The sequence below is a fragment of the Schistocerca piceifrons genome, chromosome X (genome assembly GCF_021461385.2).
Source record: "Schistocerca piceifrons isolate TAMUIC-IGC-003096 chromosome X, iqSchPice1.1, whole genome shotgun sequence".
Lineage (NCBI taxonomy): Eukaryota > Metazoa > Arthropoda > Insecta > Orthoptera > Acrididae > Schistocerca > Schistocerca piceifrons.
This window is the reverse complement of record NC_060149.1, coordinates 903,477,413-903,621,591: the sequence shown is the minus strand read 5'-3', so window position 1 is coordinate 903,621,591 and position 144,179 is coordinate 903,477,413. Positions and strand designations below refer to the sequence as shown.

At 40.2% G+C, this 144,179-nt stretch overlaps 2 protein-coding genes and 1 pseudogene across 3 annotated transcripts; 2 read left to right on the top strand and 1 right to left on the bottom strand.

Moving 5' to 3' along the window:
* Positions 1-17,906: 17,906 nt before the first annotated feature.
* LOC124723685 lies at positions 17,907-18,025 on the bottom strand (annotated as a pseudogene).
* A 49,210-nt stretch (positions 18,026-67,235) lies between these two features.
* Positions 67,236-70,019, top strand: LOC124721378 (DNA-directed RNA polymerase III subunit RPC10). Of its 2 annotated transcripts, none has more exons than XR_007006325.1 (2): positions 67,236-67,714; positions 69,785-69,922. XR_007006325.1 is itself a non-coding variant. In XM_047246310.1 (2 exons), exons 1-2 carry the CDS (start codon positions 67,841-67,843, stop codon positions 69,968-69,970), a joined length of 327 nt encoding a protein of 108 aa, XP_047102266.1. In that variant the 5' UTR covers positions 67,725-67,840; the 3' UTR covers positions 69,971-70,019. The 2 variants fall into 2 exon arrangements, 1 of the variants encoding a protein (XP_047102266.1); XM_047246310.1 differs by lacking the exon at positions 67,236-67,714 and adding an exon at positions 67,725-67,981 and having other exon boundaries at positions 69,785-70,019.
* Positions 70,020-75,531: 5,512 nt separating this feature from the next.
* Positions 75,532-123,218, top strand: LOC124721377. Its single transcript, XM_047246309.1, has 3 exons — positions 75,532-75,668; positions 75,750-75,792; positions 122,841-123,218. Exons 1-3 carry the CDS (start codon positions 75,625-75,627, stop codon positions 123,162-123,164), a joined length of 411 nt encoding a protein of 136 aa, XP_047102265.1. The 5' UTR covers positions 75,532-75,624; the 3' UTR covers positions 123,165-123,218.
* The last annotated feature ends 20,961 nt before the right edge of the window (positions 123,219-144,179 follow it).

Here is a 144,179-nt window from a genome sequence, read left to right as displayed (position 1 = left end):
GACCAAGGCAAACCATGTGTGTGGTTGGTCCTTGCAAAGGGGTGGTAGCTTTGGCCAATGGATGGGGAAGTCTTGACATAATTGTTTATTAGGAACTGTCACTCCCTGTCCATAGTTCTGCAGCTGAATTTGCTCGGGTGCAGTAGTGGTGTACCGGCTTCCAACACTGTCAGTGGCATGTGGCACGGTAGCCGCGGCTGGCTCAACCTTGGTTGAGAAATCAGCGGATCATGCATTCGACGAAGTAACAGCAACAGGCATAGAATGGACTGGTGCAGTAGAGTCGACCGTAGTTGATCGATGTGTGGAGAACGATGGAGTACAGTTTCCGGGCCCCTCCCCTACAGGTGTAATAAAAATGTTAAAGTCACCTAATGTTTGTTGAACACATGTGGTAGATGTGGCAGGAATGGCAGTTAAATACATTCTTGGTCACTCTTCACGTGTGTATACTTTCGCATGCAGCCACAGACTGCTGCAAAGAGCTTCACAAAACAAAGATGAGTGATTTCCCTAGATGACTCCAGGCGAATGCCGGGATGGTTCCTTTCAAAGGGCATGGCTGCCTTTCTTCCCCATCCTTCCCTAATCCGAGCTTGTGCTCCGTCTCTAATGACCTCGTTGTCGACGGGACGTTAAACACCAATATCCTCCTCCTCTACATCTACATAGGTGGTGAGGTAGATTGCACATCTCTCCTCTTCTTGCTTCATGTGGTGATGATTTTGAGGGTCTTCAATAAGATGGAAATTGCTTTCAAAAACATCTGCTGGAGCACTCGCTTTCCTTCTTGCATGTAAGCATGCCCTGCAGTAGTTTCAACCAGTGGAAGCTGAAAATGTGGGCAGGAGAAAATGTGTGTCATGCCCCATGTTGGTGCATCTGGCAGCAGGGCTGAGAGCTTGTCCTGCCAGTATCAGTTGCAATAGTCAGTAAGTGCAATCATAATCTGCCTTCTCAGAAGATCTCACATCATTTGATGACTGGATTGCAGGTGATTCCACAATCCTTATTAGGATGACTCCTTTCATGCATCATGTCCAGGATCTCCAAATCAGTGCGACTGCAAATAGCCCAGAAAGTCTCGGCAGTGGTGTCAATGAGATGAATGCATTATGGACAGTGTTGCAAACGGTGTTAACAATTTCATTCACATCAGTATCTCTGCCAAACTGAATATTGGTTAGGTGGTTTTATAATGGTCACTTCCAGTAGTCCTGTTACAGCTAATCAGACTTCAAATATGATTGACTTTACTGTTATTTAGCCATGATAGCATCACTCTTTCCCTTTAGATCGTGTAGGTAATTACAGTTTTTCAGGAGATCTAAATGACAGATGGTATGAACACTATTGATTCTGTAATTGATTTGGATTAAAAGGTTTATTGATATGAGCATTTCCACATGACCCCTTTCAGGCTGTTTAAATTGGCAATTTCAGCCACTGCAAGGTTGCCTGAAGATTATCTGTGTTGTTTCCAGATGGGTGGAATTTAATGGCCCAGACTTGGTCCCCAATCCAACTACTACATCAGTGACAGCAACTATTGCATACTTCGTCCCAACAAACTCCTTGCCTTTCGACATCCATTTCATTTACATACTGGAAAGGTGCTTTAAGATGAGTTTGAAGGTGGATAATCAATTGAGATTGCCATGACTGGATTGGTAGTACAGTATGAAATCATTGAAAAATGCTTTCGATGTCTAGTCAACAGCTCACCACAACTGACACAACTGAATGAGATGTTGAAGTAGTTCTCACTGAGTTGCTCAATGATTACAAGCTTCATGCTGTTGCCATGAGTTAGTTCTTAATGTTGCCTAGCAACTGTGTAAATATTATTCTTGCTACACTCATTCAATAGAATATATTAAATTGGAATTTATTTTTGAAAGTGACCACAATCACACCTTTGAACTCATGCTTGAATCACTGCTTGTACACCATCCTTCACTGCTAAAAACATTATTATACTACAATGCCATTCACTCATCATTACAACCCATCCACCATCCAGCACAGCTTCCTCACATCTGGTGTTGTATTGTGTGCCATTCTGTCTGCCTCACACCAATGAGAGGCAGCTGACAGAAATTCCATTTACCTTTCTGGAGTGGTTCCACACATCTTTTTTCAACTGCTATTGTTGTAGTAACTTGTTTCTTTCTTACATAAATAGGATTGACACAACTTGACTGTATCTGTCTCCTTTACTTTTTATTTTCCTAACTTTTGTTCCCTTTTAATTTCTATGACAATTTACTTTAAACACTCAAATCTTCCACCCTGCTGTCTGCACCAGTCATCAGGACTCTGAGACATTTCTTTATTTGGTCATCCTACACACAACACTGTATTGCTTGGCTTAAGCACCACAACACTAGATAACACATTCACCATCGAAAATAAATCAGATTTTTTTTCACTGAATGATGCATAATTATTGCAGTCTGGTACATAGCAGCAGAACACCTACTTGTCTATAGTTTTGGCTTTCAATTTTGTGGTGATGAGTGATCTCTGTATCCTACTTGAAGATGATTGAAAGGTGGTCAGATGGTAGTGCATAAATCACTTGTGCTGTGACAGCATCTTGAATTCATTTGAGGACTCTGATATCTAAGATATCTGGCCTGCCTGTGCCCTTTGGGTAGATAGTAGGCTCTTCTGGACACCAAATGTGGACATGATTTTGTTCAGCAGCTAGCATCTACTGATGGTGGTGATTCATGAATTCCAGTCTATGTGTTTTGTAATTAAGTCACCAGCTGCAAAGAGTTTGCCTCATTGCCTGAGTAAAAACTGAGTATTTTCTAATTCAATTATTAATGGTTGATATACAGTTACAAATTTAATAACACCTTGTGTGGTTTGTATTGTGACAGTTGTGCCATTGATGTTGTGCAAAGGTGGTACAGGTGCTGCATAGTAATGAAGCATTTTTCTCATGTAAACTGCTGTATGCCACTTGCTTTGCCTGTGTCCATTCTGCTGCAATTGTAGTTGGCCTCATTGTCATAAAGAGCTATTTTCAGTCCATCATGATGACCAAACATATATCAAGTTCTCGTCCTGTAAGAGTTGCCTGAATTCTAACATGCAGTGATAGATGTCATTGGCATTTCACATCACAATGGTAAGCTCAGCTGGTAATCTAATTCCAGCCATGTTTCAACTGTATATTGGTGCTGGTTGGTACTGTGAAGCTATAGAATGTTGCTTTGACTTTGTTGTTGTTAGTAGTTCTGCAAGTGCTTTGTTGAATGTTACAAAGGCATTAGTGAACATCTGGAGGAGTTCAACAAAGTCAGTCTATACTGTAGTAGTCACTTGCACTTTGACTAGGCTTTGCGTACTTGAAGGCAGTTGCTTTGGTGTAGTAACAGCTGGTGGGTTCCCTGGTGCTGTTGTCATTGAAGGGTATATGGTGTTGATGTCAGAGGCTAAAACACTGGCGTGGGGAGGAGCAATGTGTCTTTTGATGACTGATGGCCATGTTGCTTGAACTGCACCTTATTATCCAACTTGTGGTGCTGTGTTGGCATGAGATGTCCTTGCATCTTATAACATCTGCCATAAACAAAAGCCACCACATGTGCCTTCTTGCATTTTTGTGAGCTGTACATCCTCTGTAGGTGGTTGGATGGTTTTTCCCATGATTGCTACATTTCACATCTTTTAGAAGTGTGCATTGTTGACTGTAATGTTGACCTTGCATTTAACCCACTTCATTGGCACCTAATATGAAACAATTCTTTGAATGTGTAGCATTGCACTGGGCCACTGTTGAGTTGGAATTGCTTTAATAAATGACACTAATATCACCAATGTGCTATGTCAGCTGATGGCTGTGGTTATTTGCTTAAACCTCTGGCAATTGACAGCTGCATCCATCAATTACTTACAGGTGTGGCGTCTTTGTTCCAGAACATGACTGTGCCTGGAATAACTCTAAAACAGAAAATAAGGGAGCACCAGGATAATGGTTTCAGAAAACTGATATAATAGAAACCAGACATGTAGAAAACAACATGGTTGTATTGTTTAATAAAGGATGGGACTCATACAGAAAGGTAATCACTGACAAATGACTATGCAGTTCAGTGTACAAAACAGGTACTGCAAGCAAAGTAGTGAGCACAAACAGTCATTGTTTCTGGGTCTAGCCTACTACTACTGACCTGAAGAACACACTGCATGACTAATATTCAAGGCCACAATATTAATAAATGGTTGTGAAGAGCAAGAAGGCTTAGGAAGAATGAGAACTCTTGTGGAGAACTGAACTCTTCACATAGGTGCTTTACCTGGCTTCGCTATGGGGTCTGCAGAGGAAGTAGCAGCATCTGGCATTGTGGGACCTGTGGTAGTGGTGAATTACTAGTAAATTCATGATGCAGTTGGTGAAATCAATAGTCTGTAAAACATGGTATAATGTGCAAAGGAATGATTGAATTCTGCAGCTCACCAACAATTGCTAAACATGCACATCAGTCTGCACTGGAAAACAGACAAAGATGGATGGACTATGCTATTGGCTATTGTCCTAACAGTCTATCTTCGTTGTCCTATACAGGATGATTTGTCTCCATCAAAATCTGATCCAGATGAAGCACAGGTACAGAATTAGAGTGTCCTAATGTCCCCTCATGGTTTTATTAGCTCAGTTTCCAAAAACGAAGACTGCCTAAGTTTGTGAGTTACCAACTGTCAAGTGATGATGGCACCAGTGCCTATAGCCACCCCCTTGAAGTGGGAAGAGCTGTTGGAATGGTATTTAGTTGGCACCCACACTTCATGGTGCGTTCAAATTGAGCAACAGCAGCTGTGTATTAACTACCATTTTGTGGATTTTAGTTAAACAATTAATGACTAATGTCATCAAACAGAAACTTTGTCTGCAGTGCCTCCTGTACCTAGCGATGTTATTGATAGCTCTCCTTGCTCAATGCAACGCAGTTAAACATATCAAATTCGACCATAAAGTTTTAATGAATCTAAACTAATTAATATATCAAAACTTAAGTTACTTGACTACTTTCCTTTTCTTGTTACTGAATAAATGTTACTACTGCTTAAGGGAAGTTCTTAATGCTTGAGGTGCTACACCATGACCGATACATGGTTGTTAACCTTAATTATTAGTGCACTCAGGATACTAAGATGGAATATCTCTTGATGCTGTAGTGTTGCCAAAAGTATGACAATTTGTAGTGGTGCAATCTTTTGCATTCCTAGCAATGTCAGGCATGTAGCAGAGGTGGCAGCATATCATAGGTCTTCAAGTGCCTTTTTGACATCTTCACTGGATAAAGGCATCAGATTGTGCTGAATGATAGCTTTTAATCCTGTGGTTTGATGAATGGGAAAGTGAAACTATGGATCCCCTAAGCTCCAACTGTATGCATCACACTGGCACAGTCTTCAGACGAGATGAGGACATAATTTTTCTTGTCACTGCCTGCATGCTTGGGTGTAAAACATTGCTTTCAGTTGTTCTTCGACCATTTGTGAAATTTATTGTAAGTATAATTGACAGTAACTTCTGTATACATTGTGGTTGTAGCTATTGTTATTGCTTTGGTTGCTGATGCTGTTGGTGTTGGTGGTGTACAATGTCAAGACAAAGACATTGGGATACAATATGGATAAGTTTCACCTATGCTGGGAAGAAACCACATTACTAGGTCAGTGCCTCTTGGGTCCAACTCACTGCATAAAAAACAGCACTGATGAAGCTCTACCTCGGCTTTGAACCTACAAAGAAATTAAGGTGATTTTTGGGAAAAATCAACTTTTATAGGCAATATCTACCACAGGCTCTGCCAATTCTAACTCCTCTCGTGGACAGACTGGCAGGCAAAAACAAACATGGTAGGCAAACAGTGGTATAGATTATGGAAATGCTCAGGGCCTTTGATAACAACTAACTGTTTCTCCAGCAGACTAATACATCCTGTAAGGGCTCCTTTGTCATCTATCACTATAAACTGAGTGATATTGCTAGCAGTGCAGTACTATAAGGCTAGTGGCACAGTACTCCAAAAGTAGTCATTGGGGGTTCAACACCCATTACAATTCTTTCCTCAGAAACTTACTGAGTCACAGTGCACATGGTCTGCATTTGATCAAGAACTGTTGGCAATGTGCGAGGCAGTATGTCATTTCAAAACAGAAATGAAGGGTAGGCCCTTCAGTATTTTCACTAACCACAAACCACACACCACTAGCAGAGGCTATATAGAATCCCAGGCAGGACTGCCTCCCCCTCCCCCCCACCCATCCCAGCCAAAACATTTTCGCTATTTGGGCTACCGGTATGTAAGTCAATTTACACCCAACATGCAACAAATTAAAGAGGCTGAAAATGTAGTGTCAGACTTCCTCTTGAGAATCAGTGACCTTTCAGTTTGCATTAATTAAGATGAACTTGCATCAACACAGGAGAAAGATACACAAATTACAGAACTTTTGCAGAACACCTAGACTAGCCTTCAGTTTGAGCGCCATTGACTCTCCAGATTTGACAGACAAGTCTGGTGCAACATATCACAAGGGAAAGTTTTACCATTGGTTCCTTCATGAATGAGAATACTCATGTTTGATAATCTCTGCAACCTGTCACACCCAGTATCTGCCCTATGAACAGATGTGTAATGGACTGCTTCATTTGTCCTGATGTGAAGTATGATTATAAGATATGGACTGGCACCTGCATCGCATGTCGATGCTGTAAAACAGGCATGTGTGCTAGCCCAGATCTTGGCCATTACAAGATTCCAGAGGGAATGTTACAATATGTAAATTTGGATCTGGTTGACTCACTGATTCTGTTGATGCAAGTATATTTTGTCAGCCATCAATCACATCACACTGTGGGTGAAGACAGTATCTCTACCAGACATCATGGCTGAAATAAAAGCTAAAGCTTTTGTTCATGTAAGGATCTCACAGTTTGGTTGTCCTCCTGCCATAATTGTTCTGGAGTAAAAGTCAAGCACAGGCATGATGGTCAGGAACAGTAAAGCAGAGAGGGCTGTAAAGAAGACATCAGCCAATAGTACACTGACCAAATCCTCTCTAGGATGACACCGAGAGAAGTTAAGTACTGTCATTTATCTTAGTATAATAAACATTTATTAATACAATTTGCTTGAATCGTGGTCTAGCAACTGAAGAAAGCAGGTTTCCTAGGCACGCCCATTTTATGAGTAGGCAGGACACAACATTGGCAACAAGGACATCAACACATCCCATAGCAGCAACCTGTTTTTGCTTGTGGGTTTTTCTGTTTTGCTGGCGCGACTTGTCTGTTTCTCACATTTGTCTCTTCCAACATGTCTATCCCACCTATCCTGCCTCTGCCCAGGCACCTCAGCCGCAAGGGTGAGATGCAAGACAGCTAATGCAGATGTTTCAGTTTCAGAGTCAACAAATTTCTGCACTGCTAAACACAGTATAGCAGCTCCTGGCGAACCAAACTACTAATGCAGCACACACAACACCTACAGTCGCTCCAAGTACTATACCGCCTTTTCGCCAGTTTCATGAACAAGAAGAGGAGAGGCTCAAGTGGCAGAAACAGTCTGAAGCCCATGTAATTTCTCACAACGTACCAGGTACTCTGAAGCTCCCCTATTTATAGTCCACGATAGGAAGTGCAGTGTTCAGACTCATTCAGAAGTTATTTCCTAGTGCCACTCCAAGTGAACTTTCATATGAACAGGTTGTAGATTCAATAACTAAATATTATGACCAAAAAGGGAATGTGGTAGCAGTTAGGTAACAATTCTTTAGTTTCCAAGAAATGGTCAGAACAAACTTATCATGAGTGGGTAACAGATTTGCAGGGTCTGATGAGGAAATGCAAATTCAGATGTGCTTGTGGTGCTTTATATTCAAATGTTACATTGCATGATGCAATCATGTACAATGTAACTAATGTCAAACTTCGATAACAGATTTTGATACAGTCCGATTCATCATTTCAGCACATAGTGCAAATACTCGATCAGTACGACTCAGGTGCCATGTTGGCTGATAAGTTTGTGCAACCAGCAAATTTGTTGGGTCAAGTCACCCCTTGCTCATGACCGGCCCATTAAGCAGTAGCAGCTTGTACATGCCACATCACATAAACACATAAGAGTCTTGCGACAGTGAAACACAGGAAGTGACGTAGTTCACAGAAGTTACCACATAGAGTCGAAGGCATTGCGAGTGTTATCTTTGAAGATGAAATTATTGTTGGGCAGAAAGATCTGTGTTTGTTATTGTTTTCATCGAGGTGGTAGATGGTACATGGAGTTGTCATAGTAACTCAGCAATAGGCTTTGAGCTGTTGTGATTGCTAAGAGACGAAAAGCGGAACGCAAAATTTTTGGAGAGAAAACAGGAAACTTAATACACATTCGCATTCTAGTAGGCATATAAGCTGATCAGTTTAAATGATTGTAGTTAGGATATTTTATATTCCCATAGCATATAAATGTATAGGATTTATGTAATACTATGACATATGTCGTCGGAAGCAACCGATTCCACCCGTCTTCTTTGACCCATGACGTCACAAATATGGCAGAGACAACCATCCACTATGACTCCAATATGGCACCTATGACATCATTACGTAAACATGACAACAAACATGAAAATATATCGAAAAACCAACACACACAGCATCCACAAAAAACCTAATAAAACTAATGGGACAAGCGTGGGAAATTGGGGGTTTTTGGGTGGGGACAAACTAAAAGGCTGTTGTGGTGTGTGACATCATGACGGTGCGGAGTTTAGTTTGTGAGAGTGGCGTGTTCCTAGGTGTCACGTGTCATGATGTGACACACCACAACAACCTTACATCACGGGTCAAAGCAGACGGGTGGGATCTGACACTTCCGTCAACCACATGAACGTTATAAATGGCAGATTTAGTTTCATAACTCTGTCGTATGCAACTTACTACTGTTGAAGTAGCTGTTTGAAGGCTTCTTCAAAGGTAACTCTTGTTGAAACATGTTGAGATGTCCAGTAATGGGAGTTGTTGAACTTTAAGTTTAGTCACTGAAGTATATAGCGATGAAACTCGCCAAAAACAGGAAGAGAAAGGCAGCAATACTGGAGATACTGTGGGAAATGCTGAAATAGCATATGAATGTCTCGCCTGACATTCAGAAACTTTGTAAATCAAATAGTGTCTAGTAAATTTACTCTTTATTACTAATCATTAGTACCATTAGAGAGTAAGTTGTTTAGGATGTAAATATTAGAATTTCAATGTTAGAATGGACAATTTTTATATCTTAGCTCCGCTGCTTAGAAAGAAAATGCTGTCAGTCCTGTTTATTGCAAAAGGAGTTATGTCTCTTACATATGTTATATTGTCCCATTTTATATGTGTGTTGTTCACAGTCCCTGCTACCATCCCTGCCCTGAGGAAGTAATTACAGAATCAATAGAATCATTGGATAATGTTACATTTTGTGTGTGTGTGAGTGTGTGTGTGATTCTGATGAAGGGCTGTTTGGCTGAAAGCTTTGTTTGACAGTCTTTTTGTTGTATCTATCTGTGACTCAGCATATCCATTATGGATTTATTATAATGTCCAGTTTTCTGTGTCTTTTGTCATTTATGTCCTTGTCCCCCACTGCCACCCAAAGAAACTGATAAATGAAATTGGTCTTATGAATTGTGTGTGTGTGTGGGGGGGGGGGGGCAGGGGGGGGGGGTAGAGGCAGAGGGGAAGGATTGCACTGCTCAGATAGGAAAAATCTATCTTAGTATTAAGAAATCCCAACCTAATCATGGATTTGCGATTATAGATTTATCATTGAGTCAACATAGCAGAATTAAAAAATAATTTGAAAGTGATGAATGAAATCAAAATATTTTGTGATTGGCTCTGCATGGGATCTGAACCCTATCACATTGATCTTTTTTTGTTGTAATATATTTGGTTCCACTAATGCAAAACTTCAGAAAGAGTACACGAGATGAAAACTCCATGTATAAGGGGCAGTCAAATGAAAACAAGACTGATGGAAAAAAGTAACTAAACTGTTTAGTATTTCAAAAGTAATCACCATAGCTATGAACACATTTATGCCACAGTTAGACAAGAAGGTCAATTGCTTCATGGAAAACTATTTGTGGTTGTCTATGAAACCATGATTGTACCCATGTGTGCACCTCTTGGTGTGAACCAAACGAATGGCCAAGAATGTTTCTTTGGGGCTCCAAAAATATGGAAATCACATGACGAGAGATTGGGACTGTATAGCGGTTGTGTGAAGGCTTCCCAGACAAAACTCTGTAGCATAGTTTAAGCATCCTGCCAATACAATGCCTGCCAAAGTTGTATAGAGTACGCTGTAGAAGTTTCCCTGGGAAACACATGTTCTCCGTATAGTCCCAATCTCTCCCCATGTGATTTCCAAATTTTTAGAGCCTTGAATAAAGACATTCATGGCTGTCCCTTTGCTTCAGATAAAGAGGTGCATGCCTGGCAACTGCAAACATTTTTCCACAAAGGTGTTGACTGTTGTAAGGCAATTACAGTGGAATAAATGTGTTAACAACTATGGCAAGTACTTCTGTATTAATGAATAGTTTATTTACTTTTTTTTCATCTTTTTTGTTTTAATTTGGCTGCCCTTGTATGCCACTCTCTCTTAAGTTTGCTTTTGTGGATCTGTGTACTATGTACACAATGCTCTATTATTATTTTACAGCATTTTATTTTTTTAATACTGTGTTCCCCTCAGAAACTTGCAGCTGTGTGCTGGGTTAAAAATATCCCGAATTTGATAGGTTTTCATAATCCAGCTAGATTATCTGCAGTGCTAAAGCAATCAACAGTAGCTGCATAAACACTGATTGATATGCACCATTTTGGATTTGACAACTGCAGACTCACTTTTTTGAGGTGGGGGCAGCAGAATACATGCTTCTATTGTACAGATGATGAACTTAAAACTTAGCAAGTTCGAGTAATTCCATTTGCTATAAATCTACTTCATAGATAACTTTCTTATTTCTTTTTTATATTATGTTGGTAGTAGATGTACCACATTTACATAAAGCACCAGAATTTGTATTTAGGTGATGTTTCATCAGTTTATCTGAGTTTTGCTAATGCCAATGGTATAGTTAATTTTTCACTGTACATGTTATTTTAAGAGAAATCTGTAATTTTCTTTATTCAGAAGCCATATGCTCAGGAAAATGTTGTGAGCTAACAATTGTTTATTTCCAGAATGGCATAAATTATTTAAAAGCCCTCATTTCACTCTATCAGTAAACATTTTATTATTTGTGAAAAGTCATTAACTAAAATGTTATTCATAATTAAAGTGTCCACAACCAAAAAATAACATTACTGTTTTGACCTTTAAGTATGTTTATAAAATCATAGCTGTAGTTATAACTTTCTTACTGCAATTTTTCTGAACCAGAAAATAGCTTTGGTTATCAGAGTAGTTTGACAATTAAGAAATTAAGAAAACTACTATCCTGTTAAATTTACAAGATGCTTGGTAAATACCTATGGCATATAATATTTACAAGATGCTTGGTAAATACCTACGGCATAGATAATCCAAATTATTACTTGCTTCCCCATAATGTCAGTGCCACTAATTTCAAAATTTTTCTCTATATAGCAATAGGAATTTAGGTCCTAGTAATCGTTACAGTAACTTCTCCGTGGCAGAGTCATATTTATCTATTTTCATCTTAATATCTCAATGTAAAAATTCATAGAGTGCACTCATCCATTCCACATTTCAATGTCAAAGTCACTAATATGGGCAGATCTTACTGTTACAGTCAATCAGTGTGGTTATTTAATAGACTTGTTCGGAAATCTGTCTTTAGTTGTCCACATAACTTCTCTGTGTTAAAGTGTTAGTAAAGCTTCAGTGACTGAGTTCTTTCAAATGCTATTTTCTGAAGATTTACTTTTTTATAGACTTGGATGACAACTTCACCATGGAAAGAACTTGTCACTGTTTAGAGTTCATCAAGTGTAGTATCTGACTTTGTTTATTTGAACTATAAAAATAGTAATAGCAGAAGTTAATCTTTATCATTGTGTGTTTTGGCACTAAGAAATATGAAGTGATCTCAAGTTGAACTCAATGATGTCATGTCCTTCACTGAAATATTAGATTAAATCTTCAACCAATTTCAAAGAATGAGACTTCAAAAGTTTAGCATCACAAAAGATTTCCAGCAATATAATGCATAGTAATGTTGCATAGTGTGTTTAGTTTTTCACTGGGCAACTGCAGAATCCCTAATGATGATGAAAAGCTTTCTAATGATGCACTAAATATAAAATGTGGCTACCCATACAACTAAGTGTGAGAGGAGTGCACATTAAATAAAGCATTTTGTAAGCAACTTCCTTTCCAACTGGAAAAGCAGGTTGCCCAAAACTGCAATACTAAATGCTATGCTGTACAGTGCACTCATTGACGCTTGAAGAGTTTGTTTCTATTTTGTGAAGTAAATGAATCATATGAGGAATGAGTCAATTTTGTAAAGATTTCTGTTCTTCATATACAAGATATGCCTGTGAGAGTTACTGTTAAGTCAATTATAAGTTCATCAGGCAAACTTAGGAAAACTAAAATTACAAATGGGGGCTAGATACCTATACAAAGTGCTAATATGCACATCTTACAATGAAATTCTGGAGTAGTCTACATAATAATGCAATGAGTTTGTTGAGGCGATGAATTCATAAACAATAAACACATTCCAACTATAGGAAACCTTGGCTAAATAGTGTTATACTGCTGAAGGCCAAATAGAATAAATAAAAAAGTACATGAAACCTTTCACTGCATTTGCATAAGTTTCTGGATTAAAATTATCTTTGACAGATGAAAAATATTGAATTCAGTTTGTGTTAATCACCAATTTTTTCATTAAACAAGGATAAGCATTATAGCTCTTGGATCAAACATAATTCCCTCCTTTTGACAAAATGGTAGCATGTTCTGATAATAGTATTTCTTTGGGTTAGTACACACAGGAACAGAACACTGTTGTTGTAAGAGAGAGCAGCAACACTTGCACCAGATCTACATCCATGAAGATGCTATCCAGCATAAATATTTTGTGATATCTACCTAAGACAAAGAGTTACAAAAAAGGACTCTGGGTTAAGTAGGTATAATCTTGTGTAGGAAGGACCTCATGTCAGGACATGATCCAAGAAAACATAAAAAAGATATTTACTTTCACAGTTACTTTTTATTTTTCATATACCATTAAGATTAATCAAATATGTGTAATAAGATACCTGATCACAATACCATTGCTTCAGACAAACAAAAATTTATGAATAGACACAAGTGGTACAACAGCCTGCCAAGATATTTTAAGAGCAGTAACTTAAATTTATACAGGTATAGTGAATAAGCAACATGGATTGTGAACTTCTCAGTACTGTATGGCATAGTCCAAAATAAAAGAGCTGTGATTTTACAACTGAGAGATAGCGGAGTCAAACTGAATCTTACAATTCTGCAAGTGGCAACAACTACACACGTATTGCAGTAAACTATACAATAATTCATGATTTCAGTTTCAGATATCACTATGAGTGATTGACACTTACAATGAAAAACAAATTAGTACATTTTATGTACTCACGTAGAAATGACAAAAATTGTTTGTGTAAACATTTTGAAATCCCACTTGTGAAATGTGCACAATAATATTTTAGAGCCATGCTGGGACATAGTAGAGTGAGGATAGTGAGCTGCTAGTTGCAGCACCTGCAGGCTATGCTGGGGCTGTGGGGGAACTGGAGTAAAGAAAAGAAGGGAGAAGGGAAAAGGATTCTGCCGGTGGGATAGAAAGTTGTGTAGGGCTGGATTGGGAGCAGGGAAGGTTGAGATCAGAGCGGTGGTGTGGGTGGTAAGAATCCAGTCAGTGAAGCAGTCATTGAATTTGAGCATATAATTTTGAGTGGCATGCTCAGCAAATGGGTGATCCAGCTGTCTCTTGGTCAGTTTGGCGCTGGCCATTCATGTGGACACACAACCTGGCAGTGGTCATAGCCATATAGAATGACAGAAAGTAGTTGCAGATAACTTGGTAGATCACATGACTGGTTTCACATTTGTCCCTGCCTCTGATGGGATGGGAGATGCCTGGGACAGGATTGGAGCGTGTTGTAGCATGGGTCAGGTTTTGCATCTACTAGAGAATAAACCCCATGGGGCAATTGGTTTGGAGTAGGGGTGGAATAGGGGCAAACAAGGATATTGGGTGAGTTGGGTAGGCAGTGGAATACCTCTGTGTATGTGGGGGGGGGGGGGGGGGGGGGATATATTTTTCATTTCAGGACATGATGAGAGGTAGTTGAAATCCTGCCGTTCTCTGAAGTATCATTAATGAACTCTGATGATGGCAGAAAAATTGTTATGAACTATCATTAACACAATACAAGTCATCCAATCTTAGCATTTTAAGAAAACTAAATTGTGTGGTTGCCTTAGTCTTAAATCAATATTTATGTCTCCAAGAACATATATCCTTCCCTTAGACCATTTTGTAAAAAGTAAGTCAATTTTCTCCAAGTATTGTCCAAATGCTTCAATGTTAGTATCTGGCATACAGTACAAAAATATAGTTATGATTTTTACTGTGGGCTGTAACAGTGCAGCTGCTTCCATTGCTTTTTCTAGGCTTGTATCATCCACACTAAGGACACGTATTGCACAAGTACTGTAAGCCCACTAACGTGATTTATGTAGTCTCTTCTATGATGCCTCTTTGGTAGCACATCAGTCTGAAGTCATAAAGCTGAAAATCTTAATGAGTTCAGGATGGAATTTGCTCAAAAATGTACACACCATCACAATTTTGGTTTCACTTTTTCATATATTGTCTTCAAGGTCATATTGTTGGATAATGGCCAATTTCATAACTTCAGGGGAAAAAAAATTACTATTCAAGATAGACTATAATAATTAATAATAATTTGGCTAGTAAAAAGTGTAGTGATCTAGGACATTTTATGCATCTGCATTGGCACTAATCTGTTTATGGGTACAAGAGCAGTACTGAACATCATGGGAGATCACGCAATATTCATAACTAATGGCTCAATCAGTTAATGAAGTAAGCTACTTTGTGCATAAAAACTGGAGTAACAGAAGTATAGCAGTCAAAGAGGAAATCTAATAAGCACAGAGTCAAAATATGCAATGTAAAATGTGTCTGCTTCTGAACTTTAATGAATTATCTTGTAAGTTAATTTTGTCCATAAAATTTTAACAATGTTAATGAAAAGTTGGAATGCTAGTCTTTACAATGAGTGCTATCATCCTTACCAGATCTATTTATTAGCTCAAAATATTTTCACTGCTAATTACCATAGTAAAATATTTAATCACACATAACTTTTAATTAACATAGTTTTAAACAAAACTAACTGTATTTTTGCTGTCAGGTACTGAGACTACAACTGTAACCATGAAATCTGACCTAAATAACAAATGGGCAGATTTATGTCTACATCACATACAAATATTACAGAAAATCAGAACCAAAAGATGCCCAGAGACAGAAAAGAGAGAGAAAAATTATTGGTAGTAGTTGAGGTGTAATTAGAGCAGGTGGTGGATGCCAGCTTGATCTGCCACTGTATGCCAGGACCATTCTCCATGATATGTACAGTTGTAGTTTATCTTAACTGAGTCAGTGTTTATTAACACATAATGTAGTCTTCTTGTTTACACCTAACAGAATACTAAAATTAACGATTTCATTTTTTAATGACCTGACATTTATATACAAGAATAATCATGAGTCATCACCACAAAGGGGTGAAGGTTGATTCTTAGACAGCAGCACATCATTGTCTTCACTTTATACATAGTCTTCTGTTATAAGGAGATTGTGTACATACGACAGCAGCTAGCTCCTTGATTGCATTGAATCCAGATGCTCCCAGCAAAGTAATTTGCTCAGGAGTACCCATAAAAAAATCACTATTCCTTTCTTGTTCTGGCAGACTTTCATACAATGACATATTTGTTTTCATCCAAATTCTGCATATTTGTTTTTTGCAATGTCCTACTAATTTAATTGAACATTTGTAATACTGTCCTATGAAAGAAATGTAATTTTTCTTTTTTCATGGATTTGTCTATGCATTTGTAGCAGTAACAGTAAATATGGAAAGATGACCAAATAATGTAATACTTAAATTTCAGTCATTGCATGGAATGTAAACAAACATTGATATACTGAATTCATGTAATAATACCAGTTAGATCTTCTCAATTATTTATCATGAAATAAACTAGAACTATTTATTGTATATGGTTAAAAGACAGTATGACATTCCCCCACTGCATTTTTTGTAGATTACGTACAATGCACTCAAGAGATATGTACAATGCACCCAAGAGATACTTGTTTATTATCCCGTATGTGCTTTCTGAGTTTACCCTGCAGTTCGTTTTTATAACAAAAAGTGCACTAAATATGGCATGAACATAGCCATCATGCTACTATATAAATCAATATGTTACATCTAGCTCCAAATAGCTTACCACCCCCACAGCCTCACGTGTGTCTACCTTTTTTGTTACGAAGGTGTGACCATCTTAGTCTGCAGTAATCTACTGAGCAGTGTGCTTGGTCCACTATCAGCAGTTGCATTAATTGTTAAACGGATGATTTTCTTATTAGGCACTCCAGGCAGTTACATTATTAGTCATACTGGGACCAGCTCTCCATATGATCTTTTGCAGACTCGCTAACTGTAGCTCAGGAGTTCTCCTTTTGAGTAGGCCTCATCCATTGAACTGAATCCTCCCTACCAGATAGTGCTCGCACACAACGAAACTGCAACCACTTCCACTGTACCCACCCATACAATACTATCTGCACAGGTATGGAATAATACTTTACTCTTAACACTCTGCTTCCACATTCAGCTTGGCCACATGCAACCGAACTGTCACCCAGCCACCCTAACCTAATCCTCTGGTTACAGTACAGATCAGTCATCACAACAAAACACCTATTCAATCTTGTTCATTTAGGGAGATAAAGTAGGTGTTTACACAACCTGAAAATTAATTTGCATAAGAATATAGCGTCTGAAATGTAGTGTTACAGAAGAATGGTGAAGATTATATGTGTACACTGGATAACTAAATAGGTGGTACTGAATAAATTTGGTAACAAGAGAGATTAATGGCACAACTAAAAAATGGGACTGACTGTTAGGACACATCTCAAGGCATCAAGGAATCGTCAAGTCAGTTTGGTATTGGTGGGAAGTGGGTGAGGTAAAAATTACAGAGTCTCACCTAGGTTTGACTATTGTAAGCAGGTTCAAATGGATGGAAGTTGTGCCTCATCAACATGTAATGGAAGCTGTGCCTTATAACAAAATATATCCAAGTTTCCTGAGTAAATTAATTACAGTTACAGCCAATGCTTTTAAGTGTGGTATCCTAATGGATTTTTGCATCAGTACGAATTGTCAGAATAGCTTCTAAAGGGTATGAAATAAATGTCTGTATCATTATTATTTTAAATTAACTATTCTCATTTCCAAAATTTACTATCAACAAACATTTGATACAATAGTCAGTGGATGTAGACCCATTTATGACATGGTTCCAGCATGTTCAAGAAAGCGTAAAAAAAAAAAAAAAACCACCATCTGAACAGCCCTTCAGGCACAGTTGTACTAACTGGCTGCCGAGTCATCCTCAGCCCTTAGGCATCACCAGGTGTGGATACAGAGGGGCATGTGGTCAGCCCACCACTCTCCCAACTGTTGCAGCTTTTGTGACCAGTGTTGCTAGTTCTCAGTCAAGCAGTTTCTCAATAGGTATCACAAGGGCTGAGTGCACCTTGCTTGCCAACAGCACTCGGCAGACCCAGATGGTGACCCATTCAAGTTCTAGCCGAGCCCAACAGCTCTTAACATCAGTGATCTGACAGGAACTGGTGTTACCACTGTGGAAAGGCCATTGGCCAGGAAAAATATTGGTTTCATTTTTTATTGTGTTCTGACCAAAGGAAACTAGAGTGCAATAGTCTTGCACATGTTCCTTGATGTATTACATAACTTACAGACATCTGCGTGTTTACACAAAAACATTAAATACAATTTTTTTTAAATCATTATGGGCTCCAAATATTTAGGTTTTCTGTGTAATATTATCACTCCTAGCAGATTTGTATGTTTGTGATATATTTTATTTCAGTGTTACAAAATCACTAATTAAAACATGTATTTGAACACAGGAAGCAATCTGTACAGGATACTCCCTCAAGCAAAAATTCACATCCTTTGACAGTACTTTGCCAACGGTGTTACTAATGCAATATACCCTATGCCCTTTGTCACTGCAAACCTAGTTGAACCTGGAATATTAGACAATGAATGCCAGTGTAATAAAATCTCAGTCAATACTATAATGTTTAATACAATTACAATTCCACATTTTGCTCATCTTTACTCATGGTACATTTCCTATGCCACAACTGAATAATAAATCTGTAAAAATGTAATTGTAAAGATCACAGTACTGTGTGTAGATATACCATCAATACTGTACAAATTATAGTGAGTACTGTTATTAGCTAACAAGAATAGATACTATGTTAACCATTGTTGATTAGCATGCTTATGAGTTTAATGTAGAATAGAAGCAAATTCTTAAGAGAATAGGGCATTAATACAACAAAAGATCTTTATACAGGGTGTTACAAATAGGTACGGCCAAACTTTCAGGAAACATTCCTCCCACTCAAAGAAAGAAAATATGTTATGTGGACATGTGTCCGGAAACGCTTACTTTCCATGTTAGAGCTCATTTTATTACTTCTCTTCAAATCACATTAATCATGGAATGGAAACACACAGCAACAGAATGTACCAGCGTGACTTCAAACACTTTGTTACAGGAAATGTTCAAAATGTCCTCTGTTAGCGAGGATACATGCATCCACCCTCCGTCTCATGGAATCCCTGATGCGCTGATGCAGCGCTGGAGAATGGCGTATTGTATCACAGCCATCCACAATACGAGCACAAAGAGTCTCTACATTTGGTACTGTGGTTGTGTAGACAAGAGCTTTCAAATGCCCCCATAAATGAAAGTCGAGAGGGTTGAGGTCAGGAGAGCGTGGAGGCCATGGAATTGGTCCGCCTCTACCAATCCATCGGTCACCGAATCTGTTGTTGAGAAGCGTACAAACACTTTGACTGAAATGAGCAGGAGCTCCATCGTGCATGAACCACATGTTGTGTCGTACTTGTAAAGGCACATGTTCTAGCAGCACAGGTAGAGTATCCCGTATGAAATCATGATAATGTGCTCCATTGAGTGTAGGTGGAAGAACATGGAACCCAATCAAGACATCACCAACAATGCCTGCCCAAACGTTCACAGAAAATCTGTGTTGATGACGTGATTGCACAACTGCATGTGGATTCTCATCAGCCCACACATGTTGATTGTGAAAATTTACAATTTGATCACGTTGGAATGAAGCCTCATCTGTAAAGAGAACTTTTGCACTGAAATGTGGATTGACACATTGTTGGATGAACCATTCACAGAAGTGTACCCGTGGAGGCCAATCAGTTGCTGATAGTGCCTGCACACACTGTACATGGTACGGAAACAACTGGTTCTCCCATAGCACTCTCCATACAGTGACGTGGTCAACGTTACCTTGTACAGCAGCAACTTCTCTGATGCTGACATTAGGGTTTTCGTCAACTGCACGAAGAATTGCCTCATCCATTGCAGCTGTCCTCTTCATTCTAGGTCTTTCCCAGTCGCGAGTCATAGGCTGGAATGTTCCGTGCTCCCTAAGATGCTGATCAGTTGCTTCAAACGTCTTCCTGTCGGGACACCTTCGTTTTGGAAATCTGTCTCAATACAAACGTACCGCGCCACGGCTATTGCCCCGTGCTAATCCATACATCAAATGGGCATCTGCCAACTCCGCATTTGTAAACATTGCACTGACTGCAAAACCACATTCGTGATGAACACTAACCTGTTGATGCTACATACTGATGTGCTTGATGCTAGTACTGTAGAGCAATGAGTTGCATGTCAACACAAGCACCGAAGTCAACATTACCTTCCTGCAATTGGGCCAACTGGCAGTGAATCGAGGAAGTACAGTACATACTGATGAAACTAAAATGAGCTCTAACATGGAAATTAAGCGTTTCCGGACACATGTCCACATAACATCTTTTCTTTATTTGCGTGTGAGGAATGTTTCCTGGTAGTTTGGTCATACCTTTTTGTAACACCCTGTATACATGCCAAAATAAGAGTTTAAAAACTGCATCAGAATAATGGTCACAAAGGATGAAACTCAAGAAATACACCAAGAATTGTTCACTTTCAATAAAATTATTCTGGGTTTGAGGCCACATTGTCAACTATAAAATTCCGACATTTTGGCAACTGTTGCAAAGCACGTTCCTCAGGGTGTATTGCTAACTGCTGAACGAACACTAGTTTGGTTACTTATATACTATGGAGGAGTGATGTCATGGGATATGAGGGTGAGGCGGATGGATATTAGGAGTTCATTTTATTGGTCTTTGCATTGTGTGTTGTCATGGCGGATATCAGCATTTTCCATTGGAGTTTCCTTTATTGCTTACCATTAGTGGAAATCAACGAATAGGAAACTGAGCCGTGACTGCAGCATAGTGTAGTTCACTAACTTCCTAGTATTGACCAGGGCATGTCAGCACTCTGTGTCCCCTCCGCCGTTGTGGCCTACTGCACGCCTGTTGCTTTGCGAGAGCTGTCCTTCCGCAAAGCTGTCACTGCTGGCAGCCAAGATGCTGGAAGTCGGTACCCGTCTTTTCTATTCATATTGTCAGGTCGCTTGGCTATTTCCATAGCCTCTCTAATCGTCCTCCTCAAACTAAATGGCTGTTTTGGCAGTACACAGTGATCTCAAAATTCGATCTTCATCCCGCACTGTTTCTGATGTTCTGCCACCGATGATTAGTTGTTTTGTTTGAGGCAGACATATCTTTCATTTTCAGTTAACCTTGTGCTTATTGGACACCCAGTTTCACCTACATACACCAGTCCACATTCTCACCTGATTTCATAAATTCAGCTTGTCAATTGTGTCTTTTGTTGAGCCCAGCACATCTTTTATTTTGTTGTTGCTATGAAAAATTGACTTAATATCTGCCTGATGGAGAATTTTGCCCAGACATTCAGTAACCCCTTGTACGTATGGTAGCAGGACGGTGTTCTGTGCTTCATTCTGAATTTCCCTGTTGCCCTCCTCCTTTGGCACCATGGTTTTGTGTATCATCCTCATGTCGTAGCCATTAGCTTCATAAATGGACCTGAGGCTCTGTAGTTCAAATTTCATATTGTGTTTATTTGATCCTGTAGGCACTCTTAGTTAAAGTTTGCAGGGCCAATTTCTTTTGCACAGGTTGGTCATGGGAGGGTGCATGCAGGTACCTGTCCTTGTTGGTGGGCTTCCTATTAACTCTGTTTCCAAGCTTCCCATCAGGCTTACAGTAAACTTCCACATAGAGAAAAGGCAATACCTCTTTATTTTCCATCTCCATGGTAAAGTGAATTTTGCTGTGCTGCTGGTTGAGATTTTGGGTTGAAGTTCTGAAGCTCTTCTTCTCTGTGTGGCCAGATAACATCAGGTGTCATCAACGTATCATAGACAGCATTCTGGGCGTAATGGCATGGATTGGAGTTTATGAAATAGGGTGCAAATGTGGATTGGGGTATGTGGGTGAGAATGGGCATCCAGTAAGCACAAGATTAACTGAACACAAAAGATATATCCACCTCAAACAATACATCAAATCAGCGGTGGCAGAACATCAGGAATAGTGCAGGATGAAGATCGAATTTCGAGAGGCTGGCATACTGGCGAAACAACCATTTAGTTTGAGGAGAAAGATTAGAGAGGCTATGGAAATAGCCATGTGACCTGACAATGTGAACAGAGAAGATGGGTACCGACTTCCAGCATCTTGGCTGCCAGCAGTGACAGCTTTGCGGAACGAGAGCTTTCGCAAAGCAACAGGTGTGTGATAGGTCACAGCAGCGGAGGGTACACAGAGTGCTGACGCGCCCTAGTCAATACTACACGGTTAGTTAACAATGCTATGCTGCAGTCGCTGCTCAGTTTCCTATTCACCGATTTCCACAAATGGCAAGTAACAAAGGAAACTCCAATGGAAAATGCCGATTTCTGCCAATGACAACACGCGATGCACAGACCAATAAAATGAACTACTAATACCCTCCCTCCTCATACTCATATCCAATGACAGCACTCCTCCATTATATACAAGTAACCAAACTAGTGCTCATTCAGCAGTTAGCAATACACCCAGAGGAAGGCACCTTGCAACAGTTGCCAAAACGTTGGAATTTTATAGTTTACAGTGCGGCCTCAAACCCAGAAGAATTTTATTGACTGTGACAACGGCCATGGAAGCCTATGTTTACATTTGTTCTTCACCTTTTGATAGGAAAAATAAAACTACCTTAAATGCACACATCATAAGCTATTTACTTTACAACATTACTTACCATCCGTTGATTGGAATATAGTTATTTTTTGAGCACTGCCATAACATACTCTTCCTGCACATGTATCTTAAATAAGCTAAAAATCTTTAGTCAGTCTTGAAGCACTTAACAATGTATTCTACTGTATTTTATGCACATTCCTCAAGCATGCAGCATCAGTATTTGGGCATAGTCTGACAGCGTTGAGACAATACACAGTAGTTGAAGTGGATGTGGTAACTTCTGTGAATGATGTTACTTCCCATGTTTTGGTGTGGTAACAGTCTTGTGTTCATTTTATAAAGTTCTGTCGAATCATAGTTAAAATAAGACACCTCTTTAAATTGCATATTTCTAGTTCGTTAATGAAGTTACTATAGGCGAACATGGATTCAACCTATTTTCAATGAGTATTGTCACACTCGTTGATGTACTTCTTTGGGAATCCTATATAATTTTTTTGCAAGGAGTATATGATCTGCTGAGTTAGAAGCAGCCTGACCCCTACTGAAGGAGGCCTGTCACCTAATGAGCAGCCCACCACCAGTGAGCACAAGCAGAGTCGTGACTGATGCATGTCAGTGTGCAAATGGGTGTCGCAACAGCCTACCAAATTAAAGATCACTCTCAACAACACAAGAGACACTGACACCCCAGGTAGACATCCATAATGATCACCCTGAGATGAAAGGCAAAAAGGTAATGTTGGCCAACTGAACAACACGAATGACGGAGGCTACCTGAGGGATAGTCGGATCAACTCGAACAGTGAAGATTCACCAAACAGTGATAAAAGATGAAGTAATTCACTACAAAGGGTGGCTGGCACAGCAGGAAGAACTGAATCATAATATTAGCAACTTAAAAGATGATAAAAGACACTGAAGACTGAGTCATCTGAAACACCATGGCAGACCATTTTGGATACCATACTGGAAGGAAAAGATTAGTCCCAGCTAAGGATGGAACCTTAGAAAAAATCCCAAGGTATAACATTATTTACTTGCCATTTCCTTATAATATTTCTTTAGCTATACATGTACCACACATAAATTCAATGTTCTTGTCTTTTCTTTAGCTATATGTATTATTTATGCGTAAAACTTTTAACAGCAATCTGAAGAAATAACTTAAAATGGTAAGATTGAACAAAAGAAATTGCCTGCTTTTTGCAAAAGAAGGGATATAAATGCAATAAAAATAAAAGTTTTTAAAACCTATGGCAGGAAAGGGTAGTTAGCATATCCTCAAACAGCTTACTCCTCGCTGATGGAGGAGACTGGAGAGGGGGGGGGGGAGGGGGGGGAGGATGATAATGTCCTTACCTTGAATTTTGTGGAGGGGGAAAGCTTGGGTAGCAATGAAGTGATTTGTGTATGCTAATATTAATAAAAATAAGATACAGTGTTAAGCCATGTTGTAAATGACATGCCATACCCACAGTGCTAAATACAGGGTGTTTCAAAAATGACCGGTATATTTGAAATGACAATAAAAACTAAACGAGCAGCGATAGAAATACACCGTTTGTTGCAATATGCTTGGGACAACAGTATATTTTCAGGCAGACAAACTTTCAAAATTACAGTAGTTACAATTTTCAACAACAGATGGCGCTGCGGTCTGGGAAACTCTATAGTACGATATTTTCCACTTATCTACAATGCGTAGAAATAATATGGCGTAGTCTCTGAATGAAATTACCCGAAACCTTTGACAACGTGTCTGGCGGAATGGCTTCACATGCAGATGAGATGTACTGCTTCAGCTGTTCAATTATTTCTGGATTCTGGCGGTACACCTGGTCTTTCAAGTGTCCCCACAGAAAGAAGTCACAGGGGTTCATGTCTGGCGAATAGGGAGGCCAATCCACGCCGCCTCCTGTATGTTTCGGATAGCCCAAAGCAATCACACGATCATCGAAATATTCATTCAGGAAATTAAAGACGTCGGCCGTGCGATGTGGCCGGGCACCATCTTGCATAAACCACGAGGTGTTCGCAGTGTCGTCTAAGGCAGTTTGTACCACCACAAATTCATGAAGAATGTCCAGATAGTGCGATGCAGTAATCGTTTCGGATCTGAAAAATGGGCCAATGATTCCTTTGGAAGAAATGGCGGCCCAGACCAGTACTTTTTGCGGATGCAGGGACGATGGGACTGCAACATGGGGCTTTTCAGTTCCCCATATGCGCCAGTTCTGTTTATTGACGAAGCCATCCAGGTAAGAATAAGCTTCGTCAGTAAACCAAATGCTGCCCACATGCATATCGCCGTCATCAATCCTGTGCACTATATCGTTAGCGAATGTCTCTCGTGCAGCAATGGTAGCGGCGCTGAGGGGTTGCCGCATTTGAATTTTGTATGGATAGAGGTGTAAACTCTGGCACATGAGACGATACGTGAACGTTGGCGTCATTTGGACCGCAGCTGCAACACGGCGAATGGAAACCCGAGGCCGCTGTTGGATCACCTGCTGCACTAGCTGCGCGTTGCCCTCTGTGGTTGCCATACGCGGTCGCCCTACCTTTCCAGCACGTTCATCCGTCACGTTCCCAGTCCGTTGAAATTTTTCAAACAGATCCTTTATTGTATCGCTTTTCGGTCCTTTGGTTACATTAAACCTCCGTTGAAAACTTCATCTTGTTGCAACAGCACTGTGTTCTAGGTGGTGGAATTCCAACACCAGAAAAATCTTCTGTTCTAAGGAATAAACCATGTTGTCTACAGCACACTTGCATGTTGTGAACAGCACACGCTTACAGCAGAAAGACGACGTACAGAATGGCGCACCCACAGACTGCGTTGTTTTCTATATCGTTCACATCACTTGCAGCGCCATCTGTTGTTGAATATTGTAACTACTGTAATTTCGAAAGTTTGTCCGCCTGAAAATGTACTGTTGTCCCAAGCATATTGCAACAAACGGTGTATTTCTATCGCTGCTCGTTTAGTTTTTATTGCCGTTTCAAATATACCGGTCATTTTTGAAACACCATGTATGTATTACTCAGGGAATATAGTTTATAGTTATTTATCTGTGTTATTTCTTTGATATAACATTGTTTTTTTTAAACAGTTAAGAATAATCAATGGACAACCTGTAGCTTGCTGCCTTTCTTATATCCCAGCCAAATTAAGAAAAACAGGGGAAATAATTTATAAGCTTTTGAAACTTTAGGAAAATATTCATACTGGATGTAGTAATGAGAAACGGAAAAGCTCCCTCCCCTAGTGGGTGAGCGTCTGCCTCCACCGCCCCTTAATTCAATTTTTTGAACTTTATTTTTCTGTTTATTATGAAAAACAGTTCATCTTTTGAAGACATCTTCTTCTTCTTCTTCTTCTTCTTCGTTTCACCCAACTTTGGGGTACATTGAATCAATCACTTCTGTGTGTTCTGTGCCTTTCTTTTCGCCCAGTACTGCTTCATTCTTTCTGATCTTGCTTTTCTTTCCTCATCAGAGATGACAATCGTTCTTTTCTTTCTATTTTGGAGCTGGAATCCCTCTTTTCTGTCTTTGCTTATCATTTTTGCGGTCCTGTCTGTGAGCATTTTTTCTGTGATGTGTAGTTCTCTTAATTCTTTCTCTGTTTGGATAAACCAATTTGGTTTGGATTTTTTATTCCTGAAATAGTCAAACATTCTTTTTGTAAGTCTATTTGGGTTCATTCTGAGAATGTGCCCATAAAACTCAATTCTTCTTTTCCTCATTGTATCCGAAAGTTTTTCTGTGGTTTTGTAGAGTGTTTCATTTTTGGTATGAATTAGTTTGTCGTTATGAAATTTGGGGCCTAAAATTTTTCTCAATATTTTTCTTTCTTTGATCTCTAGCCTTTCAATTGGGCCATGGTTAGTGATAGATAATGTCTCAGCTGCATATAGTGCTTCTGGTTTAATGACAGTGTTGTAATGTTTTATTTTTGAATTCCATGAGAGGGACTTTTTATTATAAGTATTTTTAGTAAGCTGAAAGGCTAGTTCAACTTTGTTTCTTCTTAATTCTATTGCTTTTTTCTCAAGGGCGTTCCAGCTAGTAGGGCCATATCATCTGCAAATGCTAGGCAATTAACCTTGATGCCTTTGTTTTTTGTTCCTAGTCGGATTCCACTATTGATTTTCTTGTTCCATTCTCTTACTATTTTTTCTAGGGCACAGTTAAATAACAATGGAGAGAGTCCATCACCTTGTCGTACTCCAGTTTTTATCTCAAATAGGTCTGAGAGTTCTCCCATAAATTTAATTTTGGAGTATGTGTTGGTGATGGTTTCTCTAATTAGGTTTGTAGTTTTATTGTCTAGGTTCAATTCTTTTAATATGGAGATTAGAGATTCCCTGTCTATGGAGTTGTACGCCTTTTGAAAGTCAATGAATGTGATGACATACGTTTTTGCTCTCGATTTTTGGTAGGCCATAAGATTTTTGAGGTTTAGAATTTGTTCTGGGCAGGATCTTCCCTTTCTGAAGCCTGCCTGGTATTCTCCAAGTTCACAATCTAGCTGGGGTTCTGCTCTGTTCAAAAGGACTTTAGACAGTATTTTGTATGTTACGTCAAGGAGCGAAATCCCTCTGTAATTGTTGGGGTCTGTTCTGGATCCCCTCTTATGAACTGGGTGAATGAGGGCCATCTTCCATTCATCCGGAATTCTTTCTGTTTTCCATATTTCTTCAAATATGCTTTGGAGAGATTCTATGGCATTTCTACTGACATTTTTCCACAGTTCAGCTGTAATTTGGTTCTCTCCCGAAGCCTTACAGTTTTTGAGATTCAAAATGATTGATTGTAGTTCCTCGACGGTGGGTGGTTCTGAGTTAGGACTTGTTGAAGTTGAATTGCTGAAATCTATTTTTTCAATTGGTTCTTTACAGTTGAGAAGGTTTCTGAAATATTCCCTCAAAATTTTGCAATTATCCCTGTTGTTGTGTGCAATATTACCATTTTTATCTTGTAATTGGAGTGTCGGTGGGCTGTACTTGGTTATTTTTTGTTTAAAAGTTCTGTAAAAGCTCCTAGTCTTGTTTTTGTTGAAGTCTTCGTTGATCTGCAAAAGGAGTTGATCTTCTTGTGCTTTTTTAATTCTTTTGAGGTTTTTACTCACTAGTTTTCTTACACTCAGGAAATTTTGCCTATTATATTCATTTTTCTGAGATTGCATCTGTTGCCATGCTTTCTTTCTTTGCTCAATAAGTTTGTCACATTCCTCTGTCCACCATGCATGTTTTTTGATTTTGGTTATAGGTGCTATTTGTTCAGCTTTGGTTAGTAGGCTTTCCTTCATTTGATCCCAATTTTGGTTCCTTATATCTTGAGTCGCGAGGGGAAACTCCTTCGAATTCATTATCTTTTCTGGATTGTATCTTCTGCTTTTGGGTTTACTGTTTCTATCTTTCCTTTTGGGGATAATTTTGAGTTTTATTTTAGAAAGATAGTGATCAGAATTATGACAAAAAATATTTCTAGTGAAATTCTGCTCAAAGAAGTTCATATGCATGTTTTAACCAAGATAAACATGTTAGTATTACAGGAGACCACTCACCAAAAAACAAAAGTATTGAGTTGTCGATAGGCACAAACAAAAGAAAGAAAACTTGCTAGCATTAAGATTTATCCTATGACGAGCTAGACTAACAAAAACAAATTCTCTCTCTCTCTCTCTCTCTCTCTCTCTCTCTCTCTCTCTCTCTCTCTCTCTGCCCAAGAGATAATCAGTCAGTTACCTTGAAATTTCTGCTAGATGCTGTTTCAGTAGAACAAGGTATACTGGCATTGCAAACAGATATTGTCACTCTCATGCTAAAACCATAAATGTGCAAGAAACAGCAATTTTGACTTATGTGTATCACTACATTTCATTTTTCATGTTTTTTGATACGGTAAAAACTCATATATATTGTTGGGATAGTGAAGGATAAAATGCAAGGTTGAATATTAAAGACGTTTAAAGGAATTATTCTTTGTTATGCCATGACAACGAATGTGGGGCACATTCATGACACATGTGTGTCACATTTGTGCTCTTGACAGTTTGTTGAGAGCCCTCTTAATATTATGCAAGCATGAATGTGTGATGTAGATTGGTTATATACCATAACAAATTTTGTTGCATGTGTAAATAATAAAACATTTTATCAATATTTATAGCTCTTTGTGGGTAAAAATATGATTGAACGTTTCAGCTGCACTCATTTAGGTTTTCAGTTCATTACAGACAAAGAGAACTGGTAAAAAATTTGAGGAAACAAAAGAAGCTAAAAGGAGGACCATACACTGAATCCAGTGGAACAGAGAAATCATAGCAGCCATTGCTTCCTGCTCTGAGCTAAAATAAATATCCACACTTTGTTGATACATGCCACTGAATCAAAATATACAGTGTGTCAAAAGAAAATTGGTCAATATTCAAGGGATATAATAGGAGCATCCACTTGAAGCAAAAAACTTCATCTGGACATATACCCTATTCCAAACATATGTTTTGGACATCACACATGCACACTCTCTGCTGCCAGCTAGGCTGACAGTGTCAGTGCAGAGGGAAAGGAGGTGGAGGTGAGAGGCAGGAAGATGAGCTCATAATGGGTAGCTAGCAGCTCAGATGGAGATGGCCAGTTTGCTGGCTAGGAATGTGGGAGGGAGGGGTGGCAGGTATATGGGCTGCACGACTGTCCCAGCCAGTGGGAAGGGGCACATGCTAGAAGCAACTTAACTTGGGAGGGGTGACAGGATGGAGAGGACAGAAATTGTTGGGTTGAGGATGTGCGAACAGCAGGTTACTGTAGGTTGAGGCTGGGATAATTTCAGAAACAGAAAATGTTGTAAAAATAACTCCGGAATGTGTGGTTCAGAAAAGCTAGTGGCGGAGGGGAGGATCTACATAATCTGGTTTGTGAACCAGTCATTAAAATCAATCATTTTATGTTCAGCTGCATGTTGTGCCACAAGTACAGTCTACTTTACTTTTGGCCACAGTTTGGGGGTGTCCATTCATCCTGGTGGACAGCTGGTTGATAGTCATACAATACAGAAAGCTGTGCAGTGATTGCACCAGAGCTGGTATATGATGGCTGCTTTCACAGGTGGCCCAGCCACTTGTGGGGTAGGATAAGTCAGTGAAATGACTAGAGTAGTAGGTGCTGGTGGGTGAATTAGGCAGATCTTATACTTTGGTCTGCCACATGTATATGATCTCTGTGATAAGCGGATGAGAGTGGAAGTGGCACAGAGATACACTAGGATGATGCGTAGGTTGGGTGGGCAAGAAACACCACTTTAGGAGGGGTGCAAAGGGGTGCCTCTTTCAGGGCAGGATGAGAGATAAAGCCTTGTTCACTTGTTCCAGTCCAGAGTGATATTGGGTGATGAGGTGGCGCTCCTTTTAGCTGATTCTTGGGGATGGTGGGATGATTAGGGGTGTGTGAGGATATAGCATTGGAAATTTTTTTGTGGACTAGACTGGGGGAATGTTGCTGTGCGCAAAGGCCTTTGTGAGCGCTTCAGCATACAGGGCAAGAGAGTTCTCAGAGCAGATATGTCGTCCACAAGTGGCTAAGCTGTATGTGGAGGGATTTTTTGTGTGGAGGGGATGGCAGCTGTCAAAATGCAGGTACTGTTGGTGGTTAGTGAGTTTGATGTTGACTGAGTTGTGGACGGAGCCATCAGAGAGGTGGAGGTCGACTTCCAGGAAGGTGGCATATTGTTTAGAGGAGGACCAGGTGAAGCAGATAGGAGAAAGGGTGTTGAGGTTCTGAAGGCACGTGAATAAGTTGCTTAGGCCCTGAGTCCAGATCGTGAAGATATATCATCAATGGACCGTAACCAGACTGTGGGTTGGGAGATGGATCATTGAATATTTGTGGAATGACTCCATAACTGTAATGTCTGGTCAGTTTGTATTCTAAGCATTTTTATAGTGATTATATCTCAGTCTGGGAGTCATTCATTGACTTTCTGCAATAAATCCTACAGTGAAAATCGGGATTTCTCTGAAGAATTTAGAAAATTGCATACTTCTTGCAAAGCGGTATCAAACTTGGCACCAAGAGTGTGGCCCCCATTTTAAACAGAGGAGGGATTTGACACTAATTTAGCATAGCAGTCTTGATAACAGTCTTCTGCAGCTACTGAACACAAAACGTTGTTGATATGTTCAGCAACTTTTCTGCAAAAATCATAATCACATTTCTCTGCTTTCTCAAGCAGTGTGTGTTTAAGAGTTAATGCATCATTGCCATCTATATCTTAATGAAACTCTTGTGAGTGAGGTTCAGTGATCCGGGAAAGTGCCTAACACCAGCCAGATGCATTCAAAAGATGTTGCTGAGGTCTCCCGTCACAGCACTGCACAGCAGGAGAGACATCAGGGAGACATTGAAACCCTGTGGCAGTATCATGTTTACTGCAATAAATAAACTACAGTGATGCTGTCTTTTTGTTTGGTCATCAGCCTACTCAGTTACAGATATGAGATGGCAGCATAAACTTTCACACGAGAAACCCTTCCCCCCCCCCCCACAAATTCCCTCATAAAAGTCTACACATGGCACTCACCAGCTATACACTGGTGAACTGTCATAACCATCTCTCAACCGCATCATTTACAATAGCTATGGCTTAAGTTGCACAATCAAGTCAGTGCCCCCAACTAGACATTTCCATTTCAATCACAGAAATTTTGTCTTTAATATTATCTTGTTAAATACACAGAAGCAGAGTCCCTATTAAGAAGTATGATATATTATCGCAGCTGTATGATATATTATTTTAAACTGTATTCACCCAAGGCAAAAGAAGTGAGTTCATTCTTGTAGGTTTATGTCCAAATCAGTTGATGGCCTCTGATAAAGAATTTATATCATCATACTATGCACCTGATAAACAAACGAATTCACAGTCTTAGCCACAACCCAATTCATCTTTTGTATCTCTCTCACTGTAATGTTACTGGAAACTTATTACCTATAGACGTACTGTCACTGAAAAAACAAATACAATGTAACTGACTTTGCTTTTGCATAAATGCAACAGTGTGCACAGGCACAGGTCATTATTGTGTGGAGAGCAATTCTTGTACTAAAACTTCAGCTGACGGAAATTGGAATGGTCTCTTCAGTGACAAACTGTTGCTCACTAGAAAGTGGTGCTCCAACATAGAGATTTGTCTTGATAGTTATTCACAGTGCTAGCAGCTCCTCCAGTTGTTGATTCTCCACAAGCATTCCTGCACTTCGCTGCAGTCTTCCAGCTTCTCAACCCCCATACAGATAAATAGCCTCACGTAACTACTGAAGCTCCAGTTACGCAGTATTTCATTCTTTTGCAGTTACAGGGAATTTCCATATTTTTTTACCTTGTTTGACTTAAGCAGTATATTTTTCCACCTTCATTTGCATTGTAAGGAAATGAAATCCATCATTCTGGCAGAAATAGCTGTGCCACGGATGCCAGTTGAAGAAACTCAGGAAAGGAAAGCAGACAAATGGAAATAAATAATAGCCATGAAATCAAACTTACTATACTTCAGTTGCCACTAAAACTTATATATATTAGTTTGGGAATAATTCTCAAACATACTGATGAACAGAAACTGTCATGAATTTCAATTAAGAAGAAAACTTTTACTGCAACAACACTTTGTGTAGTGTGAGCCAACTTTTGGTCAAAGAATCTGTCAATTTAACATCAGTTTCAAGTTTATGCCCTGAACAAACTTCCTCTCTATTTATTTTCTTTATTTATCACTAATTCGGTTTCAGGCAATATTCAGTTGGCTGCTACTCAGCCACAGATCTGATGCGAAAAGCCTTGAGGAAGATTGTGTCCATCTTAATGGAGACCACATACAGATAAGCTCCACTCTTGGCAAGATATCCAATGCATGAACCTGGTAGTCTGTCATTACTACTGTGGTCAGTGGGACATTAAACACCGATCTTCATACAATGTAAAATTCATTATGTAATAATGACAATGTTATGAAAGGGGTACTTGCTACTTACCATATAGCAGAGATACTGTACATATGTTCTCTAATTGTAATGAATGCCTGTTTGGCTGAAAGCTTTGTTTGACAATCTTTTTGTTGTGCCTAACTGTGAATCAACATCTCCACTATATGGTGAGTAGCAACTATCCTTCTTATAATATTGTCAAACACTAATCTTCCTTTTTATTGCTGTGAGATGACAAAGCAATCCAGGTACAGTTATTGGTGTCACTATTTTAAACCAGACAACTGCTTTTGTTGTTATAACCAGTGCTTGATTTGTGACGGTACTCCGTACCAATACCTATGATAAAAAACCATTAACATAATGTTTTAAAAAGTTTTAAGACATCAATTAAATAAAATAGTCCCTGGTAGGTCACAGTACTGGTACTAACACTTTTTTACAAACCAAGCACTGGTCATAACTGTTGCTACTTCTACTTCTTCAAGATCATGTCGCATCCAAAACGTCAAACCAAACTGAACATATCTAGAAGAAACTTGTAAATTAGTGTTCATTTTCATAGCCCATTATGTACTCTCACAGATTGATCAATCCAAAGTTACAAGCAGAGGAGAGGCAATGTGTGGAAGGAATCAAAGAAAAAGAACTGAACACATGACAAATAAGAAGCTGTGTATCATTGGCTGAATGTGTTACAATTGGCTAATTATACCTTATTCTAAACATATACACAGTGAATCTTTGATGAGGTTTCTAGGACAGATGAATATTCAGTATTTCTTCATCCCATTCGCATTCAGATTGCTGGAAGTTACGCAGTCAAAAGGCTGATTCAGTAACATCTGACTGCAAACCCAGAACTTCATGGAATATTTTCTTGCAACGAGAGAGAAATGTAGATTCAGGTTGCAGTCCAGCAGAAATTTTCACATGTCACTAATAGGTATTACATTTAGACCTAATGCTGTTGATGTCTAACAGTTCACAGCCAGTGAATACATTTTGAGTAATTGTATATATTATAACAAAACATTCAATATTCCATGCAGAGCCAATCACAAAACATTCACAGCTTTACTTTTGAAGAAATCTAAGCAACTCAGTCAAAAAATATCCTTGGACCTATAATCATTAGTGAATGGACCAATAAACTCTTCTCACGAGTGGATGCGCTCCACCCCCTTCCCCCCCCCCCCCCCTTTCCAAGACACACACACAATGTAAGGTAACATTATGCAATGATTCTGTAATTACTTTCTCTGGGTGGGGATGGGAGCAGGGATTGTGAACAACACACACATAAAATGAGACAATATAACATATGTAAGAGACAACTCCTTTTGCAATATACAAATTTATTTTACTCCAGTTGGTTTCAACATGTCATACTAAAAAATGACATTCATAGCAACAGTAACACCAACACAAGAGATACATGTGTCATCCACTTCAATAAACATTTTATGTCAGTTGGTTTTCACAGTGGAATGTAAACCATTTCATTTTCTTAAAGTGTATCTATGATACTACTGTTAACAGTGACGTAACATTAATATATTATCAGACACATTAATTTGGCAAAGATGGTAAAATACAAAATAATGATCTTGGGTATTTCCCATGGCCTGTCCTTAGTACCCATCCCAAAAAATATAGGGTGGTGGCAGAGAATGTTTGGTTGTACAATCCTGAAGTTCTGGTGTGGTACTGGATTTGGGATGTGTTTCTGAAAAAAAAATCAAAGGATACTGAATTAACTATTGAATACTTTTTGATAGAACCTGGCAGCAATGAAAAGAACAAACATAACGTCGCTAGGCAATGAAAACCTCGTAACTCCATCTGACAATGAAATCTACATAATTCAGTTACTAAATGTAGACAATTATGCCACATAGCCTGTTGAAACCCTCCTTCTTCGATTTGGACGGTGTTGCCATCTAGCGGCAATAATGAAAAACTCACATCTCCAGCGATATGTAGTTTGTGCTGTAAACCTTGCATCTCCGGTAATCGCCATTGTTAGTGTGCAGGGCAAACACATGCTCCGAGATTAAAACATTTTTTGATCTGATAGTAACCTTTTTGACTGACAGACCCAACACTGCTTTATTGCTACAGGTACATGTTATTATTTCTAGGTATTTATGTATTGTATTTTAATATACAGAATTAATAATAACCACGTTAAATACAATGTTGATTTACGAGTTTTTCATCACGCGTAAAGCAGACTGCACTTAGTACAAACGAAGTTTTAATTTTAGAACTTTACAGAATCCTATACATTCTATAGTAACTACTTTGTTTTCAGCTATGGGTAAAAAGAGTGAATTCACTCTTCACATTTGTGAAACAAGCCGACAATGGGTCATATCATATAAAATTACCAGAAGAAGATTCTAGTCAGTTTCCTCCTTGTCCTGCACCAAAAGAAAAAGTAGACCTACAAAATGAAGGTGAACCATAGATTATATTGTTCTAATTTCAAGTAAGATCCTTGTTTGAAAGTTGAGATGATTAAATTATTTAAATATTATTGATGACATTACTGTTTACACTACAGATAATGCACAAAAAGAAGCCAATACAGAGGTGAATTCCACTTCTGAGTAGGAAAGTCTTTTCGAACACAGCAGCAAGGATGATATCTCCAGTGGCAGTAGTGATGTGTATGATCCAGATAAAAACAAAAATGACCATAGCAGTAACAACAGCATGGAAGACGATGATGACAAAGTTGATGTGGGAGTAAAAAGTACTAAGCAGCGCCGTAAATGGAAAAGCAATCAATCACTTCAAAGTTTGCAGAAAGAAAAACATATGAGGGGACAGAACTATTTAGGAATGCAAAAAGATAAGTTTGGCAAAAAGAGACCAACAATGAGCAGAAGCAGGAGGGAAATGAAACCACGGTGTACTTGTAAAAAATTATTCCTTAAATTGAAACAGGAATTGCAAGGATATTACAGAAGAGCAGAGACAGCTAATGTTTAATCATTTCTGGCAGGATATGTATTGGGGTGAAAGAAAATTTTTTGGTAGAAGTTATGTCTACTACGTTCCAATTAAAGGACACAGAAATAATTCAGAATCTAATAAATCTCATTGTTCTAACACACTACATTGCAATTTTGTAATAGAAGGGCAGAGAAAAACTGTCTGCAAGACTATGTTTCTAAATATTTTGTGCTTAGGTGAATGGAGTGTCAGAACGTGGGCATCAGGAAGAATGCTTGCAGAAGGGCCTCAAATGCAGGAGAGACCAATGAAAGTTTCAGGTGGATGACAATCAGCATCAGATTTTTTTGCAGAGTTGCCAAAACTGGAATCGCATTACTGCTGTCGTTCTTCCACAAAACTCTACTTGGAACCTAACTGGCAGAGTAAATCAGAACTACATAGGGAATATACAGAATTTTGCAAAAAAAGAGAGCAAATCCCAGCTGCATACAAACAGTTCTGTGAGGTATTCAATGAAAATAATCTTTGTTGTTCTCACCAGACAGGCAATCTCTCAACAAATGAATACTCTTTGCATATGGCCCAAAAAACTGAGGCAAGGGAAGCGAAAAATAGTGATAAATTAGGACCAGATAGACTGTTTACTATGGAACTTCAAGCACTTCTGCTTTCTCCCAGACTAAAAGCATCTGCACTATACTATAAAAGCAAACTAAAGGTCCACAGCTCTACCATCTATGATTTAAAAAGTAACGATGGTTATTGTTACCTTTGGCACGAGAGTGAAGGTGGACTAACAGCTTCGGAATTTGCCGGTATATTCGTGCATTTTATAGAAACTTACATCCAAAATGATTCAGAAGCTATTTTCTATAGTGACGGATGCATGTACCAGAATCGAAACTCAGTCATGAGTAATGCACTGGCTCATCTCACCAATCAGAAAGGCATTATAATAGTGCAAAAATTCCTGGAAAAAGGTCACACTCAAATGGAGTGTGATTCTGTGCACTCCACCATAGAAAGGAAGTTAAAAAACAGACACATTTGTACTCCTGCTGGCTATGTAGGAGTTTTTACTACCACAAGACAAAATCCTAGACCTTATGTTGTCAATTATTTTGACCACACGTTTTTCAAGTCCTATGATAAACTCTTGTTGTATTCTTCTATTTGGCCAGGATCCAAAATTGAGGATCCAACAGTGACTGATATCCAGTGTCTCAAGTATGATCCCTCTGGAAAAATGGAATATAAATTGAAATTCAGTGATACATGGCAATCTCTTCCAAGAAGGATGTCAAACATACACAGCTCATTTACAGTGCCCCCTCTCTACAGTTCACCACTAGAGATCAGTGCAGAAAAGTTTATGCATTTGCAACAACTAAAGCTGGTCCTTCCTAAGGATGTGCATTCATTTTATGACACACTGCCTCACATTTGTAATGAGAGAACATGTCCATGCCTAAAAAAATACAGCTGAAAATAAACTTGTTTACAGCCACTTATAACTGTGATTGTGATACTAGCAGTAATGGTAACAATAATAAATGTCAATAAACTGCACAAATGTTTGCAGTAACAATAGTTTAATTAAAGCTAACAACATTGTTTCAATGTTTTTTAAACACTGTAACTTATTAACATCCAGATTCCAATATTTTGATCAATGTGAAATTATTCATTTCACTTTATATCTGTAACAATGTATCCTTACAGATGTTTCATAACACACAAATAATGCAAAGTTTAGGTAGGTATTTTTTAAAACAAATTTAAGATTCATTCATTTCAATTCTTAACCATGCACTTGTTACATGCCTCTTATCTCCATCACTACCAAAAAAATAACTATGAAAACCTCGTAACTCCAAAAACTAGCAGACAATTTGTGTAGCAGAAACCACCACATTTGACTAATAAAGTCCCCATGTGATTTCTATAATTAGTTTTTTGTTCCTCCTGTAAAATTTGACCAATTTGAGTTACGAGGTTTTCATTGCCTAGCGATGATAAGTAGAATATCATTACTAGACGTCAAATTAGAATAACATCACTACATGATAAATTACAAAAGAATAAGTATGTAATGATTAGTAACATGAGTTTTGTATGCAGACTACACCACTCCGTCGCCAATGAGATACAAATCAACCTCAAATGAAGTACCTCTGAGTAAAAACTAGTGAATTTGAACAAATATTAAGTTGTCAAATGCTGAAGCACATATCCAGCTAATCTGATCACATATTGCATCACACTGTAAGTAGGAAGCTGGGGATAGTGACGCTAGTGTTTAACAACAGTCGTTTTGTAGGTCCATCTTCAGCCATTAAGCATTCTCACAGCACCTTCACAATATATTCATTTACTAATGTGGTGTGACATAAATAAACAATCACAATTTCAAAACAATAGTGATTTACTCCAATCACTGGCAATAATGACATCACTGCAAAACAAATATTCATCCAAAAATCAAGCACACGAAATGCTAAGAATTTAACAAAAAAATTACAAATATGAAAACTACTGGTGTTGTAAATTTTGTATGACCTATATATCTCTAATGAAGACCTAAATATCAGTAACCCATACAGAGCCCAAAAACTCAACACAATTTTCACTTGACCTACATAGTTCCAACAAAGCCCTCGATACCAGGAACCAACCACTCTAAAACATGGTGCTGCAAATTTCAATTCACACACGTAGCTCAAGCAAAGCCCTAGATACCACACTTCCACTACTCTACCTAAACCAAAGTTCTCAGTACAACAAACCAAACCATGCTCACATGACTAATATCAGACTTGTATTCTAACCAACGATGGTGCATCAATACCCATGATACTTACTAATAACAATCCTACAATTACCAAACACTAACTAGGAAATCCCAAAAATTCATGAAAACTTTCATCACCACCAATTTCAATATACACAAACAACTTTACCCATTGCAACAAGTAATGAGCTACTCGTAAATATCTGTATCTTCTTCACAACTGAAGAAAAGAGAAAAATATTAAATCTCTGGCCACATGAAACACATGCCACTAATGTTTCCAAACATAAAATTGAATCCATCAGCCAAAATATGCAAATTCAAAGTAACTCACCAGAAAGCCAGCACAAATTCTTTCAATAGCAACCTGAAACATTCAATTCATATCTCACAACTCACTGGCAAACATCCAGCTCAAAAGAGCGCCACCAAATACTACAACACACAATCTAAAAACACGAAGACTCAAAAAATATCAAGGCTCACCATGACATCATAGGTAAAACCAGATGGGGGTAGCATCAGCAACTGACCTTGTGCTAATAACCTCACATTAGCCTCAGGTAGGAAATAGTGATGAGGCAATAACTGCCAATTGGCAAGAAAACAGGACTAAATTATCAAGAACGAAACTTAATTACTGTTGGAACATTTGTTAAGAGTTTGCATCTTTTAGGTACAACCCAAAAAGGCCAGTATTTCTTGCTTTGCACTTAGGAGATCTTTCTCACTGTACAGGCCCACAAACAGGACTGACAGCATACTTTTATTCAATCTGTCCTAGAGCATTTTCTTTCTAAGCAGTGGAGCTAAGATATAAAAACTGTCCTTTCTAACACTGAAATTCTAATATTTACATCATAAACCATTTGCTCCCTAATGGTATTTATGATTAACAATAAAGAGTGAATTTACTAGACACTGATTTGATTTACGAATTTTCTGAATGACAGGCGAGACATTCATATGTTATTTCACCATCTTGTTTTGCAAATGCAAATTTCCCACAGTATCTCCAGTTTTGCTGCCTTTCTCTTCCTGTTTTTGGCGAGTTTCATAGCTATATACTTCAGTGACTAAACTTAAAGTTCAACAACTCCCATTACTGAACATCTCAACATGTTTCAACAAGAGTTACCTTTGAAGAAGCCTCCCAACAGCTACTACAACCGTAGTAAGTTGCATAAAACACAGCTATGAAACTAAATCTGCAGTTTATAACGTCATGAGTACAACAACTACACGTGCAGCTTGAGTACATACGTCACAGTATTAAATAAATCCTATACATTTATGTGCTATGGGAAAATACGATATTCTAACAACAGTCATTTTAACTGATCAGCTAATTTGCCTCCCAGAATGCGAATGTATTTTACGTTTCCTGTTTTCTCTCCAACAATTTTGTATTCCGCTTTTCGTCTCAAATCACAACAGCTCAAAGCCTATTGCTGAGTTACTGCAACAGTTCCATGCAGCATCTACCATGGTAGAACACTTGCCCCCGAAAGGCAAAGGTCCCGAGTTCGAGTCTCGGTCTGGCACACAGTTTTAAACTGACAGGAATTTTCATATTAGCGCACACTCCGCTGCAGAGTGAAAATCTCATTCTGGAAACATTCTCCAGGCTGTGGCTAAGCCATGTTTCCGCAATATCCTTTCTTTCACGAATGCTAGTTCTGCAAGGTTCGCAGGAGAGCTTCTGTAAAGTTTGGAAGGTACGAGACGAGGTACTGGTAGAAATACAGCTGTGAGGACGGGCCGTGAGTCGTGCTTGGGTAGCTCAGATGGTAGAGCACTTGCCTACGAAAGACAAAGGTCCCGAGTTCGAGTCTCGGTCCGGCACACAGTTTTAATCTGCCAGGAAGTTTCATACGAGATTTGCCAGTTCCTCGCAATGTCACAGAATTGCAGTCAGTTTTAGGGAAAAGGAACTATTATATTCGGTTCCTATCGAATGCTGCACAAATTGCAGCTCCATTTCATTGCTTGCGTCGCAAAATTGTCCCCTTTGTTTGGACGGTTGAGTGCCAAAAAGCTTTTCAAAAACTTAAAGATGCATTGCTCAGTGATCGATGCTTGGTTCACTATGATCCTGAAAAACCAGTTGTGTTGCAAGTTGATGCTTCCTCTTACGGAATCAGTGCAGCGATTTCGCACAGAATTGGTGATCAAGATAGGACTATTGCTTTTACATCAAAAGCGTTGTCCAAAGGTTAGTGTAATTATTTACAAATAGAGAAAGAGGCATTGGCTATTGTGTGTGGTGTCACCAAATTCCACCACAATTTGTATCGCATAAAATTCTTCCCATTGACCCTGATACAGACTTTTGACGCTTCTGCTGCATCTTGTTGTCACATCGATGCTCAGGATTCTGAAATGCTTCAATCCTTTCCTCTCAACTACAGGAAAATTGCACAGGCCACGGAAGCTGACTCAGGTTTCAACATTTTGCTACAATACATTCGCACATCTTGGCCTCGCTCATTGCATAGCGTCAAGAAATCTGTAGTGCGCCGATACTTTGCACGTCAGCATAGGCTTGCTATACAGCAAGGTCTGATTCTTGTTCAAAATGCAGTACACACTCACATGTGTTGATCCCTAAGGCTTTGCAAAAAGCAGTATTGCAGTTACTTCACCAAGGACAGTGGGGAATTGTTGGTATGAAACAGCGCGTCGACACTGAACTTTTCATGGAATGGACACCCAAATAGAACAGATAACGTCACAGAGTCACGGATGTGCGGAATATCAGTCTGCTCCGCCACAAAAATTCTCTGCTCGGCCTAAGTCGCAATCACCATGGCAATATGTGCACACAGACTTTGTGGGACCTTTTTGGAAAACTCATATAGCAAGTTTGCTTTTGCTGTGCCAATGAACTCGAAGTCATGTAGCACAACTCAGGTATTGTCCTCTACTTATTTGCCTCGAGGGTTTACTTGAGGTCATAATGTCGGATAATGGCCCTCAGTTCACGTCAAATGAATTTATATGTTCTGTGAACCCAATGGCATACAGCATCTAACTTGTGCACCATCCCATCCACAGTCAAACGGTGAAGCGGAACATTTTGTCAGAACCTTCAAGCAGCAGATGGGCAGACTTCGCACAGCACACACCAGGGATCAAGCACTGCAACTGTTTCTCGTCTCCTATCATTCGCATCCACGAGATGGATCACCACCGGCAGAACTGCTTCACAGCCGCCGCCATCGGACATTGCTCCACCTGCTCCAACCTCCTCAGCATCCGCAAGTATCGCTTCACGCCTCATGATATTGCGTTTTACAGGGATTTTAGTGGCAGCAGACGGTGGGTGCAAGGCGAGACCCTTCATCGACTTGGCTCATGCATGTATCTCATTTCAGACACAGATGGATTGCAGTACTGACATCACAATCAAATTCGCCACTGTCATGTGTGCGGTGATCCTTCTATGTCTTTCCCCCCACATTCACAGATCCTGAGGACAGCGTGGCCACAGCAGCCACTGGAGGGTATCATCACGACATCACTGGATGACACCATGGAGACGTAGCCTTCGCCTCTTCTCGTCCTACCGATGGCACTAGACCCGCCTACGCCGCGGTATCTGACGCTTTCTACATCTGGTTATGGGCCTCATAAGGTGGATGCGTACCCTTCTGGTCGTTTTATGGGGCTTTTCTGCCAGAGCGAAGGCCAGATGGCGAGGTACGACCGGAAGCTTGACGTCCCCTGCAGCCACAGCTTCCGCTTCAACACAGCATCCACATTTCTGCCTTCCCCGCTGTTGTTGAGCTTATAGGACGACGGTCCGTCGCTTTGTGGGGAAGGAATGTTCCAGCATAAAAATCAAGCAGCGGCTCATGGTCAGGAACGGTAGAGCAGAGAGGGATGTAAAGAAAACAGCCAATAGTACGCTGACTGACCCCTCTCTAGGACGACACTGAGACTGCAGGGGCCTCTAGGTGAAGAGAACAAAAGTGCCACGGCGCCTGGGTGTGGCCGAGTTGAAGACTATCCATTCTAAGAGCTCTACGGCAGTGGATTAGAAACTGAATTTTTTCGTCTGTATTAGGAGTTGTGTATACTGAACAGATTTTCATATTTTGTCTGTCGCCCATTGCTTGCGACACACCATTGTAAATTCTCAAAGTTAAGTATTGGCATTTATCTCACTGTAAGAAAAAATCATTAACACTATTTGCTTGAATTGTTGTCTAGTGATACGAGGAAGCAGGTTTCCTAGGCACCCAATATTCGATGAGTAGGCAGGACACAACAATAGCAATGTACCAGGCCAGGCAGTTCAAGTTGGCACTGTTCAAAGAATTACACAGCCTCTGTGGAGTATGTTTTCACACCACTGCATACCACTCACAGAGCAATGGTGTGGCCCGTAGAGCAATGGGTCGGTGTAGCGGTGGTATTGCACACTTAAGGAATCACTGATGTGCCATGACAGACAATGGTTGGAGGGCCTTCTGTGGGTACTTCCTCATGCTCACAGTGCTATCAAAGAGGACATTCATGTTTTGCTGGCAGAGAACCTATATGGTGAGCCATTGAATCTCCCAGCAGAGGTGGTCAATCCTGTGGGCATTAATTGACACAAATGAAATTTTAGCAATGGTTCAATGAGTCAGACAACATGCATCCAACATAAGGACACCACCTCCGCAGTTTCATGGCTTTCCCAAGGTTTTTGTGCACAAAGACTTGGGGAAGTGTGAATATTTTATGCTACATGATGACACTATACAGGCACCACTTCAGCCACTTCAATCCAGTCCTTACAATGTCCTGCAGAGGGGTGACCATACATTTGACATCCTTCTCCATGACAAATGCACAATGATTTCAATGCATAGAATCAAACCCACTTGGGTCTTGAGCTCGGAGGCCTACTGCCAAGACTACAACACACTATGACACACCACTGTCATTTCACTGCAGACACTGCCCTTCAGCCAGACATGACATCTGGTGATGTCCCAGGTGGTGTCTCCCACCTCACCTCCACTGGACTCACCATTTACACCTTCGAATTCACACTTCCACTGCTCTCTCTGCCCATCTCCCCACCTTGAGGATTCCCGCACAGACTAGGAGCAGCTGTTATGCATTCCCAGTGCTCTGCAACATCAGGCGAGGGGAAAGGGGGGGGGCTCTGTAGTGAGTTCAGACTTCAGTCTAGCAGGATGCAATTCAATGATGAAACAGTATTGATATAAAACTTCCTGGCACACAGTTTTAATCTGGCAGGAAGTTTCATATCAGCGCACAATCCGCTGCAGAATGAAAATTTCATTCTGGAAGTATTGATATAGGTTATATAAAATCTCACAACAGAGAAAGGTGATGTTTGTCATATCTTTAGTGTTTAAGCAATCTGGTTTTGCACTGCCATATGTTTACATGCTCATGTGTGTGTTGTTTCATTTAATAGCAATAAAGCAATATTCAGTATGTATACCCAGTTAATGTGTCCTGTCTGTACAAGTCATGCTTTCGATTACCTACAAGTTGTTTTACTCAGTAAAATAACTCTTGAATTATTAAACACAGTTTTCGTGAAATGAATCTGTAATTATTGACAGTTTATACCATTTAATTTTGTTGTTTGGTAGCCTACTTACAATTTACAATTGTAATTTGTAAACTGAAAATTTTCTTTATTATCTCTCTTTTTCTCAATTTAGTTGCTTAAGTCGACTTAAGTTAAATTTTCAGTACACACCTACCTTATACATATAAAAAATTACAAAAGTGCCACTACAAATTCAGTATTTTGTACGTCAAACATATATATCCACTTCTTGTAAGTAACACATTATTACACTATCAGTTTTCAGATTGTTGCCACTCATTAATCTTTTAATATTTTTTGGTAAGGGAATCTTCATTTTTGCAGTATTTTTTTACGGTTTATTTCGATGTGAAGCATATTTGGAAGATCCCAAAATGATATTATCAAGATCTCCATCATCTTCTGGATTTTCTCTGCATGTGGAAGAGTCTATCACTATCATCCTGTAAAGATGTGTGGAGGAACATGCAAGTCCCAATTTTATTCTAATAATTGATGTTACATACCTCTTTGGGAGATTTTTCTTACTGTACCTGGTTTTTTTGGGGGGGGGGGATATTGCACTGGACTGAAGTAAACGAAAATCCTTTTTCCTGCTATGATGTTTGCCACTGTTGTTGCCATTGACTGTATGCCTCTTTATTTGAAACCTGAGAGAAGTCAGTATGCAGAACCTGTGTAAAAATCAGGTCCGCTCCTTTGATGCTTTCTTTGGCAAGACTATCTACTACTTCATTGTGCCAAAAACCTGTATGTCCCTTACTCACATTACACATACTGATTTGTTTTCATTGTTGGCTTTCATTATTGGTTCGACCACATCATAGTTACAGCTGCTATCAGTTTGCTACTTTTCATGCTCAAATTGGTCGAAAGCATTTCTAGAGTCAGTCAGAATTAGTACTTTGTCCCCATCTTCATTCCCAGACTTAATTGCTTCTTTAACAGTTGTCACTTCTGTAGTGTAAATACTACTTAATGAAGGTCATAACAACTCTTAGTTACATGCAACCTAGAGCAATAATATGTACAGCCAACTCTCTCATGAGATTTGAATCCGTCAGTATATATAGGGGGCGTTCAAAAAGAAATGAGCCGGAGGCAAAGTTACAGAAATCAGTACCTGTATGTAAGAAGTATTAACCCTGGTTGTTGAGACACTTGTCTCACTGTGTTGCAAGGCAGTGAATGACTGTCTCATAAAACAAGCTGTCCATCAAAACAAGCAGGCAATCTCACCTGTGGGGTCATTCTGCTCCACGACAATGCAAAAACTTATATGGACAACACAGTCACAGCACTCACGCAGAAATTCAAATGTGAGGTTCTCGGCCACCCTCCATACAGTCCAGACCTCTCTCCCTGTGATTACGCCATTTTTGGTCACGTTAAAAAGGCGCTGAGGAGCAAATGATTCACCTCGGACGACGACGTCCAGCTGTACGTACAGAACTGGTTAACAGCACAGCCCCGGGAATTTTATGAGGCAGCCATTCACCACCTTGTGAAACAGTGGGACAAGTGTCTCAACAGCCAGGGTCAATACTTCTAACATACAGGTACTGGTTTCTGTAATTGTGCCTCTGACTCGTTTCTTTTTGAACGCCCCTTATATATGCAAAATCTCTGGCCATTCACTTTCCAGGTAATTCATTGCTCTAAACTCTCGACTCATTCTGTGTGGTAGATAGAAAATTTCAGGTTTGCAGACTTCTTTCATATTCTTTACCGAACTCTGGTAGCATTCGGTCCTTCCATGTCAAAGGGAACGTAAGTCTGAGACAATGGAAGCCTGTCATTAACAGTGGTGTTTGTGTGTGTTCATCTGAGTATCTTCTTTCTGCCAACTGCTTACCTTTAACTATGAAGGGACGATTAATTACTACAGATCTTTGAAGCAAAATATTTTTAGCGAGCAGTTCTCTACAGACATTAAGAGGTATTTATTTGGCTTCTATTAGAAAGGAATTAGTTGGTGACAACTTCATTGCTCCTAGGCATTGCCTGATAGCTCAATATTGAAGTACATTTAGTTATTCTAGTACATTTTGTGATATATTTCTAAACAGAAAACTACCATAGTCCATTACAAAGAGTATGTCTGGGCTCCCCAATTTCTAAACAGAAAACTACCGTAGTCCATTACAGAGAGTATGTCTGATTGGGCTCCCCACCACACATGGCTTACAGCAAATAAGACATTCAGAGCTTTTCCTGTTTTCATAACAATATGATTAACATGTTCTGTCCATGTTAGTCTGCTGTCCAGAAAAAAGCCCCAGTACGTTAGCTGATGTTTGTACATTAAATCCAAGAGGGCCGGCCACTGTGGCCGACCAGTTCGAGGCGCTTCAGTCAGGAACCGTGCTGCTGCTACGGTCGCAGGTTCGAATCCTGCCTTCGGCAAGGATTTGTGTGATGTCCATAGGTTAGTTAGGTTTACGTAGTTCTATGTCTAGGGAACTGATGACCTCAGGACCTCAGATGTTAAGTTCCATAGTGCTTAGAGCCATTTGAACCATTTTTTAAACCCAAAAGATCCCAGACTTGGCATATAATGGATTTGTTCAGTGATTTTGTGTAAAGAAAAGTACAGAAGATTTTGATTGTGACAAATTGGGACCAGTCCTCAGCAACGATTCACACAGTAGATCAGTGGCATTATTCACCCATGACCAACACAGTTCCAACTTCATGGATGGTGTGTATATGCAGACACCTTCAGCATATTGTAGCACATGAATAGTGGGGCCATATGTGTTTTCTAAATCTGCTACAAAAAAGGCATATAAAAGTGGACTTAGAATAGCACCTTGAGGTAAGCCTGTCCATGTAGAGAAGGGTCCATTTAGACTGCTGTCTTGCTTACTAATGTAAACAGTTTTACTGTGTAAATAATTTTTAAGAAAGTGAAAACAAATGTGTTGGATGCCTAAGTGGTCTAACTTCTGCAAGAGTAAGAAAACGTCAACAGAGTCATATGCTCCTGATATATCCAAAAGTGAAGCTGTAAGATAACCTTTCTCATTGAATGCTTTTTAAAAGTCCATCATGAGGACACTTAAATGGTCAATAGTTCTCCTCCCTTTCTGAAAACCGTACTGTGCCAGAGGCAAAATTTTATTATGTTGTAACTACCACTCAAAATATAATCTGAGAAGGTGCTTGAATATCTAAGCATGATAACAGTGCAACAGGACAATATGGATCTTCTGTTGAAGGATCTTTGGTTCAAATGGCTCTGAGCAAAAAAAAAAAAAAAAATGGTTCAAATGGCTCTGAGCACTATGGGACTTAACTTCTGAGGTGATCAGTCCCCTAGAACTTAGAACTACTTAAACCTAACTAACCTAAGGACATCACCCACACCCATGCCCGAGGCAGGATTCGAACCTGCGACCGTAGAGTTCGCGCGGTTCCAGACTGTAGCGCCTAGAACCGCTTGGCCACCCTGGCCGGACTGAAGGATCTTTACTGGACTTTAGTACAGGTACATAATTTCTGAGGTCCATTCTTGAGGAACTTCACTTTTTGCCAGTACTGCATTAAATAACTGTAACAGTATGTTTGGTATTTAGCCCAGTTTGCTTTCCTTACATTCCATCTCGATTTTGTTTTGCAGGTAACATTAATTGGGAAATTATATTCTGATATTTCATTTGGAAAGTGATCGAAACCTATTGGATATGAGATTACTACTCAAATGTTTCTGATAGCAGTGTTAAGCAAATAGCTAAATCAACAACTGATTTTCTCTATGGTGGTGTAGTACGCAGTGTTGGATACCCATTATTTAATATAAATAAATTAAATTCATCCATTTCTTCCAAAATGGCGTCCCTGCAGGTGTCAATTTAAAGTCTCTAGAGTGAATACATCTCACGTATTTAATGCACTCTCGTCCAAACTAGCGAACAGTCACCTGCCAGCCAGGGAGCCTCGTTAGCAGGAATTCTCTCTCTTCCGTGCGCTGTAGTCGACTGATGTCGTGTGTTTCGATGTTTGTTTAGGTGTAGCGTCCCAATACTACGGCGCAGTTCAATTCTTCTTTTTTTTCCTGTGACGGGCACAAGAATTTCTCTATTACATTGTCGTAAAACTGGGGCTTGCTCCTTGAGTAATAACAATCTGCTTGTCTATTGGAAGTAGCCTTAAGTCACTCAATCTTTCCTGCAACTGTGTGCTTCTTAGATATGGCATGATTCTTTACAGAGCTGAGAAGGATGGTTCCACTGAAGATGTAGTCCATGGAATTGTTAGTATCAAAATTGATAGTTTATACATTTCACTGAACTCTGAAATTAGGCTATGCTCATTCATTAGTGAAACTGCCTCATACACATTCTTTGAAGAGAATTCAGATGAATTGTATAGTACAACAAGTTCATTTTTCAAAGAAACATAATTTACAAGCGGTCCATAAACTGACGACAATTTATGTAAAAGATGGTCAAGTAAATTTTAGTTTGTAATTTTCGTAGTTCTGAGGGCAAAGCAGGTGTAAAATTTCAGCTTATCGAAAGAAGAGAACCTCTGTTTTACCTCACACATAAAGTGATTTACTATTTCAAAGTACAGCTGACGATAAAAGCCTGATTCTGTTTCATCTAACACAGTCTCTTTACTCTCTGTTTAGAATTTGTCTCACAGTTTTGAGCCACAGACTATTTCCAAACACATTCCAAAGGTTAATCCCTGTCAATTTGCGACTGTTCTCAAATCTCATTAATTTTCTCACTGCAATACACGACATGATAGTTTTCGTTTGTAGTACGTTATACATGACATCCATGTAACTGAACAGCTTAGAAAAAATTTCCAACAAGAAAATTGCCTGAAAGCTGTTCAGAAAAGCCAGAAAACCTTGAGACTTCACCACTGCATCGTTGACCCAATTATCACTACTGTTCAGAACACTGTCAAAGACCTGTAACAGTTTTCTGAATGTTCTGTAACTACGTGGACTATCCTGGATGAGGAGTTCCACCTAGTAGGGGCAGTTGATGGTAACTTCCTTTGAACAAATTCCTGTAACACGTAAGTTCTTTTAGAAAGTTTGGGAAAAAAATGAAGAAATACTTCTCAGAGTTCGGAAGAATGTTTTACATTCTTTTATATTAGAGATGCTTTGTTGCAAACCCAAAATTAATACATTGGCATATCAGTCAGATAGAAAGCCGTCGGATGCTTTGACAAAACCATTCCCGGGCCATTAATACAACTACTCATTACTGATGTTCCAGCATACCTCTGACTGATCAACTTCCCTGAAATGGAAAATTCGTCGACTGTGCCCTCAATGTGAGCGAACAAACCATTAGCGGTTCCCTCTGCACTGATGTCAGTAAAACCAATGAATCTTTTCAGATCGCCTTCATGAATATAACGCAGAACTGTGTACAGTTGCGATTTACACCGTATGTTTGAAGTTTCGTCAAGTATAATGGCTAAAATGTCTGCTGATTCTGTTTCTTGTTGCAGTGATCCCTTGACTGCCTCAGAAATTGCTTTGATAACGCATATTGTATACCTGCTGAAGTTCCTCAAAATCCTGTAGAAGTACTCAAATGTGTTTCTAACAAGGATTCGTAGTTTTTCAAAACATTCAGTAATTCAAGGTAATTTCCTTTGTTAACCGAAGCATTTGACTCATTACGCCCTCGAAATGGGAGATCTTGTTTACCTAAGTAACACACTGCGTCGACGAGGCTTTTCAAAATTTCCCTGTTCCTTTTAACTTGTTCATTGTGCTGGCGAATATTACTTCGGTGCTGCTCGTTTAATAAGATGTCAAGTCTGCCCTTCACACACATTTTTAACTGCAAAAAGGCTGAATACGATTTTGTGATTTCAAATATCTTTGTTGGCTGTGTGACAGGTGATTTAAATCTGAAAATTCCACACCGATTTTTCTCTGTAAAACAGCAAACATTGCCAACAAAAAAGTTTATTTGAATTGGGACAGCCCGCCAATCAGTCAATACTTTCATACTGTGAAACAGAAAAATGTCTAGTGCAGAGTTCTTTTTTGCTGTTATGCTCTGAAAGTAGGTTAGGTAATGGTGGGTTTGGCCTACCTTTCCTAAATACTTCCAGATTCTCTTGAAGTGTTCTTGTGTAAAACGGATTTTAAAGCAGGTGTTTCACAGTTGTATTTATTTCCATTGCCACATCTGACATGGAATAAAAACACTAATAACTATTGTAGTTTTTGAAATATAACACTTCACTGAATTTTAGACGATTAAAAACATGTACAGTTAAAAATAAAAACCGCAAATGCCTCCAGAAATATATCTAGACAACACCAAGACCCACGTGTGGACTTCGAAGGCGTCCTTGCCGGATGAAGCGAGCGGTGCAGTCTTTTCATCTTACACTTTCAGTGACATCAAGTTGCACCCTCTCCCGAAACCGCATGCTCATGCATCGCTCCATCTCTCCCCTCCTACCCACATTTTCTGAATGACGTATGTGGCCTCGCCACAGAACGCTTCCCCCTCCGCAAGTCTCAGCTTACCCGCTGGCGGGCAATGTTTCCACTGTTCACGACATTTCCCCTGTTCCGGTGTAATCCCCAGTCTACTCAGAAGAGTGCTGTCGCCCCACAGCGCACAGAGTGCCACAGGTCGCAGTTAGTTGTTCTCTCGTCCAGCAAAAGAGCAGAATACATTGCTGTTCTGTGTCTCTCCACTAACTATTTTCTGAAGATTTCAAAATTGAAGTACTGTATTTATTAAATGAACTAATTTTTGCAGGATGTGTGGCACATGCCTAGAACACATTGAATACACATCCTTGATCTGTACCTGGCACATTATTTTTAAATGTAGTTAACTTACGTCCCTGTGCTGTCAAATTGGCCTTTGCCCTCATTTGGAAGTTTAACAGGCCGAATGGAAATCCTCAGTCAGATACAGTTAAAAGATGATCAACAAAGCTACTATTCTTCCCATCAGAAAATGGCAATTGCTACCCAATATTGTTGGTGTGTTTGTTTCTCAATTTATTCCTGGGAACTCCTATGGGAATGAAAAAATATCTGCTAGCTGCTCGCATAGTCATTTTACTGCATTCACAGCTTACTCAAAGATCTGCATAGAGTACCTCTTGTATGGAGGGGAATAAGCTTTACAGATATATGTACCAGGAATTTTAAAACTGAAATATAAAAACCCCCTCCATGTTACACCTACACACACTAATTTTAGTATAAAGTAACAATTAACTTCATACAAAATGGAAAGAATTATGAGTGGTAGATGATTTAAATTGTGGGATAACTTTGAACAGTGTTCAGTATTACCTCATTTGAGGTTAGAAATTTCCCTAATAAATATTTCCTGACATAACCTTAAGATACACAAATTCAATGCAAACCTCATACATTCTACATTTAAAGAACTTATTAAAGGCTGTGATACCAATATGATACCAATGTGTGCATATAAAAGTGGTCACGTGTGAAAAAAATTAGCCAAGAGTTGGCGCTATTTCAAATTTCAACCAAAGCATATACAAATGCTAACAGACACATATACTGGTACCAACATAAATATTCTAAATAATGCAAACAGAAATTTACCTTCCAACATTATTTCAATAGTATTTATAATATTATATATAAAACTGTTCAATGTTACACCATTCTTCAAAGTAACTCCATTTTACAATATGGGATTTGGGTTTGAGCACTCATCTACTGAATGATTATCACCAAAATTTTTACAGCATTTCTGAGAAAGTCACTGAGTACTTATACGGTTAAATCTTAGGCAATTGAAACATTGTCTCAGCGTTGCTACAAATGGTCAGACTTGACACCTCATGCCATACACACTTACTTAATCTGGTAAGTTTTGGGAATCAGAAGTCAAACAAAGGTTTTGTGTGAGAAAGATGACAAAGAATTCCCATTTAAAACACGCTTAGTCATCCTTCTGATGCTGAGAACTTTTGTTGGTGCTTCTATGGCTTGAAATAATTTTTCACCCGTAATGTTCAAATCAACACTATGAATCACACCAGGCCAGGTCAATCTGTGAGCTAGAATGTAGGCTAATAACCGTTTGCTATGAAACAGAGACGATTCTACTAAATTGTTTGCAGCTTCTGTGGAATTTATGCCTATTCTAATTCTGTTTCTCCCTACAGGTCTGATGTTTCTTATGTTCTTTTGGTAGTCTGGTTATTCTTGAAAAACTATTTCTTTCCAATGCTGTTGGGTGCATGTTGCCAACATTTTGGGCCTTTCCCTCTATGTATATATAAAGAGGCTCTGTTGAATTGATCCATTAATCTTGGATATCATATACACAGATTCTATGTCTATCATTCTAACTCAGTCAGCACTATTGGCCACAGGATGTACTGAGATTGTTTTTCCATCGGTTTTGGCAGATTTTTTATTATACGAAGCAATATAACTGGTATCTGGTTCCATACAGAATTCCCAAGTTATCGTGATGCAGCACTTATGGAGACACTTCGTCTGTTTTACTCAGCAATTTCGTTGTTTTTACCTGTTAACTATCTTTATTTCCAACTGTCTCATTAAGTAAATGTTTGCTTCTCATCTCACAATTTGTGGCGTCGTCATCCATGTTAAAGGCCTAGTTGTCTTCATGATGGTTAACTAGAGGCACAGCCTCACTTGCATCTGCATACCATTGCTCCTGTGTTGCCAGTTCGTCCTTGTTCAGCCATAGTTTTGGATGGCTGCTTTGGCCGTACTGTCCATTATTATCAGTGTTCGCTCAAGCGTGTGAAACACCACAATACGTCTCTAATGTCCTCAGCAGTTGGCATTAGACGTTGCAAACGTATTTCACAGAGCTACTAAATACAGAGCGATGTAAGCAAAATATTCTACACACATTGCTATTGCATTGTATTGTATTGTATTGTATTTATTGCTCTTGTTGTCTGCAAAAGCATTTTTTGCATAAGACGGTGAACAAGTCATATCATAAGTTTACTTCTGAAAGTGATTTCTAGGTATACTTAATTACGGTTATAATAATACACTTTATACACATACTATAAATTTAAATATTCTTCAATGGGCTAAATGCAGTGAAGCTGTAAACACGACTTTAGAGCTCTTCCAAAGGTTTTGACCTCAATAATAGGTTTTGAGGACGTTTGTTGTAAAGATTAACACCCATGTGGAAAGTATCTTTTTGGCACAGAAATGTGTTGATTTGGGCTGTATGTAAATTTTTCTTTTTCTGGAAAAATGATCATGTATATCACAGTTTTTTTGCAGTCTCGTCCTTACATATTTGTTTTAAGGAATATAAAGGCTTCCATAATGTGCACTCATGGTAATGGAAGAATAACAGATACGTTAAACAGGTTGCAAGACTCTCTAGGTTTGCACCCAAACAAGATTTTACTAGCCATTTTTGTAGTTTGAAAGTACTATTAGGTGTTTTAGAGTTTCCCCAGAATGGAAGTAGGCATGATATGCATATGTTTTCTCACTACAGTGTGATTTTACTGGGGAATGATAATAAGATGTCTTTCTCAGTTCTGAATTAAGGTATTCAGTATGCTTGTTCCGTTTTACATTGCTCTGCAGCCAAAGCCATAATAATTTGGTTTCAGTACTCATACCACCTTCTTCATTATTGATAGAGACTAATGGGATAAACATGCCTTTGTTTGGAGCATTGTGGAGTCTTAGTTCATGTTTTTTAATATTTGTTACAAGCTAATTATTCTGTGCTCAGTTGCCAAGTTCTTTTGTGACAGTGTTTACTGATTGCTGTTATTGTCCACCACTGTCTTCTTTTAGCAGAATTGTGGTATACTCTGCAAATGTGATTGTTTTACGTGCATCCACATTTAAGTTGAGATCATTTATATACAGAAGGAACAGAAGGCGTCACATTACTGATCGTTACAGTATACCATATTTAATTTTTTTATGGTCTGGTAAGTGTTCAGATACAATTTTTAGGTGGATATTTGTGTGCTGAAATGAGCAGTCACATAAGTGCGTAAGTATCTCAATTAGGTTTGATGAACTCTACTTTAAGATTGTTGCAGGGGCACCACCATTGCCTGCAGAGTAGAAATTTCTTAGTCCTTTTATTTCATTAGCTTGTTCATCTTGTGAGGCAGAGCAGATGTTCTCTGACCCTCTACAGGCACTTATTTTATATTCATTGGCTTGATTGTATTATATTATCAGCAACACCTATGAAAAAATTGTTAAATCTGTTGGTTACTTTTAAGGGATTTATTACTTTTTTATTTTTTTTGTGACAGAGTCATATTTTTGCAGGATGGTCTGTGTGCACCAGATTCTTTTTTTACAACACTCCACATAGGACTCGCTTTGTTAGATGAGTTATAAATGTATTTATCATCATGCATTAAGTTTGTTTCTCTTATTACTTTTCTTGGTATTTTGGAATATTTTTTATAATATATGTGTATTTCAAGCAAAGAATTTTTTGAATTACATATTCCATAAAGTAGTCTTTTCTTCTGGCATGTAACCCTTATTTTCCCTGTGATCCAGCTGCTTGTTCTGGAATTCCATCCTTATGGTTACAGTTTTCAGTGGGAATGCAATTTGAAAGAAATAGGTTAACATATTAATGAAGGTGTTGAATTTTTCATATATCATTAATTTTGTGAACTTGTGGAAATTTTTCTGTGTGTAACAAATTGTTGAAGTAGTTTACAATATCCTGATCATACCTTCTACATGTGCTGCTTAAAAACATGTTGTTAATAATACTCCCTTTCATTTTTAAGCTTAGTATTGGATCAAGGCATTCAATAAAACCTGCATTGAAAATTTTTAGTGAAGTGTTGTGTACAATTTTCTTGACTAGAAACTGATCTAAAACTGTTTCACAAGTTTTTGTTACTTGGACAGCAGCTTTTACTTCAACCATTAAACTATAGGGGACCAAGCAAGGTGGCGCAGTGGTTAGACACTGGACTCGCATTCGGGAGGACGACAGTTCAATCCCGCATCTGGCCATCCTGATTTAGGTTTTCCGTAATTTCCCTAAATCACTCCAGGCAAATGCCAGGATGGTTCCTCTGAAAGGGCACGGCCGACTTCCTTCCCCATTCTTCCCTAATCTGATGAGATCGATGACCTCGCTGTCTGGTCTCCTTCCCCAAACAACCCAACCCCATTAAATTATTGGACGTTGCAAAAGGTACAAAAGGGCCTATCTGCTTCTACTATTTGTGTGGAAATCATTACTGAACCCGCTACAGATTACTGACTCACAATCCACTTTATTTACTTTTTTTAGGCAATGACTCCATTTCGTTTAAGGAAAGTTCAAAATCTCCAGATGTTCATTGGTAAACTGTAGCAATATTCAGGTTGAACTGAATAGTTTTTATAACTGAAATTTCATAATCCTTTTAGACATTTCTTCTACTTAGTCAGTCACGGTAGTAAAATCTGTATTTCCTTGTGTAAATTGCCACCACACCCTGCTTGCAGTTTTTCCTGCTGTAGTACAGAGACAAAATGAATTTATTTATTTTCGTATTTTGGTTTAAGACAGTGTTCAGTAATGCGAAATGACGAGATATCTTTTAGTTCATCAGTTAACAGTACACAGGAATTGCACATTATGGTGATAAATTTTTGGATATGGTGTTTTCATGACACGATAGTTGAGAGTCACATTTACAGCACCAAATACCTTTAGTTTAAATTAGTCTATTCGTTCTTCTTGATTGTTCATTTTACTTTAATCACTGTTGTCAGCAGGACATAGAGGAAGCTGAGAGATTGTTGTATTTCTTAAATCTTTAATTAATTATTAAATTGACACAATCACAAACAAACCTTTCCCCTCATAGTTTAAATGCATTCCATGGTTAGTGGAGAGGTTTCAGTGCAGATTCTCATTTTAAAGCTTGTTTTCTGAACTTCTGTGTTTACAGAAGAATGCATCATGCCTATGAGACAGTATGACAACTACTATGTTTCTACCATAGAGTCAAAATATCTCTGGAGTGGGCATAGCATTGTGTGCATGTTGTCAACATCAACCTGGGAGTGTCATGTGATCCTAGGATACAGCCGTGTGTTTAGGATTTCTGCGGAGTTCGAAACTTCTAATATTACACATATTTGTTGTGTTTTCAGCATTTGTTTATTGGTGATAGCAGTGTGACCTACTGTTGATGAAAAAGTTTGTGTTATATGAATACTCTGACGTGCTGTACTGTTCTGGTTGCATTACGAAGAAATATTTCAAATCTGTTATTTTCTGTGCAAGATGTGCGTCACTTCTTGTTAGTGATACACGTAAAGAGCTACTTAAATCCACAGCTTGCAAAATGGGCATTCTTTTAACAGCTGTGAACCCAGAAGAGATGTAGAAGTTAGGCACCTTTCCTTTCATACATTTCTTATAGCTCATATCTGTGTAATTTGTAACCACTTTGTTTTAAACTGAAATATACTTCCCATGTTGTATTGTGTAAAATGAAGAAACAGTTTCTCATTTTATTTGAAAGCAAGATGTTCTTGAAATATTCCACTCTTGGTCGGATAGGATGTTACTTTTATCACAACACCTGTTATCTTTACACCTGAGTTGAATATTCTGCTTGGGAAGTTAGTTTGTAAGAAATAAACAGACTGAATGTGAATCATAATACAGGAACCAAACTCACCAAAGCTTTGTTGAAATTTGCTTTCAGTTTGTTGTCTTTACCATTTGATTAACAAATACAAAATTTTGTTACATAAGATGCCATGTATTTCTGTCACTCACTTCCCTTGATGCTGTTAAATGGTCTGACACTGAATAGTTAAAATGAATGTTACAGGAGTAACGATATTAGTTCATGCAGTACTCTGTGTAGGGGGGGGGGGGGTCGTGTAGCGGTGAGGGGAGAGTGCAACGTGTCATATACCTGTGTAATATGTAGGACACATGTGCCATTGTAGTGCATTTAACCAGTGATCGGATTTTTTATTCACTTCTTACTTAGTCTGTGAAGTAGTGTGAGGCAAATGTGTTAAATATACAGGGTGGTCCATTGATAGTGACCGGGCCAAATATCTCACGAAATAAGCATCAAACGAAAAAATTACAAAGAACGAAACTCGTCTAGCTTGAAGGGGGAATCCACAGTCTAACGTAACAGTCGCGACACTCACTGCTGTAAAAGTTGTTACCGTTTGACAGATGGAGCGACACTAGCGCTCCAAGCGGCGAGTAAGATGAACGTCAGACGCGTCGGAAGCATAATGTTTGTTTTACACCCATTTCCTACGTAATTTACGAAATATTTGAGTTATTTTCTTGCCTCCAAGGGTTTGTGTAGTAGGAGAAGGCATATATGTTTCTAAAAATGATTCTAAAATAAGCGCAGGTAAGGACAAAAACCGTTAATCGTGGGGAAAGCTACAACAAATTCGTGAAGAAACACTTGTGACGTTAGATAGAACTGCAGCTTACCACGTTGATATCAAAAGAATATAAACACACAGATCCACACTAAGAATCACAGACATGTACCCCTACATGCAAAAGCGAACGACAGCTCATTTATCGTTCTGTAGGCCTACTGTGTTTGTCATTGTAGTCGCCTGTTGCCACAAGTACGACTTTCATCTTTATATTGTTCTATGTGGGACAAGCAACTGCCAAATAGTGGGAGAAATGTGCTGAAAACATTATAATGAGCTGATTACATTTCACGCAAAACCAAATATTTGAATAATTTTCAAACAATTTGTCAGTGGACAAGGTGCTAACAAAATGTCATCACACGAAGGAAGCAAGAAAAATTGACTAACAACTGAAGCGAATGAAACATTACACTTTTGTAAGACACGAATAACTGCGCATAATCTAACCATTTCATCGTCAAAGCAGGTCTGTGTTGACGATTCACACGAATCTGGCACTGACACATGGAGAGTTGAACTGGCTGCTTCTGAGTCATAGGACTGTTTTACAGCTTTAGATGGATTGTCGAATCTTTGTGGCAGTATCCTCTTCATCGTCAGTTGAGGTGGCTTATTTGGAATATTTGTGGGTACTGCGTTCCACACGAGTTTATTATTGTCTACGTTCATGAACTGGTTTTGTTCGAAATGTAGCGAACAAAACCTAGTATTATTATACAGGTAAACTGGGTCATTTTTCATAAGGTCTTCTCGTCTGCTATTAAATAGCCATTTTCTGCTTCTAAAACGAATCATTAATCATTAATACACATGTGGTTTGCAAGTGAATCCTGACGATACAGTTCAGTAACATGATGGTATATACCTCTCAGGATCCTTAGGAACCCTAAAAAAAGACAGCTGTGGAGTCTTCTTCCTGTTGTTGCTGCAATTTATTACGCTCCCGCTTGTGAAAACCATTGTAGAAATCAAAATAAACAACCACTATTCGCTTTCACGATCGCGTCGAACTCAGTTTACGTTACTGGCCGCTTGCGGCGCTGCTGGCGCTGTAGGCAACAAGATCGAGGCGAAGTGTCGCGACTGTTATGTTAGACTGTGGGGGAAACCAGATGGCGCTATGATTGGCCCGCTAGATGGTGCTGCCATAGGTCAAACGGTTATCAACTCCGTTTTTTTTTGAAAAAAAAATAGGAACCACCATTTTTATCACATATTCGTGTAGTACGTAAAGAAGTATGAATGTTTTAGTTAGACCCCTTTTTTCGCTTTGTAATAGATGGCGATGTAATAGTCACAAACGTTTAAGTTCGTGGTATCACGTAACATTCCGCCAGTGCGGACGGTATTTGCTTCGTGATACATAACCCGTGTTAAAGTGGACCGTTTACCAATTGTGGAAAAGGTCGATATCGTGTTGATGTATGGCTATTGTGATCAAAATGCCCAACCGGCGTGTGCTATGTATGCTGCTTGGTATTCTGGACGACATCATCCAAGAGTCCGGACCGTTCGCCGAATAGTTACGTTATTTAAGGAAACAGGAAGTGTTCAGCCATATGTGAAACGTCAACCACGACCTGCAACAAATGATGTTGCCCAAGTAGGTGTTTTAACTGCTGTCGCGGCTAATCCGCACATCAGTCGCAAACAAATTGTGAGACAATCGGGAATCTCAAAAACGTCGGTGTTGAGATTGGTATATCAACATCGATTGCACCCGTACCATGTTTCTATGCACCAGGAATTGCATGGCGACAGTTCTGCCACTGGGCACAAGAGAAGTTACGGGACAGTCACAGATATTTTGCACGCGTTCTATTTAGCGACGAAGAGTCATTCACCAGCAGCGGTAACGTAAACCGGCATAATATACACTATTGGGCAATAGAAAGTCCATGATGGCTGTGACAAGTGGAACATCAGTGACCTTGGCGGTTTAATGTATGGTGAGGCATTATGGGAGGAAGGATAATTGGCCCCTATTTTATCGATGGCAATCTAAATGGTGCAATGTATGCTGATTTCCTATGTAATGTTCTACTGAAATTACTACAAGATGTTTCACTGCATGACAGAATGGCGATGTACTTCCAACATGATGCATGTCCGGCACATAGCTCGTGTGTGGTTGAAGCGGTATTGAATAGCGTATTTCATGACAGGTGGATTGGTCGTCGAAGCACGTTCACCGGATCTGATGTCTCCGAATTTTTTTCTGTGGGGAAAGTTGAAGGATATTTGCTATCGTGATTCACTGACAACGCCTGACAACATGCATCAGCGCATTGTCAATGCATGTGCGAACATTACGGAAGGCGATCTACTTGCAGTTGAGAGGAATGTCGTCCGACGTATTGCCAAATGCATTGAGGTTGACGGACATCATTTTGAGCATTTATTGCATTAGTGCGGTATTTACAGGTAATCACGCTGTAACAGCATGCGTTCTCAGAAATGATAAGTTCACAAAGGTCCATGTATCACACTGGAACAACCGAAATAAAATGTTCAAACATACCTATGTTCTGTATTTTAATTTAAAAAACCTACCTGTTACCAACTGTTCGTCTAAAATTGTGAGCCATATTCCCCCTTCAAGCTAGACGAGTTTCGTTCTTTGTAGTTTTATTTTCGTTTGATGCTTATTTCGCGAGATATTTGGCCCAGTCACTATCAATGGACCACCCTGTATACGTCAGGGCTGGGCAAATGCCGTTTCGATGCCTGCAAGGTCTGCCCACAGCTCTCCCCCACTCCGCCAGCCAGCAGTACCACCACCATCTACGCGCCTAGCCACGCACGTCACTGCACCGCGCAGAGCTACTCGATCCGTTTACTTCCCGTCACTTCTGTTGACTGTGTAGGCATCGCATTTGGTGTTGTGATAAAACAGAACTAGTGGGTGGAAAATGGCTGAGGAGGAATTAAAATCGTTGAAATGAAAGTTCTTTGAACCTATACTTGTTAATCCACAGTGGGAAGAAGAGTACTTTTTTGTTAGAACACAAAGCAGAACTCAGTGTTTAAATTGCAATGCAACATTGTGTTCACGGAAGAAGTACAATGTGAAGCGACATTATCAACTGCTTCATGAGAAGGATATAGCTGGTTTGAATAATGAAGAAAGAAAAGCCGAACTTATCGAAGTGAAGCAGAAAAACGAGAAAGACGTACATATAATATATACAGATGATTATGACATCGAGTAACATTATTACTGTTATTAATAATGTATTATGTGCGTTTTCCATCACTTTTACCTTCTCCTGTATGTATTTACAGGACGAAAACCTCATCGTCCACAACGATCCAGCGATGACAGTAAGCTATCATGCAGCTCTTAAAATAGCAGAAACAGCATGGCTCTTCGGCAATGGAGAATTTGTGAAAGAATGTTTTGTCGCTGCTATAACAATTTTGAGGCCAGCAAGTGTCCTGGTTTTGAAACCGTTCCGCTTTTGTGGACAATGGTTTGCAGGCTCATTGAATAAATGGCACATGATGTGGATGCTCAGTTGCGAAACAGAATCAAAGATTTCTTTCCATTAGCGTTGGATGAAAGTAATAATGTATGTGTTGATGCTCGACTTGCAGTCTTTTTGTGAGAAGCTGATACTCAGTATAATGTGATTGAAGAACTCCTCAATTTAGTGCCAATGCGTTACACAAGAATGGCATGCTTAGAACATATAATAGAGAAATACGAGCTATGTTGGGAAAAACTTTCATCGATTGAAACAGATCCTGTAATGATTGGTCACAAGTCAGATATCGTTGCTTTGATATGAAAAAAGTTGAAAGCCCTCGGTGTCCAGCAGGAACTGTTAACAATACATTACGTTCTCCACCATGTTCATTTGCTAGCAAAATGTGCCAAAGCAGTTGGCTTTATTGACGTGGTTATAAAAACAGTTAACATTCTAAGATCGCAAGGTTTGGGACACAGACAATTCATATCGTTCCTGGAAGATCTCGAGTGTGAATATGGCGATGTTCCATATTTTTGTGAATTACGCTGGTTGAGTCAAGGTGTTGTTTTAGAAGGATTTTTTTTTGAATTTACGTAAAGATATAGCATTCTTCATGGATGCAAAAGGAAAACTGGTGAAAGAATTGGACGACCCACAGTGGATTTTAGACCTTGCGTTTTTAACTGACGTAACCAAGCATCTGAATAGCTTGAATGTAGCTTTGCAAGGTATAAATAAGGTAATTAGCGAAGTGTTTGACACTATTTTGGCATTCAGGAGGAAACTGCTTTTGTGGGCAAAGCAACAGTCAGAAATGTCGTGTGTACACTTCCCGAGCCTTGCACTAGTTGTTAGTGAAAACAGTTGTAACGGGAGAGGTTCAAAGAACGTTTTGATGGGTTTGTGACGGTACTACAGTCACTCGAAGGCATTTTTGATAGTAGATTTGATGACTTAAATCGACTGGAATACGATTTCAGCCTTTTGGCGGCTCCTTTTGCAGTTAACGTTGAAAATGTGCCTTCTCAGATTCAATTGGAACTCATTGACTTTCAACGCAATCCTGTCTGGCCCCGGTAGCTGAATGGTCAGCGTGACGGAATATCAATCCTAAGGTCCCGGGTTCGATTCCCGGCTGGGTTGGAGGTTTTCTCCACTCAGGGACTGGGTGTTGTGTTGTCCTAATCATCATCATTTCATCCCCATTGACGCGCAGGTCGCCGAAGTGGCGTCAACTTGAAAGACCTGCACAAGGCGAACGGTCTACCCGACGGGAGGCCCTAGCCACACGACATTTCATTTCAACGCAATCCTGTGCTGAGCGAGAAGTTTCGCACTGTAGAAACCTTGGAAAGTTTCTACATATTATCTCGTATTTCCCATATGAACAGTTTCCATTGTTATTTAAAATAGCTGCTCATGTGTATAATTTTCTGGAACAACATACTTCTGCGAAAGTGTTTTCTCCATAATGAAACTGACAAAATCCAAGCTTAGGAGTAGTCTTACTGATGTTCATCTAACTGGTGCAGTGCGCCTAATGACTAGTAATTTTTACGCCAGATATCGAGATGCTAGTTGAAAACTATTGCACAAACATCCAGGATGATGTAAATTAATGCCTATGTACTATTTGTAGTATCCCTCCACTGAATTACACACGTCTGTGTAAATATAACGTAAAATTTACAGTGCTAATGTGTTTGTTTCTTAATCCTTTACATCTGTATCTTATTTGTGGCCATGAAAGCAGAATGTGTTACAATGGTTCGAATCTGTGTTTCATACATACATGGCCAACTGTTGCATGGCACAAGATACACACACTTTGGGTAAGCACATTTTACACTTACCTCCTACACACGTATGATGTGCCATATGTGATTGGCTTCCCAATAACCATGTACCGGTGCCGAGTTCACAGACACCACATATGAGTGAAACGACCTCGGGTGTATGTGTGTTCCACCTGCACTACTTGGCTTGTCCATACTCAGTGGTGTGTGCAAAGTGCTCTCACAGCGGTATGGTTACCCCCCGTGCATACCCAAGTGGCCAGCCACATCACACATTTCTGCTACCCGCACTACGTGCCCTCACAGCTGCTCAGCGTTGCCATCGAGGCTCACGGTGCTCGCGGGCAACCATGCGGGCAGCTCTGCCCACCCCTGATGTATGTCAAAGTGTTACCAGTAATTAAAACTGTGTGTTGGCCTACAAGAAAGAGGAAAATAAATCCACAAAAACTTGAAAAAATCGATGAAGCAGGTGCTATAATCGCTATCACGTGGCAAATTAGGCAGTTATTCAGGCAATTTCAAAGGCAATGGCTTGTCATCAAAACGTTTTCCAATACTACCACAGCAAACGTTTACTACGTCAGTCTTGGTAATATGATTAAGTGACAAGTAACACCGAAAAATTTCGTGTCTGACCAAGATACCAAAAACTGGGTGCTTCTGAGTTGTGACACTTGTCGCAAAGAAGCTCTTTAAAGTTTCAACTCCTTTTTTTCCTTCATTTCTCTTCAAAGCAGTTTATTCCAGGTGCCAAATACATATTGTTATGATATTTACGAAACGTCTGTGCCAAATCCGCTGCACCTATGAAGAGAATCTGTCTGTGCTAGTGACAAAATGACATTCGAAATGTACAGAGCACTTTATGGACAAACCTACAGCTAGAGATTCGTGAACTCGAGTTACCAAACCAGTTTAACTCAGGTTGAAGGGATTTCAAGTCAACCATAGTTAAATTGTTGCTGATTGGAGCTGTGTTCATGTGGTGCCCGGCGGCCGCCGCTATCAATGATGGTTTCGTGTGAGGTTGTAGTTCACCGCTGTCACGATGACTGAACCCTAGTTGAGTCTCTGCGTACAGAATAGGATGTCACTCACTGTGATCTTTAAAAATGCGATATCCAATTAAAATCTGTTTGGCCAAAATACATGAAGTATTTGGTAAGTGTTATTTTCAAGACGTTAAGATCGTCTTAACGCCATCTAAATCTTACACTAATACAAAGTGTCTCATAACTGTATTCAAATTTCGGCCTGTAGAGTGGCATTTATTAACCTTAGCAATACCAGTGCATTTTTCATAAATTGCATTCCCAGAGGATGTTGCACTTTATATCAAACTTTAACAATGTTAAATAAATTCAATTCGTTAAATTGTTGTGTAAGTAAGGTCCTGAACCTGAAAATATTGAGTACTAGGTTAGTGCCTGCTGTGTCGCTCGTGTAGTCTATATGGTCGGCATAGCTTTTTATTTTTTCTTTAATCTAATTTTTATGTTGTTCACAAATTGTTACACCTTCTAAACTTTTCACGCCAAATAAGGTCATAGAACCTTGGTCTTTGCCAAATGCACTTCTGACAAAAAAGCGATTCTGGTTGCTGGAGCCCAAGGTTTTTGTTAATCATGCCTTTTGTGTTCTCGTGGTGGTATTTCCATAGAAACTTTATCCCCTAATACATGTTTCTTTACACCTGACTGAGAAATGAAATACCAGTTTTCATAAACTTACCTTTAAAAATATTTAATATAATGTCATATTTTTTAAAAATTTTCATTCCCCCTTACTGGTTGAATTTCCAAAAATGCTGATACACATACTTTTTACTTCTGACTGAGAAACTTTATACCAAATTTCGGAGTCCTAGCTTCAACATTCCCATAATAGCAACAGATTTACAAAAAGCCTTTCATCCCTTATTTCATCTTCTTAGGAGTGTAATTTAAAATAATTCCTTCTTAAACGATGGCGACACTATAAGATACAGACCATCTCCAAATTTGAAGTTCTCATCCTTAGTGGTTTGGGCTGGGTGGTGATGAGTCGGTCCTATTCCACTCCCTTAGGGGCTGAATTTCCAGATACAGTGAAACACGAATTTTTTCATTTGTTACTGAGAAGCCAAATATCTGTTGTCATAGATACAGCTTTAAATTCCTTTCGCAATGAAATTTTTCATAAAACATTGCAACCTCCTATTTCACCCCTTTAGGAGTTGAGTATCCAAAAACTATGAAATTTATACTGTTTTGTATCTAATAGAGAAACCTAATACATTTTTTCATAGATTTATCTTCAAAAAAGTCTTCAGAAATGCTTGCATAATTAAGTATTTTTATAAAAACTTACATCTCTTCTTCCACCCCCACAGGTGTTCAGTTTCCAAAAAAAGTGAAAGGCCTATCTTTTATTTCTAATGTAGAAGTAGATTTAGCTTTAAAAATGCTTTCATAATGAAATATTTCATGAAACGCTCCCTTAGGGTTTGAATTTTCAAAAACATTGGAACAAGTATTTTTTGTTTCTACCTGAGAAGTCAATTACTAATATTCTTAGATCTAGCCTTAAATGCTTTAGTAGTTCTTTAATAACAATTTATTTTCAAAAAAACTTTCACCCACTGTTTCACCCCCATAGGGGCTGAATTAAAAAAAAAATGCTGAAACACAGATACCTTTATTTCTGAACGTTAAACGAAATACCGATTTTCGTAGGCCTAACTTTAAAATAACCTTAATAGCGACAAGTTTTCCAAAAGCCTTTCATCCCCTGTCTCAGCCTCTTAGGAGTAGAATCTCGAAAACTGCCCTATTAAACCATATCTATAGTATAAGATCAACATCCTCTGCAAATTTCAAGTTTCTGTCGTTATTGGTTTGGGCTTGGCGATGATGAGTGTGTGTGTGTGTGTGTGTGTGTGTGTGTGTGTGTGTGTGTGTGTGTGTGAGAGAGAGAGAGAGAGAGAGAGAGAGAGAGAGAGAGAGAGAGAGAGAGAGAGAGTCAGTTGGGACATTGCCTTTTATGCACAGAGGTTATATTCATTGTGGAAAGGGACGTAACTATTATGACTTGAATTTTTGTGTGAAAGTGCAGTAGCCATTCGTGTTTGTGGTAGAGCATTTGGCAACAAAATCGCTTATTATGAACTGTCTCAAGGAATAAATTGACTGATATGTTAGACAAATTATAATGATATTGGGTGTATAGCTTGTAAGAAATAAATTACATTGCATGGAACATATTCCTTTCACCTAAGATATTTGATGTCAGGGAACATGAAAGTGTTTTCAGTTTGATAGCAGATTTCATATAAGAAACAAAATTGCAATTAAAAAGCCGTGCGAACTGCGCACACACTAACAAGAGAAATGAACACAAGAAGTATTTTTCTGCCAACTCAGCATGTTAAGAGAAGTTACAACCCGAGCAGACATAAATGGGGCAAACGACGTCCACTGTAATTTAGCTTTTCCTGCCAGATTGGTTTGAAGGAGCTTAGGGTCAACTCGGTTTATGAAACGGGCTCACTTGGGTTGGATTTTTACTAACTCTGGTTCGGAGCACACCACCGCTTTCCAACCGACCGAACCCTAGTTTATCCCAGTCATATGTCTATACCTTCATTAATGTGCACAAACAAAACGTTATCACATGTCTATCTACAATGTTTCAAGCCGAAAGACGAAAAATTGCGCCCTATACAATATCCATCACACTCGTGACTAACATACTACACACGCAGAGAAAGTTGACACTCGGCGCGCTGACTGGTGGCATTCCCCATTTACAGTCACTCCCAGCAGCCACCGCGCCAAGTGTCAACAATGTTTGCACGAACATTATATACAATCATCGACTGGAAAACCTCCAAACTTGGTTGGGTTAACTGAGATGAATCGTGATCTGCTCAGAAGTGAAACAGAGATGTCGTTGAATGTTGTCTCAGCTGTATTTTTCGTCCCAACCTGGTTTGAACTCGGTTTACGCAAACTTTCAACTCGGTTTGGCGAAAACCCCAACTGACCCATCACTGCCTATGACGGTCCGAAGATCACGTGATCAGGCTGGCAATGTGTGGTGACAACCAGTGATCTCTATACTAAGTAGTATGGAGATCACTGGTGACAACACGTGTTCTCCGCATCCTAATGCTCATTCCAGACACATATCTACTCTATGGTTTCTGCATATGTTTTTAGCTTCTATAATACATGCTCTTTTATTTCACATACCGTAAATAAAATGTAGATCTCTGACTTCTTTCCGTATCCTATCGTATTTCCTCTGTGGGATCCATGGAATATAATTTATGTAATGTAGTCACACAATGCCGATATTTTTGCGTATACTTTACATCTTGAACAGCACAACGAGACCATATATTTCAAGGCGGGTGTTTTATTGAAAATGTTTTGGTATTAAACGAGAAAAGGAGTTTTACTGTATAGCATTAAGAAAGGTATAGTGCATGTCGAAGTAAAATTAAATAATCAAGGCTCTTCTTCTTTCTAGCCTTATACTGTGTCTTTGAGGGATATGGATGTTATTCAGGATTTAGCAATGTTAGTAGATACCCTCCTGGTCGAGTCGTCGTTAATCTGCCGATCGGATTCGATTCGGGGCCGACGCATGTCCGCGTATCTCGGAAGTTGCGTGCTATCGCGAGCGACTATCCGGACGGGTCAAATGGATTACGTATATAAAATAAGTAACAACAAAACTCGCCAGAGTAGCTAAACGTACTATGTACAATGGCTTCATTTCGGATGTGAAAACAATTCAAATGCTGTATGGCCTATGATCAAATGTGAAGTTCTCAGTAAAATGGAATGAAAATGCCCGTCTGAGCTGTTGATAAGTGGTAGAAATATGCAGTCTGTAGATCGGTGTATAGTTTTTACGTAAATGTTTATTTAATGATTACTTTCTCGCTCTCAAATAAAATTCCTGTAATGAAAGGGGAAAACGGGATAATATTGTAAAACATCATGAATGCGAGAAAGGTTCGTTTGGCTATGATGAATAGTGTTTCATTTTCCTGCGTATTTAAATAAGTACATTGGTGCGTCCTGTGTCTGACAACTTTGACCGGTGTAGCAACTCTGGTTGTATGTGTCAGGAGGTTGAGCATGCGTCGGCTGCAGGGTAAGTGAGAAGTAACGATTTCTGTTGGTGTCCTTTTTACTGTAACGTCAGTGACATATGCGGTGATTCCGCATTCTGTTGTTAGAAGAACTACTGGACACACCTTTTGTTAGTGGATTCGGTAGAATGTTACTATTCTGCCCAAACTGTGCTAATGCTCTTGTGGTGCAGGACGGTATACAGTCATATAGATTTTGTTGTGCAACATGTCCGTACTCTTACGATATAATATATCGTATATCTAATCGCGTACATCCAAAACTAAAGGTTCAGTTACTTTTACTTTGTTTAGAATTACTTGCTCTGTTCTTATTTAGTTCTGGTGTTTCACTGGAAAAGTCTTTCCTCCTGAATTTCTTGTAGTACTCGTTTATCTTCAGTCTCATGTATAGAAACGACAAACCGCGTGTATGTATGTGGTTGGTAAAAGCATCCAGTGTGACCTACATAGATGGAAATATTGAGCAGTACTGAAAATATACAGATTTCTGCTGCGTTCAGTATTACATATGTGCAGTGATTTTAGGATTACTTGTCCATTTGAATGGGAAACGTGTTACCCAGCTGCAGTAAGAACATTAACTTTCGTTATCACGACTGTTACCTGCCCTAGAGCTTTTCTAATACTTCGGAAGGGAAAATGCGAAAATTGGGAGGATTGGTATTCTCGGACATGCCGCGGAAAAGGGGGTGAGGAGGGAGAGTTTGATTGAGAGTAGCACTACCGTGAATATATTTCGTAGAGCGGTATTTAGAACACACACACACACACACACACACACACACACACACACACACACCCCTCTCTACCCCTTTCTCTCTCGTGTGTGTGTGTGTGTGTGTGTGTGTGTGTGTGTGTAATGCTGTTTGGTAATGATGGTTGTTGGCTGTACCAATATTGAAAACATAAACACGTCAGTTATTTGAAGATAGCGCAAGTGGTATTATTTGCAGCTGAAACAGTCGTCTAAACCTTATTGGTCTCTCAATAGTGGGGACTAGTGTAGCAGGGGATACAACCCGTCGGCTTTGGACAACGACGTCACAAGTTGCCAAACGAGAAGCGATTCTTCTTAGTGTTGTAGCTCCCTTCAGGAACTGATAAGTGTTTTTTTGGTTTTTAAAAAAAAATCTCAAGAGATAGAACAAACAGATCCACTTTCTTAAGCAATCAGTAAAAAAAAACGAAACTGAAACATAACAGCAAAAGCGAAAATGGTAAACTGTTCTCTGGCGACTTGACGTCATTGTCCAAAGCCGACGGGTTGTATCCCCTGCTACACTAGACCCCAATAGTGTGCATTATTGATCTGTGGTGCGCTGCTAGTAAGATTTTTGCCAAGTGTTGAGTACAAATTCCTTTGAGTATCGCAAATTTTGAAAGATTAGGATTTAATGCTCAATTCCCATTTGTCTGTAGACTCTGAACAAATGTTAGCATGGGTAAGAAAATTTGCTGTTTCTTTTGCAAGGGAGTCATGTCAGAATGTACTTTAAATGGTTTATAGAGAGCCAGCACAAGTACACTGGGATTTGAGTGTGCAGTGTCTTTACCATTGTGCCACCTCACTTCCACTTTTTTTTTAACAGTTGGATACAGATTCCTATTTCATTTTTTTCTCCAGTACTATTCTTCTGTTACATACAGTGCAATTTTAGCGTGGTTCTCTATCTTGTTACACAGTTATGTACTCCTACCTTTTTGTTGCCATTCACTCTGACAATGCTTAAAGGATGTTTTAGTGCTAACTCTTCCATGCTGATAGTTCATTATTACATTTATTTATGATTATTTTTGAATTAGAAAGTAATGTCTAACTTCTGAATAAAAATTAATAGGAACACATTTGTTCATTAAACACTAACAAAGTAGAGACTGTAGGTGTACATTTATTCATGCATAGTGTTGTATGGCAGTTTAATTTAGCTCAAGTGACAATTAAGTTTTGCCATAGGTGATAATTTCTTGAGAAACTTAAAATTTAGTACATGTTACTCCATAACATGTTTTATTATCCCTGTGAATTTTAAAACAAAAGTTTGCTGTGCATTAATCTTTTCTATTTGTAGGAAGTTGATGATGTACTTGGAGGAGCTGCAGCTTGGGAAAACGTAGATTCTACTGAGGAACGTTGTCCTAAATGTTCTAATCCAAGAGCTTATTTCATGCAGATTCAAACAAGATCAGCAGATGAGCCTATGACTACTTTCTACAAATGTTGTAATCCTGTGTGTGGTCATCGCTGGCGAGATTAACCACACTTACATTGTTATAAATATGCAGCAAAATAAAATTTGGAAGGAAGCCAGTCTTTTACTATTTTACTAGTGCATAAAGGTGTCTTTTGTGGTGTAATGTCATGGTTAATCCATATGGAATGGTAAATTTAAATCTGCTGCAGTGTTAACAAAAAAAAAAGGAAATTTTGTATATAGCGTATCTACAAAATTGGTTGACCTAATTGTTGCAGGTATAAAAATTAATACAAGGAACACATTTCATTGAAGATGTAGAGTGGATCACAATGCTGGTTCGAAATCTTTCCTTACTTTTCAGAATTTTGTAGTTTGTGTAATGCTTGATGCATTGACAGTTTCTTGGCAATGATGTCAATATCAGCTCTTAGCAATGGAAATTGCTGAAAGTGTCTATGGAAAGCACAGTGGCCATTTGTGAAAAAAAAGAAAGTGTTGCCAATGAAGATTGGCCATAAGTTTTTGGCATATGGTTATACAGTACTTATGTTGAAGTTATCTGCAATAAATACAAAATTATCCTGTTATCCTTGAGTCACTTCATGAGGTCAGTACCTGGTGTATATCACATTAAAGCTGAGACTATATAGACACTACCCTGAACAAAGTCTATATAGGCTATTTGCCACTGAGCTACTAGTAGTCTACACAGATTCAAGGATGTTTTCTTAGTGACTTAGTTTGACATTTATGTGTAGCATTGTTTTTGGCATTATGGAGGATGAAACCTTCACTTTCCAAATAGGTTCTATATAGTAACTGTTAGCAGCAAAGCTAAAGGAAATGAATCCACATAGGAAGTTCAGTGTGTCAGTTGGATGCCTTTTTATATGGAAATTTGAACTTGGATTGTAAGAGTGAAATATGTAACTGTACAAATATTCAGGACATTGCCTTGTAAGGATTTCTCTTGGAAATTTAAAGAATTTAAGAGCATTTCCTTAAAATGTTCATCAGAGTTGGTGGTGGATTAAGCAAAACTTTATTTGATATTGAGATGATAGGTTCATAAATTCACTGTGTGTAAACCAGATGTTTATGTACTTTCACATGTCTTGTTTGCAGTATTTGTATTACTAAAGAACAACATTGAAGGCAAGGTTGGCTGAAGTTGTTTAAAATGCTTCAAAGCACCTGGGATCTTGTGTACGGGGGTAGCAGAAATTTGAGCTAGTTCTGTAATGGTAAAAAATGGTAGTTGTCTTGGTATTTTGTTATCAGTTGTCCTGAGAGGTCTGAAATAAATTTCTTGTTGTAGACAGTAAAATTTTGATGTCTTGCAGGCAGTCAGTGAAAGAAGTCTGCCATATATGTAGTGTAAACTATTGTAGTGGAGCAATCTTTTCTAGTAAAGATAGAACTAGAAAATTTTTTAACTGTAACATTTCTCCCTACTGCTGCAAAAGGAGAACTATTGATCTATAGTTAAAATAAATTATGAATTCACACCCAAGAAAATAATTACATAGAAGTGGCCTATAAAGATAACAATGGAAGGTGTGTACAGTAGTCATAATGAAAGTTGAAATAATAGTGTCATGATTTTAGGGAAGTGGGAATTTGCATTATCTCAGCTTAGCTGAATGAGTCAGTGTATGGTTTGCCTCCTGGAGAAAGTTGACAGCTGTTTCTCATTTTTTGTTTGCGAGTATAGCTTACATTGAACTGAATCTGTGATGTAAGGTCAGTGCAGAGGTATTTATATTTAGGAATTATTGAGAAATAAGTTTGGGTGCCTTGTGAGCTGGGACAGTGTTGGACAAAATTCAACGCTGGGTAACTTTTAGCTTCCTTTGCTGGTCTGAAGTGTTTTGGTAAGTTCAGGAAGGCATACTCTAGTAAAGCGTAGTTAGTGCCCTATATTAGTGTGGTTAGGTGAATCCACTTGCAGTGAAGAAAGCATATTAACAAAGTTGACCTCCATGAGGCCACTGCCGGCTGCAGCAGAGTCACACACATGATGGCTTAACCTGGTGATGAAACATCAATCAGTGTGGCAGTCAATGTGTTAAGTGCCATCAAAGAAGACATGCACAACAGTTGCATTTCTCTTGCTCTCACATGTATTACCTTCATCAGTAGGTACGATATACTTCGGCCTGCTGGTATAAAACTTACGGTACATTGTGGATGTGCGAACAGGTTTGAAAAATTTACAACATGAAACAATGTAAATCTTATTCTTCTTAAATTTTCATTTACTCTTTCAATTGATAATAGAAAACATCTACCTTTTTCAAAGTATTCTTGAATTATCCTGAGATTTACATTGTAAATCCTCTTCCTGCTAATACCTGCAATGCTTGCTAGTATTAATATAGAAATGAACAGCACAACAAACACATAAATGTACTTTGTTACTTCTATTTTATTTAATTTGATGAATGGATCTGAGCATGCTGCAACAGCAGAAGAATTAGTAGTTGGCTGGTACACTAAAATTAAAACGTGCCTTTATCAACATACGTTACTAAATATGTTTCATGACCAGCCTATTGCCCTACAGGGCGACAAGTCGAACCTCCATGTCATTCTCGGTGTATTGTGTAATTGTGGTAAAGGAGCTTGCTTATTTCCTAGAGTCTGCAAAGAGATGTGCTTTGAGGTGTGCTATAAGTTCTTGATCTTCAGCTGCTGTCTCCCATACCTGATGGTGGCTGCTTAAATTGTGGCAGTGAATCCTAATACACAAATTATTAGTTTTTCATTGTTGAAAGGTACCACAACAGTTCAGATGATGCTGCTGCATTTGAAGTGCAGCAGTAGAATAGATCTCAAATTTGAATTAAGATAATTGAGGCATAACTGATGCGTGGTCTGATCACAGAATATTTGATACTGGCTTGTCTCCACACTTTCACACTTTTTGTTTAGGATCCGAGATCTTATAGTTGCTTTATCCAGTTCTATAGATTTGTTAGAATGTGAATATGTGAATCATTGGTGAATGGATCTAGTTACTTGCAGGGAAACCCCAGTGATCTATAAGATGAAAAAAGTATTAAAAGTAGTTTGTGTATTTACTAATAACTATGTAGTTACATTAATACTTAACAAATACATTATCAGATTATAAGCACATGGACATTAGTTACCTTCTTGGTTGACTTATATTTCCAAATGTGCTAACACATGTACTGCGTTGTGGCCGCTGGTCGTCACAGCAGACACGCGTCTAGTGCGGTGTGTGTGGCTGGCCAGGCCTGGCAGTGAAACATCCATCACTGTGTGTGCTGCAGTCAACATGTTGACAAATACCTCATTGAATGTAGCCTTTATGCTAAATGTTAATAAGAAAGTAAAACTTGCTGAGAAGTAAAGGAGAGGGTATTTCTGTTGGTGGTTGAGATGTGAGAGCTTTGGCCCTCACAGCAGTAAAATTGTTTTCTACAAAGATGACTGCCAGTTTCTTCTTGGGTGATGGCTACTCAGAGTGGAATGACTTTTATGTATTATGGTAGACTATTTGGAAAGAAAGAAAAACAAACATGGAATGGGAGAACAGTTCTCAGGATTATAATACCTGTCAATGTAGGACACATCTATTGAGCAATGCGCCAGTGGTCAGTGCAAAGACCACTACTGTTTATTGTATACAAATGATAGGTGTTTTGGTATATTGGATGATTCTAAAATATTTGTTGACATGAGCTTAGTAGTAAAGGATGTCTGTTGCAACTTAGGTAATGTATCACATAGTGCAGTTAAAGACGTAAGTTTATGGATTCTAGAAAGTAAATTAAGAGTAAACAAATTAAGACTCAGTTGTTACAGTTAACACAATTCAACTAAAACTGATATTTTGGTCTCACAGACTGGGCATAAGCTTGGTGAGTCTGAACACTCAAAATATGTAGATGTTTAGATAGATAAGCTGTCATATAAAGCTTATTTTCAGGATCTTGTTCGAAACTGAATTGTATTTACCATTAGAACAATGTCTGCAGCAAGTCATAGTACAGTGCAGAAATTTGTCTACTTTGCTTATTTTCAGTTGCTTATGACATATGGTATTAATTTTTTTTTTTGAAAGGGGGGGGGCAGTATATCTTTCCTTTTACAAAGGATACTTTTGGCCCAGAGACAGGCAGTTTGAGTAGAATGTGGTAATAGTTTGTGACACTCTTGTTGACCCCCATTCAGGAGTCTGGGAATTCTAACATTGACCTCTCAGTATATATTTTCTTTAATGTCATTTGGTAACAATATGATCTTATTCACAAGAATTAGCAGCTTTCACTCAGTTAATACTAAGCGGAAATGCTATCTGCATTTGGATCATATCTCCTTGACGTGTGCTGGAAGTTGTGTTGTATTCTGCTACATCCATTTTCTGTAAGCAACCACAAGAATTAAAAAATCTTAGCAATAATCTGTGCACTTTTGGGACGAAACTGAAAAATTTCCTCCTGAATCACTACCCCTGTTCTGCTGGGGAGTTTCTTGAAAAAAGTAAAGCAATTTCAGTGTTATATTGTTGGTGCCAGTATATATTGAGCAGCTTATCTGCATAGTATTCATGAAAATTTTATTTAGTCTGTTATTAGCTTTTATGATGTTGATTTTGTGTAGTGACTCGTTCCTTGACCATGGAGATCCACTTCTCTGTTTGGTCCTACATAATTATATGAGTAAAATGACAAAATATATATATATAAAATAAAATAAAAATATGCTTAAGGGACTATATTTGGAGATCAGTGATTAACAATGTCTATAGTGTGCACTACTTATGATGACTACATTTGGCACTAAGTCAAGTGGTGTATAGTAGGCTTTGGCACTCACCCTTCCACTAAATCTGCAAGAATTGAACACACACTGTAAGATGGTTCACTCTTGTAATAGTGCACAGTATGGGAGCGTTTTCTTGATTTCAGGAAAGATTATTATACTTTTTTAACCTTTTGTTGTATTCTTTTACTCAATACAGTTTGGATGTCAGTTACATAAAATATTTAATGTGAAATTTGTTTTTTTCATTAGCCATCATGACACACTCGTGCTGCAGTGGAATGCACACCATAATGAAATTTTGAGAGACTAGACCTGATTGTGAGTTTAACTTTGATGTTGTTGTTTGCTTTTCATGCACAGTACACTACCAAGTGCACTTATTGTTTTTGTAAACACATTAAGGCATAATGCCATTCTTACCATTACACTTTTTTTTTTTAATTCTGTACCATGTGTTCAATCTCTTTTTCTGCACATATGTGCATATTTAATGCCAGTTCAGAAGTACTGAAGTAAACCCTGGAAAAAGTACAGTCCAACAAAGTGAAGTATGTGCCTTGTGATAAGTACAAAGTTGTACCTTATACCTCACAAGGAAACAAAGTACACAGGCAGATGAAAATTCGAGTAATGTATAACTTTTTTTGTTTGCTTTTTTTTCCTCTTCAGAGAAATAGCACAAAAGAGTAAAACACATAGATATCCTGGACATATTGTACTTTGCATAGTTTCATTTGAGGTATACACCTCAGTTCATAGACCCAGTGAGGAAGTATATGCCAAGTGACTCCATTATTAATATTGATGTTTTCATTGCAGGGGGTGCTGTACAGAGATGAGCTGTGGCTGTTACCAGAGGCCATATGCTGCAATAACCATGTCTGCAAAGACAACATACTAGCTGATAGCTGTAGAATATGTTCCAGACTTACTGGTTGTCTGTGGCTTTGGCTGCTGAAAAGTCAGTTGACAGGAAGGAATATGTTACTTTTACTTGTGTGTTTTGTTATTTTACTGAGAATATTTAAATTTGTTGTTGCAGAGTGTCCATTCATTATGAACATATCCAGTGGCATGCCAATAAGGTATGTTATATTATTCAGCTTTGTGGTTTTTCATCTAATATCTGTTCACCCGTATTTGACACACATACAAATAGTTGTCTCTTCAGTGCATACTGGACTCGCATTCGAGAGAACATCAGTTCAAATCCCCATCTGGCCATTCAGGTTGAGATATTTTGTGACTTCCCAAAATCGCTCCAGGCAAATGATTGGATGGTTCCTTTAAAAAGAGCATGGCTGATTTTTCTTCCCCGACCTTCTGTAAGCTGAGCTTGTGCTTGGCTGGTAATGACGACGCTGTCGACAGGATGTTAAATGCTAATCTTCCTTCCTTCTTCCAGTTTAGACTGGAATAAATGGAGAAAGGTCAGTTTGATATAAGTCCCAACAACCATCCATTATATACGTGGGAGATATATTTTTTAGGTTTGTGTGAATGCAGTGTGATATGATGATACTTTTCAATTCCAAATTTTACACACACTGCCTCTTATGACTCGTTACTGCCTTCATGAAGAGCTTAAGCACCAGTAATGCAGTGATTGAGACAAAAGTTTCACTCTGTAAACAGTGTGCATTGATTGTGTGAAAATAAGTATGCTGTAGACATAAAGATGTGACTGTGCCTCCAACAACTTTTGTGGGAGAAAGGTTGACCACAGTCTGTCACAACTTACTGTGTAGAGACTCAATTTTGGATTATGCCTTCAGCAACACATCTTGAGGATGACTGCCCACCTTTGTCTTCCTATAGTGCTCGCAAGGGGACCATCAGGCCTGTTAATCACTGGTGCTGACAAGTCTTGGATATGTTGCAGAGGGACCTGTCATGACTTCCCGTCTATTGGCTTTTTGTGCGACAGCCACAAATTGAAAAATGTGTACCTGGGGTAGTCATTATGTTAGTCGTGTCTTGGTAAAGCGAGTGTAGCGCAGCAGTTAAGATTTATGGCTGCCATGCTGGTGGTGTGGGTTCAGTTGTCTGTAGTACAAAATTATTCAAAAATACTAACTTTTGCCTAGCAGTTCCATTAATAAATCAGTAATTACAGCAAACTTTCTTGAAATGTGTATTGTGTTTGTGGTTAGTAGTTACAGTCATAAATATCTGGACAATTTGTATTCCATATGTGCTTTGGAATTAGAATTCCAAATATTTCGATAACATTCACTTTCTGTGTTTCCTAGACGTGAACTCGCTTGTTGTTGTCCCTCTCCCTCATGGACCATTACGGAACTCCCAGGCCCTCTAAACTGCCAGGTGACATTTGTTGCAAACATCAGTTGGGGAAGAGAGTACAGTAAAATGGATGAAGCAAGTGTTCATAGAGAGGACAGCCTAAAGAAGATTGATCTGATAAAGGAGTGTAACGAACTAACTAAAGCTATTAGATACACTGAAAGATTCCTACACATATGAACCTTCTTACAAATACACCTCTGGAGCATGATTTCCATTGCAACTGTGGATGCTACACTGAAGAGCTATAGAAATGTACATCTGCCTAATACAGTGTAGGACTCCCATGAGCATGCACAAGTGCTGCAACACGACGTGGAATGGACTCTACTAGTGTCTGAAGTAATGGTGGAGGGAAATAACACCCTTAATCCTGCACGGCTCTCCATAAATCCTTAAGAGTACAAGAGGGTGAAGATCTCTTCTGAGCATCACGTTGCAAGGCACCCCAGACATACTCAATAATATTCGTGTCTGGGGTGCTGGGTGGCCAGCAGAAGTGTTTAAACCCAGAAGAGTGTCCTTGGAGCCACTCTGTAGCAGTTCTGGATGTGTGGGATGTCACATTATCCTGCTGGAATTGCCAAAGTCTGTCAGAATGCACAAGGGACATGAGTGGATGCAGGTGATCAGACTGGATGCTTACGTATGTGTCACCTGTCAGAGTCGTATCTAGATGTGTCAATGGTCCCATATTACTCAAACTGCACATGCCCCACACTCTTGGGGTGACAGGGTCTCCACCAGCTTGAACAGTCCCCTGCTGACATGCAGGGTCCATAGATTCATGAGGTTGTCCCCATACCTGTACATGGCCATCCGCTCAATACAATTTGAAACGAGACTTGTTCGACCAGGCAACATGTTTCCAGTCATCAACACTACAATGTTGGTGTTGACAGGCCCAGATGATGTGCAAAGCTTTCTGTTGTGCAGTCATCAAGGGTACATGAGTGAGCCTTCGGCTCTGAAAGCCCAGTTCAATGATGTTTCGTTGAATTGTTCACATGCTGACACTTGTTGATGGCCCAGCATTGAAATCGGCAGCAATGTGTGGAAGGCTTGCACTTCCATAATGTTGAACGACTCTTCAATTGTTGTTGGTCCCATCCTTGCAAGGTCTTTAGCTGCCCGCAGCGATGTTGGAGATTTGATGTTATACTGGCTTGCTGATATTCACGGTATGCTCGTGAAATGATTGTATGGGAAAATCCCGACTTCATCGCTACCTTGGACATGCTATGTCCCATCACTTGGTCACCAACTGTAACCCCACTTTCAAACTCACTTAAGTCTTGATAACCTGCCATTATAGCAGTAGTAACCGGCCTAACAACTGTGCCAGACACTCATTGTCTTATATGTGTGTTGCTGACTGCAGAGCCTTCTTCTGCCTGTTTACAGACACTATGTGATCAAAAGTATCCGGACACCCCCAAAAACATATGTTTTTCTTATTAGGTACATTGTGCTGCCACCTACTGCCAGGTACTCATTATCAGCGATCTCAGTAGTCACTAAGACATCGAGAGAGCAGAATGGGGCACTCCATGGAACTCACGGACTTCGAACATGGTCAGGTGATTGGGTGTCACTTGTCATGTGTCTTTACACAAGATTTCCACCCTCCTAAACACCCCTAGGTCCACTGTTTCTGATGTGATAGTGAAATGGAAATGTGAATGGACACACACAGCTCAAAAGCATACAGGCTGACCTCGTCTGTTGATTGACAGAGACCGTCGACAGTTGAAGAGGGTCATGACGTGTAATACGCAGGCATCTATCCAGACAATCACACAGGAATTAGAAACTGCGTCAGGATCCACTGCAAGTACTATGATAGTTAGGTGGGAGGTGAGGCACTTGGATTTCATGGTCGAGCAGCTGCTTGTAAGCCACACATTGTGCTGGTAAATGCCAAATGATGCCTCGCTTGGTGTAAGGAGCATAAACATTGGATGACGGAACAGTGGAAAAACATTGTGTGGAGTGACGAATGACAGTACACAATGTGGCGATCCGATTGCAGGATGTGGGTATGATGAGTGCCCAGTGAACATCATCTGCCAGCAAGTGTAGTGCCAATAGTAAAATTCGGAGGCGGTGGTGTTAAGGTGTGGTTGTGTTTTTCATGGCGGGAGCTTGCACCCCATGTTGTTTGCATGGCACTATCACAGCACAGGCCTACATTGATGTTTTAAGCACCTTCTTGCTTCCCACTGTTGAAGTGCAATTTGGGGGCTGGCGATTGCGCCTTTCAACACGATCGAGCTCCTGTTCATAATGCACAGCCTGTGCCGGAGTGTTCACATGACAATAACATCCTTGTAATGGACTGGCCTGCACAGAGTTCTGACCTGAATCCTATAGAACACCTTGGGATATTTTCGAACACTGATGTTGTGCCAGGTCTCACCAACTGACATTGATAGCTCTCCTCAGTGCAGTATTCCATGAAGAATGGGCTGCCATTCCCCAAGAAACCTTCCAGCATCTGCAAGAGTGGAAGCTGTCATCAAAGCTAAGGGTTGGCCAACATAATATTGAATTGCAGTATTACCAATGTAGGGCGCCACAAACTTGTAAGTAATTTTAGTGAGGTGTCCGGATACTTTTGATCACATAGTGTATCTCTGTATTTGAATGTGCATGCCTATACCAGTTTCTTTGGCACTTTAGTGTATATACAAAGTCTGTCTGCCAAAAGACAAATCTTGCTTCTGGATGATTTAATTAAGCATTGGTGAAACTGCAAGAATAAGAGGTGCAAAATTTTGCCTTTGTGTGGGTTTTTTTTTCGTTTTTTTTCCCGGACAAATAAAAAAAAATGAAACAATTTGCCCTGCAGTGCATGGGACTAGATAGGAATGACAACTTTGTGACAACCAAAGCATTTGCACTGGAAGCAGTGGATTGTATGCCTTTATCATACAAAGAAAGAGCAGACACTTTCGCATCAGCTCCTCCAAAATTGAGCTTTAACAGTTTGCAGTTGTGTGGAGAGGAAAAAAAAAAAAAAATTGTGAGCAGAAAATGAACTGCCAGCATGGCAGCAATGAACCTTAGCCACTGCACCACTCTCATGTGGTCTAAACATGACTAACATTGTGGCTATAGGAGATATGCATAAAAATTCAACATCAATTTCCTCGGAAACTAGGGGCTATTGCATGTACTCAGGGTAGGTCACTGTACAACATACCTAAGACTGATCAAAATACGTGATTAATAGGTCTGATGGTCCCCTTGTCAGTGTTGTTGTTTTTATGGATGAGTGCGTAAGCTGATTCAAGATAGTTGAATGCGGTTTTGTCATGCTAGTAATCAACCCTGCAATACCCACAAGAGGAAAGAAAACTTTGATGATTACACAATCCCATTCTGATCGTGTATGTTGAAAAAGGTTTTTCACATTTTTCTGGTTGTCTGTTAGCAGAATTAGCCACACTGTAGTACTTTAGCATTGTACTGTGTACACACTGTAATACTATATTGTGTACCTACAAAAGAGGCTGTTTACAACATGCTTGTAAGGCTCATCCAGACACATGAGAGTAGTTTGTGTTTTTGACTAACAGGGAATATTGAAGGTGTAAGTAGAAGGATGGGATTAATGTGTTAAATTCATAGCGTGTGTGACAAAAATGAATTTGCTGAAATGGGGATGTATTGAAGCGGTATGCAAATGTGTTCATGGAAAATTTACGAGCAGAATTTCAAGAACCAATGTTAAGTGAAAAATGTGGAAATATTATCTTCTTCCTTCATACTGTTTACTTAAATTGCGAAGTTAAGATTAGGCATATTATAATCACTAGACATATAAGTAGGCTGTACTCCATCCATGTGTAGAATAGGAATGGAATTAAGGGAGAAAGTACTTTTTGAAGAAAACAGTGGTCATCTTTCAGGCATTGTGTAACTGGGTTAAGGGTGGTGTGTGGTTAGCACCTGGAATGTGAGGCATTAAATCAGAGGCAGTGGAGCACTTTTGGTCTTACAAGGGAACATCCCCATCGCACCCCCCTCAGATTTAGTTATGAGTTGGCACAGTGGATAGGCGTTGAAAAACTGAACACAGATCGATCTAGAAAACAGGAAGTAGTTGTGTGGAACTATGAAAAAATAAGCAAAATATACAAACTGGGTCGTCCATGTGTAATATAGCCAATATTAATGGCAGTATGAGACGAGGAGCGCCGTGGTCCCGTGGTTAGTGTGAACAGCTGCAGAATGAGAGGTCTTCAGTTCAAATCTTCCCTCGACCGAAAATTTTAACTTTTTATTTTCAGTTTATGTGAAAAACTCTTATGCTTTCATCACTTTTTTTGGAGTGATTATTACATCCACAAGAAAACCTAAATCGGGCGAGGTAGAAGAATCTTTTCACCCATTCGCCAAGTGTACTAGTTAGGTGGGTCGACAACATATTCCTGTCATGTGACGCACATGCTGTCACCAGTGTCATATACAAAATATCAGACGTGTTTTCCTGTGGAGGAATCGGTTGACCTATGACCTTGCGATCAAATGCTTTCGGTTCCCATTGGAGAGGCACGTCCTTTCGTAACTAATCACACGGTTTTGCGGTGCGGTCGCAAAACACAGACACTAAACTTATAACAGTGAACAGAGACGTCAATGAACGAACGTACAGATCATAACTTTGCGAAAATAAAGAAAGCAAAATTATCAGTCGAGGGCAGATTTGAACCAAGGACCTCTCGTTCCGCAGCTGTTCATGCTAACCACGGGACCACGGCGCTACTCACCTCGCATTGCCCTTTATATTGCATATCTTACTCATGGACGACCCAGTTTGTATATTTTGCTTATTTTTTCGTAGTTCCACACAACTACTTCCTGTTTTCTCGATTGATCTGTGTTCAGTTTTTCAACGCCTATCCACTGTGCCAACTTATAACTAAATCTGAGGGGGGTGCGATGGGGATGTTCCCTTGTTAGTAAGCCAAAATGTGTTTTTTGTTTACCATCCTACACTGATGTGTATGAACAAATGATTTCAAATGATAGGAGGGACATTCAGTAATTAGAGACAAATTTATATGGAAATGAAACAATTTGTAGGAGTTTGTACTTCCATGATTTTAGGTTGACATCACTAGGAGCAGCTCATAATAGCTGAATGATGATGACTGTTATGTTTATAACCTCAGTTTTGCACTTAACAATGGTATGTACGCCTGAAGTTTCCACGTTAATCAAATAATGTTCAGTGATAGGTTATTTGCTTTCTGAAGATAAAAACCAAGTAAAATCTTTTCTCAAATTGTTTTACAGTGTGGTGGAAGTTGTATGAACCACAAATTTTTATAAATAGGTAGAACAGTTCAAAAATGGTCAAACCTTAGTGACTGATGAGTGACACCCTGGCTGACCAGTTGAAGTATGAACAGGTTGCAGTTAACATACAGCAAAAACAAAGAAAATGAACCACCACAGATGTATCGTGAAAGAAATTTATTTCAAATGAATAGTTTTGGTGCAACACTTTGCCATCATCCCCCTCCTCCCCATGGGGGCTCACCACTCTTCGGCGGGTTCGTGCTTGGCTACAACGGGGCTCCATCCTTTGCAGCACTTTTTCCTTCCATGCAGCATGTCTATCCTCTTGCTATTCTTTTTCTCCTCCCTTGGAGAACGTGTCTGGGGTATTATTGGGAATGTTCCACATTCTGTCGCTGATGTGCAAACAGTCACAACTTTGTTTTTGGCTCTCCTTTCCTTTCTTTGTTTCCCTCCTCCTCTCATTCCTCCGCTTCAACGTTTGAGGATCCTTGTTTTTCTTCTTCCTCCCTGCGCACTTCTGTGTCTGACGCATAATAGGTGACTGGGTAACGCGTAATTCCCAGCCCCGGGTCAACAGGAAGGGTTCGCACGTACCCCCTGGCACAGGCCAGGCCCAGGGAGGGGTGATTGCCTGAGCTGTAACCTTCTCAAATTGCCGATTGGTCCCTCCGTCAGGTGTTTCGGAGGTGTGAACAATCACCTAAGGCGGTTGCACCCCCCTGTGAAGGGGGCCTCCAGATGGAAGGAGCGCACCATTGGAGACGTTGGCAATCATGGGGGATTTCCTCACGATGAGTCAATCATCCTGCCCGTCAACGAAACATAAATGTTATGAGGCTACTGATTCGAAGACTCTCCCCACTGCACTGTGGTTCCTTGTGGTCTCACATACTGAAGACTGTCAGTCCTCCAGGAAGGTGTTGATGCAATTGCTGGCCCTGTGAAATCCTGCTCTTGTTTATGGCATGGCACTTTGATTTTGGAGACAGCTTCTGATTCTTAAACACAACTGCTTGCTGCCTCACTTCTGCACAGCTACCCTGTTCATGTCAAGGCACATAGAACTTTGAATTCTTCCTGTGGTGTAATTTACACCAGGCTGCTTGACGGTCTATCTGAGGCTGAAATACAATCTTACGTCTCTGATCAGGGTGTCATTGCCGTCCATCATGTAATGAAAAAGGTTAAGTCCTCCTTGGTGTTCTCCCACACTCTTTTCCTCACCTTTGATCGGGTGGTGCTGCCGTCCAAGATCAAAGCAGGCTATGAAATTATCACAGTCCGGCCGTACATTCCGAATCCGATGTGCTGCTACCAGTGACATCGTTTCAACCACACTCGAACATCTTGTCTACATCCAGCCAAATGTGTAACCTGTGGCAGGGGTGCACACGAGGGCAAATGTCCACCTCCTTCTTCCTGCTGTATCAACTGCAATGGCGGCCATGCCGCCGCCTCAAGAGATTGTCCTGTGTATCTGGATGAGCGGGCTGTTGGAGACTCGGGTAAAGGAAAAAGTGCCTTACCCAGTAGCTCGCAAGTTACTGGCTAGTCGCAAACCCTGTGTTTTCCCCTCTGGCGCCTATAGTTCTTGTGAAGGACATGGCCACACAGACATGCGACCTCAAATTCAGCTCTGAGGTTGTGAAATTGCTCAGTGTCAAGGTAGCATCGCCGTCCCCCTGTTCCACTGTGCAACAAACCGTCAAACTCCTGCCGCAATGGGTGAAGCCACCCACTACACAACCAGCAGGCAGGGAAGGACAGAAGGAGTACTCCTGTGAAGACTTCTTCCGTCCCTCCAGCCAGACAACACCCGAGTCTTCCTCTAACCAGAAGGGCTCAAAGAAGTCCGCTAAAGACAAACGGTCCTCTCCTTCCTGCTCGATGGTCTCGCCACGTGGTCTCTCAGCCCGGCTGGCCTCTTGTCTTGCCAGTGTGCACCACCACCAGCTTTTCAGCATTGGACTCCACAGACCGACCCCACAAGCACGCCGATGTTTCTGTGCACCCCATGGACCAGGATCCTCCTGCTTCTGTACCCTGTAGTAGCAACTATACACCAGCTGTCGCTTGATGGCTGCCAGGTCGACACCCCTACATCTCTTCCTCCTCGTGACTGTCCTAAGAAATTTTGGTCTTGTGTCAAAGCAGTAGGTGGATCAAAACAAAATGTCCAGACACTCTGTGACCAAAATGGTACTGAAACAGAGGATGACAGTCTAAAGGCCGAAATACTAAATGTCTTTTTCCAAAGCTGTTTCACAGAGGAAGACTGCACTGTAGTTCCTTCTCTAGATTGTCGTACAGATGACAAAATGGTAGATATAGAAATAGACGACAGAGGGATAGAGAAACAATGAAAATCGCTCAAAAGAGGAAAGGCCGCTGGACCTGATGGGATACCAGTTTGATTTTACACAGAGTACGCGAAGGAACTTGCCCCCCTTCTTGCAGCGGTGTACCATAGGTCTCGAAGAGCGTAGCGTTCCAAAGGATTGGAAAAGGGCACAGGTCATTTCCATTTTCAAGAAGGGACGTCGAACAGATGTGCAGAACTATAGACCTGTATCTCTAACGTCGATCAGTTGTAGAATTTTGGAACATTTATTATGTTCGAGTATAATGACTTTTCTTGAGACTAGAAATCTACTCTGTAGGAACCAGCATGGGTTTCAAAAAAGACGATCGTGTGAAACCCAGCTCGCGCTGTTCGTCCACGAGACTCAGAGGGCCATAGACACAGGTTCACAGGTAGATGCCGTGTTTCTTGACTTCCGCAAGGCATTCAATACAGTTCCCCACAGTCGTTTAATGAACAAAGTAAGAGCATATGGAGTATCAGACCTATTGTGTGACTGGATTGAAGAGTTCCTAGATAACAGAACGCAGCATGTCATTCTCAATGGAGAGGAGTCTTCTGAAGTAAGAGTGATTTCAGGTGCACTGCAGGGGAGTGTCATAGGACTGTTGCTATTCACAATATACATAAATGACCTTGTGGATGAAATTGGAAGTTCACTGAGGCTTTTTGCAGATGATGCTGTGGTTATCGAGAGGTTGTAACAATGGAAAATTGTACTGAAATGCAGGAGGATCTGCAGTGAATTGACGCATGGTGCAGGGAATGGCAATTGAATCTCAATGTAGACAAGTGTAATGTGCTGCGAATACATAGAAAGATAGATCCCTTATCATTTAGCTACAAAATAGCAGGTCAACAACTGGAAGCAGTTAATTCCAAAAATTATCTGGGAGTACGCATTAGGAGTGATTTAAAATGGAATGATCATATAAAGTTAATCGTCGGTAAAGCAGATGCCGGACTGAGGTTCATTGGAAGAATCTTGAGGAAATGCAATCCGAAAACAAAGAAAGTAGGTTACAGTATGCTTGTTCGCCCACTGCTTGAATACTGCTCAGCAGTGTGGGATCCGTACCAGATAGGGTTGATAGAAGAGATAGAGAAGATCCAACGGAGAGCAGCACGCTTCGTTACAGGATCATTTAGTAATTGCAAAAGCGTTACGGAGATGATAGATAAACTCCATTGGAAGACGCTGCAGGAGAGATGCTCAGTAGCTCGGTACGGGCTTTTGTTAAAGTTTCGAGAACATACCTTCACCGAAGAGTCAAGCAGTATATTGCTCCCTTCTACGTATATCTCGCGAAGAGACCATGAGGATAAAATCAGAGAGATTAGAGCCCACACAGAAGCATACCCTCAATCCTTCTTTCCACGAACAATACGAGACTGGAATAGAAGGGAGAACCGATAGAGATAGTCAGGGTACCCTCCGCCACACACCGTCAGGTGGCTTGCGGAGTATGGATGTAGATGTAGATGTAGACTGTCCTCCAGTGAAACATTCATGGCCTTCGGTCTCAAAGAGGATCTACGGCTGCTTTTAGTGTCGCAGCATACCCTTGTACTACTCTGCCTTCAGGAAACGAAATTTCACCTTCACGCCCACTTTGAGCTTTCACAATACTTACCGATTCATTCTGACCTTGCCCCTGAGGTTGTCATTCCATCTCATGGGGACGTCATGCTGCTCATACGGGATGACCTTCATAGTCAACCCATCTCCCTGACTACCTGTCTTCAAGCTGTTGCAAATTTTACCTTTTCCTTCCCTGTCTGACCTTTTCCCTCTGTACCATTTATGTCCCTCTGTCATTTGCTGTCACCAGGGCAGACTTCCTTCAGCTTATTGGCCAGCTACTGATTTTCGATTTGGAGGATGCCTACGACACCTGCTGGAGAACTGGCATCCTCCGTACTCTTTACATGTGGGGCTTCTGTGGGTGCCTGCTCTGTTTTTTAGGTATTTTTAGAAGACTTAAGTTTTCAAGGTGCATGTGGATTCTGCCTTGTCAGACACCTTTAGCCAGGAAAATGGTGTGCTTCGGGGTTCCGTCCTGAGTGTCGTCCTCATTGCTTTCACCATTAACCCTATAACGGCCTGTCTGCCACCGGGCATCTCCGGCTCCCTTTTTGTCGATTATTTTACCATCTATTGTAGTTCTCCAAGAAGCTGTCTCACTGAGAGGCTTCTTCAGCGCTGTCTTAATCACCTTCACTCCTGGAGCATCGACAATTGCTTTCGCTTTTCCCCTGACAAAACTGTCTGTATGAATTTCTGGCGGTGCAAATGGTTTCTCCCACCATCTCTCCATCTTGGGCCTGGGGCCTGCTACATTTCTGTTTGTTGACACTACGAAATTAATGGGGCTCTTGCTCGATAGAAAACTCTCTTGGTCCTCCCATGGATCTTACCTGGCAGTCCACTGTACACGGTCCCTCAATGCCCCAGGTGTCCTCAATGGTACTTCCTGGGGTGCCGATCGAACCACCCTCCTCCGTTTGTACCGGCCCATTAACTGTTTGAAATTCGACTATGGGTGCTTTGTTTATGCATCTGCACGCCCATCCCCATTACGCCGTCTCAGCACTATCCATCATCATGGCATCCATTTGGCCACAGGCGCCTTTTATACCAGCCCGGTTGAGAGTTTGTATGCTGAAGCTGCTGAACTACCACTGTCCTACTGTCGTGACTTTCTCCTCAGCAGGTATATGTGCCATTTGTCTGCCTTGTGTGGCCACCCCTCCTATGCCTTCTTCTTTGGTGATACCTCTGATCGTTGGTATGGGGCTCGTCCCACTTCTCTGTTTCCTCCTGGAGTCCACTTTCACTATGTGCTACGGCGGCTTAACTTCATGCTACCTGCAACCTTCCCAGTGGGTGTGAACACTTCACCACCTTGGCGGTCCATGTTAACCTTGGCCTTCATTTGCTTCCTAAGGACACTACTCCCAGCCTCGGTCTATTGCTTTCAGTTTCACGACCTTCGCATGGAACTTCGCGCTAGTACATCTGTATACACTGACAGCTCTCGGACTGACCGTGGGGTTGGTTGTGCCTTTGTCATTGGCACCCGTGTCTTTTGATATTGGCTTCCGGCACATTCTTCAGTATTTTCAGCCAAGCTTTTTGCCTTGTATCAGTCCATGGAGTACATCGGGTGACACAGCCTTCCTAATTATATCCTCTGCTCAGATTCACTCGGCACCTTCCAAAGTCTCTGTGTGCTGTACACTGCTCATCCCTTAGTACAGCGGGTCCAGGAAAACTGTCACTTGCTCGTTCTTGGTGGAGCCAATCTCGTGTTTCTGTGGGTCCCTGGTCATGTCAGTCCGTCAGGAAATGAGGCTGCTGGCACTGCTGCCAAGGCTGCAGTCCTTGTACTTCAGCCCATGGGTACGTATATTCCTGCGATGATCTCTGCATTGCCGTCTGTCAGGAGGTGGTGTCCCTTTGGCATTGCCAATGTTCCTCCCTTCACAGGAATAAAATTTGGCTTATTAAGCCCCCTTGCGGCGCCTTGGACGACCTCCTCTCAACCTTCCCGCCGGCAGGAGATTATTTTAACTCGCTTGCATATTGGGCATTGCCTTTTTAGCGATTGTCATTTGCTCAGTGGCACTACCCTGCCACTTTGTACACATTGGTCCCAAATTTTAACTGTCCGCCACTTGTTGCTGGAACGTCCTTTTTTTTAAAAGACAATTTACGTTTCAGCTTGGGGTTGCCATCTCATTTATCAGCCGTTTTAGCGAATGACGCTTGGGCTGTTGACCGCATTTTACTTTTTAGCTACCGAATCAATATGGTGAAGGCCATTTAATTCTTGGTTTTGGACCTCCATTTTTGTATGGTGTTTTTTTTTTTTTTTTTTTCGTTAGCCCTTTTTCCACAGGCCTGTTTTTAACTGTCTCCTATTCTGTCCATTGGGACTGATGTAGAGTCGTTTCCCACATCTCTGTGTTCATGTTGTATAGTTTTGACTTGGGCACGTATGACCCCAGTTGTCTTTTGCGTCCTTAAACAAAAGAAAACAAAACTTTGCCATCTTCAGGTCCACTATAAACCAAAATAGCACTTTCATTTTTGCCCTGTGTATCATAGTATCCACGTAATCCTAGCCATCATGGATAGCATACATCAGGAGTGTGTGCTCTACACAGTGGTGCCAACACGATGTAAAGTATGCACTTCTGATGTGAGAATTCAATGACAACTAGTATTATATGGTTTCTACAATACATAGATGAAGAAATGAAAGTACTCTTTTGGTTTACTGTGGACCTGAAGGTAGCGTAAGTGTTGTGCAAAAACTAGTTGTTTGAATTAAATTTCTTTGATAGTATGGCCGTGGTGGATCATTTTCTTTAGTTATATCATCGGCCGCTGTTCCATGTCTATGAGAACGATGGACTTCCACAAGTTATAGCAAAAACAATTGAAGTGAGTGTTGGCACAGTTCATAACTTTATCAGTAACTTAAATGCAGCGAAACAGGTGTCAGATCGATCCCAAAAGAAATAATGTAACACGACAAGGAAGCAAGACTCATAGTGTGTACAGACTAGAAAGAACACTACAAAAGGGAAGGTAATCCTTTTCGAAACAAGATTTCATGGAACTTGGGTTCACCATTTTGAAACAGTCCAAAAGACGAATCATGGAACTGAAGCACACAAGCTCACTTGTCTGAAAGAAATTCAGAATACAAGCATCAGCGAGAAAGGTCATGTTGGCCATCTTTTGGGATGCCCAATAAACAATAATGCGTACTACTTGGACCTCCTGATGAACAAAGCAAAGCCAGCAATGAGAGAAAAACATCACAGATTTCAAAGAAAAGCCGTGATACTGCTGTGTTCGCCAAAGGAGGCCTTACGCAGAGAAAAGTTGAGCAACAACAAAGAGGCCAAAGCATTTATGGAAATCTGGCTCAAACAAAAAGACAGTTTTTTTTTTTGATTAGGTATAAAAAACTAGTTCATTGTTGGTACAGGTGTACTAATATTGGTGGGGATTATGATCAGTATTAAATGTCTCATTTTGTAAAAATACAGTTTTCCTCTGCATCAATTTATCTCTCTAATTATGTAATGTCCCTCTTAAAATTAATAGTATGTAAATATTTTATTTGAAAACTCTGGTGAGGCTATCCATTGTTAATTAAATGAATGTTAAGAAGTCTGACAATCTGTGAATGGCATTACTATAGACTGTGTTGTAAGATTCTCCAATAAATTACCATGTTAGTAAATGCAACTGGTTAAATTACAGCTAGTAACATTGTTATTAATGAGTGTTACTTTTGTTTTAATGTTGTGTTTTGCATTTCCTGTTTTCACATTTCCTATTTTCTCAATTCCTATTTTCTCCACATTTCCTGTTTTCACATTTCCATAGTTATCTGTTCTTGTCATGAATGAGTACATCACACAAAAGAATGTGTTGTATCATTGATTATACGAAATGAAAATTCAATTGCGAAAATTAGCAAATTATGAGACAGAATTACTAGCCAGTTCTTACTTGCAAGAGGCAAAATGTATAGTCCTGCCAATAGATATATGAAAGTTAAAGTTACACACTATTTAGCTTTCTGAAGTAACAGTTACTACCTTAGGTAGGAGAAGGGTATAGATTGGGGGAGGTTAGGAAGGAAGGAAGGAAGGAAGGAAGGAAGGAAGGAAGGAAGGAAGGAAGGTTGCTAAGACTACTGGATGAGTGGGAGCATCATGTAGTGAGCAGTTAATGCTTGCTCTTAAGTTGTGAATAAGAATCTTCAGTCTATACTGTTGCTGTGGAGCCTACATGTGTGACTTCGTGGGTGGACAGCATTTCAAGCATCTTATTTAGCTACAAGAACTGAGTGCAATCAATTATTATTATACAGCATTCTTGGTTGTTTATTCATGGTGTGTGTGTAATGATTGTGTACAGTGTTAGCTTTGTTTCCAACACTGCATGCGATGTCAACTGTTCGATGTGCGATGTATTGGTTTCCACTTTGTTTATGCATGTTATATGATTGTTGGACAAATAAAGTGTTTTTGTTTCAAACATGTTTTGCTGTCTCAACTGTTTCATTCATGTTGTAGCTTTAGATCTTTGATCTTAATGTGTATTATATTGTTTTCAAATAAATAGCTTTGATTTGTTTCAAAATATGCAGTATTTATTGGACAGGCCAAAATGATATAATATACAGTTTTAAAAAAAGGAAAAATACATAAACATTCTTAAGCTCTAAATTTGGTTGATTTATATTTGAAGAAAAATTACTCTTTTTGCATATTTAGAAATTCTTGTACAGAATAAAAACAGTGCTTTGTTAGGTAGGCCTTTAGTATGGTCCTAAATACAGGCTCTGGAGCAATTTTTATTTATTCTGTTGTCTTACTGTATAAGGGGATGCCACAGAGGATAACACTTTTCCTGTAGGAGGAGGATCTGAGAAACATTTTTGGATGTTTGATTTTCCTCTGGTATCATAAGTGTGTATCTCCTTGTTCTGCATTAGTTTACCAGTTTTCATGAGATAATCTGTAGTGAATAAGATTGTTTCATAGATAAACAAACATGGAAGAAACATTTATAACACGAAGCTCAGTAAAATTAGGTTTACGAGATTCCGTTTTTTAAGGCCACAAATTATCCTTAGCGCTCTTTCCTTTTGCTTTCTAAATGTGTTTATTACCTGAGTAGCAGTTTTGTGGAAGTAGTTTCTGCAGCAAAGCAGTGTATTGAGTAGTACATAGTATGACTGAATCACTCTGTTTGCTTGTAACTGTTAATATACTCATATCATAACACACTTCCAAATTTCTTCAACACATTACCCACATGTGTGTCCTGTTTAAAGTCCTGCTTAAACACCGGACCAAAAAACTTCCATTACTCTTAACAATTTCTGTAAATTTTTCTTTTAAAGTTACTTGGATATATTTATCATCAGATTGAGGAGATAAATTAAAGTTGCCAGGTACAATTACTTCATCATTTACAGTTTGCTTGTTTGCATTGAACCACTTTGAAATTCTTTGCGTAGTTTATGTTTAACTGCATACCTTCTATGCTAGATGTGGAGAGTAATACACTAGTATCATTGGGCAATAGAACAGAGTTTTGAGGGCTTCATATGTTCATTGAGGTCATGAAAAGATGATGATGATGATTATGATCGTATACTAAACATTCAGCCTGCATTGAAGTGATCCGTTCTGTCTGCATTTCCCCGAGATATATAGCTGTGTGCTACATTTCTCATGCCGTGTGTTTGTAATATTTCGAATAGTGTTTTATGATCAAAGATACTGAAGAAGTCTTTTGAAAGTTCTGGGAACATTCCTGCAGGAGGTTCTTGTTTGTTGAGGGATATTAAAGCACTATCTAAAAACTCAAAAGCTTTCTGTTTCGGTAGACATAGACTTTCTGGTACCATGCTATTGGAGAATGGTAGATCAATACTTATGTATATAAAAGATGATCAAAAAGTTTACATTTGAGGGCTATGCAGTCCAGAATCGGAATGCCAATCAGGCAAAATACCACGAGTACTGAGATGATCATCCCACCGATGCACCAAGTTGAAGGTACCCCTTTTGGTAAAATACTGTGACCTGCTGCATGAAGAAGTCTGTAACTGCCTGCTGCACATCCTTGTCCATCAGGAACTGTTGACCTCTCAAGACCTGTTTCAATGACTGAAGGCATGATAAAAGCATGGGGAGAGATCAGGACTATAGGACCGGTGCTAGAATGTCTTCCAGTTGACTTGGTCTGTAATAGATGAGGCTAGCCTCCCAGATAGACCATCTTCTTGTGTTGAATTGTGACCAGCATGGAACTCGATGCACCATTCCCCAGCGATGGTTTTCAAAAGATACGCTGCTCCATATGCATTCTTCATTCTCCGATGGATATCTACCAGTGTTTGTTCTTTGGCAGCCAAGAAAAGAATAACATGTTCTTCCTATTTGGACACATTTGGTGATAACTTCACACAGTTCATATTTCTGCATTTACTGCAGGCACGTTAAAAGAACATGAAATGCCACCCTAACCACTTGCCTACATGTTGGTGCTTATGTATATGATTCGAAGTTGTGCTATGTTGCGTATACACTGCAGCGATGTCCTCAGATGAAAGCTTTTTGATTGCTCCTTCTAAAATTTGAGGCTGACAAAAGAAAAAATTCCAGTATCCCGGTCGGACAGTTTTGGCAGCCCACCAGAAGGCACAGACGTAGACGACAGTCACTAGGCAGCGGACCCATAATCTGCGAGCGCTGCAGTCACCGCCGTGGCACTACGCGTGGGCCATGCGCACCATGCCAGCCTGTTGGCTCACAGTGGTCGTATAAAGCTGACAACATAGGGGCTCAGTCCGCCGTCATGTCCCGATAGCACTCGTGATCATTTATCTATTTGCCATTGCTCTGGTCAGTGATAGTTGCTACATCTTGGTATCCAATTTGGTTTTGCTCTCTGGTTCTTCGTATTTTGCTGTGTAGTCTGTGTTGTCATGCATCCCTGTTGTGTGTGTGTGCATTGTACCTGCAATTCCAGTCCACCAGTGCGCTCTAGTCCCACTAAAATCCGGTTACAAGAGAAATATTTCTAATGCTTTAGGAAAAGAACTTAACTGAGGTCCAGGTTGGTAGTTGGAAACTGTATCAGTAGAACCTTTTTCATTAGTGGCGAGTCATTTGCTGTTTTGATAGCATCCAGAAAATCATATATTTTATGCAGATAATTAGAACGTTATGTGATCACTGATGTACTGGAGAAATATGAGTTTGTACCTTTAACAGTATACTTGAATGAGACCTTCAGCTAGTGATGCAAAGTATTCATTGAATTTTTTCAGCGGTAATTTTATGTCTGTTACTTTGACTCCATCAGATGATAAAGACTTTAAAGTTCCACTTTTTAATCTTCCATATTGCTCTTATTTTGTTTGGTGAACCCCTTATCAGATTGTCATTGTACATACGCGATGTGATCAAAAATATCCAGACACCCCTAAAAACATACTTTTTTCATATTAGGTGCATTGTGCTGCCAGCTACTGCTAGGTACTCCATATCAGCGACCCCAGTAGTCATTAGACTTTGTGAGAGAGCAGAATGGGGCACTCCACAGAACTCACGGACTTTGAACGTGGTTAGGTGATTGGGTGTCTCTTGTCATACATCTGTACGCAAGATTTCCACACTCGTAAACATCCCTAGGTCCGTTGTTTCCGATGTGATAGTGAAGTGCAAACGTGAAGGGACACATACAGCACAAAAGTGTTCAGGCCATCCTTGTCTGCTGGCTGACAGAGACTGCCGACAGTTGAAGAGGGTTATAATGTATAATAGGTGGACGCTTATCCAGACCATCACACAGGAATTCCAAACTGCATCAGGATCCACTGCAAGTACTATGACAGTTAGGTGGGAGGTTAGAAAACTTGGGTTTCATGGTTGAGTGGCTGCTCATAAGCCACTAATCACGCTGATGTAAGGAGCATAAACATTGGACAATTGAACAGTGGAAAAATGTTGTATGGAGTGGCGAATCACGGTACATAATGTGGCGATCTGACGGCACGGTATGGGTATGGTGAATGCCTGGTGAACGTCATCTGCCAGCATGTGTAGTGCCAACAGTAAAATTCGGAGGCGGTGGTGTCAAGGTGTGGTTGTGTTTTTCATGGCGGGAGCTTGCACCCCATGTTGTTTTGCATGGCACTATCACAGCACAGGCCTACATTGGTGTTTTAAGCACCTTCTTGCTTCCCACTGTTGAAGCGCAATTCAGGGCTGGCGATTGCATCTTTCAACAAGATCGAGCTCCTGTTCATAATGCACAGCCTGTGGCGGAGTGTTTACGTGACAATAACATCCTTGTAATGGACTGGCCTGCGCAGAGTTCTGACCTGAATCCTATAGAATACCTTTGGGATGTTTTGGAATGCCGACTTCATGCCAGGCTCACTGACAGACATCAATACCTCTCCTCAATGCAGCAGTTGGTGAAGAATGGGCTGCCATTTCCTAAGAAACCTTCCAGTACCTGATTGAACGTACGCGTGCTAGAGTGGAAGCTGTCATCAAGGCTAAGGGTGGGCCAACACAATACCGAATTCCATCAGTACTGATGTAGGGCGCCATGAACTTGTAAGTCATTTTCAGCCAGGTGTCTGGATTCTTTTGATCACATGGTGTAATTTTTGCCTGTTTCTCGTTGCTCATATTGGGGATGTAAGCTGTAAAATATCTATTGTGGAGAATGAAGACCTGTCCTTATACTATTAAGTTTCCACTCGGTCATGTTGTTTGTTTTCGTTTATTTTCTATCAATTCCAAAGGAACTACAGCTTTATTTTCAGCCACTATAGCTCTCTGATCAATATGATGTTTCACTGCAAGTATATCTGGATAATTACTCCAGCGTCCTCATTTCCCCAAGACGTGGAAATATATTTTTCACCAATAGGTCCCTGCATTGGAGTCCATGACCTGAGTGGTATCTTCATTGTTTATAGCTTATGTAGGTAAGTTCAGCATACTTAAAGTATGCAGTTATTTATGTAATATCCTTGTTTGCAGTACAGATTTTGCACCTTACACACAGCCAAGAAGGGAAATGGAAAAAGAAATTGAATGTTCACAATGATTACATTTGTATGTATTGGTGGTTTAAGTTGTCCCCCCACCCCCTCCTCCTCCCAATATGTGTAAGTTCCTTGTTAGTCTTGTTCCTATAACTATCATTTTAATCTGAATCAGCATGACTAAATTGTCATTTTTTCAAAGTAGTTTCTTCTGTGGACTGTGTTACATTATTTCACATAATGGAGCTCCTGATTTTACAAAATCATATGTCTACAAGAATTGTGTGTACACCAACTGTGTAGCAATTCCACGACCATGACTGTCGCTCAACACCCATTATTTTGGGCATCAATTTGTTTGCCACTGGTGGCTTGGAACTTTGGTGTGTCTGATGACTGGTAGTTTTCGACATTTTCCTTTTATCTCTGTTTTCAAGTTCACTATACATCTATTTTTAAAATTAGATTTCCTCTTTTTTTTTTTACAACTGTTTGTCATGTCTCTTATAGATCACTTACGTTTTGTTACTAGAACATACTTTCAGAAGTAGCACCTTTGCTGTTTGACCTGATTTCAAGATACCAGATTTTCATTTATTTTTTTTTAAAGTTCAGTTTCTAATTTTCTGACTTTCGCCAGCTGCAGTTTATTTCCTGTAACTTATGCTATTGTCAGCCCTTCTATCAAAGGAAATTTAAGTTCCAAAAATTTTTTTTTCAGTTTCTTCCCTTTGATTTGTTAGAATGTGCATATGCACTCACACCATTAACATTTAATTTTGTTTTTGATCTTGTACCATTTCATTGAAGTTTTTTATTTGAATTGTGCATCCATAACATGGCTGTACTGCACAGTTACCTTGTTTACTCTTGGAACACAGTTTCACTTTTAATTTATTGGAAACTGGGAGTGTCCCTTTACACATAATACCACTGCCCTCCTTGTTATCCCTTATGTCCTATCAAGCTGATGATACCTTCAGGGTTAAATAATTTTGTGTTGTCATATGGATGTAAAGCCATGTCCACACTGGATGTGCCACGTAGTGCCATGCACAAACACATGGTGCAGAGTGATACAGAACTGCACAGAACAGAGCATTATTCCAATGTCACATGTACAGGTATCAATAATAATGGGAAACAAGAAATGTCCTTCAGAGTCACGTAATAACAAACCATTTCATTTGATGTACCGGCACCGCATAGAATGTGTTCATTGTTACGCAGAGTGGAATGGTTTGATATCCACATTGGCTGCATCAAACTGTGCTGAATTGTTTTCCTTGGTTTTATGCAGTGCACCTGGTGGGGAAGTTGCTTAATGGATCAGATACCTGGCTGTCAGAAAGCAAAAAAAAAAAAAGTCTTGTTGTAGGGTCCCTCTTGTACACATTTTTACTGATTTATTTGAAATAGGTTGCATACAGCTGAAAACTGAACAACATTTGAAAACATTGCATATTCATTGGAATTAATTGAAAATTATCTCACCCTTTTAATTTGCAGTGCCCATAACTGGTGGAAGGAGTAAAATAATTGTAGCAGCATAAAAAGATATCCTTAGTGCAGCTGTTAAAGCTGATGATAATATATAGGGCAGTATTTCGTGTTTGCCTAGGTAACATTACCAAAAAGTGAAAACAAATTTGCTGTAGTTTTAATAGTTTACAAATTGTTTAAGGTGAACATTTTAGTTGACTCACCGTCCAATTGAAGCTCATTCAGGAGGCAAAGCTGTACTCTGTAACAGGTGCAATTGGATGGTTATGCTGATAAAAGTATTAGCCAGAACATACTGAACTTGAATAAAGATGGTTGGTAAGCAACTTAAATTGTTGTGATGTCAGATTGTAAAAATAGCAAACTGTTACCTGTGTAATGTCACTGCATAAGAAACAAGTTAAAATCCAGCAGAAAACTAATGATGATACAACATAATTTGTGGAATGGATAGAGAATCTCAAGATTGTAATGCTTAATCACAGAAACAAGAACATAGTATGAGAGTATATGTATAGACAGATGTACCATCAAGATGTCAACTTCAGCCAAAACAGTGAATGTGCATTTTACTAGGTTTGAAGTATAGGTCATTTAATGTTTTACAGAGCTTTAAAAACCAACAATGGGAGTTCAACACACAGACTGCCATGCACCCGCAGAGGCCACAGCAGTGCCTCACACCTAACGCCATATGCTTGGCTTGGCAGTGGTGGAGGAACATCCATTACTGAGAAGGGGCAGGCAACATGTTAGGAGATTGTCGACATCTGATTTATTATTAGGACAATTACAAATTTTAGGATATGAGATTCAGTAATGTATCCCCTCTTCTTTTTTTCAGAGGAGGGGGGGGGGGGATTAGCACATTCATTGTTCTGGCATCACGTGTGCTACAAGCTAATCAGACGCACTGATTGCTGATTCCAGTTTCACTGGTTTGTGATACTTTTTAGTGTGTGATAAACTGAGAGAGACTATAATCCTAGATAATAAACAAATTCTTAAAAAAAAAAAACTAATTGACATAACACTTTTGATATGCAGCAGAATATGCTTCAGTGTCTGGTTCAGACAATATATAACATGCAGTTCCATCATTCAAGAAACTGTAATAATATTTGTCATATTTGATTGGAATCATCTGTTTCTCACACACTGTCAGCATATACAGATTAGTACAGAATTTTTGTGTAAATTTGACTCTGTTTTGTAACCACCAGAATGACATCCCATACCCTCTTTACCTGTGAAGTTTCATTTCATGTTTTTTTGTGGCGGCGTTCGTAGCGACAAACAATTCGCTGTAGAAACGGCTTACGAAGTCACCGCCACACTTTTAATAGCGGGCCGACCGGTCCGCTGGAACAGTGAACAGAAAGATGAAAACCCAAACACACTGATTAAATAAAAGTCGGTACTTATCTTTATTAACGAAGATACAGAAACACAGTGGTGAACTCCGTGTCTACAGAAATCTGTCTAGTTCGAGTCGGAGCGGCTAGGTCAGCGTCGGCTGACGACAAACAACAACTCTGCTGCGATGAACACACAACTGACTAGCAAGTACACAATTCGGTGGCGAGTATACAACTGAGCGGCGAATACAGAACTGTCCTAGCGCTCGCGACTCCAGCGCTTAAGAAGCCAGAAGCCAGCGGTGGCGCGCGCAGACTTGCGGCGATTTCCTGTCTCGCTGGCGCTGCTTATGCGGACGGCGTCCGGACTTTGATGCTGCCAACCTTTTGGCAGCGGGCTCGGGTGGCATTACTGGCTAGGATATAACACTCCTCCCCCCCAAATCGCCGCACCGTCGTTGAATAATGACGTGGCGAGCGTCGACGGCGGGGGAGGGGTCTGGCCGCAGGCGTAGCAGAAGAGACCGGGGCGGAGACTGTTGTCGGTGGCAGTCCCCGGTCCACACCCCAGCATTGGCTGCGCGGGGCCTCGGGAAACACCGACTGAAAACCGAGGTCAGGGTGCGCGCCTGTGACCACGGGCGCAGCTTCTGGTACTGGACGCGACGGGGCGTCGGGACCCACGAAGAGAGGCAGCGTCTCCTGACGCTGCGTCGACGGCTGCTGAGTGGGTGCCGGACAAGGCGCTGCGCTGTCAGACACCTTGCGGGTGCCCAAGGAAAGCTGCTGCAGGACAGGCTGCACAGCCACCGCTTGGGAAGGTGGCCCGGCTGAGGGGTCGACGTCCATCAGGTCCGTTGGCAGTGGTGACTGAAGAGGGACCGCAGGCGCCGGAGCGACCACCTGGGGCGCTCCCGGATGAAGCTGCGCGGGAGGCATCAACGGGACGGGCTGTCGGCGTGGTAGCGGCTGCTGCCCTGGGGGCGGCAGCGAAGTCGGAAGGCACGGCTGGAACCCGCCGCGGACCAAATCTGTGGACAAAGAATGAGCGGCAGAATCTGGGCGGCCAGCTTGGCGCAACTGGTTCTGATGCCTCCTGTGCACCCCAGTAGCACCTTGAACAGTATAAAAACCGCGACCCTGGACACTTATCACGGTACCACGTTCCCAACGACGGCGACCGTGATAAACTCTGAAAAAAAACGGCGTCGTTGCGCTGAAAACGCGTGCGATGCTCAGAAGCGGCGGGTCGATCCGGGGGGTGCAACAACCGTATTAGGGTGCGATGACGACGGCCGTGGAGAAGCTCCGCAGGCGAAGGGCCGTCGCGTGGCGTGGTCCGGCACGACGACAGGAACGTGATGAGGGCCTGCTGACGAGAGTGCGTAGCACGAAGGCGGTCCATATGGTCCTTGAATGTGCGTACAAAACGTTCCGCTGCACCATTCGATTGAGGGTGGAACGGCGGAGTAAGAACATGGCGATTGCCATGGGCAGAACAAAAACTTTCAAATGCAGCAGAGGTAAATTGTGGACCATTGTCAGACACTAAAACTTCTGGAAGACCCTCAATACAAAAAATTGAAGTCAACGCCTGTATAGTTTGTGCAGACGTTGTAGACTGCATGGGCACAACAAATGGAAAATTACTAAATGCATCTATCACGATGAGCCAACGAGAATTCCAATATGGACCAGCGAAATCAATATGTACTCGCTGCCAGGGACTGGCAGGGCGTGCCCACTCAAATAGCGTTGAGGCGGAGCAGCTTGGTGTTCGGCACACGTCGAACAATCTGTAGACATCTGCGTAATCTGCTTATCAATGCCGATCCATGTACAATGACGGCGGGCAAGCTGCTTGGTGCGGACCACTCCCCAATGACCTTGATGCAACAAGTCGAGGACCTTGGATTGGAGCACTTGGGGAACCACTACACGAAGCTGGTCATTCTTGGTGCGTAACAGCAAAACTCCGTGCGAAACAGACAACAGATGACGTTGCGGATAATAGCGACGGACCACGGGATCCGATATGTCCTTTGCCTTGGACGGCCAACCACGTTGAACAAAACGTAATAGTAAACTCAGATGAGGATCCGTAGCTGTCTCACGTGCCACCTGATGATAATCAATCGGAAAATCCCGGAGGGATTGATGCTCATCGGCGTCAATCTGATGGCAAGAGTCGTCAGAGGAATCGAAGACATCATCCGCAGCAATCGGCAATCTAGAAAGCGCGTCAGCGTTTGCATGCTGAGCTGTAGGGCGATACAGTATCTCATACTGGTATTGTGATAACAAAAGAGCCCAACGTTGTAGTCTCTGAGCTGTCCGCTGAGGAACTGGTTTAGACGGATGAAACAGTGACGTCAGGGGCTTGTGATCTGTTACTAAATAGAATGGTCTACCATAGAGGTAGTGATGGAATTTTGTGACACCGAACACAATAGCCAATGCTTCCTTGTCCAATTGGCTATAATTACACTGAGCTTTGTTTAGCAATTTAGATGCGAACGCAATAGGACAATTGGTGTTACCGACTCGGTGAGACAACACAGCACCGAGGCCGAAAGAAGAGGCATCACAAGCTAACACCAGAGGCTTGTTAGGGTCGTAATGGACCAGACAACGATCATTCAATAAAGCCTCTTTAAGCTGCTGAAAGGCTGATTGTCAATCAGCTGACCACACAAACGGAACATTCTTACGGTGGAGACGATGCAACGGTGCAGCAATCTGTGATGCATTAGGTATAAACCTAATATAATACGTCAATTTGCCAAGAACTGCTTGCAATTAATGCAGATTGCGAGGGGCGGGCAAATCACGAATAGCTGCTAAATGTGACTGGGAGGGATGAATGCCTTGAGCATTAATAACATGTCCCAGATACTCCATCTCCGTAAGGAAAAATGAACATTTATCGATGTTGCAACGTAGGCCTGCCTGAGACAACACTTTAAACAAACACTCCAAATTACGGAAATGTTCAGCAGGCGTCCGACCGGACACAACAATATCGTCTAAATAGTTGCAACACGATGGCACATTAGCCAGAAGTTGTGACAAAAAACGCTGAAAAACAGCTGGAGCTGACGCACAACCAAAAGGCAAACGCAGAAAACGCAACAACCCCAACGACGTGTTTATGACAAAATACTGTTGTGATTGCTCGTCGAGGGGCAGTTGCAAATATGCTTCACGGAGATCAATTTTGGAAAAGAAACGAGCTTCCCCTAACTTATCCATCAGCTCGTCCGGTCTAGGCAAAGGAAAAGAATCAATGACAGTCTGAGGATTAACTGTCGACTTAAAATCAGCACACAAACGTAACTTGCCAGACGGTTTCTTTATAATAACTAAGGGAGAAGCCCACTGGCTCGCTGAAACGGGTTGAATAACACCGTTGTTTTGCCAACGACGAAGTTCATCTTCTACAGGTGCCCGGAGGGTGTGAGGCACTGGATGAGCACGACAAAATCGAGGCTGAGCATTATCTTTTAACGTAATATGAGCGGCAAAGTTCGCAGCACAACCTAGTTCGTCTTTAAATATGTCACTGTATCGTTTACACAAATCGGTTATGCTGTGTTGAGGAACAACAACAAAATTAATTTGCAACACATTGTCTTGGATAGACAGGCCAAACAAGTCAAAACAGTCTAATCCGAAAATGTTTACACTGTCTGTAGCGCGGAGCACTGTGAATGAAACCGTTTTTGTATTGCCACGGAATGTGGCTGGCACGCTACATACACCTAACACAGGAATTTGTTCTCCACTATAAGTAGCCAAAGAATGTTTTGCCGCTGAACGTTTAGGGCGGCCGATAGCCGCATACGTAGCACTATTTATGAGAGTCACAGACGCACCAGTGTCTAATTGAAAATTGAAGGTCTTATCCTGGATGCGTAGTTTCACAAATAGTTTATTACACTGTCTCTGGATCGGTGCAGTGGAGGCGGAAGACACAAAATCAGCGCGTTTAGCGCGTGTTCGCTGCTTACGACAACTCGTGGGTTGGGCGGGTGGAACAACAACTCCCGCGTCACTTGCAGTCTGTACATCACTTTTCACAGCGTTTGAATTACGCATGGGTCGCATAGCAGAGGGCTGGGTGGGTGGCTTATTGCGAACAAGTTTATTACCCACACGAACCGTGGAAGAGTCTTTAAACGTGACCTTCTGGGCAGGCTGGCTTTGAAGAACATGAATATGCATGGGCTGGGCAGCACTAGAATTGTTCTTGCTTTTACGCAAACAAACAGTCTGGATGTGTCCTTTCCTTTGACAAAAGTGACAAACCGCGTTTCTTAACGGGCAACGTTCACGAGGATGAGCAAGAACACACTTAGGGCAAGACTTAACTCTATCAGTTTGCACACGCGGCTGACGAATGTGTTTAACATGACGCGGCCGGCTAGTGTTTACAGTCTGACTCTGCCGGTGGGGCCGCGGGCGTGACATAACTTGCTTAGCACAGGCAATTTGAGAAATACATGGCTGATCTAACTCACACTCAGCATAGTCAAAAGTATCTTGGGCTTCAATGATGTTCATCACAGTCTCTAATGACGGGTCAGGCAACTTTAAGATAGCAGCACGAATACGAGAATCTGCAATGTTTTGAGTAATAGCATCTCATAACATGACATCACTGTAGGAAGCTCCACACACACAATTAAATCGGCACAGACGGGTGAGGTCCCGTAAATCTGTTAACCACTGTTTATTAGATTGATGTGGCAGTTTCTTTAATCTGAAGAACTTGAATCTGGCTGCTGCCACATGAACTCGCGACTCGAAATACTCAGCAAGCTTGTTAACAACGACGTCATAGTCTAAAGCTTCTGGCTGGGATTCCGGGAACAACTTACAAAGTAGTCGATAGACTTCCACGCCTGCAGTGGAAATTAAATAAAGCTGCCGCTCAGTACCTGTGATTTTGTAGACTGTCATGTGCGCCTGCAACTGCGCGAAATATTCTCGCCATTCTTCTCTTGATGCATCAAAAGCACGGAAAGGTGGTGCTGCCTGTGCTTGTTCCTTTTGTGTTGGAGGATTAGCCGCTTGTTTGGCGATTGCTTCCACCAGACTTTGTATTTGCTGACTCTGTAACAAGATCAACTGTTGTAATTCGGCAGACATAGTGAACACAAATTAAACCAACCCCCAAAATTTTATCGCTATAATTAGTATAACCAGAAACAAGTTGAACCAGCCCTGCACACGAGTTCGGAAGTCCTCGTCGCCAGTTTTGTGGCGGCGTTCGTAGCGACAAACAATTCGCTGTAGAAACAGCTTACGAAGTCACCGCCACACTTTTAATAGCGGGCCGACCGGTCCGCTGGAACAGTGAACAGAAAGATGAAAACCCAAACACACTGATTAAATAAAAGTCGGTACTTATCTTTATTAACGAAGATACAGAAACACAGTGGTGAACTCCGTGTCTACAGAAATCTGTCTAGTTCGAGTCGGAGCGGCTAGGTCAGCATCGGCTGACGACAAACAACAACTCTGCTGAGATGAACACACAACTGACTAGCAAGTACACAATTCGGTGGCGAGTATACAACTGAGCGGCGAATACAGAACTGTCCTAGCGCTCGCGACTCCAGCGCTTAAGAAGCCAGAAGCCAGCGGTGGCGTGCGCGGACTTGCGGCGATTTCCTGTCTCGCTGGCGCTGCTTATGCGGACGGCGTCCGGACTTTGATGCTGCCAACCTTTTGGCAGCGGGCTCGGGTGGCATTACTGGCTAGGATATAACAGTTTTCCTCCCCTTTTGGTTGCTTCACTTTTTCTATCAGTCAGTGTATGTAGAAACAAATGTAGAGTTGAAACTTTGATGCAGATTAAACTGTATACCAGACTGGGACTCAAAATCAGAACCTTGCCTTTTGTGGCAAATGATCTTACTGACTGAGCTATCCAGGCATGATTCATGACCTACCCTCACAGTTTCACTTCTGCCACTACCCCTCTCATTTTCATTCTACAAGTGTAGAGTTCTTCTGATGACTTGCATTCATCATAATCACCACTTCTGTGATGTTCTGTAGTGCCATGACGTAATCGTAGACGTGTGTTACCTAGTTTTCTAGCCTGGTTAATTTCACAAATAACAAGTGCGTATTTGGTCCACCTTGTTGTGTATTCCCACTGTATACACTACCAGTTGTCTTGGTCAAACCACAAGGTCCTTTTGAAGTGTCCAGTGCAGCTTGTAGATTTAAATTTACAGCCAACACACTTGACCGCCTTCTGGTCTTTTTGTTTATTCATAATCATTTGAACATTTCTCATCTTTCGGCTGTGATTTGCAATAAATTGGCTTTGTTTGTCTGAATTTTTACATGTTCCTGAAAGCACTGTATTAAGGGTATCCCAGGAGGAATGGTCAATATTCAGGGATATGATAGGAACACTCATTTGAAGCAGAAAACTTTGTATGGATGTTTGGAATAGGGTATATGTCCAGATGAAGTTTTCTGCTTCAGGTGGTTGCTCCTGTTATATCCCCTGAATATTCACCAATTTTCCTTCGACATACCGTATATCTTGATTCAATGGCATGTGTCAACAAAGTGTGGATATTTATTTTGGCTCAGAGCAGGAAGCAATGCTTTCTATGATTTCTCTGTTCCACTGGATTCAGTGTATGGTCCTCGTTTTAGCTTCTTTTTGTTTCCTCAAATTTCTTACCAGTTCCCTTTGTCTGTAATGAACTGAAAACCTAAATGAGTGCAGCTGAAATGTTCAGTCATATTTTTACCCACAAAGAGCTATAAATATTGACAAAATGTTTTATTATTTATCACATGTGACATCATTTGTTATCGTATCTAACCAATTTACATCACAAATTCATGCTTGCGTAATATTTAGAGGGCTCTCAACAAACTGTCAAGAGCACAAATGTGACACACACGTGTCACGAATGTGCCCCACATTCATTGTCGTGGCATAGCAAAGTATAATTCCTTTAAGCTTCTTTAATATTCAACCTTGCATTTTATCCTCCACTATCCCAGCAATATATGTGAGTTTGTCCCCATATCAAAAAACATGAAAAATGAAATGTAGTGATGCACATAAGTCAAAATTGCCTTTTCTTGCACATTTATGGTTTTAGCATGAGAGTGACAATATCTGTTTGGAATGCCAATATACCTTGTTCTACTGAAACAACAGAAATATCAAGGTAATTGACTGATTATGTCTTGGGCAGAGTTTTCATTTACTCAACAAAATGACACAAATGGAAGCTGTCAGAATCGTTTTTATCTTACATCAGAACCTTTGTTACTGGGAATATGAAAAATTGTTCCATATGACACTCGAATGTATCAAAATTACTATACCTATGGAACTGAGTGACTTGTTTAAATGGTGGATACTTGGAAAAGAAAGAATTAGCCACACTTACAGGGGTGTTGATACCCATGTATGTGTGTGAGTATGGTGTTACTGTTCTTAGTGCAGGCCATATTGGAGATAAGGATGCTGAGAACAGTCACTGGAGTGATTGGTTATGAGGTCGGATCATATTGAAGTTGACGGCGTTTTCAGGTATGTTTTATGATACGTAACAATGATAATGTTAGTGCTATGTCTTCTGGAAGCTGATTGATTCTGGGCTGTTGAAATGTATTCTGTGAGATGAGATGGTCTAAAGAGACTTTGTTTTATGTTTGAAAGATAAACTGTATGCATAAAAAAGTACTACAGTGGTTTCCATTCCATTTCATTAAAGTGCTGCATTGACACTGATGTTCAGTAACTACTTAACCAGGGCAGATAATACATGAAAGTGGATGTTTTCCTGTACAATATGGTTGCTATTAAAAGTCGTGAGCATACAAATCTTCATTGAGCCCTGTGTCCATTGAATAGTGTTAACAAGCGTCAGCACAATGAAATACTGATTTATTGATGTTCGGAAATGTTGCGTTATGTTTAAACAAAGACGTGGGGTTAATCAGAGGAGCATGTTTACTATAGATTCCTTAGCTGAAAGACTAATAAAATACACTGATTCTACCAATTAACTCACTGACTGCTACAAGACCACCGGCAGACACAGCAGATGTTCATACAATGCCATATATCTGCCTGTGGCTACACAGTATACTCTGTGGAGTACAGTATATCTTTGGAAGGCGTGTATAGTTGCATAAAAACAAAGTTAAAAACAGTGGTCAGGATGTTATGCCTGATTTCCTGTACACCGGGTCAGCTCAATCAAGAAATACAAAGTAATGCACCATTCTGCATTCTACATAGTGATACAGATAGTGGAGTATGTGGCCACTGGTGGGCACATGGTGTCAGGTAAGAAGCTGTATTGTCTCTGCCAGTGGCCTCATGGCAGTCAGGGTGTTAATGAAGGAATAAAATACAAAGATTATATACACACATTGTGACAGTGGTTATTATATTGGCAACACGTTTACCTTATTTTAATCTGGCACTCATAAAATCTTCTACAGAATATTAGACATTGCAACACAAGTCAGCTTCGCAATATTCTAGAACATGTCAATAAGTGCTCATGTGAGGTTAAATAACAAAGAGAATGTTCCCCACTAATTAAAATCAGGTCTACATTCCTACACAATATTGATACCACAACACTTGTGTACTTAATTTTTTAATATTAATTTTATTTTAACATCTGTATAACTACATGCAAATTTCCCTCTCAAAGAAAATTGGAAAGCAAAGAGACTGCCATAAGCAAATTCCTTACATACTGCTGAATGGCATTATGTGACATGTTCTACAATATGACCATCATAAAAGAACTTGAGTAATTGCTCCAAAATGGCAACAACTGTTAGAATGTACTGAAAATTTGAACTGCTGCTTCTGTGTACAAGATGCACCTTCATACAGAGATGCCCTCCTTTGCACTGATTTGTGCCTAAGCAGGATGAGAAACCTTTAAAGAACAGCACGTAAGAACTCGACCACCACCTTTTTCAGCAGTTGGTAGGAGACCTATTTTTTTGAAGTCAGAAGCTTACATAGTATCATTCCCTCAGGCTGTAAAACTCCAGGATGCAGCCATCTCAGCTCTATTCTCCTTATTTGGACAACAGTGGTTGCATGTTTGGAAGATATCAGTGGTTATTGTATCCAGCTCGATGACCACCTCTAGTCTCATTACAGTTTTACTGTTCATTATCTTGGACATATGTGCATAGTGAAGCCTACGACTAAGTGCCACCATTTTAAAATGACAGTAGGACCTATTATGAACAGGGGCATTACAGCAGGTTGCTGGATGCTGAATACCACTTTCTACATCACCATGTGGTAAGATGATGTTGAAAGTTATCCTCCCCACCCAATCCCCTCTGATTATTGCTTTGTCCGAACTCACCCAAGTAATGAGTGCAACAATCTTCATGCTTTATTTGAAAAGTTTTTCTCCTACAGTATCTGTTTTGCAGAGATTAAATTTAGCTGCTAGAGTAACATCACATTGTCTGCCACTCTGTAACCAATAAATGTTTAGTAATTTATCAACAATGCCTGTTTTACTCTAAATGTTCCGGTTTTTGTTTGTGTCTGTCTACAGTGAATCCTTGGCTGCAATTTTACTCTTGTGAGGGCTTTTCTTGAAAATATGGAAGTTCTTGATTTCAGTAGATGAATATTGTGATGATAATGTTTTGCAATGTGTTGTAACCCCTGTCCACTTCCTCAGTCTGTTAATCAGATTCAAACCCCGTGCAAGTAGGGACAAATTTGATTGCCTGACAAGGTCAAGATCGAGATCAGAAATTGCAATTAATTTCCCATGGACAAGGCACAATGTGGAGACACTCCTCTCCCCTCCCCTCATTTAAACAGAGTGACTCTCTGTCAAGCCAAGTGATTATGAATAGAAGCAGTGTGTCAGCTGCAACATTGTTGTCCTTTGCATTGAAATGGCTTGAGTCTTCAAGATTATTGAGCAGTTTTTACACAAGTCCTCTTCTATCCCTAATGATGGGGTGCTCTTTATGTAGACATTGGTCAATTATGTGAATGTCATTTGTGATTCCTCTATCATACTGATTTACTTCTGTATTTTTTACCAATGAGTCATACTTCCTATTTGCAAAACTATCATTTCTAGGATACAGATATGTGGAACAGCAAGATATTAATATTATACAGTAGCTCTGTTTGTACTAGAAGACAGAGATATGTAAGTTCTGAAAATAATCCAGTCAGATGCTGATATTTTTAGTGGTGTGTAATCTTCAAGAGTGTCATCCGGTGCCATGCAGTATCTAACACTGAAACTGTTAATGCAGTACTTATAACAGTCTCACACGGAACCACTTGTGACCAATTTCTGATGGAAAATACAAAATTTATTAATGACACACTACCATTCATTTTGCAAGATAGTTCCATTTGACATGCTCACAAACATATTACATGGCATTTGTAGGTTTTAAAAAATCTGACCTGTACTCCAGATAAATAATAATCTTGTACGGCTCAATGGCCTGGTGCAAGTCTTCCAATCAGATGCCACTCCAGTGACTTGCACGTTCCAGAGCCAATGCCACCTGGTATTCCTAGATGGTCATCCATCCAAGTACTAATCGGGCCTGACTATGCTTAACTTTGGTAACTGAGCGAGGACCGGTGCATCCACTGTGGCAAGGCCATTGGCCTGTACTCCTGATATGTGCCTGTGAAATGATTATCCGCATCCCATTTATATATTTTAATTTAATTACCATTAGTTACCAAATTTTAATCAATGTGTGCAATTATAGTATCAGGAATACACACAATTGGGAATTTGCATACAATAAAATAGGAATTCAGTAATAATGATTTCAAGTTAATGTCAAACAATGGAAAATCCAGAATGGAAAGGAAAGTTGCCACTCACCATATAGCGGAGATGCTGAGTCACAGATAGGCGATAGGTAGCTTAAGGACTATGGCTGGTATACTCATTTAAAAGTAATAGCCCATTATATTAATATATTATTGCAATAGCCGTAACTTGATGGCACTTTTCAGCTTTAGATAAAAGTTGTAGCTGCTCAAAAATCAATTCCGCAAATTAAGTACAGTAAGAAAATGCTAACTGAATACAAAGTTCCCTGCGCTGGAGCTTACTCCGAAGCTCTACTCTAAAATTTCTCAGAGGCAGTAGCTGTATTTCAGCAGCCAAAGCATTCAATATTTTCAGTGTCACTACTGGAAAGATGTTACATTTCTGAAAATTGGAAACTCAAGATGTTCTTTTTTTTAAATAGAAATATTCCAGTGACTGGTTTCATGTTACATACTAAACGTATCCTATCTTTTTTTCATTTGAACTAGTTGAGACAGCTGAAGGCATATTGACTGAAAACTGTCCTTATTCTTAAGTGACTGAAGGTGGATTTACAACGGTCCAGTTTGTTACTTAATAGTATAATTCTCTAACAGTATTTTTCTAGAGTTTTCAGGTCATGATTTTAGCCTAGTGAGTGGCCCCACAATGTAATCTGTAACTAATGTGACTGTGTTAGACTATACAAGGTGACACAAAATCATACCAACAAACTTCTGGAGGGGGAGGGGGGGGGGGGGCGTTGAAGGTGTCTTGAGAAACAAACTAAAGATAGAGCCCACATCTGGAAATATCATCTATTGGTCCTGCTTAGTGTTGAAATTATATGGGACAATACATATGATTAGACCATCAGTTCGGCAGCAAATTTTGAGTTAGCATGCTAACAAACTGTAAACAGTGTTATTGTGATAGATGTGGAGCATTCAGTTTCATCCAGTGATTTGAATGCTATGAGATCCTTCGCAAGAAGCTCTACTGTCACTCTATCAGGGTAAAAAATTTTTGTATGGTGCTAAAGGGCGGCAGTTGTTGGCTCCTGCAACATTCATATTCTGTATTGTCCATGAATATGTTTAGGAAATGGGTTTCTATACTCGAACTTTCAACAATACACCCTTTACAACCCCTCAGAGTTTTGTTGTTAAATTTCAAATGAGACCCATCAACACTACAGCACTTTTGATTGCTGAGAAAGGTCTTGTATGGTATGCAGTCATTGAGATCACTAAGTTTTCATGCTAATGACTTCCTCTCTCCATACACTTTCATCATCCTTCTTGCCAGATCAAATGTGGTTGTAGTTGTGAAATTCACATTGCACACATTGCTTCTTATAGAAGATATTACCTTTACAGTAATTTGGGAAGCAAATTTAACCAGTACAATGAATATTGAAAGTGGCCTATTAGACACTTCGTTTTATCATCTTTTTAAAAATATTATTGAAAAAGACTAGGCAACAAGCACATTTTTATTACTGTGGCTAGTGGTTCTGCAGTGCAAAAAAGTTTCAGTCAGGACAGAACATGATGTAGAATAGACACCTGGAAACTTTTGAGAAGTGCAAGAATTCATTATAGTCCCATTCAGATACTTTTTTCTATAGAGTCATGAGACAGCACATGTTACGTATTACAGTGCTAACATGATCTGTGCTGAAATATGAAATCTTGTTTACAGTTTTTCCCACTATCTTAACATAATACTTATTAAATTCATAGTGAGTACCAGAATTCACAGATGATGTAGACCTTGTTCCTTATCAGTAGACAAGGTCACAAGCTCCTTGCGTGGACTGTATTCCCTTTCAGTGTGTTCTTTGAATGTAACAATTTATGGCCTCTTCAGTCTCCTTCCTGTAGACTAACTTTATCTGCAAATAATGGCAACAGCCCATACGCTCACTCTAGGAGCTCATACTGCTGTGACGGAGTCATTTAGTGTAAGAGCATTGCTTTTACTTTGTTTATTTAGTCTCTAATTGATTCTACAGAGACAAATACAAACGTTATTATGGATTATGGACATAACAGAAGACACAGATCATGTGAAACTCAATTTGCTCTCTTCTCACATGGCATTCTGAAAGCGGTAGATGCAGTGTGTCTCTAATTTTAAAAAGTATTTGACTCCGTAAGACACCGTCACTTATTATCAAAAATATGATCATATGGCTTATTAAGTTAAATTTGTGACTGGACTGAAGTTTTTTCGGTAGGAAGGACACAGCAAGCTATATTGGATGGAGTGATATAGAAGTAACTTTGGGTGTGCCCCAGAGAAGTGTGTAGGGACCCTTCCTGTTCATGTTGTACACTCATGTTTGGGAAAAAAACAGAAAATCTTGAACAACTAGAGATAGGATGGTCATATTCACAGGACATGTACATTAGTATGTTCTGCAGAAATGATTAGCATTTGAATCATCTCAGCCCACGGGTTCAAGATCAACATCAATATCCCATTGCAACACCACCTACTGGTAAAATGTGCCTGAGGCTCTAATTTTCGCTATGAACCAAAGGTAATGGATCAGTGTGACTTGAGCAGACATGCAGGATGCCTTGCAGAGATTTGTGCAAACCATACGTCAGATCAGTGAGTTTGAAAGAGGGCACATTATTGGCATGAGAGAATGTAATGCATAAATCCGGGAAACTGCTGCTCGAGTGGGACGAAGTGTTTTGGCAGCGCAATGGGTGCATGCAGAATGGTTCACACCCCAAGAACATCGACACCTCATTCAGATGGCATTGCAGGACAGATCTGCATCCTCCTTGGCTCTGGCCCAATAGTGAAACACATTGTACACTGTTGGGGGTACAATCCATCACAATTTAATATGACGTGTGTTACATGCATGTCATCCACTTCTCCGCCTACCTTTAACAAACATGTTAGACGGCAATGGTGTATGGAACGACATTGCAGGGTCAGGGATGGTATTGATAGTTTTTATGTACAAATACAGGTTCTGTTTGTTTGAAAGTGATGGCCGCATTTTGATTTGCTGCAGATAGGAGGTGGGGTGAGGGGGAGGGGTGGTGAGAGGAGCAGCATCACAGTGACTGCATTCACAGAGGACGTGCAGCACCAACTCAAGGCCTTATGGTGTGGGGTGCTATTGGGTACAACCGCAAACCATAGTTGGTACATGTCCAGTGCACTTAAGACCTGTGTGGTGTACGTGAATGACATCTTGCGACCCGTAGCCATACCGTTTCTGTACAACACCCGACGTGCCATTTTTCAGCAAGACAATGCATGATCACGTGTTGCTGCATGAACATATGCCTTCTTGGTGTCACAGGGTGTCACTCTTTTACCCTGACCTGCCATATCACCTGTCTTGTCGCCAATCAAAAATGGGTGGGATGCGGTGAAACAATGGGTACAGTGCTGTGATGCAATGCCAACCACCACAGATGAACTTTGGAACCAGGTGAATGCAGCATGGATGGCTGTATCACAGGACACAATTCACGCATTATACATGTTGATTCTATCACAAATGAAAAAAGTTATCCATGGTGGACCCTGCGCATATTAGGCAACAGGACACATGTTAAATCGAGGTAACTGAAATGCTAATCATTTCTGAAGAACATACTAATGTACATGTCCTGTGAAAATGAATGCCCTGTCTCTAGTTCAAGGTTTTCTGTTTTTTTCTGAACATGAGTGTATATTAATGACTTCGTGGACTCTATTAATGGTAACTGGAGACTTTTCACAGCTGATACATTTAATTATAATGAAATACTGTCTGAAAGAACAACAAAATGGGGCATAGAATATTAACAACATACTGCTGTGCTGTAAGGGTGCCATGGTTGACAACCAAAGGGGTTCTGCTATGAAAAGAAATGGCATCCCAGACTGTTACTCCTGGTTATCAGGCCATATTGTGGGCACCAATCAGGTTGGTTTTCAACCTCTGTCCTGGATGTCTCCAGACACGTCTTTGCTGGTCATCGGGTTTTAGCCTGAAGCAGAACTCATCACTGAAGACAATTCTATCAAACAATCACAGTCAATGAGATTCCAGGCCAAAGACGTGTGGAGATGCCCCAGACAGTGGTTGGATACCAACCTAACTGTTGCCCACCACATGGCTCATTAACTGGGAGTGATGATCTGGGGTGCCATTTCTTGTAATAGAAGGACCCCTTCAGTTGTCATCCACGGCACCCTTACAGCAGAGTGGTACGTCAATGATAGTCTATGCCCCGTTTTGCTGCCCTTTGTGGCAAGCCAATCTAGGCTTAAATTTCAGCAAGATAATACCCACCTGCACACGGTGAGGGTTTCTACTGCTTATCTTCATGTTTCCCAAACCCTGCCTTGACCAGCAAGGTCTCCAGGTCTTTCTCCAGTTCAGAACATTTGGAGGATTATGGGCAGGCCCCTCCAACCAGATCAGGATTTTGATTATGTAAAGCACCATTTGAGCAGAATCTGGCACGGTAATCCTCAGGAGGACATCCAACAACTCTCTCAATCAGTGCCAAGCTGAATAACTGCTTGCATAAGGGCCAGAGGTGGACCAATGCGTTATTGAATTGCTCTGTTTGTGAAGCTCTTTCTCTTGAATAAATTATCCAATTTTTTCTGGAATTGTTATGATTTGTTTGTCTGTGTATGTACTTCACATCTACTGACTCCTATGCCCTTTGAATAATTCCTTCATGGTCTTTTGTTTGATTTTTTTTTAAAGGTCTTAGAGTGTATTACAACCCACTACATATCACTCCCATAGGGATTGCAAAGATAAGAGTAGACTAGTTACAGCATGTATAGAGACGTTTAAGCAGTTGTTCTTCCCACACTCCGTATACGAATGGAATGGGGAAAAAAGGCCCAGTAAATCATGCAGTGGGGCATATCCTCTGCCACACACTTTATGGTGGTTTGCAGTGTGTAGCTGTAGATGTAGGTAGTGCAATTTATGTAATAACTAATATGGTATAAGTATATCAAAGGAAATTTGAAGGGGTCAGCAGAAGGAAGTACTAACACAGAGGAGAAAATTTTGAGTTATTGCAGGTTGTATGTTTGGTTAAATGCAAAGACAAGAAGATAAATACAATAAGACAAAGCAGTTCATGTAGTAGATAGCTTTTCTAACAGTACATAGACTGATAGCCACCTGCTTAATAGCTTGTTTATCCATCTTTGGAATAAAATATATAACTGATTCTGTATATCAGGGATCTGGAAGTTTGTTGGAAGATTTGTGGAGGTATGTGGTATTAGATGTTTAGGCACAGGTCATGTAATTCACATAAATAAGGGGCCGCTGATTTGTATATGCGGTGATGGCGCCTGATAGCGACCCAGATGGGTTCCATAGAATTTAGTTCAGGTGAAGTAAATCAATGTGAGTTCACTATAAAGCTCCTCAAACCGCTGTAGCATGGTTCTGGCTCTGAGACATGGACAATTATACTGCTGAAAGATGACATTGCTGTTGGGGAAAACATCAAGCATGAAGGGATGCAGGTGGTTCACAGCAGTCAGCATGTCTTCAATTACTACCACAGGTTCCATACATGCACAGGAGAATGCTTCCCACAGCATAATACTAATCTCACCAGCCTGTTTCCATGGCATGCTGCATGTCTGAAGCCATCGTTTACCTAGATGACGGCATTTGTGGAGACAACCATCAACCTAGTGTAGCAAAAATTTAATTCACCAGAAAAACCAACAAGTTTGCATTGATCAATGGTCAAATCCCAATGGTTCCATGCCCACTGTAGTCATAATTGAAAATGTCATTGGGTTAACATGTGCTGTGGAGCTCCATGTTGAATAATGTAAAATGAACAATGTGCTCTAAGAACACCTGTGTGTGTGTGTGTACCAGCATTGTATTCTTTTGGCAGAGATGCCACAGATCACCATCTGTCCTACTTTAGAGAGCAGAAGAGCCTCCGTACCCCACATTCTGTGGGCAGTTGTGCACTTCCAACCACTTAGCGCCTAGTGGTAGTTTCTCTGTCCTTTTACCTCTTTCAACCAGCTTTGCCATTTTCGAAATACTTATTCACGGGCTCTGCATAATAATCATCTGTCCTCTGTCAAAGTCGCTTATCTCAATGGATTTCCTCATTTGCAGCCCATATCTTTGTTGGGCTGATCCCCCACCCGTGTCTGCTCCACTTACATACTTTTGTTACTGCATCACAATGCTTGCAACACTACCAGTCAGCATCCAACATCATGGCGGGCAGTAATCATAGTGTTTTCGCTTATCAGTGTATGAAATTACTTGTTATCAGCATGTGTTGTGTTGAAAAACACAAGAGGTAACTCGAGCAGACTTATCCTTACTAAATTGAGGGTTAGCACTTTCTTCTTCCAACCTCTTCCATTATCTCAAGAACACTATAAAATTATGAGACAGAATTGTTGTCTAGTACTTACATTCAAAAGAAATAGGTTGGGTTGTTTGGGGGAAGAGACCAAACTGCGAAGTCAATGGTCTCATTGGATTAGGTAAGGATGGTGAAGGATGTCAGCCATGCCCTTTCAAGGGAACCATCCAGGCATTTGCCTGGAGCAATTTAGGGAAATCACAGAAAACCTAAATCAGGATGGCTGGCTGCAGGATTGAACCGTCGTCCTCCCGAATGCAAGTCCAGTGTGCTAACCACTACGCCACCTCGCTCAGTCATCAAAAGAAATGTTGATACTTGTAATAAAGTACATGCACTATCCTAGGTTTTGGAAGTAATGGTTCCTTCCTTGGGAAAGACAGAGGGATAAAGTGGGGAACGTTACAAAGGAAGGGCAAGTCACTCCAATCATGAATTAGTGGAGCTGGAGGAGGTGCTTTCATCTCTACATCTACATCCTACACCCGTACTCCGCAAGCCACCTGACGGTGTGTGGCGGAGGGTACCCTGAGTACCTCTATCGGTTCTCCCTTCTATTCTAGTCTCGTATTGTTCGTGGAAAGAAGGATTGAGGGTATGCTTCTGTGTGGGCTCTAATCTCTCTGATTTTATCCTCATGGTCTCTTCGCGAGATATACGTAGAAGGGAGCAATATACTGCTTGACTCTTCGGTGAAGGTATGTTCTCGAAACTTTAACAAAAGCCCGTACCGAGCTACTGAGCATCTCTCCTGCAGCGTCTTCCAATGGAGTTTATCTATCATCTCCGTAACGCTTTTGCAATTACTAAATGATCCTGTAACGAAGCGTGCTGCTCTCCGTTGGATCTTCTCTATCTCTTCTATCAACCCTATCTGGTACGGATCCCACACTGCTGAGCAGTATTCAAGCAGTGGGCGAACAAGCATACTGTAACCTACTTTCTTTGTTTTCGGATTGCATTTCGTTAGGATTCTTCCAATGAATCTCAGTCTGGCATCTGCTTTACCGACGATCAACTTTATATGATCATTCCATTTTAAATCACTCCTAATGTGTACTCTCAGATAATTTATGGAATTAACTGCTTCCAGTTGCTGACCTGCTATTTTGTAGCTAAATGATAAGGGATCTATCTTTCTATGTATTCGCAGCACATTACACTTGTCTACATTGAGATTCAATTGCCATTCCCTGCACCATGCGTCAATTCACTGCAGATCCTCCTGCATTTCAGTACAATTTTCCATTGTTACAGCCTCTCGATACACCACAGCATCATCTGCAAAAAGCCTCAGTGAACTCTCAAATTCATCCACAAGGTCATTTATGTATATTATGAATAGCAACGGTCCTATGACACTCCCCTGTGACACACCTGAAATCACTCTTACTTCGGAAGACTTCTCTTCATTGAGAATGACATGCTGCGTTCTGTTATCTAGGAACTCTTCAATCCAATCACACAATTGGTCTGATAGTCCATATGCTCTTACTTTGTTCATTAAATGACTGTGGGGAACTGTGTCGAATGCCTTGTGGAACTCAAGAAACATTTACCTGTGAACCCGTGTCTATGGCTCTCTGAGTCTCGTGGACAAATAGCGCAAGCTGGGTTTCACACGACCGTCTTTTTTGAAACCCATGCTGATTCCTACAGAGTAGATTTCTGGTCTCCAGAAAAGTCATTATACTCGAACATAATACGTGTTCCAAAATTCTACAACTGATCGACGTTAGAGATATAGGTCTATAGTTCTGCACATCTGTTCGATGTCCCTTCTTGAAAACGGGGATGACCTGTGCCCTTTTCCAATCCTTTGGAACGCTACGCTCTTCTAGAGACCTACGGTACACTGCTGCAAGAAGAGGGGCAAGTTCCTTCATGTACTCTGTGTAAAATCGAACTGGTATCCCATCAGGTCCAGCAGCCTTTCTTCTTTTGAGCGATTTTAATTGTTTCTCTATCCCTCTGTCGTCTATTTCGATATGTACCATTTTGTCATCTGTGCGATAATCTCGAGAAGGAACTACAGTGCTGTCTTCCTCTGTGAAACAGCTGTGGAAAAAGTCATTTAGTATTTCGGCCTTTAGTCTGTCATCCTCTGTTTCAGTACCATTTTGGTCACAGAGTGTCTGGACATTTTGTTTTGAGCCACCTACCGCTTTGACATAAGACCAAAATTTCTTAGGATTTTCTGCCAAGTCAGTACATAGAACTTTACTTTCGAATTCATTGAACGCCTCTCACACAGCCCTCCTCACACTACATTTCGCTTCGCGTAATTTTTGTTTGTCTGCAAGGCTTTGGCTATGTTTATATTTGCTGTGAAGTTCCCTTTGCTTCCGCAGCAGTTTCCTAACTCGGTTGGTGTACCACAGTGGCTCTTTTACATCTCTTACGATCTTGCTTGGTGCATACTCATTTAACGCATATTGTACGATGGTTTGAACTTTGTCCACTGATCCTCAGCACTATCTGTACTTGAGACAAAACTTTTGTGTTGACCCATCAGCTACTCTGTAATCTGCTTTTTGTCACTTTTGCTAAACAGAAAAATCTTCCTACCTTTTTTAATATTTCTATTTACGGTTGAAATCATCAATGTAGTAACCGCTTTATGATCGCTGATTCCCTGTTCTGCGTTAACTGTTCCAAATAGTTCGGGTCTGCTTGTCACCAGAAAGTCTAATATGTTATCGCCACGAGTCAGTTCTCTGTTTAACTGCTCAAGGTAGTTTTCAGATAAAGCACTTAAAAAAATTTCACTGGGTTCTTTGTCCCTGCCACCCGTTATGAATGTTTGAGTCTCCCAGTCTATATCCGGCAAATTAAAATCTCCACCTAGAACTATAACATGGTGGGGAAATCTACTCAAAATATTATCCAAATTATCCTTCAGGTGCTCAGCCACAACAGCTGCTGAGCCAGAGGGCCTATAGAGACATCCAATTACCATGTCTGAGCCTGCTTTAACCGTGACCTTCACTCAAATTATTTCACATTTCGGATCTCCGTCAATTTCCTTTGATACTATTGCACTTCTTATCGCTATAAACACGCCTCCCCCTTCACTGTCCAGCCTGTCTCTGTGGTATACATTCCAATCTGAGTTTAGGATTTCATTACTGTTTACGTCTGGTTTCAGCCAACTTTCTGTCCCTAGTACTATATGGGCGTTGTGACCGTTTATTAATGAGAGCAGTTCTGGGACTTTTCTATAGATGCTCCTGCAGTTTACTATTAGCACATTAATATTGTTATTCCCTGTTGCATTTTGCCTACTCCTACTTTGCCGCATCTCAGGAGGCGTCTTGTCGGGCCTAGGAAGGGAATTCTCTAACCTAAAAAACCCACATGTGCACTCCACGCGTACTCCGCTACCCTTGTAGTCGCTTCCGGCGTGTAGTGCACACCTGACCTATTCAGGGGGACCCTACATTTCTCCACCCGATAGTGGAGGTCGAGAAATTTGCACCCCAGATCTCCACAGAATCGTCTTAGCCTCTGGTTTAAGCCTTCCACTCGGCTCCAAACCAGAGGACCACGATCGGTTCTGGGGACGATGCTACAAATAGTTAGCTCTGATTCCATCCCACGAGTGAGGCTTTCCACCTTCACCAATTCCGCCAACCGCCTGTACGAACTGAGGATGACCTCTGAACCCAGACGGCAGGAGTCATTGGTGCCGACATGAGCAACAATTTGCAGTCGGGTGCACCCAGTGCTCTCTATCGCCGCCGGCAGGGCCTCCTCCACATCTCAGATGAGACCCCCCCTGCAAGCAGACAGAGTGAACAAGGGCCTTCTTCCCCGACCTTTCCGCTATTTCTCTAAGGGGCTCCATCACCTGCCTAACGTTGGAGCTCCCAATAACTAATAAACCCCTCCCCCCGTGTGCCTGCTCGGATCTTGCTGAAGGAGTGGCCACATGTCCATCCGCAGGCAGAGCGGGCGATGCCACACGGCCAGCCTCCACATTGACCCTCCGCCTCGTGCGCCGTGAACACCGCTAAATCCGCCACTCCCCTTGGGGAGAGGGTGGCCCAACCGCGCCCGGCACCCGCGAAAATGTCTTGACAGCAGGGACAGTGGGTGAGGCACGTAACAGTTCGCGAACAGTGGCCAGCTCCTCCTGCGTCCGTACACAGCAGTCACACATCCTATCCATCCTAAGAAATCAATTTACTGTAGAAAGTTAATCAACTTTTAAGTAGAGTGCTAATTCACTAAAGGCGGCTGACTAAACTGACTAAATTGTGGTTACTAGCCACTTCTTGTAGAAAACAATGAAAATAGCGCTACCTGTCTCTGGAATGTATTGAAAACAAACACTAGCACTACTGGCACTATGGTTAACTAAAGGGACTCTGACTGTATTCAAAACAACCACGAAATCTATGGAACACTATTACTAGCACTCGACAATTAAAGCTTCCTAAAAGCAAAAACACCTGGAAGAAGAAGTGACAAGTAAGAAAAATACAGTTAATACTTAAATTAAGGTAGCTCGCTGTACAGCAGACGTGAAGCGGACGGCAGTTACGACGACATCTCATCATGAAGTCCAAACTGTTACTGGAGAACTGACATTCCTCCTGAATAATCATCTTGTGACGTTGCAGCTCTTCTTATTTCTGTGCTTGCTAAGAAAATTGGATGAGGAATTCTGCCTTATGCAAGACCCTTTGGAGTTCTGTTTTAGCCAGACATGTTTCAGCATATTCTGTGCTATCTTCAGTGGGTTACTTTATTCCCTTTCAGTAAAATTGTTATTACATATTAACGTTTAGAGAACATTTGGTACAAAATATTTACATTTGTGAATGAAGTGATTGTTGTCAAGTATTATACGTGGTTTTTTTTACAGTTTGCAGTTGAGATATGTGTTACTGGACTGATGTATTGTATGTTTTTTACTACAGTATGTCTGAACTTCTTGTTTTATAGCTTATTTGGAAAAAAGGTTTGATGTATGTGTGGCGGTTATCGACTGCAAGAGTCGGCCGCCTCATCTTTGAGAACGAATGTCTTTGAAAACTGTCGATCTCAGTGTGTTCCGAACTCTGTATTTGAGTGGATGTGTTTGTACCAACATGATCAAAATAAACTTAATTCAGTATAAACGAGCAAATACTTAATGTTGGGTTCGATATTACTGTACGTAACATCTTGATCCCCACGCTGGTGACCCCGACGCTCATGAACGCCGCTTACGATGCCAGAAATGTGTACTGGAAGATCGCCATGGACAAACAATGCAGCAACCCTTTGTCGGATTTCTTCGTCCATCGACTTTGCATCGCGCCGCATCTGGATGCAGTGTAATTAGTGACAGTGTAATTAGTGTGTAAATTCCCAACTCTTGTGTGAATCGTGCTGTTTGGTAACTTTCGTCACCACCTCACACATTGACAATGCGACCGAGGCGCACACGTCGTCTGCCGAAACCCGCTCAATGCATCGGTAATTTGACTTCCGGACAGTGCAGTGCTCCTTTGCCACTTAATTTGGACTATTTTGACTTGCTTTTGTGTAATGAATTAACTTTGTGCAATGCTTCGGTATCGGAAAATCATGCCGAACAATGGACTGCAACAAACGGGGTCTGTGTTGCAAATCCCAGTTCGCATGAACTCCGAACTATGGCTAAATCACATGCCTGGTCGAATCCACAGGAACAATTTCATCAAGGACATGCTATCAATCGACGACAATGCACCAATTACATCGATGACAATGCCAGCTTGCCAGCTGTTTCTCAGTGCAACACTGGACGTGCCACACCTCTCTCCTAACAGCACCCGAGCCACACCGACTCTGCTTGACCGCTACCGACAGCGACGCCACGGCTGCCGCCTGCTGGCTCACTGACCTCGCAACCTGCGTGACATATGATCCCGCCACGGCTACCGCACCTGCATCTTGTCAACAACTCGCCGACACTACGCACGTTACCACCCGGCCGTTCACTACTGGATCGCGCCCGCAACTTGTTCACCCACCCCAGAAGACGATTTCAGCTGTATCAATGCTTTATACAGCAGTGAACGTGTTCTCACTCCGCCTCTGCCAAGTACTGAGTTTCATATTCACGATCGCACACACGATCTCTTCTACTCGAACTGTTACATCAATACTGTGCCACCGACCTTGTCTTGTAGGCCAGGTTACCCTTTGATAGAGACAGATTCTGATTTCGACCCCATCTTACTCAGTGATACACACCAGACTGCTTCACAAAATATATTTTCACCTGAACAACTGCAACAGCTACGTGAGCAAATTGCAACATACATCTTGTTGGTACAAGATCAGTTACACATGCTGCAGCCAGCACCGACTGAGTACGACATGCAACGAGGTGCTCCTGTCATTGTTCCGCCTCTGACTGCTTCACAACATACATTTTCGCCTGAACAACTGCTACAGCTATGTGAGCAAATTGCGACATACAACTTGTTGGTTCAAGATCAGTTACACGTGCTGCAGCTGACACCGACTGAGCAGGACATGCAACGAGATGCTCCTGTCAGTGTTCCGCCTCCGACTGCTGACAATCCTTCGTCGTTATTACCAGCTACAACTAATACCCTGATGATCACGCTACATGAATCTGTGTCCCAGATGTCACAACTGTCATCATCACGCCGCCTCAAGAGGAAATTCTACATTACTGATGTGATACAAGCCGCTTCCACCTTTCATTGGTAGTTCAATACACTTTGTTTCTGTACCACGGCATAACCAGCTGCATTCCAGTGTCGCTTGCTTTGCCACCCTCTTCACTACCTCCGCAATGTACGACCAACACATCTGTCGTTTCTGCTTCGACAAGTGAGCATCTTTCCATTCCGACACATGACCGTGCAGCAGTTTTGTGCGAGCAGCTTGCAGCCTTACGATTCGACCACAGCGCCAACAGCGACAGCACACGCGCAACTCCAGTTCCTTTGAACTGTGTCGCCTCTCTGCCACGGACCAGTAGTTCATCCGCTGATTCGACTTCTTCACATTCACATTACGTCTCATCGCCTTCCTGCTCCGACCACGGTTTCGCCGACCATGTCCACCTTCCACCACCTCTCGCCGCTGCCATGCCTCATGCACAGGGCTCACGGCCACGCCCCCAATCTTCGATCACGGCTGTTTCGCGCATCAACACACCGACACTGTCAACTCCGCTTGGGACATCCTGCCATCTACTGCTGTAACACACTCACCATCCACGGACTCTGAGGTGATGCTTACGTCAAGACCGAAGTCATCTGCCGCCAAGGTCAGTCATGTGCAGCTTGCTGTTTCCTCCCCTGCAGCGACATCAAGCACCTCTATAACTCCGTGATTACTGTGAGTGTTGCTCATCTGGCATCTCTTACGCAACCTGTTAAGCCACAGCATGCTTGCTCCTTTATGTCGTACGGCCAATAACAAACTGTTACAGGACACGTTGCAGTTGCCGCGGTGCTCGCTGGCAAATACTTTGGCAGTACATTGCATCACATCTTCGACGCACTCCGCGCCTTTGATCGGATCAAAACCCTGCTGCGCCGCACGGCCTCGCACGACGATGTTCTTCCCATCGACATGCCGCCACCCTCTGCTTCCACTGTGCCATCAGCAGCACGGCATGGTCAACGTGTGGACGCCTTCCTTGCCTCCTTCCCTCCGCTGGTCCCACCTGTGCTCTGCACTACCGGCGGGGGCTCTGTGGAGGTTATTGACTGCAAGAGTCGACCGCCTCATCTTTGAGAACGAACTTCTTTGAAAACTGTTGATCTCAGTGTGTTCTGAACTCTGTATTCGAGCGGATGTGTTTATACCGACATGATCAAAATAAAGTTATTTCAGTGCAAATGAGCGAATACTTAATGTTGGGTTCGATATTACTGTACGTAACATCTCGATCCCCACATATGCAATAGTTTATATACTGTAGATGAAGCTGTTGAATGTTTATGTTGGTAGCTGTTAGTCTGCTACACAATCTACAACTTGTCATCTGCAAACAGCAAAACATAATTTTTGTTTTTGTTCATTATGCATTTGTGAATGAAAATGCATATGTACCACATTATTTTGTGTGTTACTTACGGCTATGATGTTGTGGTGTTTGTCTTGTTTGTCTGTGGTGAGGTAACACATTTATTTCTACCACTGTTGCCATTTTACAGGCATTTTCTGCAATTTTTTGAACTTGCATTGTTTTTGCTGCCATTACGTATTGTTGTGGCTGTGTAGTATTCATTTGTTTGTGAATGTTGTGAAGTGTGGGGAGAGGTAAATTTAGTTCAGGGGGCTGATCGTGTGAGATTTTGGTGTGATTGTTATTTATATAGTTCGTCCATTGTGGCAAAGAGGGTTTCATTGCACAGTGATGCATTTTATTTAGTACTTTCTTTCCTTGAGATTTTGATTTTTGGATGTGATAGTTTTCTTCTATTGTTAATTTTTGGTATATGCTGTTACTGGTTTTAAGTACCTTTAAGTCAGTTTCAATGTTTGTTGGGTGGTGATTCTGTGCTATGAGGTGATCTGCAAGTGTTGAGTGTAAGCTATTGCTTTTCAGTGCTCTGAGATGTTCTGTGTAGCTGGTTCTGAAATGATATATACAAGACAGACTTGGAAGAAATGCTACCAACACTGACAAATAAAGCCAGTCTGGTCTGTACCAACTAACTTGCAACTGCTGTCAGTCTGTATATATGGGTCAAACATCCAAGGATTTCAGAACCAAGTACACAGAACATCTCAAAGCAATGAAAAGCAATACCTCACACGTGGCATTTGCAGATCACCTGGTAGCACAGAATCGCCACCCAACAAACTCTGAATCTGACCTAAAGATTCATAAAATTAGTAACAACCCATATCAAAAAGTAACAATAGAAGTAAACTATCACATCCAAAAATTAATATCTCATGGATAGAAAGTAGTAAATGAGTATTCATCACTGTTTAATAAATCTCTCTTTGCCACAATTGAAGAACTATGCAAATAACACCCACACCAAAACTTCATGCAATCAGCCCCCAGAACTAAATTTCTCTCTCCCCCATACCGCACAATACTCACTCTAGGTGCCTTTCCACAACAACCTCCCTCCCCCCCCCCCCAAATCGCTCTCTCTCTCTCTCTCTCTCTCTCTCTCTCTCTCTCTCTCTCTCTCTCTCTCTCTCTCTCTCTCTCCATGCCAACAACACTTCAGATCTGCACACCTCACCCAGACAATCATGCCACGAAACAAATGAATACTACACAGCCACAATAACATGTAATGCTGATGAAAACACTGTGCAAGTTCAAAAAATCTCAGAAATGCCTGTGAAACAACAAAAGTGGTAGAAATCAGTGTATTACCACACCACAAACTAAGGAGAGAAACAGCACAAAATCAAAGCCATAAGTAACATGCAAAATAACACGATACATACTCATTTTCATTTGGAAATGCATAATGAACAAAAATAAAAATTACGTTTTGCTGTTTGCAATTCACAAGTCGTAGATTGTGTAGCAGACTTACAGGTACCAACATAAACATTGAACAGCTTCATGTAAGGTACGTAAACTAATGCATACGTCCTCCATTTTTCCAAATACGTTATAAAACCAGAACTTTAGACATATTGTAATGAACAACATACACTGTATTAGTCCAGTAATACATATCTCAACTGTGAACTGTAAACAAGCCATGTATAATACTTGGCAACAATCACTTCATTCACAAATACAAATATTTTGCACCAAATGTTCTCTAAACATTAATATGTAATAACAGTTTTTCAGAAAGGGACCAGAGTAATCCACTGAAGATACACAAAAAGTGCTGAAACATGTCTGGGTAAAACAAAACTTCAAGGGTGACTTGCATAAGGTGGAGTTTGTCATCCAATTTCTCCTGAAGGTAATTGATGGCCAACAATTCTACTAATTTGGTATAGCTAGGAAGACAATCCAGTGCTTTGAAAAAATTTCCTTGGTATTGTGAATACACATAACATACTCATAACTGACTCCAATTCTGCATCAAAGCAGCTTGACATCGATTTGTTGTAGAATCTTAAAATTCTGAGCGCAAACGTAATGAGTTGTCTCAGACAGAATGACCCCCTCCATGCCATCCAGCATGGATTCCAAAAGCATCGATCACGTGAAACCCAACTCACATTTTTCTCACATGACATAATGAAAGCTTTGGATCCAGTCAATCAGGTAGATGCAGCATTTCTTGATTTCCAAAGAGCATTTGACTCAGTATCACATCTACAAGTGTCGAAAGTATAATCATAAGGTGTATCAAGTGAAATTTGTGACTGGATTGAGGATTTTATAGTAGGGAGGACACAATAGGTTATCTAGAATGGACAATCACAGTCATGTGTAGAAGTGGCTTCAAGTGTGCCCCAGGGGAATGTGTTAGAACCCGTGCTGCTCATGTTGTACATTAATGACCTTGCAGACATTGTTAATAGATACCTCAGGCTTTTTGCAGATGTTGTGGTTATCTATAATGAAGTACTATGCAAGGTGCATGGATAATTACTCATATCTTGATAAGAATTCAAAATGGTGCAAAGATTGGTAACTTGATTTAAATGTCCAGAAATGTAAAATTATGTGCTTCACAAAATGAAAAGAGACATAGCATTCTATGAATGTAATATCAGTGAGTTGCAGTTGGAGTTGGCCAACTTATACAAATAGCTGGGTGTAACATTTCATAGGGATGTGAAATGAAATGATGACATAGGCTCAGCCGTGGGTCAGACAGGTGGTAGACTTTAGTTTATTGGTAGAACTCTGGGGAAATGCAATCAGTCTACAATGGAGACTGCTTACAAAGCACTCATGTGACCCATTCTAGAATACCACTCAAGTATGTTTGACCCTCACTAAACAGGACTAACAGGGGATATTGAATGTATATAGAGAAGGGCAACACAAATGGTCACAGGTTTGTTTGACCCATGGGAGAGTGTCACAGAGATGCTGAAAAAACTGAACTGGCAGACTCTTGAAGATAGAGTATCCAGAGAGAGCCTGCTTACAAAGTTTCAAGAACAAGCTTTATTTATGGTTCTAGGACTATACAACAAACCTCTGTTCTCGCTCACATAGGGATCATGAGGACAAGATTAGATTAATACAGTACGCACAGAGCATTTAAACAATCATTCTTCCTGCACTTCATACGTGGATGGAACAGGAAGAAATCCTAATAACTGGTGCAGTGGACCATACCCTCTGTCATGCACTTCACAGTTTTTTGCAGAGTATAGATGTAGGTGTAGATGTAGATGTTTGATCACTTTTTTTACCTTGGGAGGTAGTTGGACAGTTTCTGTCAAAGTATGTACAAAAAAGTGATTATAAGTAATGCCATTTTCTGTACCACACTCAGCGTTCCATTCTCAAACTGCAGTAAGGACTTCACTTTCCCTAGAGATTTTTCACTTACATGTCTAACCTCCCTCAGCTCATGCAGACTTTGTTTGTCTTTCATACTTAGTATTTCATTTGCTTGACAAAAGGTATCAAGAGAGGTGAGAGTGGTCTATACAACTATAAGAGTCTTTTAGTTCGTACAAGTAGCCCATTAATTCTGCCTGACAAGTTATAGCTGCAGTTAATATCATTTAACTGTTCCTAATCTTTAGTGTGTTTGAAGGAGTAATCATCAGCTAAAACAGTTTTGTTCTCTTATATTGTGTGCTTGCAGTGTGAATATTTTTTCCATATTTTTTAAAGAAATTTTACTACTAGGTCATCTGCATAGCTCTTTAGCAGTCCAGTGGAATTTTGTGTGTCATTAGACATACCGACATGACATTTCTACTCTAAGGTCTGCCATGAAATTCAGTTTCATGCACACTTTAGATTCTAGTTCAGATGTGCACCACCCTTGTTGTTTGATTAGTTTTTGTCTATCCTATGATTTGCCTGTGAGATGTCTCTTAAGCACATGAAATAAATATTTGAATGGATCACTTTGGGTGCAGGGTGGTGACTCTTCTGGAAAACCTGGAAGTCTCAGGGAATTACATTTTACCTGGAAAAATCAGGGAAATCTCAGGGCATTTCATAAAATATGAGGAAGTTCTGTGTTTTTAACCTAGCATTGCAATTTGAATTTATTGAGTTTTATAAATCACAAATTTTAAAATACTTAATATTTCACATTAAGATAATTACATGAATATTATTCCAAATAAATTATCAGTGTTTAAAAACTGCAATGTTTCCAGACAATAGGAAAGAGACAAGTCAATATTGTGAGATACTCCCCTTCCCTTCCCTCTCATTGTTAATTATGAGGAACTTCTTATGCCATCTTGCTCCCCATACCTGGAATTCTCAAGGATTTTCTTTTTCTTTTTTCCAAGTTTGGGTAGCCACCTTCATAATGGACTGATGTTTTTGTATCTGGAGTCGTAAGTAAATGGTTATAATATGCAATCATTTGCTCAACTACGCTCATCCTATGGTCTCAAGTATTGTGTTAAGGCAGACATCGCCTCTGTGTGGCCAGTAATTTATTACAGACAGTGCAAATTTGTGTATCAAATCCATGAAATACCATTATTTAATAATTTTTCAGCTATATTCACATTATAATTTGTGACTCCAAACATATTAGACAATAGGGGCAGTATTACATCTCAGAAAGGAAGTCCAGTTTTGGAGGGGTACAGTGAAATGAAGGGAATAATGCACGCTGCATCTGTAGCTTTCAATAAGCTACATGTAACCCTTGGGTTATTCCAGTAGTGAGCACTTCAAAGAGCATAAGGAGTGTTGGCTGGTTGCAATGTAGTGAATGTGGGTTACCCAACCTAGAGGCTAGTCAGTGCCACGAGCCCTCTAAACTATCAGTGATGGCAGATTCAGGAGCTGGGTGGGAACTGAGTTTCCTGATTTATGTTAATGTCGATGCATTCATTTCACAACTGAGGAAAAAGTGGCAACATAACATTTTCCTGTGTAAAGGTTGATACTGTTGCTTGCATTTCATGTTGCTTTCCTTTAGGTGAGGATGTTGTCAAGTATCACCTTCCCTATGCCTGTCTCTTCTTTTGAGTTCTTTCATTTTGTGAATACTGCAATGTCTACTGGTAGTTGACACTTCTAGCAGTATAAGTGATAACATGGGGATTCCATCTTCCAGTTTTGATAGTGTTTTTTTTTTGTGTCATCCCTGTCTATTCATGAGAGTGGTCTCACTGCCACTGGGAGGTTCCTTTGGATGTTGCCTGCAAGTTTCTCTTCTTGTGGCGTGGACATCATTCATGCTATGACTGATGGATATGACTCAAAAATCAAAACCTCAAATTACCATTCAGAAATGGTCACTAAATTTTTTAAAAAATACAAAGAGACATATATTATTCCAGGATTACCCTTTAGCAGTATAGTCATTTTTGGCAGAAGTAGGAGGAGAATATACCACCTTCCACTTGTTCATTAAAAAATGAAATACAGCAGTGGCTCCTCAGTTATCACATACATCATGAACCAAGTCTAAAGAAATCAGAACTTTTGTCACCTAGGCTGGAGGAAAAAAAAATGGTATTAACACTTGAAGTGTTCTTCATAGTCTCTCCACACTTGAATACAATGCACAATGCACAGCACATTGATACAACCATTTGAAAGTGACAAACTGTCAGAAAAGTCTTTCTTTGGGGTGTTGTTCAACTTGTGCATCAAACTGGTGTGAATGTTAGGTATTTCATCAAAGTGTTGACTCTTAATATGAATTTTTACTTTTGAGGAACAAAAAAGAAGAAAAAGGGGTCACTCTTTGCCAAATCTGGTGAATATGGAGGGTGGATGAGAACTGGCACTTGTATTTTTGCTAGAAACTGCACTAAGCTGCAGCTGCGTGAGCGTGCACAATGTTTTGCAGGAAGGAGAGATCCCTTCCCTTCCATTGTTGCTCATTAGTCCTCTGATCCTCTTGCACAACCAATTTATGACACCCAAATAATACTAGAAATTTACAGTGGTGACAGTGAGAACAGATTCCGTGTGGATAATGCCATGAGCATCAGAGAAGACAATGAGCATATCTTCGTTTTCGATCTTGTCATTCACACTTTCTTCAGTCTTGACTAACTAGCAGAGACCCTTACTGCACTTTGTCATTTTGTGGTAGGTTCATATTGATAACATTAAGTCTCATCACCCATGATGATTTTTTCCAGAAAGGAAGTGTCCACATTTTTAATTTGACTTAAGTTGTGTAAGGCATCCATAAGTTTGTACTGTTCTCAGGTCTCCAGCAGGGTGCAGTCATCTTCAAACCACGATATTTCGACAGCGTTCCTTGCCGTCATCTTCAGGCGATACCTGCAGACTGAGCATCTCCGCTGAATCTCTTCCCCTTTATACACTGATCGCTCCGAGCCTCTTGCCCCATGTAATGCCGCATGCAGCGCTGCATGGAGTGGTGGTGGGGAGGGGCGGGCTGTTGGCTGCGAACTGTGGACCATCAGATGTCCTGTGGCCTTCGTCGGGTGTGGAAATTGCTTTTGGGCGGTGCTGTGCTTTTAGTTGGCTGAGTGCTGGGTCCCAGGCTTTGCAGAGGTTGAACTCGGCGTCTCTGTTGAACAGCCCATCAGCTACACATATTTCAATCGCCTCCTTCAGAACACAGTCCAAAAAAGATGAGGCCTGCTGTAAAACTTCCATTTTCGCCTACTCCATAGTATCTCCAGTATCCACGTAATGTTCCGCAACCACAGATTTTGTAGGCTTCTTCAGTTCAGTGTGCCTTCTGTGTTCCTGGCAACTTTCTTCGATTGTCCATACAGTTTGCCTGATTTATGCCTTACCGCATTTACACGGAATACGGTAAACACCCGGTTTGCGGAGCCCCAGGTCATCTTTTACTGTACCTAGCAGGGTACAGCTTCTTGAGTCTCTGGTTCATCTCCTCCCCAGAGACGAGGAGGTACACAGGGCACGCGCAATATCGGATGAGGAAAGCCTACAAGGAGAATTTAACCACCTTAAGGACGTTTTCAAGAACAATGGATATAATGAGAGTCAAATTTGACGTGCTTTCAGGCAGAATGCACAAGCCCAGAAGAGAGAGAACGAAGAGGACGAGAAGACAATGGCATACCTGCCTTACGCTAGCAAATTATCCAATAAAATCGGCAGAATTCTGGCTCGGTGTAACATCAAATGTGTCTTCCGCCCACCTCCGAAAACGCGGCCCTGCTAGGTACAGTAAAAGATGACCTGGGGCTCCGCAAACCGGGTGTTTACCATATTCCGTGTAAATGCGGTAAGGGATACATCGGGCAAACTGTATGGACAGTTGAAGAAAGGTGCCAGGAACACAGAAGGCACACTGAACTGATACAGCCTACAAAATCTGCCATTGCGGAACATTACATGGATACTGAAGATACTATGGAGTATGCGAAAATGGAAGTTTTATGGCAGGCCTCATCATTTTTGGACTGTGTTCTGAAGGAGGCGATTGAAATACGTATAGCTGATGGGCTATTCAACAGAGATGCCGAGTTCAACCTCAGCAAAGCCTGGGACCCAGCACTCAGCCAACTAAAAGCACAGCACTGACCAAAAGCGATTTCCACACCCGACGGAGGCCACAGGACATCTGATGGTCCACAGTAAGCAGCCAACAGCCCACCCCTCCCCACCACCACTCCACGCAGCGCCACGTGCGGCATAACACGGGGGAAGGGGTGGGGAGCGATCAGAGTATAAAGGGGAGGAGATTCAGCAGAGATGGTCAGTCTGCAGGTATCACCTGAAGATGACAGCAAGGAACGTTGTTGAAATATCGTGATTTGAAAACGACTGGATCTGGCTGGAGACCCGAGAACAGTACAAACATCCATAAGATGTTGTTTTTGTTTGGGAGTTGAGGTATGAAGGATAATCTTTGCACACACTTTTCTCTTCTTCAAAACATCCTGGAGACTGTCTTGAACACTTGATTTAGAGGTGTTCAGTTCTTCAGCAATAGCTCTGTATGGCTGATTATCAAGAGATTATGAATTTTCTCAGTGTTTCTTTCAGATGAACTTGAAGTGGGATGGTCTGATGTAGACACACAATGACCACATGTCCGCTACTTTAACAATGCCTGCTCACAACTTACTGCCCGAATGCACATCTGTTGCTTATGGTTATTAGTTCAAGCTGGCACCGTAGTTACGGCACTGATGTTGCTTACACAGCAGGAATAACACCAGCCTGGAAACTGGGGTAGATGGTGAATATGAGAAGTGAACCCAGAATGTAACCCTTGTCATCACCTGCACAACACTAAAACATTGATGGCCACTTTTGTGTGAAAATACTTGTCACACACTATCATTTTACTAATATGTATTCACAGAGTAATCTGCATGAACCTGTGTTTTGTAGAAATAAACTCACTGGCACCACTTGGGGATCACAGCCTAAAATGTTCCATGCATCTGCCCTGGCACTATGGTATGCTTCTCTAGAGCAGTATATACAGCACCAGTCTGGTGCAACTCCTCACAGGCTAAACAGGTAGATACAGCATTGAATGAGACTGGATGTACCATGTGTAGTGACTTGGCAAGACAGCCAAGCCACTAGGAGGTGAAGCCGAAAGGCACACGTTTAAGCTCACGCAGGCTGGCGTGAGGTCTGGAACAGTTAAAGGATTTGAGTCTAACAAATAAAGTACGTAGCTGTTGGAATACTTAACTTTAATCCATAATTGGTGAACATCGCTCTGACTGTACATGCATCACAAGATAAACAGGAATTGATATTGGCGCCTTGCTAGGTCGTAGCAAATGACGTAGCTGAAGGCTATGCTAACTATCGTCTCGGCAAATGAGAACGTAATTTATCAGTGAACCATTGCTAGCAAAGTCGGCTGTACAACTGGGGGCGAGTGCTAGGAAGTCTCTCTAGACCTGCCGTGTGGCGGCGCTCGGTCTGCAATCACTGACAGTGGCGACACATGGATCCGACGTATACTAGCGGACCGCAGCCGATTTAAAGGCTACGACCTAGCAAGTGTGGTGTCTGGTGGTGACACCACACCATGACTGGCTCCCTATGATCAATTCCTGTCACCAAAGTCCATCAAATTACGGGTATAGCGTCACCTGACATCCACAGAAATTGAGAAAAAGTAGCAGGAAACTGATCCCAGGCATCCCTTGTTCAGACCTGAAGCACAAAGACCTAGGCTGAGTTCAAGAAGGAGCTTCATTCACACAACATTGGCAATTCTGTCAGCACCTGGAACTCATCAAACAGAGCTATGGCAAGAAGGGATAAGAAAAACATCAAAGAGGAACCTGCCATGGGCTTTCGTCTGCATGTGACATGGAAGACTCTAAACTAACTGAAGACAGGAGTGTCAAGATGCAAGGCAAACCTCAGGAAGTGGGGCTACACCACTGAGGATGAATTATGTGAGTGTGACAACCTACAGGACACAAAACATCTCCTGGTCTGCAGAAACCTGCCCGATCCTTGCACCACAGAAGATCTTTATACAGAAAGTGATAAGGCCACCAAAACGACAGAATTCTGGAACTTGCATTCCATTTAATAGAAAACCATACATGTCTTGCTGTATTATGTTATTACTTTCAGTATCTTGTATTACTGTACTGTACTTTTATTTATCATGTTGCATTTTAAATTTTGCCTGTCTAAGTCCAGAGCATGTAAAATAAATAAATAAACTGGCCACTTTAACTCTGGTACTTCATCCTGTTCATTCTGTTTGTAAAAATCTAATTTAGTATACCCATTTTGCAACCATGTCCTTGCATTCAGACATAAAGTCTTGTTTATTCTGTTACTGTTTAAAGCCAAATCCTATGGACAGAACTGTTTTCTCAGAGTTTCCGCGTTAGCTGTAAAATCCAGTCATATGAATCAAAATATTTTAAGTTTGCACAAAGATGGCATTTCCTTGTATTGTTCATAATATTGCAGAAATTGCCATTTAATATCTCATTTATTCATATCATCAATGAAATATCAGTTGCCTGCTCTTTGATTCTTCTTCTTTGGGATAGGTACTTGAATTCCACTCAACACAGTTTTGTGTCACCTCATTTTGTAATTTGCATACCATAGACCTACTCATTGTATATAATTTTGCTTGACATTCTATCACCTCCTTCACTGGCACTGTTACTCCTTTGCCCATCTCATCATCATTATTAAATTTAATGTTATTAACAGTTTCCCATGGCACATGCCCATGAAAAAATTTTGCACTGCCCCTTTCTATGCTTGCACTCAGAGATAACAATGTGCACTATTTTGAATTGGAAAATGGCTGTACCAAGTTATGGGTACAAGTTAGTTCCTGCTACAGCCAGGTCTGCAGTTGACTCTGTTAATTAATACAGAGAAAAAATTTCACATCAGTCATTCTCCTTATTGAAAGGTATTGATTGCTGTAGACAGAAACTTATGAGAATCTGGGTCAGTCAAACCACTAGAATTGGTCAAGGTTCTCAACAAATAATTAATTGTCAAGTAGTGTTTGAGAAGATGATGTCATATTTTGTGGGAGAAAATTCATTAATAAGCACTTATCAACTTACCTGTAAATGCATAATTTGAAGAATATATTGTGAAGCATACAGATGGAGCAGCAGTTATACCCCTATCACAATCAGTGTTTGCAGATAATGGTGCCAAATGATTCTGAACTCAGAATTCAGTTCTATCAATAGATTCTCCACTGCAGTTCTGAAGGGTTGAACTTATTCCCAGGTAAGAGTGATAAATAGCCATTTGACACACTTGTCTCAGATCACTTACCAACCTGTCCTCTGGAATTGTGTAAGATCAACTAATAGGACCTTATTTCTGGCCATCTCATTTGATTGGTGCATGTTTTGCAACCATACTCAAGTACTGGGCAGATGTATATTTTACAGGTGTCTATCATCATCATGTGATTGATTCCATGGGCATATGATGGTCTTTAGCAAGGTTAATTTTCTTCTAGCATTTGCTTTGATGTCACATGAAACACACAGTATATTTATCATACCTTAGCTGCTCCTGATACTTTGCTGGAGGTATCCATAGAACTACTTCCCACAGTGATGTTGCTATCTGTCAGTCTGTCAATCACCTTTTCAGTCATGGATGATAAGGATGACTGTATGCTTGAACCCGTACAACTTGATGTATTTTCAGTTTCCTCATCACTCAAGGCATCACAGTTGTTGGAGACCATACTTCTTGTTTTCTGCAAGAGGATTCCAGTTCAACAGGTCAGTGAACTATCCTCCTTTCATATTAGTATTCATGAGCATCTGAAGAACTGACACCCTCATCATTGTATTTGAAAGGATGATCTCATCTTACAGCCAGGACTCAAGGGTGCCTACACCAAGCAGCAAGGGGGAATGCAGTTGCCCCCCCCCCCCCCCACCTTCTATTAAAAGGAAAAAAAAAATATGTAGTCAGGTATTTTTCTTTCAAGAAAATGTTTTAGAAGTCAGTGTTATGTAGGTTTTTAACTGTGACATAGGTGGAAGTTTTTTATGGCTACTTACAAGTAGCCACTCATTTTCCAAAATATTAGAATTACTTCATACCTCCAGATCTAGCCCTCTTCCCTTACAAACTATCATGCCCTTGCCAGCATTATCACCACATGTCACTCAAATTGACTTTTTTTCTTGCTGAAATTATGTGGTGTTGTTAGTGTATGAAACTATAGTGGAAACTGAAGAGGAACTTATTGGTAGTGGTCTTAGCTTCCTGTCACATTGTAGAAGAGACAACAGAAATATCTGGGAGAGAGTGGCAAAATTTTGTGTATCCTTAATGCTTTGAGACTGACAGTCACCACTTTGCTATGACCTTAAGTTGTTTTAATAAAGTGCAAGTTGTGTATGTCAGTAAAAAGTTAAATGTCCATTTCCAACCGTTAGTAGCTTCCAGAATGAATTCTCACTCTGCAGCAGACTATGTGTTGTTGCAGAGAATTTCTTTGAGGTTTGGAAGGTAAGAGATGAAGATCTGGTGGAAATAAAGCTGTGAGAGTGGATCATCAGTCATGCTTGGATGGCTCAGTCATTAGAGCAGTTGCCCATGAAAGGCAAAGGTCCAAGGTTTTAGTCCAAGCCTGGCACAAAATTTTAATCTGCCAGGAAGTTTTGCATTTGAAACTTTCTTTCAATGTTTTTGATTTATGGCTTTCTACCATACATGTAACGTACTCTTTAATGATTTGAAACATACTGTTATGTATTCTGAAGGACATTAAACACTGTGTATAATCACTTCCAGGTGTAAAATTATACAAGAGACCATTTGTGATGGCAAAAATATCCATATGCCAAAATTACAGAATCTAGATAGGACACATTTATAGTATCTTGAAGGTTAATTTGCCATATCATGAAACTGTAACTTTGGTATTTTCCTGTAACAGTGATGCAAGTTGGAAGGAACTGGCTGGAGAGAACTGGATCAGTCATAAATATGAAAAGGACCTTGATGAGAAATGCCAATGCAGTATGATTGACATCTCATTTGGAGGGTTGTGGTGTACTGTAGAAGTTCATTTGAAGTGTTGCCACATCTTTAGAGTTATTGCATATAACCAACTTCAGACATGAAAGAGTTACATGCCATTGTCTGTTACAATTTACAAATATAGAATTGACTTAACCTTTCAGTTGATAGCTGAACAAGGTCTCATGCACAGTCTTCTGCAGTGTGCAGAGTGGGTATGACCTAAAATCCATGGACATTAAAGACAAAATTGGTGTGCAGTTTTACATATTTTTTGTATGAATCAGATTTTTGAAGAAACTGGTATAGTTTTCAAAGTGGTGTATGTAAAGCTGAGACAGCACGCTGGAGCATTTTTGTGAGCTGTAATGGTTATATAAATAGTTGGAATGTTTTCAGACAGATCTGAAAGTGATGCAACTTAAGAAAAGAGTGCTCTCAACAAAGTGAAAACACCATAGAACCCATAATCAGTCACACAGTGGTTGCAGAAAACTTTTGTTTTGCATAGAAAAATCCAGTAAAATGGATAAATATTAAACAGATAAGGAATTAAAATACTGTTGCATGGAACTGTCTATTCAAAGCATTTCCCAATGCTGCACCAGACACTAGCAGTACATCGACTTCAAATGCACAGAGAAATAAGTCGTGACAACACTTAAGAAAATGCAAAGTATCTTTTCTAAGCAGTGACAGACTCAAAGCAATGCTTCAAATTATAAAGACTGATCCATTAAGGACACCTTGTAAATTATAATACATATAAAATACTTTGAGAGATATATAGAATATGCTCATAGCAGTAGGTAGAAGGTATTTGAAACAGAAAAGTAATCTCCATTACTTTGTTATGAGAAGTGCAGCAGTGCTTGTGATGCATCACCATCAGTACTGCTGAAGTCTCTGGTAATGTGATGCCAAAACAGTACGCACATGTGTGGATTACTATAACGTCTGTGACAGTCAGTTGCTTTCCTTGTTATGATAGCAGATGATGTTGTTGGAAACTTTAATGTTTATCATAGGTTGATGCAATAAGATCACTAAAAATGTTTGGTACAAAGATAATGTTGTTTTGAAATTTCAGTTGCCTGCAGCTCATCGCCAAAATATTGAAACTCTTACCCTACGACTACTGGTACAGTACTTCAACCACACTGTCTCCAAACAATTTTTAAGTTTGCTGTCATCATGCTTCAGTCGTTGAATGTCACTAATCAACAATATCTACCCTACCACATCCTCCCCCCCCCCCCCCCCCCTCATGCACACACCCATAAAACTCCCATTTCACCTAGACTTTACCATGTTGAGCTCTACCAACATACCCCAAAACTCCCTTCCAACATGCCACACAATCCAGAACCGAAACAAACCCAGGATGCTATTACAGAATGAAGTTTTCAATCTGGAGGAGAGTGTGCACTGTTGTGAAACTTCCTGTTAGATTAAAACTGTGTGCTGGACTGAGATTTGAACTAAGGTCCTTTGCCCTTCACAGGTAAATGCTCTACCAGCTGTGCTACCAATGCACAACTCATGACCCATCCTCAAAGCTTTACTTTTACCAGTACCTTATCTCTTCCACTTACCCACAAGAGGCTAGGGACACAAGTTCATGTCTGAGTCTGGCACACAGTTTTAACATGCCAAAAAAAAATTCATACCAGTGCATAATTTGCTGCAGAGTGAAAATTTCATTCTGGAAATGGCCTCTAGGCTGGGGCTTAGCCATGTCTCCACAATATCCTTTCTTCCAGGAATGTTAGTCGTGCAGCTTTTCAGCTTTTGCAGGAGAGCCTCTGTAAAGTTTGGAAGGTAGAAGATGAGGTACTGGTGTAACTAAAGCTGTGAGGATGGGTCATGAGCTGTGTTTGGGTAGCACAGGTCGTAGAGCACTTGCCCATGAAAGGCAAAGAACCTGGTTTCAAGTCTTAGGTATACAGTTTTAATCTCCCAGAACATTGTTGTCTGACCTATCTGCAAAAGTTCTCAATATCACAGAAGTATGAGTTATATCCTAAGACCTACATTCGCCCTGCACTCAAAGTGTCATTTTGGAATGGTCAAAGATATGTTCTGCTAATTCCCTCAGTGGAAGCACTTTTTTTTTGTCACCCATCCCTCCTCCCAAAACCAACATTGAGCCTTTCCTCTCCCAACCTCCCATCCTCTGCCCAACTGTGACTGTACCCACTCCCACACAGCTGCCATTCCTTCCAGGAATTTCTTATGTCCTTTCATAGGCCCCTTTCCAATTACACAAACCTCTCAACAAAGTAAAGAACAGCTGTGCACAGTATTAAGACAGACACTGATTTTGTCATCTTTTCTGCAGGTAAAGGGTCCATCAATGTCATGATGAACCACAGTAATTACCTGACATATATTCACCACATGTTTGACTTTTCCACCTACAAGCCAAGTCACTGGGACCCCATTCCAGATGTCCAGCATAACCTCTAATCCCTGCTCAGATCCTTAGGCTCATTCCAGAACCTCTCTTCTGAAGCCATCTTCCTTCTCACCTCTACTACTCTCTGCACACCTACTTACTACACACTTCGCATAAAAGCAACCATCCTGGCTGCCCAATTCTAACTGGTTACTGTGCTCCCACAGAATGAATATCACTTCTGGTTCACTAGCACCTCAGACTCATTACCTATAGCCTAATTTTCTATATCAAGGACACAAACCACTTTTTTCATCACCTCTCAAGCCATCTTCATCCTGTTACTGAAAGATCCCTAATTTTGCAATATCCTTACACACTAACTTCTCTGATGCATATGGCCTTGCTGTTGCCAAACAGTACATCCCTCAGTATCCTACTGAATGTCCTACTAACCTTCAACTAGAATGAAATTTTTATTCTGCAGCGGAGTGTGCACTGCCTTTGTGCCAGACTGAGACTGGAACTGGGGACATTTGCCTTCTGCAGGCAAGTGCTCTATCAACTGAGATACCAAAGCACGACTCACAACCTGTTCTCACAGCTTTACTTCCTTCAGTACCTTGTCTCCTACCTTAGAGCCTTTTCCCGTGAAAGGCAAAGGTCCCAAGTTAGAGTCTCGGTCCACCACACAGTTTCAAGCTGCCAGGAAGTTTCAACCTTCAACTGCTTCTTTTTCAAGGGAAAGATAAACAGACATCTGAGGTACTACATTGCATGTCAGGTTCAGTTTCATTGATGATAGCATCATTGTGATCTGGACCAAGAGTCAAGATATTCTATGCTCTACAGCCTTATCACATTCTCTTCTATTAATGTCACCCAATCAGTCCTCCTCAGTCCAGTGTGCCACCTTCTTGGATGTTGACATCTACATGCTTGAATGACACAATAAAAATTATCAGTCTATATCAAGTCAACCAAGTCCACACTATATCCACATTTGCTTCCAACCCCTTAACCACTCACATGAACTAGCTGCAAAGGAGCACTCTACCCCTTCTCTCCCATTAACCAGCATCACACAGGAATAACAAAACTGGAAAACATCCTGTAGCATGGCTTTGCTTTGCTTGGAAATGAGGAACATCCTATCTACAATTCATTCTACATCTCCCAAATTGATATTCCGCTGCTTACTCAATCTATGAACTATCCTGATCCATCTGTGTGCCACACCTATGTCCAACCTGTTGCTAGATTGACCATATCTGTGTGGAAGACCCTGGTGGAAGGCTTGTCCCAGGCACCACCCAGCACATCGTCCTCCACTCATCACAGGTATATCCTACCCTATCAGAAGCAGGACAGTGCATGAAAGCAATCATGTCATATATCAGTTCTTCTGTGACTTCTGTTGGTTTTTGTGTAGACATGGCCACCATCTTATTGTTCACCTGAATGAGTGGTCACCTCTGAACTGTGATCAAGAGCAGAGTTGACTGCCCAGTGGCAGATTACTGTTGAGCACAACATGCTTGACTTCAGTGGTTGTTTCACAAGTTGTGCCATTTGGATCTTCCCTCTTGTTGCGCATTTGAATAAAATGAGTATGTCATTGTAAAAATAATCGTGTCACGGACTAAAGTAGGACTCAAATTGTAGTTGTTACAACAGTAGAACAAACGAAATGTCTGTGTTGTTTACTCCATTAACATGCAAATGTCTGCTACTTTCCCCACACAGTGTAGATACATTTCAACACAAATATGAAGATATTGTGTGAAAAGAAATTCTCTTTAGCAATGCATTACACTATTCATTTTTATTTGTGGTTGCATGCCACTGAAAATTTCTTAAAGCAATTTATCATTTTGCTAAGGCCATTCATTTTGTTTTGAAATAAACACTATTTCAGTATGTAGTAATTCGCTAATTTCACCACAGTGGGTTATATCAAACATCTGTAGCTTCATAATGCCCAACTGTATGATATTAGCTAATAGTTAAATAATGAAATAAAGTGCATATTAAGAAAAGAACAGTATACACAGGAAAATGGCTTCTTTTAAGATACCACAATATCATAACTCTAAAAACATTTCTTAGCAACATATTGGAAACACTTTTTTATTAATAGTACTGCTTATTAACTCAAACAACTTTTCTTTTGTATTTCACTTTTTTAAGTTGTGGCAGCATTGTGTTGAGTAACATAGCAGTCCTGATAGCACAGAAATTTTCCTCTTTCTTTCCAGCCAGCTATAACAAAGAAATATCTGTAATAATGTACATAATATGGTTATTTATTTGTTATCACTGTCTGGAAATACAGGGAAAAATTTATAGCTTCTCATTTGACTTTATGAGGCTGTCTGAGCCCCATTCCAGACTTGTGTGAGGTAGTCACTGAGAACATAACTCAAGAACTTTGCATCAGTAGCCAGAAATGATAACCATTCTGCTATAGGGGCAATTAGTTGAGTGGTGATGTTTCAGCAGCTGGAGAAGTTGAACCAAATGATTTAAATATATGTTTAAAATGACACACAAGATGTATAATTATTGTAACAACAACAATATTTTATTTATTATGAAAAAGGGAGTAATCTTTGGTTAATACACTAAATTTTAGAATGTAATTTCGTTCAGACACTGTAGTGTCGTTGTAAATACATTAAGTATACTTGATCATGCATTCCACTCATCTTTACAAACATAAAGAAAAAATGTATAAAAATCACATAATTTTAAAAAACTGAACTAACTTATAAATGAATGTGTGTAACATTTTGGTTGAGAAATAATGCTAACTAAATGGGCGACATTTTATTTGCTGCAGTGATCATTTTGATAATGCCCTCTGTTACATTTTAGCAAACATTTTATCAACTTGATATGTCTACAGATATTACTATGTTAATTATTATTTTATAATTATGAGCACACAGAGAAAGATTATCTCCAATTTTAGACTGACATATAAAGTCTGTGAACAAATCATTATCTGTTACTTAGAAACAATGATTTGAGGCAAGTCTCACATTGTTGAGGTTTTAAATTTTGTTGATTGCTTATTCCAGGTCATTGTAAAAGTTCACAAAGTGTTATCAGTGGCTAATGTCTGAACGACTAATGGCATGCATTTAAATACACATTACTTCAGTCAACTAATTGTTGGCTGGGATAGGCATATTCTTAGCATAGTAAATGGTGTATAGTCTAGATGTTATACACCTTTTGTTCCGTTTTAGACAACGAAAGTGTTGTAGTGTGCTACTTTTGTAAGCCTCAAAGAAATATTTCACATATTTTCTTAGTTTGTGCCTGAATTATTGTGGCCCACAAAATTGTTGAGAGGTAATTTGGGATATAACTTTGCAAGTTTCAGTGAAATAAAATATGTGCTAAAATGTAGCATAAAAATAAAAATTACTGATGCATCTATACTCTTATAATTAAAAATGATGAAGGGGCTCAAGTATAAATGAGAATTTCATGTAATTTTTTTCACATTAGTCAACATATGTCATAGTTTGAGGAATGCCATGTCACATCACCCAAACCTCTTAAGTCATTCATCATCACATTGTCCATGCATGAAGGGCACATCACTTTCTGTCATTTTCAAAATACTTAAATACTTTTTTTAGGCATGGATTTCTGTCACAACCAAATGTGTATGGTCGGGCAAGACCATTTTTTGGCCAGAAAATTTCTACAAATGTGAACTTAATGCTCACATAAAATAAATGGAGAAATAGGTAAATTTAGTATTGTCACCTGCCTTTGCTACCTTACCAGTTTAGAAATATGAATGTTGAAAAATTATTTTCACCTGCATATGAAATGCTGAAAACTATTTCAGATTCTCATTTTAAAACCTAAATATTTTGTTAAAGAGGTGATGTGAGAAAGGGATGGAAGAACAAACACAGAATCACTCTCCCAGTCCCTCATATTTTCTTTGTGCTATAGTTGATCAATTACTGATTCATGTATTAAAGTTCCATAACAATGCAATCCAAAAGAGGGAATGGGAGGAAAGAATGCAAGTTAACGTTCACCAACTAATATTTGGAGTATCACTATCCTCATTTTAGGTAGATATTGGGACAAATCGAAGAGCAGCAAGCAATATGTTGTCGTTACATAACAACCCTCATTTATATTTGAACCTCTCACACATTAAACTCAGCAAAAATGTTACAATTTTATTAACCTCTTTTAATAAGAGTTCTTACATGATTTTAGTCTGAACATGCTAATTAGTCACAAATATTATAATACTGTGGTATAAAATTTTATGGCAAGGAATATTGAAATCAAGGTACACTTATCAGCACATGAAATTGTTTTTAATGAATTTCATAATTTGTTGAGAAAGTACCCTGCAAAATGAAATGCTTTGGACATAAAAATTTCTCAGAAAAATTATTGAAACTTAAGCAGGAATATTAATTCATGGGGAGTAGTTAAATCTTTCTTATTTGTATGACAGGTTATTGAAAAATTTCAGTTCTAAGCTACCAAGTAAAGACCAGAAAACACCTAGATTGAGTTGTTTAGCACACAAAGAACTGGAGAAATATGGACTAATAATAAACTTATGAAGCACAAATTTAGGCTTACTTTCATGAGAGAACTTGGGAGGCACAGAATAAAACTGCTTTCTGTAAGAGACACACTGAGTTCATTTAATGTGTGTTTATATTACTCTAGTTTTTCATAAAGATGTTGGACTCTATTTAAATATTAAAAGAGAAATAATTAACAAATATAGTTAGCATACATTGAGGAACATCATATTTTGAAATGCAGTTTTAATACAGATGTTTGTCAAAGACCTAAACCAAATGGCGATGAACAGTTTCTAGAATAGTGATAAAAAATTCTTAGAAATAATTATAATGAAATCACAAAGTATCTAACAACTTCTTATTGGAATGCTTTTTCATATTCTGTGAGACATTTCACACTATAAAAAGGTTTCTACAATTAGCTAACATCCACACTATTCCAGGCATCTTAATTTTTACAGTTGAGCATAGACTCTACAAATTTATGCACCACTGGATTCACACTTTGCAGCATGGGTAACTGTCTATTGAGCAAATCACTCAGAATATTGCATTAATCATATTGTCTTACAGACAGAAATAAATGCTGTTTTCATAAACACCACAAAAATTTTCAGCACCAGTACATTAAAATATAAGAGGGAAAAATCCTGTAATACCACATTCAGTAGCATTCTAAGAAATAAATACTGATAATAGAAGCTTACTAAGTTTATCAGTGATTCTTAATTTTAGAACTGAACTGATATTTTTATCACAGCTAAATAAATACTATATTCCACATCAAATGACTTGTTTTTTATATGGAAAATTCACACTTTTAACTTATTATCAATATATTTTTCCATATCTAATAGTAACTATCTTATAACCAACCTTGACACAGGTGGATTAGTACATCTTTGGTGAGGAATTTGAATCAGTACTCTAAAAGACAATCTTACAACATACTTACAGGAGTTGTAAATATTACTGTTTCTACTACTGAGCTAATGTCAGTGGCACAATTCTATATATGACATTTGGCATACATTTTACTGAATAGTAATGAACAAGACAAAAAACTTTTCAGGTTCACATGATAGACCTGGTTTCTCAGTGACACTACATTGTAAATACTAGACTGTCAACATGTTAAATCATGGGAACATTATATTTGAATTTTTGTTTTTCATTTATACTATTACATGGGTCTGCATTGGCAGTTCTGATATGTTTACTCACAATCATGTGAGTGTTGACAACAAAACATTATCACCATTACTGATTAAC

Excerpts from the sequence above, each read along its gene's own strand:
- LOC124721378 (XM_047246310.1), top strand. The coding sequence starts at position 67,841 with ATGTTACTATTCTGCCCAAACTGTGCTAATGCTCTTGTGGTGCAGGAC. Across the intron at positions 67,982-69,784 it reads GCGTACATCCAAAACTAAAG|GAAGTTGATGATGTACTTGG; the intron begins GTTCAGTTACTT and ends TTCTATTTGTAG.
- LOC124721377 (XM_047246309.1), top strand. The coding sequence starts at position 75,625 with ATGTTCCAGACTTACTGGTTGTCTGTGGCTTTGGCTGCTGAAAA. Across the intron at positions 75,669-75,749 it reads GTGGCTTTGGCTGCTGAAAA|AGTGTCCATTCATTATGAAC; the intron begins GTCAGTTGACAG and ends TTGTTGTTGCAG. Across the intron at positions 75,793-122,840 it reads TCCAGTGGCATGCCAATAAG|GACACGTTGCAGTTGCCGCG; the intron begins GTATGTTATATT and ends AAACTGTTACAG.